Source organism: Aquila chrysaetos, chromosome 6, assembly GCF_900496995.4.
Source record: "Aquila chrysaetos chrysaetos chromosome 6, bAquChr1.4, whole genome shotgun sequence".
NCBI classification, from domain to species: Eukaryota; Metazoa; Chordata; class Aves; order Accipitriformes; family Accipitridae; genus Aquila; species Aquila chrysaetos.
The window spans coordinates 24,133,944-24,273,274 of record NC_044009.1 but is presented as its reverse complement, the minus strand read 5'-3'; the positions used below and the strand labels follow the sequence as shown (position 1 = coordinate 24,273,274).

The 139,331-nt window shown below is 43.5% G+C and overlaps 2 protein-coding genes across 2 annotated transcripts; one reads left to right on the top strand and one right to left on the bottom strand.

The window, feature by feature from the left end:
• The first annotated feature begins 11,557 nt into the window (after nt 1-11,557).
• On the top strand, nt 11,558-26,088 carry CPO (carboxypeptidase O). Its single transcript, XM_030018413.2, has 11 exons — nt 11,558-11,649; nt 14,902-14,977; nt 15,395-15,519; nt 18,062-18,176; nt 19,231-19,332; nt 20,110-20,214; nt 20,847-20,957; nt 22,677-22,767; nt 23,352-23,554; nt 24,495-24,579; nt 25,791-26,088. The coding sequence occupies exons 1-11, from the start codon at nt 11,570-11,572 to the stop codon at nt 26,057-26,059; spliced, it is 1,362 nt and encodes a 453-aa protein (XP_029874273.1). The 5' UTR covers nt 11,558-11,569; the 3' UTR covers nt 26,060-26,088.
• Nucleotides 26,089-57,424: 31,336 nt separating this feature from the next.
• Nucleotides 57,425-122,911, bottom strand: KLF7 (Kruppel like factor 7). The gene is made up of 5 exons (XM_030018793.2): nt 122,883-122,911; nt 122,369-122,622; nt 91,410-92,022; nt 72,926-73,049; nt 57,425-65,980 (listed from the first exon to the last, which is right to left on the bottom strand). Exons 2-5 carry the CDS (start codon nt 122,468-122,470, stop codon nt 65,929-65,931), a joined length of 891 nt encoding a protein of 296 aa, XP_029874653.1. The 5' UTR covers nt 122,471-122,622; nt 122,883-122,911; the 3' UTR covers nt 57,425-65,928.
• Between the last annotated feature and the right edge of the window lie 16,420 nt (nt 122,912-139,331).

The following is a 139,331-nucleotide window of genomic DNA, read 5'->3' as shown; positions in this document are numbered from 1 at the left end:
TCACGGGCAAAACAGACTCAGCTTGGGGAAAATTAACTCAATTTATTACAAATCAACCATAGTAGGGTAATGAGAAATAAACCCAAATCTCAGAACACCTTCCCTGCACCCCTCCCTTCTTCCCAGGCACAACTTCACTCCCAGATTCTCTACCAACCCCCCCCAGCAGCACAGGGGGATGGGGATGGGGTTTACGGTCAGTCCATCACACGTTATTTTCTGCTGCTTCATCCTCCTCAGGGGGAGGACTCATCACACTCTTCCCCTGCTCCATCGTGGGGTCCCTCCCACGGGAGACACTCCTCCACGAACTTCTCCAATGTGGGTCCTTCCCACGGGCTACAGTTCTTCATGAACTGCTCCAGCATGGGTCCCTTCCACGGGGTGCAGTCCTTCAGTCACACACTGCTCCAGCGTGGGTCCCCCACAGGGTCACAAGTCCTGCCAGAAAACCTGCTCCGTGGGCTCCTCTCTCCACAGATCCGCAGGTCCTGCCAGGAGCCTGCTCCAGTGCGGGGTTCCCATGGGGTCACAGCGTCCTTTGGGCATCCACCTGCTCCAGGGTGGGGTCCTCCACAGGCTGCAGGTGGATATCTGCTCCACCGTGGACCTCCATGGACTGCAGGGGGACAGCCTGCCTCACCATGGGCTTCACCACAGGCTGCAGGGGAATCTCTGCTCTGGCACCTGGAGCACCTCCTCCCCCTCCTTCTTCACTGACCTTGGTGTCTGCAGGGTTGTTTCTCTTACATGTTCTCACTCCTCTCTCCGGCTGCCGTTTCTGTCTGTCCCAACTTTTTTTTTCCTTCTTAAAAATGTTATCACAGAGGCGTTACCACTATCACTGATGGGCTCGGCCTTGGCTGGTGGCGGGTCCGTCTCAGAGCCGGCTGGTATTGGCTCTGTCGGACACAGGGGAAGCTTCCAGCAGCTTCTTACAGAAGCCACCCCTGTAACCCTCCCTGCTACCAAAACCTTGCTACACAAAGCCAATACAGCTGGAGAGCTGGGTAGTGCTCAGACCTGTGTTTGAGAAAGCATTTGGTGCTGTTCAAAGCTGAAGCCCTACAAACAAAGCTAATGCAGTGACAGCTGGGGCTCTCGCCTGGGCTGGGGAACTACTTGTGCTTTGAGCTTTTCAGTCAGGTTGTTGGTAGCAGGTATGTGGCTCCCATCTCTTCAGGGACAAAACAACAGGCAGGGAAGTATACTGTCCTCTTGGGTGCCAGCAGCCTGGACAGAATTAGCCACCAGCGGGCAAAAAATAGCATAGCACATTACATTAAATTAGCTGATCACCATCTTTTCTTTCTTTTTTTAAACATCTTACAAGTAGGTGGAAACTTACACAAACAGTATGGAAGTGTAGTGGTCTGCCATAATGATCACCTTGCTTATTAAAATATCTTGCTTTATGCTAACTTAATAATTTAAGTCATTACTATGTCACCTACACTGATTCATAGTTCCAAGCAGTGTGTAGCTGCTGCCAGAGAGACTTCAGAGATGTGGGTTTCTTGAATATTTACATCTACTAAAAAGCTACTCTGCTGCAATGTCTGAAATAAACCCAGGTTTCCTAGGTGTCCAATTCATGTAGTAAGGGAGTTCTAATCCCCTGTTTTTTGCATTACAATCTGTTTTTAGAATACCATTCTCCTCTCTCTCCTGAATCATGCTTATTAAAATTAGTGGGAGACTCACAACGAAGATCAACAATAATTATTTTGCTCCTGTAATTGTGGGGTTTGTCACTGCATGGATTGCTCGGTGCGAAAGGTGCAAAATCCTCTTTTTTAAGCAAAACAGATGCTAAACAGATGTTTTTAGCTGACCTGCCAGTGAGGCTAACAGGAGATGCAAGCTGCATCTTTCTCTACCATTTTCACAGTCTGCCTGCAGACTCAGGAACATGTGTTTCTAACCTTTATTCACACTTGGAACACTTTGTAAGCACAGTGGCTGGAAATTTTTTCTGAACAAGGAGTGAGGAACCAGGAAGGTGAGTATGGCTTTATTTCATACAGACCATGGGTGTATCTTATTAATGGATGGAACCCAGACATTTGCTGTGGTGTTTGACTCACTAAAGGTATTTCAAGGGTGTTTCCAATCTGTAGCAAGGCCAAGGTCCTCAACCCCGTGTAAAGTGAAAATAGGTAATTTATTAGGTAAACTAAACTGTTGAGGGAGGGGAGGATCTTCAATGAATTGAAGATAAAGCATGTATAGGGCTTAGAGTAATTATGTAGCTATGACTTAAAGACAGTGGACTGAGCTGCACAGAGCAACCATATATTTGACCAGATTCTTGTATGAAGGCAGCACATTTTATTCTTGAGCCACAAAGAAGTCTGAAAAGTAGTCATACAAATCATTCCTTCATTCTGAGCTATGAAATACTGGACTTAAGTATTTGCCCTGCTAATCTCAAAGAAACAGATAGTGCCTTTTATGATTCCTGTTTTTTACATGCTGCTTGCTGTTAGACTTTTTTTGATTCATAAATCTTATGTTATTACAAAACAGTAAAATGCCATGATAAAACTGGCTTATCTGGTAATTTTCCCCTCGAGAATAATGTATACATATACTGTTCACCCTCTGAATTCTCCAGGTCATCTGAAGGATATCCACATACAAAAGGGTGACAAGCTGAGATAATTTTCATGTATCACACAATGAATAAGAAAACATTGTAAGAAGGATTTACAAATGTAAGTTATAGAGCAAACTTCACTGGCCCAAGGATGATGTTAAGCATTGCAGGATGTGTGAACAGATCTAAAATGAAAGCAAGAAACAGGAAGGCAGAAGATGTGGGCTGCAAGGGTCAAGAAGGCTCTTGCATGAACAGAAAATAAACTAGTACCATCTGAGCAAAAATGAAACAAAATTTGTGAAGTAATGCAGAATGAGAACAGTGATAGTTTTGAAAAACAACTTGTTTCCATAAGCAGCTGCATTTGCAGACCCCTGTAGTTCTCTCCTGCTTGGATTTGCTTATGTCTAAAAACACTTCTGAGCCCTAACCCCAGCCTTCTCAGGGTATGAAATATTCTAGCCACCCATTCACAAGAAACATCCAGGAACTCTCTTTAAAACTTCCACCTTGCTCTCCAATTGGCCAAGATGTTCAAAAGTGACTGGGAAAGAGGGACTAAAAGTTCATTGCAAGAGTTTGATTTTTGTTAAGGAATTAGAATCTAAATAAACTGGAACTTGGAATTAGAGAATGAAAGTCTGTTTCTCAGGTATTGCAACTGTTTCTGCATAGGCAAGAGGTTGAATAATGTTTTGTATGCAGAGACCTACAGATGTGGCTCTGGTCGATTGCTAAAGTGAAGAAAATGCTAAGACTTCCCTCTAATGCTTTTTTTCTTTTTTTCCCATGGCCATTGCAGTAGGTATTATTTTATATTGCTATTCTCTTTGTACACAAATCTCAGAGCACATAAGCTTGCATGAATGAGGTTCCAGTTTTAATACCTTTTTACTGACACCAGAATATCTGGATTAAAAAAGAATTGCAGGTGTTTTGTAGATCTCAAAAACAGTGGAGCATTCAATCCTAGGTGAAATGTGCTGAAATTAGTTATTTTAGAACAAAAGCAGAGCCATGGTTATCTGTTGTTCTCTACAGGCACACTTTTAAGGCAATTATGGTACTTAAGTGTAGGTTTTACTGAACATGTAATCCTGTGGTTTTGTTCTTTGCTAGTAACCATAGTGGTTTTAGCAGTTCTGCATCGTTCTTTTTTAAGTGATGCAAATATAATGGAACTCTGAACTATATTTAAGATCTGTCCTTCTAGTTGTAGCAGGTTTTTCCCTTTTTTCATTATTTCCAGACAACCACAGTATAAAGTGAATGTGTGAATGTGGTGGCAACTGTAAATAGCCACCCGTGAACAAGAAGGAGAATCTGTCTTTGGGTCTGCAGCAAAAGTCCTTGAATCCACCGATAACCAGTGAGCTTTTTGTTTCATCCTGTTCCCTCCCGCCGAAAATGCTCCTATGCTATACTCCAGTAACATTGTTGCCATGGCACCCATCAAAACCCAGATATGCTCTTGCTTTATGTAGCAAGACACAAATTTTTATAAACAGGAGAATTTCTTTTCACTTTTCACTGCTATAGGTAAGGGACTCTATCCATGCCTCCAGACAAGAGGCAATTTACTGAACACTCTTTGTCATTCCTGAGTATGTGCCATAGTTTACTCTTATCAGTTCAATCCACAAAGGACACTTGGTCAATTTTCTGTATTTGCCTGTTTGATTTTCATGGTACAGATTCCACTGCACATAAGATGTCATCTATACTCAACCACCCTTTAGAAAGGTGGGGAAGTGTGTGGGGAAAAGTGGTGTGGCTCATCAGCTGGTTTAAATTAAAGTCAGGGCACTACAGCAATATACACCAGCTGAGGCTGAGGTTGTGGCTCTACAACTTTAAAGGAGAAAACTTGAACTGTTATGTGAGCCCAGTTTTCTCCTTCTGCAGTAGGGAACAGCTGGTGAATTGGACTCTGCACAGAGGCTGGTGTAAATGGTGAGAATTGTCACTGAAGACTTGATGTGTACTCACACAGATGAGATGCAGGGAATATACAGTGGCTTGTTGTGGAGGAGATCATATATTTATATGTTAAGACGTTATTGCACGCAATAGATAGGGAGGGAGGAGAGACCAAGCCTGGAGCCCACATTTGAAATGTCAGTCACGTAATAAAAGACTATTTAATCTTTTTAAATATGCATGCTGAAGACCGATACTGGGTCGTTACTTGCCCTTTGTGCTGGCTCAGCAGTTAGATACCAGCTTTAGCAAAACAACAGATCAGGGAATTCTCCAGAAAACACAAAGGCAACCTAAACCTCTTATACACTGCGGTGTATGAGGCAAGAAGAGGGTGAAGACTGCTGATGCATTTGACTCTGTTGTTCTAGAATAGGCTCCATTTTGCCAATGAATGATTTGTCCCAGGGACATACCATCTTCTAAATGAATCTTTAGTCTGTGTCACTTCTATATAAATGTAACGAAAATGATGGACTTCTGAAAAGTTAAGCAGGCAAAAAAAAAGTGTGTGCATGCATGTTTGGAGATTTGCTCTGTATCAGTCTAAGCTCAAGGAATAGTACAATATGGTGAATGCTTCACTGATGTCAGCAAGACGACCTCCTTCTCAGTAGGCAGTACTCCCCCCAAAAGGTAGTACTGAGGATGATGAAGGTTGGTTTGATTTCTGCTGATGCAGAATAAAAAGAGAACTTTCCAAACTTTTCACTGCTGGTGGTAGGTTTGATATTAATTTGCTGAATCTGATCACTTGGTATTTGAAGGGGAAAAAAAGAGAACACTGAAGGTATCAAAACCACTTTCTCTGAACAGAGGATAAGATGATCTGATACTAAGGCATTAGATAGAGACATGGGGAATCTGAGTTCAGCTCCCTCCTTGCCACCACTTACCTGCCTGCTCATGGGCAAGTCACTCAGGAGGTCCTCGTGCCACTCCCACAGTCCTGGTGTTAGCACCCATCTCAGTAGTGCCATGACTCAAAGGAATGCCCTGCTTGGTAGCAGAGGCACAGTCTCAGCACAGCCAGTTGTCTGTGTTCCCTGTCCCTATAAAGGGGATGTTGAGTTGCTTGGATTTATAAGCTCTCCCAGGCAGAGCTGTCTGATGTTTCAGATCCACTCCTTGTACAAAGAGTAGTTAACGTTTCAGCCATGAGAGTGGAGAGACTTGGCTAATTGTAAAAGAAACAGCTCCCTTCGCTGAAGAACCCCAAAATTTGTGACCAATGAAAGCCATGTCAATAGCCTTACTGCAAACCTACCCAGCCCTGTCACAACAAGCACTTCAAAGTTACACTACCCAGTCCCTTCCCCAGATACTATTAGCAGCAAAGATTTTTTTACAAAATCAGACACCAAAGTACAAGCTGTTTCTACTGCATGTCACACCCATACATACACAGCACACTTCAAAACTGGCTTATAAATTCTTTAAGGCTCATTTGCAAAAATACACCATAAATTCTAGTGAGTATAAGTTATGTAGAATGGACTTGTTTGGCTCAGACAAGATCGTCTTTGAGATCTTTTGTCAGGAACTATTGGTTTAATTAATAATCACTGAGATTCCTCAGGGACATCATAACCATTTTTAACAGATCCTCATGCTGGTTGAGGGGTTCAGAGTATTAGTCACGTTGCATGGACATACATACATAACGGCATGCATGCAAGCAATACCGGTATGCTCAGTGGTGCTGGTATTGAACAGAAAGCTAAGAATGTGTATCATTGTTGATAGAACAGAGGCCAAAGGCTAATATGAACATGTTTTATAGCTGCAAAAGCTAATTACTTAAGTTAAAGTGAATATAGTGTATGTTGTTTGGGTCTAAGAAATTGTATGCAAGCATATTCTCATCTAATCATGAAGTATTTTAGTGCTTGTAATAGAACTCATTAAAAATAACGTTAGTTATTCTAGAATACAGTGCAGTAAGCTTGTTTTTTAACCATTAAGCAATAATAGAGACTTATGTGTTGTCCTTTACAGTTCTGCTAGTAGCAATAAAATAATACTAGTTTATTTACTTACAAAGGTAATTATTTTATTTAAAAATACAAGATAGCCTTTTAATCTTATGTGACATCTTCTTTAAAAAGGCCTAATTAAAACAAACAACATATTGCTTTGACAGCTAAAGGTTTACAAGAAGTTTTTTTTCTTCACAAAACCAAGGCTTTTTGTCTAATTCTTGCCCACTCAGAACATCAATATAGGATCAAACACTTCTGATAATCCTTTTCCCCCAGAGCAATACCTTTGAAATTATAAGTTCTAATCATGTCATCATGAGGGAAAGTTTTCAGGCCTGAAGAAGGTGAGTGAGAAAATCCAACTGGTCTTTCTGACAGTGGATTCAGGCACATTAAAAACTGTCAACAAACCGAATCTTTCCTTTGATCAAACTACAAGGGCAATATTTTGCAGCCAGCTTGTATATGTGGACTTTGGGACCAACAATTTACCCTTGCACCTGAAATATACTACCAGTATTTTTTTTAAGTTAAATTGCCATAGGAATGCCCATAGGAATTGTGTTTACATAAGGACTGTAGGATTTTGTGCACAACTCCTCATAAAGGTGATCACCCTTAACTCCTAGAACTGAACCAATAGTGTTGGTTACCTTTTAGTAACAGGTGGTAAATATCATCTTGAATTCAGATTGTATGTTAAAGGGCCAGCTCAAGGTTCCTTAGCAGTGACATTTTGCTGTCTACAGGATGAAGGAAGAATAACCACCCAGGCCACCTGTTATTAAGGAAAGATAATTCACTAATAACATTCTCCTTTTCTAGGTAAAGAAAATGGTGTCTGAGGAAGCTGCTCTGCCAACCTAATTAAACCAATACAGATTTTGTCAGCCTGCTTCAGCCCGCTGAATGGGTACTTGAAGCTCCTCACTGATAACAAAGCTGTCTAAAAACTGCATCATGGGACTTGTGGAGAAAAGGCAGGTGTTATTTCCCACACTAACACAACACACTGATATTTTCAGTTTGGGCTCAAAATATGTGAGTAAGCATGTGTATAAATGCTGTAAAAACTATGCAGAAATCTTTGAAGGTACCTGTAAATGTGTATCTCTTGAAATTACTAACAACTCATGTACCAATCATCAAACTAGTTCCACTAAGCTAAAGCTTAAGTATCCTATGTCAGTTGATCTGCAGGACACTTAAGGTTGGCTTAATGGAACTAATTTTAAGGTTTCCTAGTAATGTCATTCTAATCTAGTGCATGTTGGCTGGAATTCTTTCTGGTTTAAGATTATTTTAAAATCCCAAATGTAATGTTAATGGGGTGTTTTCAGTGTAATCTCAGAGAAAGAGAGAGAGAGGAAAACTCAGCAAGATGACTCTAGAAGAGAATTGTCGTAACTCACCATAGCTTCCAGTATATTCCCACTTATGCTAGGATTGTTGCTGGAGCTAATGAGGCTTAAGAACAGTTAGCACTGTCAAATCACAATGAAGCCCAAAGAATTTCAGAAAAACCTTTCTCTAACAAAGCTGTGAAAGTTGAAGACTTGGCATACTGAGAGGAACAATGATTCACATTGCAGACTACACAATGTATTGCTGAATATTCATATGCTACAGAATTAAGACCATATACTTAATATCGTAGAATGAATTGGAATAATTTGAACATTGCTCGGACAGACAGAAATATCTTTTAGTACTCATAGAAAAAGACAATACCTATAGAAAAAGCTATCTCCTATGACAAGTCAATGGGAAAGACACTGTCCATTCATTGTGTGCTTCCTTCAAGTAAAGTTACAGTGATAACCAGAGGATATAGAAGACTAGGATTTAAGGCACATTAGTCAGCATGCTACTGTATTGACCCTACCGAGTGATGATTCTGTCTTGGACACACACCATGAATTTTCTGCAGCAATGAGAGAAGGAGATTTACTGGAGGATTATTTTCTCAGAATCAAGGTGATGATTTTAAAAAATGTTGATCATGTTGAATACCATTTAGTTCTAGTTTGGTTTTTAGTTCAGATGGAGTCAGTGCAGGATTTAGCTGTGGAACTGGGAAAGCTTAACATGATGAACTGATGTTTGTGGGGACACACAATTGTGTAAATTTTTTGTCTTTTTAATAAGCATTTTATCCTTGAAAGTTACATGCAGCTCAGCAGGAAATCTGGGTGCAGGCAGCTACCAGGATCAAACTCACCACTATATGATAGTTGTTTAAAACATGTGGTATGCTTCAGTATGGAATCTTTAAACAAAACAGTTCTAGCTTGCGGCTATTGCTACACAGACTGTATGCAGATAAGTCACAAATAGCTGAGCATATGTGTGGTGCAAGGTTAAAACAATAACAAGCAGGTCGAATCATTCAAACACTGGAAATCACTTTGACTCCAGGCCAAAAGCTTAGCTTGAGATGATATCAGTATGGGATAAAAAGAGGATAAACTAACAGGCTTAGCAGCCAGCTTGTTGGAGTCAGCATATAGTATCTATACTTCCAGCAGGAGAGCAGATGGTCATATATTTAAGGAAGCACCAGACAGGGAGTCAGGAGATCTGAATTCTATTCCTGGCTCTGCAGCAGTGCTCCTATGTCACCTTGGGGAGTCACTTTTTCCCCCTTTTTTCTTAATCTTTTAAGTAGTGGAAATAATATTTGCTTGTCTCACAGGGCAGTTGAGAGGCTAAACTGATGCTGAAAAAATGCTCTGAAGCTCTAAGAAGAACGTATGGAAGAACTGCAAAGTAAACTCGTTTGGAAGAAAGGACACCACATGGTCTCATATGGCACGTTTGTGCCATATGTTTACGACCTTTCCTCTCCCCAGAATGTCCCATGCCTTTTTGCACAGTTTTCAAGGAGGGAATAAATGGATTAAGCTGCCTTCCACATTTGCTAGAAAGATAAGCAGCTGCCAGTAAGAACCTGACCAAAGAACAGACTTTATTACTGAGAGAGACATTATTTATGCCCAAGAGGGCAACAGGCTTGTTGAAGTTAACTGTTCGTCCCAAGATATTTTTGCATTGGTGGCAGAATAATGTCTCTAATGGCTCTTATTCTGAATTCAGCAATGCTGCTTGCAAGCTGAATGTTAAGTACATACTTAAGTATTTTCTTTCATGAACAAATCTTTTGCTGAAGTCCCAAAACAAGTCCATTTTTTAAATCAGTGAGAAAAGTCTGTGATTATTTGCACAGGACTTTCATCTAAAGCCCATTAAAATCAACTAGACTTCAAAGGAATTTGAATCAAAGACTTAGCAAGCAACTGTCATTTCTTCTGAATCCTATGCCCATTAAACAAAATGACCCTATCTATCTTCATAACTATTTGGAATCATAGGAGTAATGTTTTCACCACAGAATAAATAGCTTCTGCTTTCAGCATGGAGGGGTAAGCTTTGGGCTGGAGTTGAACTTTAGTGCATATCATGATTTGCTCCATTTATGCATATCTTTTTTTCAAGAGAAAAAAAAAGTTGAAGCCTTTTGGTTTTTTCTCTATGACTCCATTTCTCTTGTTCCTAGATTCTGAGTCCCTGTCAAGGGATTGAACCCCAGTTCAAAGCCAGCTCTGGTAAAAGGGCACAGACAACACTGCAGAAGACTTCAAAACATTAGTCCACCTCATAGCAGTGGTGGAGACAAAGGAAGCAAAACCAAAGATTATCTGAGCAGATGTCCTGAGTGTCAATATGGAATATGGTCTGCCAACATGAGTTTGTTTTTCTGATTCCTCACAAATGGAGCTGCCTCTAATCCTGTAAACTGGACTTCCTTCAGCTCTTCTGGAAGTCACTGTGGGTTGGATATCTACATGGAGGGAAATATTCACAATTTTCAGGTTCAGGCAGTTGAGCAGGTTAAACTGGCAATAAAATGGGAAGGGTCTGGTGTGATTTATGACGGACATATTCTTTTGCATGCAGCCTGGTTTTGTGAGAACACACTTTTGAGTTAAGCTGTTCCTCTTTTATACTGGGAGAGTTCTGCTGCCTGTTTCCTTGATGACAGGAAGAGGAGCTCATACTTCACTGAGAAAGATTTACAAAGATACTATAATTACAGTTAATGTCCATTGCATGTGTACACAAACAAACTGACTTACTGGACTCTCTTCACCGCAAATCCATGCAGTTTTCTGCATTGAATCACCATGGGATAGCTTTAGTCCAAGAGAGAAGCTGAGTTTTCTGAAGAACTGTGCTACATGTCTAACTGTAGTCTATGAAGAAAGGAATTCAACTGTTTACTCTCAATATATGAACTAAGCAAGAAATTAAATATTTCAGATAGTAACCAGCCCACTGTTTCGAGTATATAACAAAAACACTCTTTATGACAGTGTAAAGTTGATAGTCTGTGGCCAGAGACTGATCTGGTCCAACTGAAAGTGGTTTAAATGAGACTCTGATATCCCCATCTTTTCCTTTCACAGGAATGTTGGTTGTTTCTTTCATGTCCTTATTTTGGCCAGGCAAGTGACAGAACTGCAGTTAAGAGGTCAAAGAAGTGCTCCACAAAGGCACAAACACAGGAAGGAAGAGAGCAAAGATGGAGCTTGTTTTACCACTGTTCTCTTGTTCTTCCCATCCCTCTGATTTTTATAAGCTAACCTTCACTAGTTGCTGTGGACCTTGCAGATAACACTTTCTCCAATGACTACCAACTTTGTCACATAACATTTTCAAATATTTTAAGGTGACATATAGAAAAATCTTCTTACTTCTCAGAAGAAGTGCTTCAGTGAGAATATTGCTATTTTTATGTGTTTGTGTTTTGGGGTGTGGAAGAGAGCTTGGAGAATTAAGAAAAAGTAGAACTATTTAAAAGTGAAGTTAATGATTCAACAAGGGCAGGTTCCCTTCCAGAATAAGTCTGGTTATATATTATAATTGTACAAATAAAGTGTTCAATCCAGATCTATTCTCATCCTCTCCAGTCCTGCGCTGTTGGGGCTGGGTTCTTTGCACAAAGATGTGGCTTTTTCTTGGGATCATCTTTTCTCTGGGGGTGCTAATTCCTGGAAAACACAGCTTGAAATTGCAATATGACAGGTGAGTGTGAATGGGGTATCATCAAGAATTGTGCAGTGAAATTCCCAGGAACTGTGTAAGAAGAATAACAATTATGAACTGAAAACCTGGAGATAGGGTTACTAAGCTGTAAGCTTTGTAAGATTTGGAAAGAAAACATAAGGATGGGAAATGAAGAAAGAGTGAACCAAATCCAAGCCAACAAAGATATGGCTGCAGCCATAGGAGACACAGAATGCTGCTCAAATGTACCTCAGGATGCTCTGCCTCCGTTAGCTGAAATTCATTTGGCTTAGCCTCTTTCATAACGAACTTTGAAATCAGATGCTGTAGAAATAAAATGCCTTTTCTGAGTATAAAGTGGGGGAGATGACTGAGCAAAATTATATCCATTAATAAAAGACAGCTGAGATTATGTGAAAAGATGGTGTCTCAAAAGCAGCTCAGATACTGAACCCCTATTGGAAATTTGTAACAGTAACAAAAAAAAGCTGATGGAGTTGGTCCAGACAATCTTCACCCCAAGGTGTTCGAGAATGAGATTATCACATTTTTTATTACTGACTAATGTTTTCGAAAAGTATGAAATGTCTAGTTTTGCTGTATTCTCCATTCTCAGTTCTGCTTCGTAAGAAAATGAGTGATATAAAATTATGCTGTTTGCCTATCTATCTATCTAAACTATTTTGTTTCATTCACTCTCAACTTTACAAGGAATGAGAAGTCACTCTGCCTTTACAGCAGTTGGGATTTGCAGGAGGGGCACAAAAATAGTGTGGAGGCCAGCTATCCACATACAAGTTTATACATGGAATTTTCTAAAGTAAACAGAGAAAGTAGCCCAGTGCTGAATGCCTCTAGACTAATTATATCCCAAGAATATAGTTTTAAAAAGGAGAGAAAACCAAGTAATACCTACTGCAAGTAAGTTCCTTCATAGTATACCCGTTCAACAACTCTCCTGGCAAAGCTCCTGGCAAAGCATACAGAGTCACTACTTCTCTCTTTAAAATGTGTTATTTCCCTTGGATAATATTTAGTCTTTAGATTTGTATCAGGGATGCAGTCAGAGCCTGTCGATTTCACTGAACAGAATTCAACAGATCCTTGGTAAGGCAGCGTTCATTTTTGTTTCTAATTGCTGTCCAGGATTGAACCTGTTGAGTACTTGCACAGGATTTAAAAACACACTTAATTGAATGGTCAGTGTGACTTCGGGTGGGCAGTACCTGCAGAAAGATGAAATGACTAGTAAAGCCCATTTTCACTGTCACTTGCTCTGTTCAACAACTTAAATGAAACATCCAATCTATGAGCATCCAAGGAAACACAGCTTGTGCTGAGAACAGTCCTTTAATTTGGTGAGAAAAGTTAACTGTAGCATTTAAAAACCTGATGTTCTCACATGGTCACATGGGCTGACTTTGCACTTCTCAACTGAGAATCCTAGTCCATAATCATAAACAAGTGTGTGCTTTCTAATCTTAGTTTACTATTAAAAATGATTTGTCTCCACACTGGCTATTGTAAAAGGTTTATCAGTAAATAAGAGCTGGCCATCTGGCAGCAATCTGACTGTCTGGCATTTCTTTCATTTGGTGTAATTAAGACATAATGTCAATGAGGATAGAAAGATATTACAGGATATTGTTTCCCTTCCTGATAGACAAAGAGCAAAGCAAGCCCACGCATTTAGAGAGAATAAACTCTGAACTGCAGCTGAGATGTTTATTCTCCTAGCAAAGATGTTTATCCTGCATCTACAAGGTTTATTACAAAGATATCATGGCTGTTGTACCAAATCGTTAGCAATGCAAATGTATTAATTTTGCCCCATAGATGAGGGTCCTATATGCTAACAGCATGTCCTGAACCAGCAGTAAACAGCCCATTTCAACTATCAAGTTCTACGTTTCTCTAACAGCCAAGGTGATATTTTGAAGAGAGATGTAAAAAAACCCAAATCCCCCTATTTTTCAGTGGATAATGTGAATGAGTAGTGAATTCTATTTGCATGTATATTAAGCTGATAATTGTACATTTCTGTATGGAAGCACAAATGATAACAGTTGCAGTTCAGATGATGGGAGCATGTTATAATGACCATGGCTTTAATAAAAAGCCATGCAAGGCTTTTGCAACAAGAATTTCTGTTACAAAAGCTTTAAAAGTAAAATGTTCTTTTTTTGTACTTGTCCTGTAAAGGTTCCAAGGCCCACTGAAGTCACTGAAGGAGACTGTGAAGCAGTAGTTTAGTTACTAACAAATATCAACATTTCTCGGGTTCCCCATGGTATCACATCACTAGTAGGTAGCTGTTACCTCACCTTTGAGTAATGTAATGTAGTCGTCAAAATCCACTCCTCATTATGAAACTCTTTCATTAGAAATGTGACGCTTGTTATCAGTCCTGGAAAGTTGATCTGAACGAACACTGAAAAAAAATTAGAAAAATAATTACAAAGGGTTTTTTAATAAAACATACAGATTTGCTTTTTCTGCATTTCCAACTATTTTAATTTGTTCTTTGTAAACTTTCAATATTTTTTTCAATTAAGCCTGTAGTAAATGAAAGTTTCATGGGACCTCATGAAAATATATACTCAGACACTAGACCTGTGTGTCTTTTCTAGAAATATAAAATGACAGATCCTGTACTAGAAATTTTTGTTTCCTGGGAATTCAGTAAGAATATACAATTCTGGACACTGTACTATTCACTATTTGTGGAATAAATTGGCTATTCTCATGACAAGTGCTTTGTGAACATCTCAAGCTCTTAGCAATGTTCATTTATCATGGTGCTTTAATGTTTTTGCATGTTGAAGTAGATCAGCAAAGCACCAAGTCTATCTGGAATAATTTAATAATTCCCAAACAGGAGGAAAAAACAGTGACATCTTATCAAATAAATAGTTTATTATATATTAGAATGATCTTGTTTTGGCCCTGGTCCTGCAAAGGCAGAAACACACACTAGGGCTCATGCGAGCAGTTGGCTTCAGTGAAGCTGGTATGGTGAATAAAGAATTGCCACTGGCAAGGAAGCAGGGTTAACCTAATGCTCTAGCAACAGAAAACTCACATCACTTAGTCCTATTTGTAGCTAAAACGTTCCAGGAATTCATCACTCAGACATGTTTTTATTGGAACAGCACTCAGTTACATGCTCTGTCTTCCTTCTACATAACAAAATATCTCCCTTTGAGTTATGAAATCATGGATACTTTAACAGATGTTAAAACTGATCTTGTTTCTTTGCTGAATTTCCAGGGATCAGGTTTTGCATATTGTGCCAGAAACATTTCAGCAAGTCCAGCATCTTCAGCATCTTTGCAGCAGTTTATTGGTGAGTAAGAATAACCATGTGTGCCCAAAAAGCAGAGTGAGGTCTTGGGCTGTAAAATTTGCATGTAACTTTGGACAGGAATAAAGGTTAATGTAAACTTGAAAAAGTGTTACCTAGCTTTTTTTCTTAGTGTAGGGTGGAGTTGCCCTTCCACTACCTGAAGAAATTTGTGGGAAGAAGTTAGTTTCCTTTCATGGCTCTGTGAAGGTGCTGCTCCTTACCAGTGGTGCCTGAGTCAATGGAAACACTAAGCCTGTGCTGCATGCTCTATGAACACATGGCTGGAGAATAGTTAAGGGGAGAATTTGAAGGAAAACTTCTTCCATTTATTAATATGCTGCTACTTTATCTTGAATATATTTTCTCATTCTGAAAACAGAGCTTGATTTGTGCATTTCTTTCTTCTCCTCTGCACAGCTGGATTTGTGGAAGCCCCTGCTGCCTGAAGACATCTGGGCTGGAGAAGACCTGCACATGAGGGTCCCAGCCCCTTTGGTGCAGGAGGTGAAAGACAGCTTAGATCAGCATATGATCTCTTACAAGTACAACCTCTAATTTCCTGATGGGAAGGGCTGGCTTTAACAATCTTCCTTGCTATCACAAAAGGACCTAGCCCTTTCCAATGAACAGTCAGCAAGTACTGATGATAGGATCCAACCTTTGTTCCAAGTGCCTCCAACTTACCTTGACCTGCCCAATGCACAGATGCTATATATACCTTAGAATTTCAAAAGCACATTCCCCTATGCCCTGCTTATTCACCTTCCATCTAGCCTGGATTGTGAATTTGGAGCTGGGATCCAAGACAGCTCAATCTGTCTTGTTTCCTGCTGTTGACTTCTCAGCGGCAGAGGATGGCACTTGGATGTAGGGCTCAGTTTTTTTAGTCTAAACTAAAGGAAGCCAAACTTGGTACAACCACTACTTATAGGAGCATGGTTTGCTCTTGGAAACCATGGATACTTGAACACAAGGTCCTCCTTATTTTGGACGAGCCAAAGGTTTAACCAGTGTGACTGCAGCAAAGCAGTCTCTGTAGCTCTCCTTTTCCTTCCCTGTTGTCTGTTGTTCCTCTGGTTTTGAGAAGAGCCCTTTCAAAATGAATATTCAGCCAGTTTCTTCAAAGCTGCAGTTTCCTACCCCTATCCCCTCCTCCCCTGCCAGGCTGGTAAGAACTTCCTGGCACCATCCAGCCAAACAGACATCCAAGCCTGGGACAAAAGTCCCCGTGGCAGGTCCCCACTGCGCATGCAATTGGGAGCCAGGAGCTGCAAATGGCTCATGATGCTTTATCACACCTACCCAGCCACACATCTTCACTAACTGCCACACTTCTACTTCCAACCAGAAGATCTAATCCAGATACAAAGGGTGTTTATAAAGCCAAATGGGATTAAATAAGATCTATTCCTCACACAGTTCCATTCCCATTTGTAACTGACTTTTTCAGGTAACCAGTAGCTAGCTATATTTCATATAAACAATCCTGTAGTCATTATCAGGGCTGGTGACAAATGGCCTATGGACATACACTGACATTTACCAATCCAAGATAAGTTAAAGGACAATTGGTGCCACTTCAAAGCTGTTTAGAGTTAAAGCTGATCTTGACATCCTGCATCTTGCCTGACAATTTTTTTTTAGTAAGTGTGATGCCCTGACAACCAGAGATGGAGAGAGATGAGGTGGGAGCCAGTACCAATGATCTAGCATCAGGTTTAGATATTCAGGACTTAGACAACATTCCAGAAGATATTTAACCTCTTCTTTATGTCAAGGCTCTTAATTTTCTAATAGTTTCAACTGTTTCTAGTGGAAATTTAAAGACTAAACTGAAGGTAGCAGCTTAATCTTTTTTTTTTTTCCCCCCTGAATTGGGGCCAGAACTGTTTCCACCCTGTGTAGGGTCCTAAAGAAAGAGGTGGGTAATTTAATAGTCAAGCTGAAATTCTGGCTTTGTATTGAAAAGGGGTTGAGATGAGTACGGCAATGTTAGAGTTAAAGTTCCTATAAAATTCAAAGCAGGAACCACCTTTTAGAAGGCAGTTGACATGCAAGGAAGGTAACATGACAGTTAGGTATATAATGATAGAGACATAAATGACAAATTATAATCAGGACATCAATATTCTGACTGTGTCAGACTCTGGGTTTTCAATTCTCCAGAGCTCTGATAAGGCATTTTGCGTGTGTGGTTTCAGTTCATGGGAATTTGCACTGCCTGAATTTTAGTTTGAAGTTCAGATGTGAATAAACATCAAAGCTCAGAGTGAAAGTCAGCTGTAACTACTCTTAAAAGTTTCTTATGTGCAGTTTCCAGAAATGCCGATCAGTGCTACTGTCAGCAGAATAGCCTATTACCACTTTCAGCGTTTGAAATCAACAATGTTTAAGCTACCTCTGCAATTGTCTTATCACAAGAGTTTACAATGAACACAGTTTGTAACAGTGTTACAAGGGGCTGATTGCAGTGAGAAAGCATAGTGTATGATCCAAAGTCCTCTGAAGCCAAGGAAAAGGTTGTATTGACTCCCTTGATCATGGAATCACTCCTGTGCTATACTCATTTCTGAACTAATTTGTGGCTAAAAAGCAAGAAGGGTTTTTTGAAGGAAAGAGGGGTTTTGTTCTGATGTTTTGTGAATTGCAATAAATACTTCTGTGAAGTCTTTGCACATTGAAAATGTCTCCATAAAATACAGTGAAACCCTAATCTTTAATTTTTCACTTTTCCCTCCTTTTCCCAAAACGTGGTATTTTAAAGTTTTGCCCAGAAGTAGAAGTGGTGAAGAAAAGAAAGATATTGAACATTTTTTTTGTAGAAAGTTGTCAATCTTTAAAAAAAAAAAATCTGGGAAAATTATTACTTTATTGTTAAAACCCAGTGAAACTCTCAGTACTTTGAACTATCTCTTACATGAAAGTAACCATTATGTTGATGGTGATGAATTTGCCAGGCAGCCCACAAGAGAAGAGGCTAAATCCTTTCATTTGTTGATATAAGCAATGTACATACCATGATAGTTCTGCAGCAATTGTTAGGGATTGTTTTCTTTTCTATCTCTCCCTTTCCTCTCCCCTCAGAGTCCGTATATCTGACGTGCAGGAACTTGTGGATCAGAGCATGCGAAGGGAGAGGACCAGCCACACGCAGGTCCCGGAAGGTTATGTTTACACCCAGTATCATCCAATGGAAGAGGTAAAGAGGAACCTAAATCTGCTTGCTTTCTTTGTTGCTGCTATTTTGTAAATGCCACAGCAAACAACTCTGTGCCTGCAGAAAGCTTGGCTGAAGTCAGTGGAGCTCCTTCTGGCTTTCTTCTTTGCAGAATCAGTCCTTAGCATTTGACTAGAATCTTGGCCTGGTTGAATTGGACATGAATTTGCCGTTGATTTTGATTAAATCCTCAATTCCTCCCTGACCAAAGCCTAAATGCTCTGCATGAAGCAGCCATATTGTTTTGCAGATAATATTCTGGGGTTCAGTTGATTGGTTTGCTACCTCTCTACCCTATTATGCTTTATCACTATCTCTAGTATTTATTCATTTAAGCCCCAGTATGTTTGAGGCTGAGCCAAAGGTGAAGTGCAATGACTATTGTGGTCTCTGGAATCCCAATGAGGAAGAAGAGGTGAACAGTGGCAGACCTGTAGAAAGAATTAATTTAAGGACAGGTTTTTGACACTTCAGGAGAGAATAATGTCATGAGAGTGGGTAGTGAAGACTTCTTGGTGCTATGTTTCACAGACCAGTGGGTAAGCCTGGACGAAGGCAGAGTATGGTGGTAGTCTTCCTCCTAGGCACATAATAAGAGTCAGAGAACAGAGTTAATCCTCATGTATATTTTGTTTGAGCTACCCATTGCGGATGACTGCTGCTGAACTCAGATGTAGAAAATCAGTACTGATAGGGAAGAGACTGTAATACCGTTTTGAAGATTTGATGGCGTGGCTCCGTGTCTGGTGAAGTCAACAGAAAGATGCCCAATAGGATGGGCATGTTGAATGAGATCCAGAATAGAGTATCAGTGTTGTATTGCAGTGATGTTATCTTTTAACATCCAGCAAGATATGACTATGTCTTTGCTCAGAGGCAAGTGAAAGGCCTTCCATGAGTGTTATCACAGATTGAAATAAGCTCTGAGGAAAACTTTGCTTGTCTAAGCAAAAGAAAATGGTTTAATCTGGAAATGGAGGTGGGAAAGAAAAGAAAACTCCCACTTTGGACCAAGAATTCTCCATGACTACTTTAGATTTATCAATGGATGACTCAGATCCAGAAGAGCAACAGCGAGCTGGTGACTCAGCACTACCTGGGGAAGACAATTGAGAATCGAACAATGTATTATCTGCAGGTAAGAGAGGAACTTTCTTAAAATGAATAAAAGGTATCTTCACAAAAAAGTACACAGGAGAAGACAGGATTCAGACCTTTCCTAAGACAGTGCTCATCCCAATTCACTGAAATAACAGGAGATGGTTTTACTCTACAGTACAGTAAGATTTGCCAACTTTCATATACACTATCACCATAACCTTGCTATTGCTATTATGCAGTGAAAACAACAAATTTAGCTGAAGTCTTGTTTAGAATTACAAATCAAGCTAAAACTAGCTTGGCAACAGCTGTGTGTGAGGATAAAGACTTTGGGTTTTTTGTTTTTATTACTTTTTACAGCATATACCCTTTCTGCTAGGAGTATTCCGTGACATTTTTTATCAGATGCTCTAGTAAAAACCATAGTCTTAACAATTGGGTTAGTTATTGTCTAATCTGTTCCTATCACTGAGTAAAATTAGATTCCCTGCCTTTTTGTGCTTCCCCTTCTAAAAAGAAAGAATCTTAAAGTAAGAACAACCAGTCCTGCGAATGACTAATATAAATGAAAAAGAAGCTGTTTTATTGACACTCCTGCTCAACAGACACTTTAAAACTCTTGCCCTGCAATACTACAGAGATGGGGTGATTAGGAAAGAGAGCTTGTCGTAATTATATCTGTAATAATAATAATAATAATAATCTCAGATGGCTCAATGGCATATCAAGGCACATCCTTTTCTTTCTGTATTATGCTAGGCTATTTTATTGTAATGTAACAGTTTTCCAAACGATCATTTTTACACTCTCCCAGATCAGTCAACCATCAGATAAAACCAAAAAGATCATTTGGATGGACTGTGGGATTCATGCCAGAGAATGGATCTCTCCAGCCTTCTGCCAGTGGTTTGTGAAAGAAGTGAGTCCTCGCTTTTCCACTTAAGATAATAAAAAAAAACCACATCACTTTGGATACTTCAGTTCTCTTCTCTGTCATGGTACCAAGAATTATGCTTTTTCTATTAAAATATTATTTTCAAAATTAGTGCATAGTACAGATACCTGTGGAGGCCTAAGTCCAAATCACAGTTTGAGATGAGATATGGGACAATATTTGTTAGCGCATTGTTTCCTCCACCTGAACTGATTCCAAAGCCACTGAACTTGATAGCAATCTCTCCATTTTCCACAGTGTCTTTTGGATCAAGCCTCTCTGCATCACAAAGCCACAGTGGCCCTGGAATACAGCAACACTAAGATATGGTATAGCAATATTCCACATGTACTGAAAGTACATGGCGCACAGATATGCTATCATGTAGCTTTCATACCTGCAAGACTGTATATGTATGAAATACACTATAACTGGATACACTGTCACTTTGTTAATGGCAGAAGGTAGATACCTCAACATATCTGGGGATCAACTAGATCTTAGATACCATGGTGATATCCAGGAGTGAGCAATTCCCTGATGATAGTTCTAAACTAGCTCTTTCCAGTGATTACCACTAGATTCTCTGCTCAGTTCTCTGTATTTTTTCTTTTCAGATTCTTCAAAATTACAAATCTGACCCAAAGATAAGCAGATTTCTGAAGAATTTGGACCTCTACATCTTGCCAGTCCTCAATATTGATGGCTACATCTATTCCTGGGAAAAAGTAAGTAGTGAAAATCCAGGAACAACATTGAAAATTAGATGTACACAGCATGTTTTGTTAATTTTAGGTACAATCATGGCAATTATATTTGAACAGAGAACAGTGACAGAATCATTACTCATACAAATCCTCCCATGGCAGAGAGATTTTGTTTCTTCTGGTAAATCTGCAGTCACTTGAGATTACAGGGCTAAAAATTCCTGGCAAGTGTTATGAGCCCTGGGAAGAGAGAAGGACAAAACCACAGGATCAATTGCTTTTGGGTTTCTGCGGATGGACTTACTTCCCTGCTAACAGCTCAAGGCTTGGTTGATGGCCTTAAGCATATCCGGACAAGTCAGTTATTCTTCGCAAGAGGTCCCAACTAGCAGATAGGTCTAAGCACCTTTGCAGCATGGGACAAGAGGAGAATTGGTCAAATATTGGGCTATTTGGTTTTGAAATAGGTGTGCCCTCCCAACTAATCTTCCTTTTGTGATATGGAGGATAATGCAAAATGTTGGTCTTCAGCAACTCTCATCATGTTTCCAGGCTCCTGAGCCCAGGTGAAACACCTTTTAATGCAGGACCTTAGCATGGCCAAACAGGCTCAGCCTACCACCATGTGGATCCTGCTGTCTCCCAGCTTTCTCCCTGGCAGTTTTGGGGCTGTGCTGGATTTGGCTGAGATAGTTAGTTTTCTTTGTAGTAGCTAGTATGGGGCTATGTTTTGGATTTTATACAGAGTCAAGGCCTTTTCTGCTTCTCACACCAGCCCACCAGCGAGTAGGCTGGGGGTGCACAAGAAGTTGGGAGGGGACACAGTCAGGACAGCTGACCCCAACTGACCAAAGGGATATTCCATACCATACGACGTCATGCTCAGTATATAAAGCTGGGGGAAGAAGAAGGAAGTGGGGGACGTTTGGAGTGATGGCGTTTGTCTTCCCAAGTAACTGTTATGCGTGATGGAGTCCTGCTTTCCTGGAGATGGCTGAACACCTGCCTGCCAATGGGGAGTAGTGAATGAATTCCTTGTTTTGCTTTGCTTGCATGCGTAGCTTTTCCTTTACCTAGTAAACTGTCTTTATCTCAACCCACGAGTTTTCTCACTTTTACCCTTCCTATTCTCTTCCCCATCCCACTGGGGAGAGTGAGTGAGCGGCTGTGTGGGCCTTAGTTGCCGGCTGGGGTTATAGCACGACAGGGACATACCACACATTGCACTTCGATGGACACGTAATTCAGCTGGGAAGCTCATATAGGCAGTGCAGCGAGGTCTGCAGAGAACCAAGTACAGCAGTGAGTATAGCAGGGAACCAAGAAGCAGCAGCAAGATTAGCTGACAAAAAAGCAGTCATCTTCTTGAATCTGAAACAAACATAAGTTCAGCTATTGTCTCTTGGACACAGAGGTATCCCTCACAATGCCAAGCTTTTATTAGGAGTGCAACACTGCATGGAAGCAGTTGAGTACTACAGAAAAAGCATACTCTTTTTTAAAGCTCAGGAGGCTCATTTCAAGGTGTATGCGGGCTTGTGGAAGATGACAGCCTGGCTGTAGTAGATAAAATGTTCTATCACTAAGCTTTATCACCCTTGCATGCAGACTTGCACTCTTACAATGCAAGAGTTACTCAGAATGCAGAGGTCTAAAATAAAGGAGTCTTTACACTGTACTATCACTAGGTCCTATGGATCACTGAGCTGTTATCATGTAACTGAAGTTACTTTTGTTTAGGATCGTTTGTGGAGGAAAAATCGTTCTCCACATATGAATGGCACCTGCTACGGGACAGACCTGAACCGAAACTTCAATTCCTCCTGGGGCAGTAAGTTCCAAGTATTTTATTTCAGCAACGCAAATGTAAAGAAAGAGTAATAACTAGTCTCTGAAATAAGATGAAGTCCTGTAGGAAGGGAATACTCATCTTGTTGTTACCAAGACATATGTAAAAATAAAAACATGGTTTGTAAAAATATTAAGTCATTGACTTTCAACTGGCATTTATTTCTGTGAGCAGAAAATTTCTGCTTATATAACTATACCTCTAATTCACTGCAGGAGCAAGCATCAGCTCTAGGCAGCAATGCTAGGAGTTAGTTACTTAACAGCCAGTATTTGTGTTTGCCACATATTTCAAGGAGCCTCCAAAGCTTCCCTGGCAGGTGGTACACTGTGGTGGTGTCAGAGTGTTTTTGTTGCAGCCAGCCTGTAAATATGCGTCAAATATTTCAGTCTTGTAGCAAATTTTAGTTGCTACCAACAGAATAAAATGTTAAAGTCCCACTGAGCTGTCTAGTCTCCCTGCCCACATAAACATACACCTTAACACTCCAAGGTAAATTTCCCTGTTCCCTCTGAACTGGCATTTATATGTCTCTCCTTTGATTCACTTTTTGTATTCCTCTCCAGGTATTGGTGTTTCTTATAACTGCAGCAGTGAAATCTTCTGTGGATCTGGACCAGAATCAGAGCCTGAGACAAGAGCTATGGCTCAGTTTATTGAAAGAAAGAAGAGTGACATTTTGTGCTATTTAACAATTCACTCCTACGGACAGTACATCCTCACTCCGTATGGTTCCACAACTAAACCTCCAAGTAACAGTGAAGAACTGGTAGGGCAAAACATTCATCTTCTACACTTGTAGAGAACAAGTATAGGCACAACTCTATTTGCCCTCTTGTGTCTCCTTCAGAGGAGCTGGACATATTCAGGGGCTTGGCTCCCAGAGTTACTGCTGCTCTGTGCAGTATCAGCAAGGTTTATTTGCCTTAGAATTAATCCTAATCCTTCACCTTAAATCAGGAAAATTGAACTATTACAGATAGGGTTACTGCAATGCAAGGTAAGTGGAGAAGAGGACCAAGTCCTTGCTGCATACAAGAATGTGTTTGCACTTTAGGATGCCAGCACATTATACACATGATTGTCACGATTGTGTTCAGAAAGGGTATTCCAAATGTGCTCACTAGGAGAATGGGAGGCAAGTAGGCACCTACTTCTTAGTTACTTCTCCCCTCAGTTTCTGAGTGTTCTAATTTGAGTTCATTAACATGTGTATTTATGAACATTCCAGTAGCTGGAGCACTAGTCAAGAGCATGAAGGACTTGGGTTCAGACTTCATATGAGTCATAGGAGAAGTCATTTAGTCTATCTATGGCTCAGTTTCTAAAGATGGTGGGATACAGAGTCTATGGCAATATAACAAGTGTAAGAGATCAATCACTGTTGTAGTCAGTATCAGGATGCTATACAGCATAGACTCTAATTCTCCAAGATACAGCCCTCTAGCTTTACAACAAAGCAAATATCTTCTCTACCTAATCACAGAGTCATTTTTAAAATTTCAACATAATTTGCATTTAAAAAATCAAGAAAATTTGCCCAAATGTTTGTAATGAGTTTCTCTAAAGTCCTGAACTAATAGTATCAAAACTTAAAGCTGATCATATGTAAATGTAAAGCTGAAAGAGACAAAAATTTTGGTCCACTCAAAATAATTGCCAAATGTACTGGCACTGATAACAATGCTGTTCCTATTTTGAACTTACAGATGCGTGTTGCAAAGAAAGCATCTGCTGCCCTGATGGGAAAGTATGGGACCAGATACGAAGTAGGATCAACCTCTTTAATTTTATGTAAGTTTCTTTATGTTTCCCTTGGATTGCTCTGTTTTTCAAAGAGAGTCATTCTTGTGTCACAGGCATCAGTAAGTACTGTTTTGCTGAGTTTCCTCTTTGAGTAATATTTAATGGGCTGGTTTGGTGGAACATCTAAGCAACAGTCATTTGAATACAAGATAACACTGTATGTTATAAAGCTGACTGCGGGAAGGAAGGAAGGAATCATTGATCAGAAGCTAGTTCCTACATGAATTCCTCACAGATACATCACAGGGGACAGAAGGAGATTGGTGATAGATCATCCCAACCCTGCTGAAGTCAGCAGCAAAACTTCTATTTGTCTTCACTGGAGTCAAGCAAAAATTAAAATCCCAATCAAGTCTATAGTTACTCCATCACATGGCAGCTGTTTGCAGTTCTGTGAGAAATATGTTGGTTTCAGCCTCGCTCCTAATAAACTGGATAGCCACATCATGAACACACTGTCACGGCTGATACTAGTTGATACCCTTTACGTAGAGGACTAGAGGGCCCTAGAAACTGCCTGGTAAACCCAATCTTTTCCCAGTAAGCAATAAGTCACACTAGTCACTCAGAACAGTAAGTAGTTGGCTCCAATACCCATGCGGTTTTGCATATTCACTGTGCCAGTCCCTGAGTCACACAGTCACCTACTGCATGAGCAATGCGGTATAACGTAACTTGTCCATGCCTAGGACTGCATTTTGCCAGGGTTTGTACTTATACCAAATAGATAAGAAAAAAGATCCATGAGGCAGATGAACAGTGATACAGGGAGTAGTCAGAAATTTTTCAGACTTGACCAAAAGTATGCTTAAAAACAAATATACAAAGAAATTCCAGGCAGTGTCAATGTAGGAAATGAAGTACTGGAACAGACAAATGGCCAATCCGTCTTGTACCCCACAATAATCACAATAAAATGCTAAATACACATAATCCTTGGAACTCATCTCCTGTTACTGTACAATACCATCTTATGAAGGATTGTTTCACTTAGGAAAGTGAAGACTTGGAACAGTGAAGTCCATGGAAGACTTTTCGTATAATTAAGAATTGCAGCACCTAGCTCTCCATGTCACAGTAATAAATGGTTACTGCTTAGTTCAGGGGTTCTGGTATAATCTTGCATTAACAATAGCAAGAAGTATTTTCAAAGAACCGTGCTTAATACATATATCTCCCATCTACTTTTAAATTCACAGACAGTAACTCAGGCTCCTCACGGGACTGGGCTCACATGATTGGCATTCCTTTCTCCTACACATTTGAACTGCGAGACAAGGGTAGTCATGGATTTGTTCTACCCCCTGACCAGATCCAACCCACATGTGAGGAGACTATGTTGGCTGTGACAACTATCATAGACTACATTGATCAGAAGTACTTCCCAGGTGGGGCTGTGATGCTGACCTCTGGCAGCCTGGGCCTGAGCCTTTGCCTGAGTGTTGTACTTACATGGACTGTTTCTTAAAAATGGCTTAAGAGAACCCAGCAAGAGACTCCCATGCAAAGTATAATGTCCCTTTGAAAAGACAAAATTACCTGAGCAGAGGAACTAAATGTCAAGTATTTCAATAAAGGCTTGTCCCATGCAATACAAGCATGCACTTGTGGTTTTAATAGCTGTGTTTTAGGGAAGGAGGAAAAGAGTGAAGAACTGTGGCAATTTCCCAAGCTTCACTTGCTGGCTCTGCAAGAAGCCAGCTTGAGTACGCATGGGGGCAGAGCACTATTACTGCCTGGTTCTTGAGCATGTTTTCCGGGGCTCACCTGGGCCTGTGCAGCCCTTTCATCAACCACAGTCCTGCTCTGTCACAATTCTCCCCACTGCCTGACCCTGCTGACTCCTGGGTCTTGCTGGCATTAGCAGTATGCCTGTGAGACTTAAATGTCCCCAATTCCCACTACCAAAAATTGGACAGCTTTTTTGACATCCACCTTCCTTCCCTAAAATGCCACATCAGGATTTACCACAAAATACAGGGCCTCAAAAGCTGGTGAAAGGTCATAATCAGGCAACCATCAACAGCAGCCTGAAACAAGCTGAAGAGCTTGAGCTGGTGCAAGCATGTGGGGACAGACAAGAAATGTGGCCCTGCACTTAGATGCAGTCAGATTAGTGAAGACAGAAACTGCCCAAATCCTTCAAAAATACAGAAGGGAAAGGGAAAAGGAAGATGAGGATGGGGTGTGATTCCTACAGAGCAGACCAGAAAGTTATTTCTCTGCATCCTCAACTTCCAAAACTGTGTGACTGGTGGAGACAAACATCCTCCTAAAGTCAGACTCCTAAGGGATTTCATTACAGATGGTACGTAAAGAAAGTCTATTTACAGAGGGATGCCTTTCTTACAAAGCACCTTAATCCTTTGGGGCTGACTCTGCAGAAGGACTGGGGCCCAGTTTCGTGGCTCTCCATCACTTGGGAGAGCCTGCAGCCTGCAGGGATCTGCCTGGGATTCTCATGAGAAGCTGGAAGCTCAGTGGAGTGCCAGAGGAAAGGAAACATTTCAGCCCATTGAGCAGGGACTCTCTGCCTGAGCCACCCGAAAGGAAATGCCAAGGAAAGAGCTTCTGTGTTGTTACAGCCAACACCAGAGGGTGCAGGGCATTCACTGAAATAGAGAAGACCTATTTTAACCTGTATTCTGTCTGTTTTTGAATCCAGGAGTCCCGTATCCCAGAAATATGTCCGCCAGGCTTGGCTATTACAGATAATATGATAGACTTTTTTTTTTCCTGATAGAAAATTAAGAGTCCAGGGGGAAGGAAAAAAAAAGAAAAAAAAAAAGACTTCGTAAGAAATGTCTGATTTTCTTAGCAAATTTCAGGATTCCGCTTGAAAATTGAAAATGTTCTAACCAGAGATTTTCAACAAAGTATTTCCAACTTTGGGAAAGAGAATGTTTTTTTTCCCCTGACTGCTTGAAGGCTAGTGATGGCAATTGCAGATCAAGAGCTTCTGCCAGAAAACTCACAGATAAAGGACATTGAGAGGACTGAAATATTACTGTCCTCAAGTTATAAAGTACAGCAAGACTCAGTGACTTGACTAAGATCTCATAGAGGATCTGTGGCAGAACCTGGTAAATTCTTTTGTCCAATTCTCTTCCAATTTTGCCAAGAGAAGGATGCATATCACCTGACCACGGTACTGTTAAAAAAAAAAAAAAAAAAAAAAAAGGTAAAACCTTGCAATCATTTTTCCAAAGTACATCTTATTGTCATTTTGTCTGTACTGTTAGTTGACAAATCTTAGCTCCTGTGTTCATTGTCCACAGATTATTACCAATTGCTGTAGCTAAATCTGTCTAACTCCTGCAGGTTCCCCAGAGCATAGTCCTTCCAGACCAACCACTCGTTTACAGTAAGACCCGTCTGTTGCTGGGCTCTGTAGCAGAAGGTGCCACTAATTAGCACCTCTCCCTGCAGGAGCATCACTTCCCAAACTTATTTTTATTTTAGGATGTGACTTGTAAGGCTTTATATTTGTATTTGTATATTGTGTCTTTGGAACTGTAAGAAACAAGACAAGTCCACCCGGCCCATGACTGCGAGATGTCTTTAAGCAAGTGGGGTTTGACCACGAGTGTTTCATAGCCATTTCCTGGCAAACGGCAGTGAAGCTCCCCAGTGCAACCAGCAGCAGATGGCAGTGCCCTCTGGGGACTGATGCCCACACGCTTACTTTGACAAAGCCAACCCAAGCTTGGGCTGCCACCAAGTGCTTTCCAAAACTAAACCATGACTACACTGGTACAAAAATGCTGCTGGCCAGGGCTTCTCTACTAGATTCAGAGACATTGCACAGCCTGAACACCTAGAACCAGAGAGGAAGGGAGCTGATTTTGCTAATCTCGGGTATCTTTTAATAAAATTGTTTACCACTACAAGATACAATCAGGTGTGTCCCAAAGTTAATTAGCAGGTTTCTGCGGACTGGCTCAGTCCCTCATAAGCTCCTCTTGTAAGAACCACCATCAGGCAGGGGAAGACGCCCCTGCAACTGGCACCTAGGCAGGGGGATGAGGGGAGATTTTGCCTCCAGCATTCCCAGCATTCAAGAATCATAGAAGCAGAGAGGAAGACTTCACCAGAAAAAAAATTAGGTATTTGGCAATAATCATTATCTAGAAGAATGCGTGCTGCTGTCAGCACACTGATCGTGCCTGGACTTACAGATCCTTGGATCTGTCAGCAATGACTCACCCACTTTGCATAGTGAAACCACAAATGAAGGTTGTGTGGAAGAAGTACCTTGCCCTCATTGCCACTGCAGAACAGATGTCCTGCAATGAGTACTTACAGCTCCTTTTAGGAACTGCCATTGCACAAGCAAGCCACAACCACTAAAAGGCCAAGGCTGCAGCAAATTGATCTTTACAAACATTATATGGGCTCTATATTTCATGCACCCTCCCAGTTCGCTGACTTCTCTACGTACCTCTTGTGCTTGTAGAAGAGTGGTATGTATGGCTGACAAAAATCACTGCAGAGTGGGTGTATATTAACAATCATGTTTTGCAAAGGAAAATTTTAAAGAAAAATATAGTATGGATGTCTCTGTTGAAACTCCCCTTACTTCATGAATCCATTGCCTGGCTTTCTCTGACCCTTGCCAGGTTTTGCTTTATGATGAAGTATGGAAAGAACTGCATTCTGATTTCTTGCGTGTTAGCAGAAGCACATTATCCTACTGACACAACAGTGTGACTTTCAATTTACTCATGTGTAAACACATGCAAAACTAAAAGTTATTATGCAAAACTAAAAGATTCTTTTATTCATTGTTGTTTCTCCCCAATAATTTTACCAAGACCCATGACCCTTCCCTTTCTTTCTCACAGTTAAACACTCAAATCATGCTTGCTTTATTATATAATTAGTATTGTGAAGGATTAATTACTTTTGGTCATTCAGGTTACTGAATAAAAACAAGGGCATCCCAGTTCTGAGTAACAGTGTTCTATATTATCCTTGTTAACATTTTGTCTGTAATACAAAATTAAAGATTGAAGAAAGGGCCACCAGTAATCTCATTCCATTTCATGCAAGGAGCTCCTTTCTCTGTTAATTTCTCTTCCATGCTATGTTAATTTGATACAGTCCTCAGGCTCCTAACAAGTTAGCAACACTGCCCTCATTAAGGAAAGTGAAGATATCATGAGGGAACTATAATATTAAACGAAAGTGTGTAGCCTCATTTCTTAGAGCATCACATGATGGAAGAGCAAAAACCTACAGTTTTGAGGGGAGTGTGCAAAGCACCTTTGTCAGTTGACCTTTCCGGGGAAGCACTTGCAATGCAAGTTGCTACTTCCTGATAAACTACTTATGCTCCAGAAATCCACTCAAACATTATTCTTTTGTGCAGATTCTATTCCAAATGAAGAACTCTCAGACTTGAACATCTTAAACTGTGTATGAAAATCGGAAGCAGTCTTAACTGGAACAAGCCTGCCCAGAAACACAGAAAGATGTCTCAGTGTGTTCCAGTCATTATCATAGATGGAAATGTATTGATTTATGACAGCTGAAGACCTAGCCATTTGTGTCCCAAATCCCCCTAGCCAAAACTCCCCTTTTTTCAAATTAGCCTGGGACCTACTTCAGACACAGAAGGGTCAGGCTCTGAATGGAAATCAAAGTATCCTGAGCTGGTCTTGGGTTCCCTCAGCCTACAATCTCTAGGTATTCACAGTCCTGATAAGCTTTGTCTCATTTCCTGTGACTTCTTTTGGCTTCATCCAGAGCTGGGTTTTCTTGACTAGATGGGATGTCCAGTTATGCCATACACAAAAATCACAGCAGAGCCCATTGGTTTGATGAGACATGCTGTGCTTACAATTTCCTTCCATGTAAATGGCTGGCCAAGGCTGCTTTGTTTTCATTACCACTAAGCGGAGAGGGGACCAATAATAAGAAAAAAACCCCAGAGGTTATGATTGGGCATTAGAATTAGCAAACTTGGTTGCTCTTAATGGAAATCTTGTCTAAAATGCATTTTATACTTCCTGCATCCTCCTTCCAACAAATCTGGATGATTCTTGTTGGTATAAAATATAAAGGAATAATTTGATGACAACCTGTCATCACTTGCTCCTGTCTGCCAAATCTCATGGTGTCTGTTTATGTGCATGGTAGGCATTCATAAAACCAGCTTCTTTTCTGCAAGTTGGCAAACAATATGAGTGCGCTATTCACAAGGCAGCCAGTGGCAAGCAGAAAGAGCAAATGCAGTGTCATGCTCATACCTTTTAATTCACCTTGGTATACTGACCCAACGTACATCCCATCACAGCTGCGCTCTCTTGTGTGGGAATGCCTCAAATGAAGGCAATGTAATTTAGGGGGAGGTGGTTAGGATTGCATAGTGCCAACTGCAATGGAAGATCCCTAGAGGAGGGAAAGCATTTGCAAAAATGATGGAAATTTATTGTGCTGACAAAGATGTAACACTGGCTTTAGCAGTGCGAAAGAGGAAATGGGTAGGTCACAGACAGACTAATAATGCCATTTTTCCTAGCTTTAGTTTCTTCTGCATGAGTGTCTAAAAGAGAATAGCCTTTGTTTTGAAAATACAAACTCTTCCTGTTCTCAAGCACCCATACAGCTTTACCTGGGAGAGGGCTGAGAAGGAAAGAATTACCGATGAAAGTTACTTAGCTCTGATTAGTGAGACACAGGGTGGAAGAAGGACTAAAACTAATGAGGGAGATACTGAGCACAAGCATAACCAGGCAGCAAGGAACACACGAGTAGGCAGCACACTCTGTGATGATTAGGTGTAAAAGTCTATTTGCCGGAGTCACCTAAAAGAAGTTTCCATCCTGAGATTGCAGTACAGGCTTTTATGTCATTTACTGCTAGTGCCAGGGCAGATCAATCAACTGACTGTAGCAAGGATCCCCCATGCACTGCCATCACCTAACACACAAAAAATAAGTTTGTATTTAATGCCTGTGTTCCTAGTTTCTAAACACAAAACAAAACCACATGAATCCATGAGAAAGGCCGCTTTACTCCAAATTCTCTCTTTTCACTTCAGTCACTGTTTCTGCATATTCTTTAGATTTGCATGTTGTGACTTTTTTTTCCCCCAAGCTACCTAGTTAGAAACAAATTGGGGCGGGGGGGGGTTGGGGGGCTTATGCTTTAGCTTCTATGTGAAAAATGAATCTTCCTTGGCATAAGCAGTGTCCTTTGTGGCAGAACACTCATGATACTGGAACCGCCTCTGAATTCTCTGTTGTTTGCTTCACCAGTTACCTCTGACATTGACCTGAACCAATTACGGTGTGATTTTGAAAACACTTAAAGGGATCATTACCTAGAGGTAGAAATCTGGGAAAGCCAGCTCTGTGTCAAACACTTGAGTAGGAAATATTATAAAAGGGTCATGCTCAGGGGTGACAAAGCATCCCACACCAGAAGAATGTAATTCTGTAGGGGAAATGATTGCACAAGAGTTTCACAGCCAAAACGCATTACTTGACATTGCTCCCATCTCAGAGGCAGGTATCAAGCTACTTGTGCATGGAGAAATCTATCCAGCTGTCTTTTGTCTGCTACGTACAGGATCCCATTAATTTAAAAAACTTGTTAATGCCTTAAATCCCCCCAAAATTATCCAAGGATATTCTTAGCATCCTAGCAACTGGGAATCAATAGTAGTCTTGGGAAGGGGCAAGAAGGGGAATAAGGGTTAATAGCAGTTATTCATGGAAAGCAATCTAAACCATTTTTTAATCTAATTTGGAGTGCCAAATTTAAAGGATTCTTGAATGCTAAGGCCATTTTCATCATGCTGATCCTGTGTCTTATTGAGTAGGACCAGAGTATTAGTCATTTTTTGTGACCCTGAGTTATCAAGGACATGCTGGGCAAACAGCCAAGGTAATACAAGCTCAATAATAATAATCTATACTTAAAGTTAACATGATGGCTATTACATGACGGCTGTGCCTATTGGAGGAAGGTTAGATCTTCCAGCTCTGGTAACTGCTTGACTTAGCACTTTTTTTAAATGCATGAGAAACGTTATAAAATAAAGCATATATCTTTCAAGCGGGAGAAAAGTCATGCAATGTAAGCAGCAAAGAAATGGGAAGAGGTAGCAGAATGATGTGGGTGGAGAAGCAGTGAATCCAAAAGCAGTTTGGACATGTTTTTTAGAAAAAAAAGCAGTAAAACTCCCCTGGCTCCATCTGCACATAGGACTGTCATTGTGTGTGCCAGGAGAACAGATCAAGAGATTGATAGGAGCCCTGTTCTATTTAAAGAACATGGAAATGTGCGGAATCAAAGAAGTTAGAAATGACAAAAAAGGCCAATGAAAGACTAACTGTCTTCTAGGATTGCTCTCTGGGGTACATTTCTGGGGGTGGTTGTCTAGTTGAGTCATTAAAGTCTCAAGCTCTCTTCTTCCATGTCCCCCTTCAAACTGTGGAGTTGTACTTTTACCTTCAGTTTTCAACCTTTTCCAATATGAATGACTCTCTTCAGCACAGAAAATATATATTTGCAAAGATATATGTATTTTTTATATATATACTTCTTCTGTTTAGCAAGTCTTACTTGTCTTAGTTACTTCTGTGGATCCCATGGACTCTCAAGGATCCAGAGACAGCCACTGGTTTCACCCATTAATTATCTATCCTGTGACGCACAGTGTCCCAGAGACTGTAAAAGAGTAAGTTCCAGAAATTGTCACTTCCTTTAGACTGTATGGATAAGATGGCTGTGAAGCTTTTTTTCAGCTGTAACATATGGGTTTTGTCCAGGTTACCAGGAATCTGATGTTATATCTATTGTATGCTTTCTTTATAATATCAGCAGAAGATTGAGCTCTCCGACTATGTTCCAAGGAAAATCAGGAACTCCAGCTGTTCTCTAGCCTAAGATAGCTGTTGATACAAAGCTTGTTCTAACCCTACATTTACTCCATGCTCAGGATCACTCAAATTAGGCAGGCTGGTCAGTCCCACTGATCCAGCTATGTTATTCTTCAGTTCTCTGCCAGGTGAAGGTCCTCTCAGAGGGGCGATGTTGATGCAGAAGTGACCAGGAAAGAATAAGCTGCTCATTTTCTGAATAGGTTAAAATGGCACTTCCCCATACTGTAAGCTTTCAGGGATAGACACCATTTATTTCACCTCCCTGTACAATCAAATACAATGATACCTGCTGCAGAACTATTTTGGAGTTCTATGTTTTTGAAAAGCAAAAATATTATTTTTTTATGTGACTACAGTACCTCCAGTGAGGCCAACACAGTGAGGCCCACATGGCTGTTGAAAATCTTAGTCTTAGAGGCAAGAGAAACTACTCAACAAAACACATGTGAACTGAGGGGAAAGAAAACCAGCTTGCATAAATGTACCTAGCAAGATGGACTGCAGAACACAGAATGGGCCTGGATCTTTGGAGTCTCAGTCAGTGACCTACTCACTACCCTGTAGCATTCAAACTGAGCCACAGAGCTTTAAAATGAAAAATGGCTTCAAAGGAAAAGAAATTTTTTCTAAGCACAGGTCTACTTTAAAAACACATAGCATCCTAGAGCAAATCAATATTTTTTGTCTATCACATTTCTCTTACACAGCATTTTTAGTAATGAAGTGCAAATTTCTCATTTTGCTTTTCTAGAGAAAAACCATGAAAAGCATTTGTAAATATGTTAACAGGTATTCTAGTGAAATACACCCTGCTTAAAGGTCACATTTTTTTGAGAGACCTTAGATTTCTATATAAAGTGCAGCAGATTTTACTTAGAGGACTAAAACCAAATGTTGACATGGTGCTACAGTACTCTGTGAAATTACTGACTCCACTTCTTCCTCAGCTTCAAAACACACAGACACTTCAGAGAAACCCACCAGGAACATTAATATGATGATGTGTCAGGAGCAGACTGCAGCAAGCGGGCGAGGAGTTCTGACCTCACAGAAAGCCGAAGTGTCTCAGAGGGCTCTTCACTAAAGAACAGCAGCGTTTTCTAAACACGCAGAGTGGAAACAGAAGCTGCTTAAAGGGAAATCATCCTCTTTGTTGAGCACTCAATTTTTCTAGATGAAAAGGAAGAGAATTTGCAAAACCACAATGTACTTCCAAGATGTAAATACATATATTGTTTAATGCATTTTAGGAGAAAAGATAGTTGATGGTAATTTAAAAGGCAATGTTAAACTTACTGTACAGACAATTCCAAATTTAAGCTTGAAATTAGTACAGCACACCAGCAATGTCTCAGAAATTTCTAAGGTTTCTGTCACCATGGTAGCTAAGTGGCAATGGGCTTAATCGTGCACTCACTGAGTCCATAGTCAAACTTCTCCTGCCCTTAGCAATGATGGATCTGACCCTGTAAATCCTAACATGCTTGAGACCAGAGCTTGATATCTAAAACCTTTTTACCCAGTTTCCCACGGCAACTTGGGTTGGGAATTCTGTGGAGACCATTCACTTGAAAGATGTCTGGGGGAGATTTCTTTCATTCAGCAACAAATCCCTGACTGATTAAATGAACTATGTTGACAGCCTGCCAGGAAGCCATGCCATCCACTCCTTGGGCAGCAGGCACTTTTGGCAACATATGCCAATTTAGAAAACAGGGAACAGTAAGGAAGGGGGATCAGGAGTCAGATGAGGTCCCTGGAAACTCCCAAGCAGTTTAAAAAAGAAGGGAATTGTTGCCTTGGTAAAATGCAGTTCCCAGTCTCTCATAGCCAACTAGACAAATTAACCATTATACTAAAACATTTCTATTGTCCTCAATGGATGATGTTAAAATGTAATGATTAGATAATATGTGGGAGTATACACAATAACTCCTCAACAAAATCACCAGATCTGTGGGCTAAAGATGCCTCTAAAACCCCAGGTCCATAGACATAAAGACTTGGGCTCTAATCATCTTGTGTTCTTATCCTCTTTTCCTGAAGAAATAAGGCCTGAGAAATCATACTGTCTCTCTCTCAGCCTTTCCTTAGTAACTTGTGAACCAGCTGCCTGCCTTCAGCCAAACTGTCAATGTGAAAGGGGTCACAAAATTAAGAAGTTCCTACAAGCTCTGTAAAAAAAGGTGGCTGTGTGGAATACAGACCCCACGTTAGTGCCTTTAAGAGGGAAAGGGATGTGCGATGAGGTCAGTAATTAGGTCCTGTTTGAAAAGAGCAGAGGGGGCCTCTCCAAGAGGAGCGCGGAGGAAATTGAGGGTGGTTTTTGGCACACTTATGATGGAAATTGAGGAGAAGCGGGTTACAGACTGTGTGTGGGCGGGGACACAATTTCAGAGGAAACTAGACTTCGTTAATTCTGCTGCTTGGTTGTATTATTGTTTTCTGTGAAAATGATGAGGATTCTTAGACATAGCTGACTCAATTGCATTACCAACTTGAAAAGGCCTGAATCAAACCACAAGAGGATGATGAGAAAAGAAGCTCGAATGCTGAGAAGCCATGTAATATGTAGTCACCCACAATAAGAGCCAATATCAACATATAGCTTACACTGCATGTTAATTAAAGTAATGTACGTGCTGAAAGTGCTCAAAAATAGGAAAGAACCTGTGGGGCATTTAGAGCAAGCGTAGCACCTACATAAATTGGTGTGTATTTTTGGACACACCTGAGTTCAGCCAAAGGTTGTTCTGAGAATTCTTTGATCCTTTGGGAACTTGGACATACCAAAATACCTTATTATTGCACTGCAGCTTCCTGTAGAAGTGTTAACTCAGAACTGACCATTGCACTCTCTAGACTGGAACAACTTTCAGTTTTGTAGGAATATGCTTAGAGCATCAGCATAAATGCTTAGAGATAAAGCAAGTGTCAGCCCTAAAAAAACCACATCCTTCATATAGAAGAGATCTCAGATGACCTGTGTAGAGAAATGAGGAAGCTATAAGCTGTGCAGGAGCTGCCCTTACAGAAGTGACTAAAGAGTCAGATTTTGCTCCCATTTGTGTCTTGAAAAGCAAAAGCAAGCCTGTAGAAATGCCAGGCTTTTTTCCCATTTAAAGCCAATCTGTGAACAAAATCTGGTTTCTATGTGAATTTAGCTCCTGCTGAAAAGAGGACTGTCTCACTCTTCAATTGTTAAAATACTGCTTTTTTAAAAGCAAGCAGAAGGCAAGGCAAGGAGGGAGTTTTGCTCTACAATTAGGAAGACCCATTAGGCACATACCCCACATCTTCATCAGGTGACAGGATGATAATCTTGAACAACTTTTTCTGTTGAATAAGTGTCACAAGGCTCAAGGGGACTGCTAATTCCCTATCCTACAATGACTCAGGCTGGGATTTCTCCTAGTTTTGTTATTAGCCTAGTTGCTATTTTTCCTCTTACCCATTTTGTTGCTTAGGAGACTGCTAGTCATGAAAAAAACCCTCACAAACAAAACAAAATAGATAAACCCAAGGCCCAGTTCTGCCACTGTGATCCCAAGTTATGGAATGCTGAATGCTCTTGCCTCCAGGGATCTGCCTGCACAGAAGGAACATGGTTTGTTAGTATAAAGAGTTGCGAGGGAAGTAATTTTCCAGGCACAGACACTGTTTGCTCTCCAAAAGCCAGGTAGTATAAATTTATTTTTTATGTTTTTGGGGCAGTAACAGAAGTTTTGCCAGCGGAACAATGTAACTGGGCAATGATTTATGGGGCAGAGGGTTGGTTATATGAGAGAGTCATAGAACAGAACATCAATTTCCCTGTCATTACATCAGGACTCTGCAGCCTTATAATAATTATACTTACATCCCTGTGTAAATATAGGAATAAATTCAGGGACTCCTTTTCCTGGGGAGGCTCTGCCAAGCCTATTTGTACACGTTCTAGTCCGGTATGAATATGGTGCCCCATAACAACTGCTAGCTCTTCTGTCCTGTTTTCATCAGGAGAGCTCAATCTGCTTCTTAAATCTGGTCACCATAATTTCCTCTTTTCTACTTACGTTTTTATCCTCCCTCCCCACCTTTCATTTTATAGAAGGTGAAACTGCAGCCAAGAGAACAGGTCAACAATAAGACGTGCTGAAAATTCCTAGACTCTGGTCCAGTTCTCTAATGGATGGATATCACTCTAAAGAGAAACCAGTGTAAAATGCTGTAAAACACTTCACACAGGCTAGAAAATGAGTCCTGCATTACAAGCCCTGTCTCTTGTTATTTTCTGGCTTTTCAAAAGGACCGGATACATAATTTCTTGATCTGGGGTTGAAGCTCTTTAGATTTCACCCCTCTTGAAAATTCTGGTGCTTATTTTTAGGATCTCAGCCACAGGTTTAAGAACTTAATGTCAAGCTCCCATGCTTGACATGCTGAATGTGTGGGTTTCTGGCACATGTATTTAAAAAGAGATGTGTTATAAATTGGCTTCCTAGGGCCTGAGGACTTTGGAAAAAGATTTATTAAAAGATATGTAGCATTAGAAAGCAGAACGCCTTCAAAAACTGCTGCTGTACAAGATGACTCATAAGGTGATACCACCAATTTTGCTAGTAACACCAGAGGAAAATTACGTCCTAGATCAAAAACACTCAGATGTTGCAGACTTGTTCCTGGGGAAGACATATGACATGTTTTACCAGGCTTGTTTCCTCAGCTGAATAAAATGACTGAGAAAGTAGATAATACCAGCATATTCAATGCAAGTGGTAGGCAATGAGGGGATAAGTTCTCGCGTCTTGATCTTGCTCTTATTTGTGGATGCTGACACATCACCCGTGGACTTTAGAAAAGTAGGACTGACACCAATATAGCCATCCTTATTTTCCTGCTTTCTCTTCCAATCCATTGTTCCTATCTCTTGCTCCCTGTGACTGGTCTTTTTAGATTCCCTTTCCAGGAAGCTTGTTCATGTCTTCTTATCTGTTCGCCTAAGCCAGTGGAGCAGACTACGTAGCTCTTCACCTTTTGCTTACTGTCCAGCGGTATCTTTGGAAGAGCTGGCACTTTCATTGGTCTATCTGAAGCATGTATGAAATGAGAGACCATTAGTGCCCTTTCAAAATTGCTGCTCTCCAACTGGCAGAGGCGAGAACATAACATGGGTTGTATGTGAACCAAAATATGTGATCAACAAAGAACAAAGAGACAGAGGCACTTTCCCACAAGGAGAAAGCTGGTGAGGTTACATTCAAAAGATGGTAATATGTGTTCCATCATGGAGTGACAACCTAGGGTTGAAGACTCCTAGGGAAGGTGGGAATATGCATCATGAGGTCATGACCAGCCCACCCTTCCTTTATTGTTAAGGTGGGAGGATTTATGTATCAATTTCTATTTCTGTAGCTCTTAAGACCAATACCAAGAGGTCAGGGCCACCCTGGACAAAGTATGATAGTGATATTTAAAACAGACAGCGCCTCTTCCACAATGCACATACCTTGCTACCTAGACAGTACGCAGCACAAGGAGAGAGTGACACATAACAGGGAGACAAATGGGGGGCAAAGCAAGAGGCAAGACAGCGGCACTAGAGCAGGCTTGCTGCTCAGTCACAGGCAGAGGCAAACATCCTGATTGATGTCTGCTGCAAGCTAACTGGGTCATGCTAGCTGAGGGCGTGAAGAGGATATCATTTTCAGTGCCATCCTGCTTCTGATACAGACAGCAGTAATAGCACAATTCAGCTTATGTGAGTTCAGGAGCCCACAGATAACTGCCTGGAGCGCCCAGTACAATCCCCTTGCCTCCACCAAGGGGAGGGCACCTCCATCAAGTACTGGTGCTTTAATCCCCCATCATTTCAACGTGTGAAAGAATGGCTGAGTCAAATTTGAAAGTCAGGTCTTCTGGCTCCAGCTCCTGGGCTTTGAGCTCTCATCTCTCACCTCCCTCAGTCAGGAACTGCTCAGTTCAGCTGGGAACACTTCACATTGATTTTCTCCACTGATTTCCTTTGTAAACCTGTTGTGCCTCATCTCTTTAGATAGGAAGCTCTTCAGTATCCTCATTATAGTTTGTACATACAGTGCCAAGCATGACATGGCATCAGATCCCTGCTTGGAGTGTCCATACTTTAGTAAAATCGAAATGGAGCCATAGGAAGGCCAGTGTGAAGAGAAAAAAACTCCAAGAGGTTATGGGGAGCATAAAAAGGGTCAAATTTACCAGTGTCCCATTAACTTCTGCCATGAGGAAAGGGGCAACAGCATCTCTGGCAGCAGCTATCAGGAATGTCCTTGGTGAGGGAGAGGAGATGGTAATTGTGGTTGTTGGTAAACTACAGGGACCAGTATATCTCACAGCAACATTCCTTTTCTATTCACTTTAGCTTCTCTTTTGACAGCTTCTAGCTTTTTACTTTTTATTTTAATCAAATAGAAGCAGTCGGAACTGGGGCCACTTTTGAGTGCCTGACACTTTGTTTTGGAAAGCTAGGGAAATACAGTGTCACCTCCATCTTGTCTGAAAGGGATAAAAGACATCACAGACCTTACATAGGCTCCTGCATCCTTGTGGATTATTATTGCAGGGTTAAGCCCTGTGTTTTGAAAATGGAGGAAAACTTGTATTAAGGGTGCCTGGGGGCTTTTGAACAGGTTTATAAAAATAGCTGCCTGAAGAAGAAAAAGAAGAGAAAAAGAAATCTGAAAAACAAAATCAACACCAAATAGTTTCTAGTGTGCCCATCTATTTCAACTAGTGTGATATTAATAGAACACACAACAGCAGGGAGTGGGAAAATAAACATATTTTCACTCACATAAAGGGACTGCCTAAATGACTCACAAATGCAAAAATAAATAAATGGCTCCCCATGATAATCTGAAACTCTATTATATCCACGGAAACAACTCAGCTTCTTAGCCGTAACCTAACGTGTTAAACTCACTCAGTTTTATTTGAGGCCATGGACAGATTGAGTGATCAATCTCTATTACCCTGAGCTTTTTTTTTATCCCATCCTTACAGTGCCATTTTTCTTCTCACTAGACATTTCAGTTCATTTCCCTGAGCCTTCTTCAGCTTACTAGCTGAATTTCAGACTTAGAGCAAAAAAAAAGGCTCTCAAACTTCCAGAGGGAAGTGAGCAAGTAAGTGCATGTTGTGCACAGGAGGGCGAAATATAGCAAAGAAGGGAGGAAAAAAAGGCAATTGTTAGCATTGCATGTGCTGCACTTAGTGGATAAAAGTTACGTATTCTAGTTTCATAATGGAGATGTTCAGGGTCAAACAGGTGCTAGCTTCAGATGCTGTAAAAACAAGAGGCGGGGGTTTTTTTTGTCTTGTAGAATTGGCAAACAGGTATTCCCCTAGAGAAATGGAATGAGGACATAGCAATTAACTCTCCCGTTCCTGCAATCGGAGTGCTAATCACATCCTTAGCAACTGCATTGTCACTATGGTACCAACACCATCTTTTGCTCAAATGCTTTCTGATTCATTCTCCTTGTAACTTTGGTGATGGTCAGAGCAGAGGTTATGTACACTTGCTGACACTGTGCTGAATGGTTCCATCAATCTCCATTCTGCAATACTGGACTCTGTTGCAAATGAAAATCAGCTGGGAGGCTAGAAAGAAAGTCAGTAAGTGTCCGGAGAACCTATGCTGTTTGCTTTTCAGAAACACTGTGCAAATGACAAACACAATGCTTCACTACAGCCTCTCTGCTCTAATAGTCTTAAATGTGAGGCTAATGAACTTTAGCTTTCAACTCCATTGAACCTCATTATACTGTAAGTACCCTTTGTGTAACATCTTCTTGTGACTCAGCTGCCAAAAACAATAATGAAGCTATCAGAAAAGAAGGAAAAGAAAAAGCTATGGTCTTAAAAACAAGCCAATCAGATTCATCTTTCCACAGCAAATATTTGTCCTGGGAGAAGCAGTGACAAATTATAGAGGCTGTAATGGAAAAATGCTAGACTTTAAGACATTTGTGAATGCTAACTGAATCAGGAAATAGCATACAGGAAACAGACTAACAAAAGTGTCCCTGATGGAGTCGCTTAGAGTGGTTGCTGAAATCTCTCCTGTAAGAAATTCTATCCCATGCATTGCAGACAGGAATAACTGGAACCAGCTTTTATTCAATGAATGTGTGGGGTTTGAGTCACTAATCTGTACCTGCTTTGAGTGCTCTAGTGACACAGAAGAGCTGGAACTCCAGTCCTCACTGTGTGGAGAGGGACTGCTCTCTCCCTTGCCTCACTGGTGGAATAAAGTGGTGAAGGAGAACTTACTCAAGAGTCCAGCCTTTTATTTTCAGGTCTCATTGTTTTGGTACACAGGAAGGCTAACCTTAGCATCAGTCAAGCAGAGAGAAGGAAACAAGTGTTTGCAGGAAGAAGACATATGTCATGTATATGAAGTTTGTCAGGACTCCATGCCATTAATGGGAATAGGAGGAAACATTCCCTGGAAGCATATTTTCAATATCTCCTCAGCTGCAGGATTATGTCCTCTGATAAAGCTGGTACTGCTAATTTTTGGAGGCAGAACAGGTGCATGCTGTGTGGATCTAGGGTGACAAACATCTATTTTCACATGTGGCAGATAACATTAAAATGGAAGGTATGGATAGTGGGAGGTAGTCAACTGGAGTGGGAGTGCTACCGACTGAGAAGCAGATATATGCATAGCTTCAGAAAGATTCACAGAGTGGACATTTTCAATAATGTCAGCATTTATTATATACTTCTAATTGGAGGACCTCATTTCTCCATTTTCCTAATTGATTCCTGTAACAAAGATGCCCTGAGTGCTGTATACCGCTCACTGATTGCTGGGCAAACATTACTGGAGTGTCAATATTTGCTTTTTCCTAGAGCTATCATTGTTTGAGAGGGTGTAAGTCATTTGGGATAATGCTCTACTACTGCTGTATTAAATACACATGAAAAACATCTGGTATGCTCACTCTTTGTTTTTTTCACTTTTTGTTTTACTTTGCAGTGAAAACAACTGCTAGTCAGTTGATAGAGCCAGAAGGCAAGACAAGGTATTTCAAAGGAACACGATTTCACCTATCCTATTGGTATCCCCTTCCTGGGGCCCTGGGTCCAGAAAGGGCAAGAATTCAAAATCTTTATCCATTTTACATTCTCAAAGTTGATCTCTATAACCATGTGTTCCCTTAACTCCCCACCTCCTTCTGCCCTGGGTGCTGATGCTTTGTCTTAAACTAGAAGTCAACATCTTTATCACAGATAGTTTCCTTCAGAAGTTTGTGCAGCACCTAACGTAACGGGCACCCTGCCCCTAATTCTTCTTGGTGCTACCGTGACACAAACTAACATTTTCATGTTAGAGCTGATGGTTCTATTTCTTGAATGGGTAAAATAAAGCCTGACTCTGTATCTGGACAGAATGAAAAGTAGATGGTGGTTTCTTGTTAAACAAGAAGGAGGAATTATTGTCTGCTTTAGCCAATATATAATGAGGCCTTCCAGCTCTTCCAGGGGCTCATCTTGTCAAATACCACATAGATTTTCCCTATAGCCCAAGAATTTGAGCAATAATAACTGTAGCGGAGCTGGAGATAACCCCATAATTGCAAGTTTGGCCAGCTTACCCAAAGCCTTCACCACAAACTTTATGAAAAATACTGCTCACTATTTACATGAAAGTTGCAGCACACAGAGTATGGTACTTTTGACAGGGTGACTGACCTGCATAGCTGTGGAGTAATATATCATATGATCCTATTGGTCCTTTGGTGATTCAATATATAGGTAACTGCATTTCATGTAACACTCTCCCAAGGTAGACAGAAGATAACTATGATTTCTGGTAATGAAATGCCTGGGGAGTCTCCTGCTGCACTTGGAAAGAAGACAGAAGAAAAGTGGATTGCAAAATCCAAATGCTATGGTCTTGGCTCCCTGACACAGGTCAAGAAGAGGTTGGTTGGAAGTTGACCACATATTTCAGATCTAGAAATCCACACCACAGGACCAGAAGTTTTGAAAGGACAGCTTTATTACTCATGGTTGTTCTGCTAACTTCAAGGTTTTTCCTTCATCCTGCTCTATAATTGGGATAGAATTTGACCTTGTATATAAAAAAATGTGCCTTTCAGTGGGCGTTTAAATTAGGTGATTATTCATGTGAAGTCAATTGCGAAGGTATCTAAATCCACTACACATGTATTTATACATGTGCAGAAATTTGGTTTCATGAATAGGAACTCCAGGCATCTGGAGTAGATAAAAATCTATGGTAAGAATCTGAGAAGAAACTTTTGCCTGTTCTGCACTAGAACTTAACATTTATATGAAACATTACCAAGATCCTGCTGAAGAGGAATTTGTCTTGTCATTAAACTGACTCTTTGGTAACTGCTGGTCAGTGTTTTCCTTTCTGCATAATCTGAAGAGAGTAAGAGCCTCTCTCAGCTCCAGTTGCAGAGGATAAATTCAAATGTAAAAGCTCATGTTTTCAGCTCTCTGTACATTCTTGGGACATTCCCCAATGGATCAGCTATTTCAATGGCCGTCACAACACCACAAAGCTCCTTGCTTCCTCTTGTTTCACTTCTGATGAAACTTCCTCTATCACAGAGCAGAGCTAATGGTCCAGATTTAATCAACAAAAGCATTTACATTTCAAAATAATGAGACCCACTCAGCTGGTAACTTGTTAATTAGTTCTCAAGCATTCTTCCTTTATCCTCTTGTGCTGCAGGACAATCCTTCCAATAATAAGGGCTGTAACTTGAGCAAATGTTATCTCGGAGTACTATTTTGCTCCAGGCTCAATTTACACCAATCTGTTGATTTCAGGAGAACTACTCCTGATTTACCGAGGGGTAAATGTCTTTATGTATCACACTGTTTTACGTTTCCTAACAAGTTTTTGCCTTCTATTTTTGCATGACAAATGTCTGCAAAGCAATTAAACGCCTGAACTTAAGCCTTTCTGCCCCTTTATTTTTTAACAATGCTATTCTTTCACTCTGGAGCTCCTAATACTTGAGGTCAGATTCACATTTACAGAAAACCTATTTATACCACTTTATAATTCAGTGCCATTTTTTTCTTGATTCTCACATGAAGGCCCTTCTACCCAGCTATAGAAAGGTACCAGAATATAAATAAGAATCTGTCCATTAACTTTTTTTCTAGCACCCAGATACTTGCAAGTGAGGATGAATGTAAAGAATGAGGATCTGTTCCCAGTTTCTGTCCCTGTACTAATAAAATCAGAAATACATATGCTGGGTTTCACAGTCTTCCCCAGCAGATTCCGTAACAACTGGAAAACTCCACCAATTAGTACCCAGCGCAGGATATGCTTCAGCTGACCTGCTGGCAATCAGTCCCTAGATCGATTTTGTCCTGTGATTATCAGTTCTCCAGTCAGACAGAACAGACAGACAAGATCTTAAAGACAAGAAGACGTTTTAGGAAATAAAATCAGGATGTTCAACTCAGAACGCAATTTCCTCCTATATCCTAATTTTGCAAGGCACATAAGTGTGTGCTTAACTTCAAGCACATGATTAACTGCCTCTTTGAGAACAGGAAGTCTTTCCCGAACTGGAGGCTATGTCTTCTCTTCTGCACCTCTATAGATGGGTGCCTTCTTTTTTTCTGTTTTCTTTTTCTTTCTTCTTTTTTTTTTTTTCTTCTCCCCCCCCCCCCCACCCATCCCCCACTGCTTTCCCATTTACTTCTTTTTTTTTTTTTTTTTTTTACCTTTCCCCTTTTCTTTTTTCCCTGTCATATATAATGCATCTGTGCAAAGTTCCTCTTTCTAAATATGGTCGGTAGGTGAGGAGGCAATTATGTAAATAATAAGGTGAGGGAACAAATTATAAAAATAGCGGTACATTCCCAACTTTTTAACAGGAATTTGTACTTCTGAACCATTTCAATTTCTCTGGAAGCCTGAGGACTAATACACATAAGACTAAACCTGGCTTTTTTATTGATGCTTGTCTTCTATAAATGAACTACCTAACTATGTTTTTGAAAAACATAAATTAGCACCAAGAAGCTGCACAAACAGAAAGTAAAACAAAACAAAACAAAAGAGGGAGAAATAAAAATGCCATGTAAAATTTTATCCTTCCTAAGTCTCCAGGACATCTTTTGAATACCCATCTAATTTTAAGTGTTTGTGACCATGGCAAAAAATGTTCTCACATGTTGCAAATGTGGAAAAATGTTGTCAATACTTTAAAAATATTTTAATAAATCTCGTGTTTTAATCATACATTTAGAGCCTCCATGTGTTGCCTGTAGAGCCAATGCAATGATTCTGTTTTTCATAGAAATGTGATCCAGCCCTAGGGTTGGCAGAAGTTGTGATTTTAGATCTGAGCTCCAGGGAACAAAATTCTAGAAATGTGATTCACATGAATTGGAGGATCTCAGGTTGGATGTATTTCACCTGAAATACTTGAAAGGAGTCTAATCACTTCCTTAAAGATAATCTTATGTGTTTATAAGGGTTACTCATGAAGGTTCATTCTATTGCAAGGTTTCCAGCTTGATAGTCCACAGGAGGCATAAATCCTGAAGAGTATCACTTGATAGCTAAACTCATGACAAGCAGTGTAATAATTTGCCTGTACCTGCAAAAACCACACATCTGATTAAAAGTCCCTGATTAAATAGATGGTTCCCTAGAACAAAGAAAAGAAGTAAGAACTGGGGAAGGGAGGTTAATTAATTAAATATTTTTTCATGCTACTACTATTTCTTTTCTTCCTGACTCCTTTGTCTGTACTTTTAAAAAATATTCATCCTCCTAGAACAGTCTATCAATAGCACAAGCATTCACAAGAGATTAGCCCAGAGGGGACTCTGATCCACTTTCATTGTTAAGACAAAACTTCCATTGATACCAATGAGTTTCACCCTGGAATATGCATTTGTAGTTGACTTGTCAGAGCTCAGCTTCGCCGCACACTTGGAGTGATGCACAACATGCACCTATTTACTTAGGACTCAGAATGAGAAGTGAGAGTTATAGAAAATCTGTTCAGAACTACTTTAGTTTAATTTGGATATTTGTGGGATTTGGTAGAGAGCCAGCAAGACTAACCTAGTTATAGCATAAGAATATTAGCCATTGCAAGTCAGGCTTTGGCCAAATTATTTTTCAAATACAAATAATCTTTGTTGTGACTATGAATATACAGGCTTTTTTTTTCCTTGTGCATAACATTTGGATGCTCTGTCCCTACAAAGACTTGTGCATATGTTTGACCTAAACCTCTGTGGAGTAGCCCCTGTGCCCCCTCCCCCCCCCCCCTTTAATTCCTTGATTTCAGCATGTGCAAGGTATAAGGTTAAGCAGCTCAGGCATGCTTTGAGGCATTCTGGTCTATCGCCTGTACAATGGTGTAGGAGTCTTCTGCATATATCCACAGCAGCAAGAAAACAGTTGGACTACTGCTATAACAGTTTTGTGGGAGGAAGATATAAAGGGGAACAGCAGAAGGAAGACTATCTTGGAAAATATTTCAGTGTAATGTAAGGGTGTGAGGTGGGAAGGTAGAGAAGCAGGCATTAGATAATCTAGTCTTTAAAATCTACTGCATGTGGTTTGTGATCACTGTGAGTTACTCAGAAAAAAAATCCTTGCTCAGCCTAAGGCTCTGAATATCCTTACTCGCAGTTCTATGGCTTGTTCACTAGCTTCTCTATTTGATTTTGTATTTTTTACAAGAAAATTCCTCCCTTACAAATTTTAATATTGGCAAGCTACTCTTTGGTATGCTTCTTACCCAGAAGAGGTTGCTCAGACTTATGCTGTGGTCCCTTTTATATACTCCTAATATATAGTTGCTTCTTGTCAGCCATTAATAGATGAATATTTTACTATCTGGTTTTCTTCACCTACTAAAATCTTATCTATATAGCTCTAATGGTGTCTTGCAGCTACAGAGTCCCCTTCCTCCCCCTCTCTCTGTGACCTAACCTGTCCTTGCTCTAGAGATTATAGTAAGTATTACAATATCCCATTGATTTTTGACACTCCCTCATTCTTCAGAAATACCCATTACATCAAGTTCTCCTTCCATTGTCATACACTCTGCTTTCACCTGTTATTATTTTTAAGCTTGTGGTATGCAGACATTGATAGTATTTATTTTTGGCCATCTACCTATTTTTAAACAACTCCTCTGCCTAGCTCTCTACATCAGAATATACAACTATGATTTCAGTTTAGTTATCCTCAAGGTCATCCATTATCCCTGTTCCCATCTTTTAGAACTGGATACACAGTCAACATGCTGATGGGGGAAAAAGAAGGTATGTGGAAATGCAGGCACTCTTTTATCCAAAGACTTGACTACTCACATCCTACCCAGTGCAGACAATGTGCTGCCTGATCCTGCATGATGCCATGAGGTCAGACCTGTGTGGCTGCAAGCCCCTTTCCATAATTAGATCAGGGCTACATTTTCCCTTGGAAATGCTCCCTCTTTATCATCAAGATGTTTCAAAGCTCACTTTTGGGTTTTTTTTTTTTCCTTTTCTTTTTTTTTTTTTTCCAAGCAGTGGGACAGCTGATTTTTCCTAGCAATTTTTTCCCTGTCACAAAAATGATACAGAAAAACAATTTCTACTTTGAATTTTATTCAGCTATTCCATTACTGATCTTTCCATTGAGTCATTGGAAACTGTGAGAGAGGGTTTGATTCTTTTCTGTGGAAAGAACATGGGAAAACCTTGTTAGGTGCTTTGTAGAAAAAGTACAATTTTTCTTTTATCCAGCATTTTGCTTGCAATTTTGTATAACATTTCTTTGAAAATACGTGTCCCAGTTTCCTTTTAAATTTCTTTATCCTGTTCTGCTACTGAAAAGGCTGCAGATGGAAAGGGGGAACTAGGAACTCCCCGTGTCAATCAGCTCTATTCATTCAATGGCTGTATTTATTAGTTTCATTAAAAACATATTGAGCAGCCCTGGTTCCTCAGTTCTGCACGCCTACACAATCCTGACTGCCTTGCCACCCCCCTGTCAGTTAGTGCTCTATCCTGAGGCCTCTCTCAGCTTGAGATTCCACGTGAAACATGAATCCAAGAGGATATCACATGTTTTTAGGTCTTGCTGGAAAGACTTCACACAGCTTGACAGGTGAGGAGAGGGCTGGGTGCAGTTAGATGAGGAAAAAGAAGTGCTCAAGGTGGACTGATAATTAACCTTTTTGTTTTAAAAAAGAGAAATGGAAAGAAAAAGTCTGTGCAAAGCTTGGAAAATATCTCCATTGTTACTGCCATTTGGTAATCTGTGACATGAATGTACATTTAACATTTGACCAGCTTATGAGTCATAAACTATGGTTTTGTAGGAAATATGGCACACTGGGCTGTTATCATACAAAGGAGCAGTTTGTAGAGAAGACTGTTAATTTGCTACGTTATTAATGCTGAGCCATAGACTGGTCCCCTGCAGAAAATGTTATGCTCTTTATATGCCTCCTCCTGTCTTATTAAAATCAGAACTGTGTGGAAGAGCAGAACCATGACAGGAGTCTGGTCCTTTTGGGGCCAAAAGAATGGCTGCCAACAGAAATATTATAATTAGATTTGCTGTGTTTTAGCACTTCTGTAGGTGTTTTTTAAAAAAAAAACAACCTATTTTATTGTATGACAAAATAAAAAAAGTTTGGCATGAATCAAAAAATCTCCATACTCAGGACTGAGAATTAAAGTTGCAGTCTAAACTCTATTTAAAGTTGAAAACCTGCCTAGTAGCTTTAATGGTCTTTAGATCAGACACCAGGCTAGGGTTAACTTTTCAGAAAAAAAGGCATTTTTTTCTGTATTCATCCCTGAAGAGTGATCCATAAAAATCTACCTGCTCAGACACATTGGAACTTAACATCTTCCTCTCTTTGGAGATGATCTCTCTTTCCAAAAACATCAGATTGAATAACTTCTACCTAATACCCTAATTTCCTTTTTCCTCCACTATATATCTATGGATCATGAACTTCAATGGCTGCACTCTACAATTCTCCGAGAAAGGAAGACTAGAGTATGCACTGATGCTCTCAAACACTGCCAAGGATATATAGCATACAACCTCTTCCATACATATCTTCTTTTTTTTCCTAAGTGGGTCACAGTGTATTAGCACTGATCTCAGAGTTTCTTACAGAACCGTGGTACATTTTTGTCTTTTATGGCAACAGAGATTCAGGGGTACACCAAAAAAAATCTGCTTACTACCAAACAAATAATATTCTTAACAGTTACTTCCCCCCCTCAAAATGTTTGATCCTCACAGTGACCCTTGACAAGGAATTGTTAGTATTGCTTCCACTTTCCAGATGAGAGAGTAAAGGTGCACTGGCATCACAAAATATGTATCAGTATCACAGTACATACATCAGTATGGCCTCAGCCAAGGCTCACATACATATGCTCCCTTAAATTTACACGCCTTTGTGTGAAAAGAAACAAGTCCTACTGAGATGGAGAATTCATCCAGCTCGCAAGCACATGCTTGGCCCTTCCCAGAACACACAGAGCCACTATGTGATGCATCACACACAAATCCAATAAAGAATACAATAGAGAACAGAAGGCAGGGAAGGAGGAGAACCATGGTGACGCAGTATTTTCACCTACTGTTTTTGAATATCATGGTATTGTCACTGAAGCTATCACTTCCTGGTTTGGCAGTCAGCTAAGGATAAGTTGGTGTTTAACAGGATATAATTTGATTGAAGGTAATATTAACCAGGAATGACATGGTGATATAAACAGAATAGCAGGCAGGTGAGACCAGGGAAGTCAGTCTGGGACCTTTGTCTCTTTGGAATCTGATAATCTTATTAATGCAGGTACCTCTGTCTTGTAGAGGAACGCTATCATTCCTGGTTTAGGGACTTATTGGGAGGCTAAAGCCTCCCAATGCCAATAAAGATATTTAAGCATTGAATTCCACCTGTGAATTTGGACTGAAGTGATGGGCTTACAGTGTCACAGGAGTATCTGGCTTGGCAGACAAGGCCTCTTAATGCCATACTAGTATTAGACTCAGAAGAGCATTGTTCCTGTCCTCTCACATTGCTTAAGTATAAGGGTGGGTGTAGGAGAATATTCTTGAGGATTGTGATATGGTACCACCAGAAAGGTCAGGAGGGAACATAAGAACTTGAATATCCCTAAATACATGTGTGTATACACATGTATAAATACATACACATGTGTGGGGGACAACACATAAAGTGGTAATCACGCTGATGGTGATCACCTGTTCACTCTGACAGTTGCCAGCACACAAAATAGATGTTAGTCCCGTTCTTAATAGATGTGTATCCACCTCCACAGCTGGCGATGCCTGGCACAGCTAAAGGCAGTTAGAATCAATAAGCCTTGAATTTAAGTGGTGCAGAGACTGTTTTAGTCATCCGTTTCAAATAGTTCTTCTGGGTCGGGTGTGAGGCACCTGGCATGTGAAGGAAGAATCATAAACTTCCTTGATTTATCTAGTATTTTCACCAGTCATAATTTTTCCCCAAACAAAGCAAAACCAAAAACATCATGAGCAGAAACTGATTTTGGCATCAGACTCTCCTTGTTTTCAGTCCCATCATACTATAAGATAATTGACACCGTAATCAGACAAATGAAAATTATGGAGCTGTCTGAGGGTCCCACCCTTCTACTGGAATCATGGATTTTTCTGAAACTATTTACAAATTCTTTTCAGAAAAATCAACACACAGAGTAATGAAGTCACTCTGTGCCTTAGAGAAAACTGGTTGCTGTACTTACAACAAAGAGTATTGTAACCAATGGCTACAGTTAACATGGATTTGGTCTTGGTCAAGCAGAGATGCCTTTCCCAACTTAATGTCAAAGTCAGCTCAAGTCCTCTGCAGACTAGGCTGTAAATTCCTAGAATCTGGATTTAGCACAGAATTCAGTAATAACAAGTAATAGTTCAAACTGTCCTCCTTGGGCTTGGCTACTGTCAAGAAAAACCCTCTCCCCACTGCTTATTGCTAATGTTTGAACTTCTACCATCTCTACTCTCCCCATGGAAAGAGGAAACCAGCATTAGCCTTTCACAGCAGAATCACCGAGGCAAAACGTCTTATGCAGATATTAACACCTTGCTGTGTGTCTGCTAGAGCCATGGAGCAACTGAATTCCATGGGCATACTATACTTGTGCTACATCGGAGCATATAGAGGAAAAAGGAGTGCACATCACTAAAACTGAGCCAATACAAGATGATGATATTTAGTTAAATTTACCTAAAATGTCTGCTGTCCCATAGGTACAATCTGGCACTTCCAAATCCTGGTACAGCTCCTCACCATGTAGCTCCACTAACATCTAGCTCTATTTAAAACTGAACTTGAGTTGAGGTTTTCTTTGCATGTTTCGTCTTCAGTGTCCGATTCATCCTTTTCTCTTCTGTAAAAAACAATAAATCAAGGGCATTTAAATCTGAGTGTATATTTCTCCATTAAATCGACACAAACATACAAGCAATTTTGTCAGAGTTGTTCCCTATTTTTCATCTGTTCAAGCCGCTTCCAAGCAAGTCCTTCCCTGTGTGGAAATGGGGCCCTTCTGAAGAGTAAGGGATGAGCGGCCAAACCCCTTTTGACATAGTGACTCGCTGCCAGTGATTTCTGATTAATTAAGGGCACATTCTCCCCTTGGTATGTGTACAATGTAATTCCCACTAACATCAAAGGGAAAACTGCTCTCCTTAAGTTTGTCAGGCAGCAACTACCCAGGGGCTGGTCTTTTGTTCAGGGGCTGAACAAAATTGCTCAGTCTGTGGATGTTTTTTTCACCTGCCCACCATGGTGGGCCAGCTTCCTTCTGGAGCATGCGCTTACCTCCTGCTGCCCAGTACCACCAAGCACATGCAGCAGCAGGGGAAGGAGGAGGTCTGCCCAGCCTGGCAGCCACCCCAGCTACTGTTGGCACAGCCACCATCTTGAAGCTTCTGCACCATGACGGACATCTGAGGCACCAAGCCAGAGCAGCCTGGCTGCCAGGGGCTGTGTTCAGAGAGCAGCACAGCTACCTTCTCACCCCACAGATCAATTAATTTCGGGCAACACCTGATCACAGTGACACAGCTCCCATGAGTCCATAGTGCTCTCCTCACAGACAGCTGTCGTCATCGAAAGAGCCCAACAGCAGCTGCTGGAGGGAACGGCACTGTATGGGAGTGCTGGTGGTATTCATATGGACAAGTAAACACACCTGGGGCCTTCTCTGGCCCTGAGGCTGACTGGCTCAGCATGGCTTATGTCTCACACCACTGAAATCTCTTATCTTTCCCCACACAATGTCCCAAAACAGCGCCCATGTCTGGGCTGCCTTTAGGCACCTGCTAGCCCTGAGCCATACCCAGGCGGCGTTGCAGGGGGTGTCTGACGGGGCCATACCAGCAGTTTAACAGTACGGACAACTGGGCTATGGCCCTGTTGAGTTTACTAATGAAAATGTGACCTGTGGATGCCTAGGTGGCTGATTTTTATCCATGCCGTGGCTCAGGAGGGCAGGCACCCAGTATCAGAAATGCTGAGAGAAAAGCAGACGAGGGGTTAATAGCAATCCCCACCATGAAGAACATGGCGGCATTTTATAATTCTTTGGTTACCAGTACTGTGAAAACAAAACCCTCATGGCTCAGCAGAAAGCCTGACCAGCTTTGCAAGAGGGACACGAAAACAGTGAAGTATGGGATGGGGACAGAAGGGTGACAGAATCACCGTACGGGGAGAGGGTGGCATGGCTTCCACATGCCGGAAAAGGACCCACCTGACAGAAGGAGAAGATTTCTTCCAGCGCTTCCCTTCAACCTTAATGCAGCTGCTGTCGCTGCCACAATTTCCAGTTGCTCAGGCACTGAGCAGGGCTGGTGCTTGCACTCGATGCCAAAAGGTGCCCAAGGGGACGGGTCGCCTGCTGCCAGGAGACCTGAGGGGAGAGAGGCGCCGTTTTGAGGGCCCCCATGCCTCTCCTCTGGCCTCGGCCATGAAGCAGCCCGAGAGGCCCCCGCCTCGGTCCCTGCCTCTCCGGAGGGCGGCAGACTGTCCTCTGCGGGGCGGGGAAGACCATTTCAGCCCCTCTCTCCTAACCCGGGCTGCGCTGTGCTGGGGACCGGGCGCCGCGCCTCACGAGCTTTTTAGGAATGGGGTCTCTGAGCAAGCGGGGGACTATACTTGACAAGTACGTGCGTTCCTTGGGTGTCATACCATTGACTCACCAGTCCGAAGCTATATTCTCAGGTGCACAGTGACCCAGCCACAATTTCATTTCTCGGGTCTCTGAACAGTGATCACTTTAGCTCCCTGTAACTCATCCTTCACAATGAAGAAAATTTAATCTATCACTTAATAATAATTTAATCATTAAATATCAATTAATCAGTTAAATGTAAAGGGGTAATATCGGTCTTCAGCTAAGAAGGGAAACTGCCATCTGGCAGCATAAAAACCTGAAGAAGGAGAGAGATGAGGAGGTTCAGAGTGGGCCGAGAGGATTCAGGGAATTTTTTGCAAGATAAGCATCAGAAAAGAAAAGCAGAAGGGAAACAGTTAAGGTTTATTAATAACGGTTACTTGGGATTTCAGGGTGTTTGTGGCGATGCCTTGGAGCTACTTATGTGATTTTACATGGAGATAAAGATCCGTAGCTGAGACCTTCCGTTCTGTGCCGCAGCTCATGAACCATATTTAGGTTATACTCTGGCAGGTCTTGCTGTTTCCCAGAGCATTAGAGGTTGTTCTGATTATGAGGGCTGTGCCCTCCTTCCTCTTCCAAATTACGTTCCTTGTAGCAGCTCTTTCTGCATCATCAGCTAGCCACAGCTTTTCAGGGTGACATGAAAGAGGTGGAAAGAAACGTATATTTTAGGGACCAAAATATTCACATCAGAAGGCCAATGTTCTCATCACTGAATTTTAGGAACTTGCATTTATTTTGCAGCTTTCTGTCAAAAGGGTAAGAGGCTTTTGCTGGAGGGCAGGAAAGTTCCTGTTTCTCAAAGATCCTTCCTGAATATCCCAAAATACTTTTTAAATGGTATCACTCGACCATACTTCTCTTTACTTATGGGATTAGTAGTGGTCCTAGGTTTGCTAACACCAGCTAGGCTGGATCCTGAGGGGAAAAGTGCCTTCTGATTACCTCAGTAAATTAGAAATATTAGATAGGAGCCTCGGACCAGAAGGCGTTTGCCTGGATTGGAACTCTGGTTTCTAGTCCCCACATTCCATATTATTTCGGGAACTCAAGTTGAATTTGAGATACACCTAAACATTAACCAGCCAGAACATAAGCAGACAATGAATCTGAAACCATGTGCAGGGGTACATGAGGAATGGTCTCCGAAAATAGGATGTGTCTGTTATGGTTTCAGACAAAAGATCTCCAGAAAACTTAAGTCAATGGACAAGACATGGACACAGAAGGCCCCTAGAAGCAATAGTTCCAATAACCCTCATCAGCATTCAGCACCACTGAGGTACATGATGAGGCACATGAGATCTGTCAGCAGATGTGGCTTGTGACTGGGCCTCTGGAAAGAATTCCAGCCAGGTGGTCAGAAACTGTTCATGAAAAACTATTTATTTCATACCAAGACTGATTGATGTCTTTAAAAAACAGTTAACCCCAGAAGTATTACAAATATTTGTAAAAAGCACTAAAATAGCATAATTCAGGTGGCAAACCCTCACTTTCATTTGCTTTTAATTCTGCTGTCATTATTTACTCTCACTAGGAAAAGGCGAGGTAAAGCCAAAAATTAAAAAAAAAAAAGGAGGGGGGGAGAAAAATCTACATTTCTAAGTTTCATAGGAAGCATTTTTCTTTTTTCAGCTCAAGTAGCTTGGAAAAGAAGATACTTGAGGAAACTAATGCATCTGGCAACCTCCTCTGTTAGAGTAAGCTGCCCACCAGATAGCCATGTGTTGTGGAGTCATGCCTAGACAGTGCTGAGCTCGCTCAGCCTCCTACAGCCTGACAAAGGGGTAAGGACTCCTCAGCCCCTCTCTGCTTCAGCTGAGATGCATTTGAAGGAGAGGAACTATATCTGAAAAGTCATGCAAAGTTTGCACATGATGAGTTTGCATCAGATGAGCTCAATAGGATGGTCATATGCAGTCTAACCCTGTAAGTGAATAAATTTTTCTTTTCTTTCCTTAGAGAACTCTGCACCTCGACAGTGGGAGTTGCCCAAAGTGTGTGACTGTGTGCTACCTGAACAATTTCAGAGGGAAGGAGTTCTTCCACAGTATCTCTTTTCCCTGGCCTCCAGCCCAGGGAAGTGTCTGACAGCTATTCCTGCAGACTAATAGCCTACTTACTTCTAAGAGGAAGTGTGTGATAGTAAAGCATTGTATTTTCTGAAAGTTTCTGGAAAATAAACTGGTTATATGTTTACCTGTAATTGATAATCTTCCCTCCAATTCATGCCAGTTGAATACAGGCCAAAGAACCAGCTGTGCTGCCCCAAAGTTTCCTTCAAAAAGGTTGTTCCAGAGCTCTCTGGAAGTCCCTCTCACAGGTGGAGAGCAGAGGACTAATTTACACTAGAGGTATCTTTGCCTAGACATACAGACATATAACTGTCAGAAATCTCAAGGCAGGTGAGATGGTAAAAGCTTCCAGAGGTTTTCAAGGAAGAGAGAAAGTGAAGGAATCGGGACCTTTGCTCTACAAGAAAAAAGCTATAAAGTCAAAATTCTATTCGCAGAAAGAATTCTATATCATACATAACTCCATTCATACATCCATCATACAAATACTTTAATTTACAACAAAGAGACCATTTTTGTCAGCCTTGTATTTTCATGGTAGAATGCCAAAACCTCTTTGACAACTGACTGCCTCACTCACTCACACTCTGTAAGAGTGACACCAAGACGTCACTGCCATGCTGAAGCAGCCAGAGCACTGTGCAGTTTTGACCACTTGGAACACAAGCCCAAAATTTTGACCTGTGCTGAGCCCTTTTCCAGTGCTTAAGAGCTGTTCGTTAACATACAACCAAACACTACAAATTATGTCCATCATCAAACATCTGGTCCAAGCTGAGTGATCAGAGCAGCCATGGGCATCACTGGAACTTTTGTCTTCCAACTTACCATGTGGCTTTCCAGAAATGCTTGACATCACCTCAGCTCCTTTTGCATTCAACTCATCCCCTGGAGTCAGTCACCTCTGGATATGTTTCCCTTCATTAGCTACAGAGGGAGTATAAATGAGTAGGTTAGAATGGACAACTGGCTTCTAGATGCAGATGTCAGGAGGGGAATCCTGCGCTCTGTCTGTCTGCCATAAACAGGCCTAGCAAGTTTCCCAACAGGGCAGGTGAAGCACGTTGTCCCAGAAATAAAAGCTAGCAAGTTGGCATCAGATGAGCCCTACAGGATATTCATATGCGATGCCCATTGAGGTTGCTGCAGTGTGTGAGCACAAGACAGCAAAAACCTAAAGGGATACCGGCCTGACTTGAAAAAGTAATTTCATTTTATGGCATGACACTGCAAAGTAATTGTGCTCAGAATGACTGTTTTTACTGCTTAAATACATTTTTAGTACTTGAGCATCCAGGTGGATTCAATTGTGCTTGCAATTTTGCAGACATTAAAGAGGGAGACTAAATGACTGAGGCGGGGGAAAGAGAACAATACTGCACTCCTGTGAGACAGCCTGATACATGGCCTAGAGCATAGCACTAGTGCTCAGGAGCCTCCAAGTCTAGTCCTATTTTGACCACTGACTGACAAATGTTTAAAGCTAGGCATGGAAAATGCAATGCAAGAGTTCTTTGTGTCTCTTACAAAAATAATACTGGCTGAAATCTTCAACCAGTGTAAACTGTTAAATAACAGAAGTCACTGACTCCAACAGAAGCAGTATTACAAGCCAAATCTGGTCAGCTTTTAAGAATAAGAACTTCCTTCTTGAACATCTTTTCCAAAAGCAACATCTGATACGGCATGAATATAAGCAACACTTGAACTGTGATAAAATACATTAAAAAAAAAGAAATTATTTAAATTGAAAAATGTGATTCTGATAAGCTAAAGCATACTTAGAAGTTATACATTTTATGTCAATAACTGTTTACAGAACCATAGCCTTAGCTGATACTCAACAGCCATTTCACTGTTCACAGAAGTTTTCATAAAGAAATAATATACAAGGCACACTAAACACTGACGGGCCAAACACATTCTACTGTTTATTACACATATTACATTCTTAAATAAAAATGCGTCACATAACATTTTTGCATAGATATCTTACAATATACCAATTTAAAAAAGAATTATGAAACAGACCAGTAACAAAAATAAATTTTTTCTTCATTAATAATTTTGTAACATTAACATACCACCATCATATAATACAAATAATATTTTTAAATCTTAAGACTTTTTGTACAGCAAAAAAACTGACAAAGTAATATATTTATATATATATATATATATATAAAAAGCTTAAAAAAAATAAAATGTCAAAAAAAGGCAGAACTGAGGGCTACAAGATTGGGTACTTCTGTGATATATTAGAAATACCAGAGTAGGCCTGAGAGAACGTGACCGAGGGCATCTCCAAAATGCACTTGTCAGACACATCTGGTAAAAGAAAAATTATAGTGCAAAATGAAAGTCCTTCAAGCAATGTTGGTTTGTTTTTTTGTTGTTTTTTTTTTTTTTTTTTTTAATAGGGAGCATTCATACCTTTTTTTTGTTGTTGCTAAAAAAAAAATCCCCCAAACAAAACTTTAATGTGTAGTAGAGAGCAAGAAAGGTTTCAAAGGACAAGAAAGAAAACAGGCCACTTTGCAAAGCAAGAAAAAAAAATCTCAGCCTGCATTATTATTATTTTTTCAACTAGATGAGTAGACAAGTTAAACTAAGGCCTTGTTTCTAAGAGAAAAGCTGTCATGGTTTATACGCAGTGATTTCAAAACCAGGTACTTAAATTGGTGCAAGAACCTTTCTGTAGAGGTATCTTAATTGGTTGAAGCATTTCTTACACTTCAGCTTAACTGCATAGGATGCCAATGCAAACTCAATCCAGGCAATCAAGTAATAGGTGCAGCTACAAAGTGATTTTAGCTAGACTGGTATTTTAATGTAGAGCAACTTCCCTGGTAGAGACATGGCCTTGGTAACAAAGTAGTGTTTAAACCAGTGTTTTGATCTACTTCCAGAATCTGACAGGGCTGGGGTTTAAAATACAGAGCGACGGGTAAAATCTATGTTGCAAAATATAAAGTAAAGATCAGCCCTTCAGCCATCAGGCCTTCCAGGGACTGCATGTTAGCTTTTCATTTCCCCAAGAGCCCAACAATAAAGGGTAAATTGTCACCTTTCTGTCCATTCTATTTCACTTTTAGTGTGTACATGCTAAGCCCTCATTCCCCTCCCTTCCCACCTCCCCTCCCAACCCCCAAATTTGCAGCCTACTCATTCACAGTACACAGCAACATGTATTTCCCAGCATTGTTGAAAACTTTCCTACAGAAGCTGAAATGATTCCTAAAATGCAGTGGCAACAGCAAGTGCCCTCCCTAAATCAAAGCAATAGGCACGTTTGGCTACTACAAACTGTAAGTCAGTAGCTCAGTTTCCTCTTCTGTGTAGGTATATACGGTATACTGTTGTACATCCACACCCACACAGAGTCAGGGTGGAGAACCTGTTTTCTGGCAGTATATAGAAGTTAGGACCAAAGCACTTAAAAAAAATCATCAAAGCTTTCATTTTGAAAATCGCAAAGAGTTACAACTTCAGTTATTACACCAAAAATGCCATTAACAAGCATTAAGGAAAACTATAAAACCCTGTTTGAAAAATGACGCCTGCATTTGAAAGTTTTCAGGTAGGGAAACCCATTCTTGAGGTGATAAAGGCAGCCTACCCCTCCATCTCCACATTTTTATGTATATAATTTATATATACAAGTATATCATTATATATATAACTTATATAGCACAAGTATGTCCTGGACTACGTCTTCTAAGGGAGGAAGAAAGTCTCAGCTTTATAAGACAGATCTTAGTACCTAGTAGGCCAGATTCTACAGTTCTTAGAATGCTAAATCTTGCTGCTGAAGCCAGTGTAGAGCTGCGGAGGAGAAAGACTGCAGTAGTCATCCCTAAACTATTAATAAAAAGAGACACAAATGTGACAAAAGGAAGAAGAATATCCAAGCTTGATCTGAAAATGATCATTCAAGAAGGCATAGATTTAATGCTAATGAAAGACAGGCAAGACTTGTCAATGAGTAGTTGTAGTATCTTGGGAGGAAATAATTTTCATTTTTCAAGACAGAGTTAACTAGAGTTATTGTCAAGCATTGTTTTTGTTCTTGGTATGTGGGGATCTTTGCAAGTGCAATTCTATCTGAAATCAGCAAAAAGTACTTTAAAAGAGAGTTGGGTTAGAGGCATCACCCAGGATATGAAAGCTTAAAAACAGTCTTACTGGATGGAATGACAGGATGTGCCAAGTCCTGAATGAAATCAAGAATAAAAGCCCTTGATCCACTGGGTGCTGGCCTAGTAAAATAAAATTATTTACAAAATTTTCCTCTTTTTTTATTTTTTAAATGTAAAGATTTTGACACACGTTAAGGGAACAGGCAGAGAAAAGGAAACACTTAAGCAAGTTGGATTTTCATCAGTTTTGTCAAAAGCACCAATTATGACCTCTTTTGTACACAGATAAACAAACTATGTCAAATAGGAGGAGCAACCTTTGTGTTAGAGACAGCTAAAAAGCCCAAATTATCTAGGGCCAGGTAAAAATGAAGGAGAAAGCCTGATTCTGTAGGTATTAGAAAGGTCACAGATAAGATACACTCAATCACTGCAACTATCATATTGATCAACTCCACTTTAGCCATACACCCTAGTGATTAGTTATGTTTTACTCCTGAAGTCAAAACAGTTCCAAAAGCAAGGACCTGGGGGCTCCTCTTGCATTCAGGTTCTTCTTCCCCATCTGTGTTTGGTCAGTGCTTTCCACGTATTAAGTGAAAATGTGCTAGCCTAAAAAAACAGTAAACCCAATTCCAAAAAGTCTGAGGAAAATAAGAATGAAGGAAAAAAAAAAAAAGAATGTTCACCTTTGTAGAAATATATGTTGGCTTAGATTTCAGGTCCTGGAAACCATTTTTTGAGACATCACATGGGTCTTCCAGGCTAGCAAACTTGTTTCCATAATATCTGGTTGGTCCCTGCAGCTGTGACACATCTCATGGTATGACATTGCTTCAAACTGGTTTGCTAAGGGTTTGGGGTTTTTTCATGATTTCCTCCTCTCTAAGTCTCCCTTATGAAGAAGCCTTATAAAGTTTAATAAGGATGAAACTATCAGAGTTTGAGAGAAACACTACAGACCTGTCCTACAGTCTGTTCCACCAGCACAAGACTGGGAAGAACTAGAACCAGTAGACATTTAATCAGTGAGAGATCTGAAATGAATCATAGAAACACAAAAAAATTAATGTTGGAAGGTACCTCTGGAGGTCACCTAATTCAACCCTCTGTTTAAAAAACAGTTTTGTTAGATCAGACTGCTTAGGGCCTTGTCCAAGACACTAAAAGAATCTAGGATTTCAGTCTGTCCTTTCTCTTCATTGGCCTATTTATCCAGGTAATAAAATTTTCTGGACTAAGTACTGGCTATTGAAAAAGAACAACTCTGGGATAATGAAAAATATTCTGGACTCTGGAATCCCCTTTTCTGTTAGACCAATCTTTATAAAATACATGTGATATTTTAGGTTGCTCTCTATCTCCTAAGGGGAAAAACAAACAGAACAAAGATGCACTGAAGTGTTGTTTTGGTTTAAAAAGTGATTAAAATACAGCATCATGTGTCTTTATATTTGATATAGTATGAGTGAAACAATACATTATTTTGTTTAACTTAAAACAGCAGTGATTATGTTGGAAAACCAGAATTTTGCTTGCCAGGCCTTGAGCTGGCAGTATAGAAAGCATACTTCTATAAGCATATTTTTATACACAGATTCAGCAAATCTGATTAGAAAAATCTTTATACTGGCACTTCCTAAATGATTTTTCATAAGTCAGTTTTCAAAATAAAATCTTGTCATAGAGTATAGCTTGTCTCAATTAGATAATGGAAAAATCCAGAATAAATAAATTACGTCAACACTGTAACATATGAAGTACATCTTGATCTGGAATATTCTGTCTGGTTTTGGTCTCCCCGTTACAAGAAAATTATTGATATATTGGAGCGAGTCTAGCAGAGAGCCACCATGGAGATCAGGTTCTGGAACACCAGGACCATCAGGTTCCAGGATGAAGAAAAGCTGAGAGACATGGTTCAACCTTAGGAAGAGAAGGGTAAGAGCAGATCTTATTGCTCTCTACAAATACCTAACAGAGGGTGTAGAGAAGAAGCCAGACTCTTCTTGGAGGTGCATAGTGGAAGATGCAATGAAAACAAGTTGGAACATGGAAAATTCCTACTTGACACATGGATTTTAATTTTTTTTTTTTTTTTTTTACCGTAAAGGTGGTCAAATATTGGACCAGCTTGCACAGAGAGGTTGTAGAATTTCCATCCTTGGGGATATTTAAAACTCAGCTGGATATGGCCCTGAGCAACAAGCTCTAGTTGGAGGTTGGCCAAGATGGCCTCTGGAGGCCCCTTCCCACCTGCATGATTCTATGACTGACTGCTTTGCTCCAAAATTTTAGCTATTCACAAAAACAGCTTTAGTTGCTTCCTCTATGTACACAATTTTGTCTCAATTTGTTCTCATCCTATAGTTCCATGGCCTTGGAAACCACAATCTGACTTTCTTATACTGGCTTCTTTTTTGCAAATAGGCATAAATCTAGCATGAAGGAAACAAGGTTAAGCTTCTCCCTTCCACAGCTGGATAACTCGGTCCTCAGCTGTCACCAAATCATCTATTTATGGGTTTGCTTCCAAGCAGCCTTACAGAGAGGATTAGTGTTTCCTCATTAGTCTGTTTCTACTCATAGTTTACAAATAGAGGACAACTGTACAACTTTAGCAAGGAGACACAGGCCCAAAAAGGACCAAGCTATAACAGATTAGACAAGTTTGAAGTGCACAGCTTAAAATATCTGCGAAGAAACAAAACTTGTCATTGTAAAAAACGAATCCTGGAATGTGTCACTAATTATGCCTTTCCAAAATGGAGAGTCCTTCTACAAAATACCAGCTATGGTATGGTTCAAAATTTTAGTAATGACTAAGACATTTGCATATGAGCACCCCAAAACTGAAGTCCAGAGATTGACTGAGTATACCACATATACAGGTGAAAAATATCTCCCTTTACAAGCAGAAGAGATGGTCCCAAAGCTCAAAATTTGGCTTCAGAGTTCAAAACCAGCTACAGAGAGAGCCTGAGAAATCTTAAATCTGGTTAAGTCTCCTATTGCCCTTTTCTCTATGTTTTTTTAGGCTATTTGGATCCATGATTTAGATGTAGGCCTGCCTCTAGAACAAAATAATCAGATATTTCAGCATGTTTTTTTCCATGGGGCCCTTGTTCTGCCATATTTAAATAAGATGTCAACAAGGCCATAAATGACAACTGGAAGTAAATAAACAGTCTTGCTTGATTTTTTCAATTTTAAATAGAGTCTGGTACTTAAACTGTCACTTAATAATTAAGGTTTGTAGACTACTGACAGCATGTCTAAAGGCAGGTGTGTTCAGAGGTCAAAGGAGGATATTTATGCAGGTTCACAGCCAATGAATATCATAGTGGCGGGTTCAAGAGCACACACTTTAGGACAGTACAGTAATGAAATTCTAGGATTCTCTTATCCTTTTTTTAATCTAATGCACTGACTGGATGCTCTACAGTTTCACACAGCTTAGGTTTCAGTTCCCATTAGACATCTGGCAGGATGCTCTATATATTCCAACATAAATTGGATTCTAGGGCCCTCAGTCCCAGTGGAACAGCTGGGTGGAATGGCCATAAAAAGTATGCAAATACAGAAGTAGAGAAATACGAGATTGTCAGCAAGCAGTGCTCCGCAATTTTTAAATGTATACATATATATATAAGCATATATATATACACATATAGAGTATAGTTAGTTTTAAATCTTTGGAATAAATTCAATTGTCGTTCTCTCTCTCTTTCTCTCTTTCTTTTTTTTCTTTCTTTCACTCTCTCTTGCTCTCTCTCATGCTCTTATCACGAATGTTACATCATTGTCCCTAAAAGATGGTTTGATTTTGGTCCATATTTCATGCCATATGGGCCAGACATCGTATTTCCCCCCTGTCCCCAAAGTGTTCAGTTGACAGTCACAGTGCTTTGTGAAAACTGTGAGGAAAAACAGCATCTTTCGAGTAAATTCAATCTCTCACTGGAACCAAAGGTTGCAAAATGCTGAGAATTCAAGTGCCAAGGATCCCGGTGACGGCTCTTAAACATCTATTGAGTTTCTTGTTTGTTCTTTTTTCCCCTAAGAGTACAGTTTTACCTCCCAAAACATAAATTAAGGGAAATATTTAACAGTCAATGAGTCAAAACAGTCAAAGAAGGGCAGTTGGCTAATACAGTATAAAAGAGCAGCAACCATTTGTGGACCACGCGCCATTTTGTCTCACTTCTAGACACATCTTGTAGGGATGGTCCCAGAATATACAAAATATACAACCTAATGACCACCTGCCTGCTTGCATAGGCCATTTTTATGGTCCTAAATGCAGTCTTTGGAGTCAGGGCCAGTGCCAAATAGTTTCAAATGCAAGTTAAGTAAGATACATTTTTTTGTTTTTCTTTTGTAATGAAGACTTCAATCCACTTTGAGCCAACGAAATCATATTATCAATAGGACTGAAGGGTGAGCATGAGACCTCCACTTCTCCTTGATGGTTCACACAGTAGGCCAAAATGGACCTCTAGGTTAGTAATACTTTAGACCAATCATTTGGAAAAGCCTCACTGCTGTATGTAAAATCCAACCCTTCCTTCACCGTTCACACCGTTACATTTTTTCATATAGGAGTGGGCTACAGCATCAACTTGATGAATAGAAAAGGAGGACTTTGATAATTTCTTTAAAAGGCTAATGCTGAATGAAGCCATTGTACTTGGAAGAGGTTCTCGATTTCCCACTCAGAGACTGGAGCAGGATTTTTGGCTTGGGTTTTTTTGTGTGTAAGATGCTCAACAAACATTATCTTTAAATTAAAATGTCTGCAGGTGCTCTTTACACAAACAAAAGTCTAATGTTTGAAATTGGTTAATAGAAGAACAGCAAGAAAAAGCAACATAATTCATCACTAAGTCACTGTGGGTTGTGGCTAACATGCTCACATGGTGCGGAAGGAATCCTGTAGTCATGCCTGTGTGGCCAGTCCCAGACTGATATCCAGGTGAAGACAAGGAGTTCTGAAGATCACTTGTTCGTGGACAAAAGAGAAAAAATGTTTAAGCTTCCAAATAAGCTTTTAAAGTTTTTTGTTCAACAAATAAACAATAAGTCCTAGCTATGGCAATAAGGTGAGGCCTACAGAGATATTAGGTGCTGTTTCTCAGGGGTTTATCCCTTGGCCACTTAGCCATCATGGCAGCAGCTTCCAGAGTCCCTAGTGCATATGTTGTGCAATAGCCAAAACAAAAATTAAAATAAAAACAACCAACAAAAATATAGTCCTCCGTGAAGTCTACATAAACTCAGGCCAAAAAGAGGATATTTGTGTCACAAGTGTCACTCCACAGTCTACTGCCATTAAGGCCACTGGTATTGACTTAAAAGGATCTCAATAGCTCAGTTCTAGGAAGAAGAACCATAACCAAGACAGGTCAAAGTGTCTGTGAGAAGTCTGACGCACTGAACATTAGGAATTCTCAGACAAAGAACAAATGAACCAAGAGGTTAATTTTGGCTACCAAACTGGGATTTGGTTTTCTAGGTCATTGTTTTCCCCCCATCTATTTAAAAAGAAAGTTAGTGCTACAAATATGCAACTTCAAGACGACATATTCTCCAATGGAGTTGCATTGAGAAGCAAGTTAAATAAGCCCCTCCTACTGCCGTCCACCTGCAGGGAAGCCTCCTCTGTTTTCTTTGATTTCCATTGGCAAAAACAGGAAACAAATCCAAGAGGGATGAAGTACTGTAAGCAATTGTTCCTTCTCATTGACTTAATCTCTACACCATTTCCTCGCCTGCATCTTCTCCCATCCAGCTGGGGCAAGGCATAAAGAACTGATGTACGTATTGAAGTATAACTGGGTGCATGACAGTGTGAGCGTGTGGTCTCTGTACAGAGGATTACATGTGATCAAGTTCTCTTCTCCTGCAAGGTAGCGCATTGTAACTTGAGTTCCACTTTCATCTCACAACACTTAGCTCAGATGACATCCATGCCAAGCTGACTGATTTTTAGATGTGTCTCTTCATGTGGAGGGCGAGGTGATCAGACCTGGAAAAACACCTGCAAAATAAAGCAAGTGGGAAATGAAATAAATACAGAATTTGGGAAAACAGGGTTCCTGTTCCTTCCTCCTTATGTACAGGAGGAAATATATATCCAAGTTTAGAGACATTCCTTAGATTATCCATGGATCACCACCAAATCCTTTGTGATTGACCTCTGTGACCACAGATGGCCAACTATCCTGGCTCTTCAGCAGCTAAACAGACTAGTCTCCTTCTTTCTCTGTTCCTCTCCCTCCCTCCCTCTTCTTTCACTGAGTCAAACATCAGGGAAGAGTGCTCATCTATGCACCTGTAGTATAAAATAAAATATTTACTGTAAGTGTGTGTGTGCATATAAAGAAATGAAATAAAACAAGTCAGTTTTGCTCAAGTACTCAGCAACACCAGTTAAAAAACCACCAGCTTTCTCAAGTGCCCAGTAGTTGCAACAAGCACCAAAGTACAATGCCAGATTTGAAAGCTGAATTCTCATTTCTAACTCCAAACTGGAAGGAAAGGTGGTTCAGAATTTGGAGGCTGATAATCCCTCAGGCTACATATCTCTCCCTTTCTCTCTGCTGGGAATCTGGGTGGTAATATGTGGATGTTGATGAGCACTGTCTCCCTGAAGGATGTTGAGAGAAGATAAGGTATTATGCTTATTTTGTAAGAGTGAAAATTGAGAGATAGAGAAGGCAAGGAAATTGTAAATCACACAAGAAGTATAGTAAAACCAGAAAAAAAATGCCAGGACTTCAGCTTTCAACTTCATTTCTTTATCCACAAAGCCATTCTTCTCCGTCTTATAAGAAAATGTAATGTTTTGACATTTTGAACATGTAGATGGATGCTGATGAGACGGACTTAGAGTGGCGACCCTAGAGAACTAGTTGAGTTTTAGGGCTGGTCTAAACATGCAGTTAATTGAGAATAAGGTAGGGCATGAATTTGAAATGAAGCATGTATTCTTGATTAACTCCCTCTCTAAAGGCTTATGATTGCCTTCTTCTGAAATGACTTAATCCACTTGGGAACTGGGTTAAGATACTCAGAATAAAGCACACTTACTCCAGGAAAAGAGCAACCCCACAAAGAGTTAATCAGGAATTAATATTCTAAAACAGCTGCCTTGTAGTAGACATGCTGCAGGGCACTCACAGCAGCAGGAACAGCAGCCCAAATTCAGGCACTTCACGAAGATATTGTCAGAGTGATCAGGGGAATAAGTTCTCAGGAGGACAAGTGTTTTTCTTCTCCATCATTCAATATATACCCCATTTTATCAAGACTGCCAGTAAGCAAGAATATTTTGTCAACTTCATACCCATTAGAAATGGGATTGAAAGAACCAACACATTTCACACCCACTGTCACAGTGTCATTAAAGATACGTACGGCACCAGAGAGCAAACTGCAGGACAAGCAGGCAGTGGTTCTGGACTGCCTACCCCAAGGCCCTAAAATGGAGCCTGACTGTCAGAGTGGCAGGACTCAGACACTCTCAGAAATTAAACTTCTACTAGATACTTCAAGTTGAGCACTAAAAAACGGGAGGTTTCCAAGTTCCCTGCAAATCTTGGCTTGTCTTCTTTCCACCCTAAGCCACAAGACACTGGCTTATTTATTTTTACTAATACCAAAAAACATCTATTATAAATATCGCACAAACCCCACATATCTGTGGCTTTTGAGAAAACTGTTTTTGTAGGCTCTGAGGGGCACCATGAAAAGCTACTTCCAGAACTGACTTGCCTGGAATGTCTTTTCACTGCCGCACAGATTTAGAGTATAAAAGAGCCACCGATACTGGTCTGAAGAATACCCAAATGGCTTATTGTGAGAATCTGGATAGCTCATACATGGGCAGTGAATGTATTTCCAAGAAACCAGTAGTTGAGTATTTCGTATTTTTCAGAAAGAAGAAGGTAAAAGAATGAATTGAACTACTCAGTAAAAAAAGCCAAAAACCGAAGATAAAAAAAAGAACACCCAATCTAACGGCAAACACCCAGAGGATAAACACCCTAAGCAGAGAAAGGCTGAGAAAGAGAACAACTATAAAAATGAAGAGATTTTAAATAGTTAGGGGATCTTTTCTGTCCTGCTGGCAGTATTCCCCTGCACAGGCAATCTATCTGCATCTACACACAGAGATGAGCGATCAAGAGGTGCATTTTTAAGACACAGAAACCTTGTAAGAAGGCAAGTTTCGCAAGAAAAGCTAGATACCATCTTCTGTGGATGCACATAGCTCTGCTCAAGTCAGCTGTTCTCTACTGATTTGTAGCAGCTTACAAGGGGGTTAATACCTTCAGAGTGGCAAAAATTAAAAAGAAAGACTTCAAAATAGGACAGAGGCTGCATTCCTCCAAGCTCCGACATGAAGCACAGCGAGACAGACGTGAATCTGACAATGGACACTTGGCTTTCAACACAGCAGGCTCAGCACAGCTAGAATTTTCTAGCCCTAGGGTGCCAAAATACATCCTTGGACCAACATCTCTCTCGTCAGTCTAAACTGAGAAAGCAGCATGCTCTGGCTACAAGGGCTGCCAAAACAAAACAACAGCTTGAGTGCCTGCCAAAAAGACATGCACCAGCTGGCACTTCAGTCTAGGACTAGTCGTAAGACCACCACCCAAGCATGGCTTTTCCTCTCCAGTTGTCTCTATTATACATGCAACCCAGGAAAAAGTATGCTGAGTCACAGCACAGCAAGTTCTGTTAAAAATGTGGATTCAATACATTGTTTCACATCAGTAACCACAGTATTAGCATCTAGTATATTTTTTGGCCCTAGAATATTTTTATAGCTAATAAAGTGGTACCACATTTGCTAGTTTATAGCTAATAAAATGGTACAATACTAATTCTTCACATTCTCCTGCTGACTAATTTGGTTAGTTCTATCTCTTGGTAAGGCTGGTGGATGTGGACATTTATTTTCATCAGTAAAACAATCCCTACAAAATTCTGCAGCTAAATCACACTGCCAAAAAAAGCTATTGGTCAGTGGACACATTTTTTTTCCTTCTGGGACTACAGGCAGCAGTGGAAGAGGCTCCACAGGATAAGCTGTCAAGGGAAACTCCTTCCTTCACAAATTAAAAAACAGCAGCTTGCTGGTCTCTAGTCCTGCCTGTGAGACAAGACCTTGCTCCACAACTCTGGCTCTACGCTTCTTCCAGTTCAAACACCAGCTCTGCACATTGTACGTGGGCCCATCACAGTCTTCCCCACCATCTCTCCCCCAGTCCAGCTCTTCCTAGAAAGGACAGTTTATGCTAGAATAAGATACCCTAATTCTGAAAGTCATACAGTAACGTGTGATATGTAATTCCCTGCTCCCAAACATGATTCCTTCCTTTCTCTTTTTGCTCTATCTCCTTAGCAACACAGTACTGTTCGGCACTGAAGCCTCTGCAGGAGAAAGAGGGAAGGTAACTACGATGAGAAGAGAATATATTGCTCAGCCATCTTTCTTACCAGCTGTGGATTCTCCACTGTGGGATGTGTTCATTCCAGCTAAGTGTGCTCTTAGCTTGCTGTCAAAAAGAAAACCACGTGTGCACGAGTGCACACACACACACAGAGGAATATATACCCCAGTAGTCTAGCACTAAGCTGCTATCTCCTAAACACATATTTATGCAGAACAAGTGAGTGTCACTACCCAGTCTTCCTCTTCCCCTTGGACAGCTAAGGGCTTGCACTGTGTGAGGAACATAACCCTACCCTGTGTTTCTGAAGAGCAAAATTCCTGGGGAATGCTAATAACCAGCACATCCCTGATGTCTGGAAGGCACTAGGGACTTGTACACTGCTTTCCACACCACTTTTGCTGATTCTTCTTTCTCCCCTGCTGCCACCAAACCACACACCATTTGCAGTACATATGGTGCTACTCAAACCAGTGGTAGTTTGCCAGCTATAACTAACAATGTGATCTGTGGGCTGTATGGTGTTGGGATAGGGCTGGGACAGCAGAAGAGAATCACGTCTTCTTATCTCTTTTGCTTTAAAAATTGACCTGTACAAAGAGGATATTTAATATCCCTTTGATGTCAGCCAGAAAGTCAGACACAAACACATCTGAAAACAGCCTGGGAAGGGAATTGCAGCCAGACTGTGTGCACAACATCCCCTTTCTTTGCTCTTTGAATCACCACTTTCATGCTCTGATTGCCAAGGTATGGCCTTCACCTCTGAACAATAGGCATATGTTTTGTGCTATGTCAGTGTTGTTAAAAGAACTCCAAAGGCTCCTTAAAGTGTAGCAAGCCTGGATGTCTAAGGGAGTGACCACAACTCCTGTCAATAATGGTGGGTGCAATAAAGGGTAGCAGTTCAAATATGGAGAAACTGTTCTCCAGCTGGGAACCCTGGCTCAGGAAGGGGGTCTTTAACATTAAAAGTCTGCCTAAACAGCTAAGGACAAATTTAGGCACATGTTTCAGTGCTTGCTTGAGGTAACATCTGCAATAGGTGGTTAGTAGAGAGATCTGTGAATGAGAAAAGAAGGAAAAATAGTGGTATGGCAGAGTGGGCCAAAAGAAGAACAGGCAGTCACTCTATGAGCTTGCACAACTGACTGGGAGAGTAAAGACCAATCTGTCTCCTACCACCACACACAGATGGTATGTGCATGGAGTTTAACAGTGCACAATGCCCAGCACTCTTAACTTATTAATAAGTATTTTTCCTTCATCTACAGATTCAGCTGAAGAGCAGAAAATGCATTAGATGATTGCAGGAATACATCTCTTAACTGCAGTGACTGAGTTGGCTGCCAAAGAAAAAACCTAGGTAGGAAGGGATAATAGTAGAGGGAGATGAATGAATACTTAACAAAGGGCTGAAAGAGACTGAGGAGTTAAAAATACTGACTGTATTTCTTTAGATCTCTGCTAAAAATATTGTCTGTCCTGACACAGAAACCCTGGGGCTTTGTGTGCATGTGTGTGTGCGTGTGTGTGTTTGTGGGGCCAGGATGGTTAGTTTGTTCTTCAGAGGAAAGAAAAGAGAAAGGCAATGCTTTACATTTAAAACGGAGAACATAACTGTTCTCCTTCACAGAGGTGCTTATACAAAAGCAGAACTCCACAGGTCCCTACTTGGCTTATCCTGTCCCCCATTCTGATCAAACAAAAAATAATCCAGGGATAAAACAAAAGATAATCCAAGAGGAAGCCCTCCATGGGGGAAGGGGGACGGGAAGAGGGGAGACAAGGGCAGAAGAGCACTTAAGGAGATGAAGCTCTTGGAAAGGCAGGATGTGAAAATGATCAAATTTCCTTCCCATAAAAGGATGGGGTCCCTTGTTTATGTCCCACACATCCTCTCTCCACGCATGTTCTCTGCTGCTCTGGTGTACCCAGAGGCTTCCTAGAGCCTTTATTGTATTACAAAATGTTTCCTTATCAGAGCAGAGAACCTTAGTGCTGCATTAAAAAGATGGGTAATTTTCTTAAGCCTCTTTTAAAAATATATATAAATAGGATTAGCTGGATAACATGTTCAGATGCAAGCACATTATTTGATTACTCAATAGTGGATCCAGGTTTCACCCAGGGCACTGCCAATCTCCAGCTGGGGGGGTGCAAGGGGGAGAAGTGCTCATTGTTCGATCTTGTCAGTGCTGTCAAGAGTCATTACAGGGGTAATTGCTTTTGCTCCACCCTAATTTCTTATCAATTGGGATTGGGGATGGGGAGGAGGGTTTTCTTTTGGTTTTGTTTCTAAATTCAAAGAACCCGGCTTTCAAAAATGCTCAGCACCAAGCAAGGATGACCAGATTTTTCAGACGAGTTCATCATTCATTCAAGCAGCTAAAGCAGTGAGGACTGCAAAAAGGAATCAGCAGTGAGCAGCAGCAACCATGGCTCTCACTGGGAGCTGCTGGGTGCTCAGCTCACCAGGCAAAACTGGCTTCTCACTTCTGAGCGCCCAGAGGAGGACTGTCGCATGACAGGCTCTTTAGGAACCTTGGCTCTGGGCACCTGTCAGGCTCTTAAATCTGGGCCCACACAGAATGAAGGTGCAGAGTATTTCCCACATCAAACAGATGTCAAGGGTGAGATTTAAAACTGTAGGAAAAGATTCGCTAATTAGCAGGAATGTGCAGAGATCACTGATCCTACACAAAACAACCCCATGAACTTGAATTGTAAGATGTGCCTAAATCACTCTTCTGCTTTTGAAAATGATGCCCTTTGCTGTCTTTTATTGACTCTCCCCTGTTACATCTGGGGAAGCATGGAGCCCTGGACTCAGCGGTAAGTGAAGACAATGATCATACAGAAATTAAGTGCTTTTTTCCTAGAGGTTTCCTATAGATTTGAGGCACTTGTGGCACAACTCCCTCCCACTCTGTCATACATCCACGTACTTGTGAGGCCCACTGCTTCTGTGAGGCCCACCCTGCCAAAATGCAGGCAGCCAGCAGTGGTGTTTGGGGTAGTCCTTGACGCAGAGCAAACAGAGGGAGCTCTGCCTTTGTGAGGGCACCAGGCTTATAGGACCAGGAGACGGAAAGCTGTGGAGATGCTTTGTTGAGAGGTCCATCACTGAAGCGGTCTAGGGCCCTCTGGGTGTCTTTTCTGCTTTAAGAGTGTTGACAAGAGCTGCCCTGTGGACTGAATCTTGTGCCCACAACTGACACCAGCAGGTTTCAGTCAGACCTACACCCGGTCCCACATCTTTCTCTGTGCTGTGGGATGGAAACAGCTTAGGCTGCTTAGTAAGTATTCCCCCCTCTGCCAGTCTGCCTGGCCGCTCAGGCAGAGAGGACAGGGGCAGAGTGGAGGGGCCCTCCTTGGCTCGGGGATTGAGGCACTGGGACAGGAGGCCAGAAGGGGCCTCTCTGCTGGGAGCCAGGTCTCTTGTCTCGGGGAGCTGGTGGCTCCATGCCACTCACAAAGTCCACATGTTGCTTGAACACCGTGTTAGGCAGCTGCATTACCTGTCACAATGGTTGCATTTAAAGGGCTTTGCACCCGTGTGCTTTCTGTAATGCCTCGTGAGCTCGTCGCTCCGTGCAAAACGCCACTCGCACCCTTCCCACGAGCACTTGTAAGGCTTCTCACCTGCAGAGGGGAGGAGAGAACAGTCAGCGTGGAGCAGGATTACTGAGCACTCAACTTGCAAGCCGTGTGTCCTCCCACCTATGCCTCTGCCCGTTCAGGCAGGTTAGCCCGTCACACAATTCATGGCTAGTGTGGGATGGAAACAACTTAGGGCTTATGATGCATTGTACTGAGGATGGATCCAGCCCAAATTTTACTGCTGGTAAAATTCTTGCACAACTTTATTTTCCATTTCTAACAAAACCAGTCAATTACTCTTCAAAGCAGCCCTCAGAACGTCCCCAAATGCCTGCCCTGCTGTGTGGCTGGAGCCTGATTTTCAGCCAACTTTTCAGCTCACTCTACCCTTGCCAGATGAATTACTGTGGTACCTGTGAGTGGCTGTACTAACACCTGAACACACTGCAGGTGTGCACCACTCCAGAGTGACCACCACTACTGCATCGCATGCTTTACCCCAGCTGCCATTTACCCCCGATGTGGCCAGACTCACTTCTGTTCCTCTCAAGTTTTCACACCCACTACCCCCTAGGACTGCACCTTCTTTAGTTGCTTCTGACAACAAAAACTGTTCCTTGGTTCAAGAAACTATGCATCAGGACAGTGACTGCGAGAGGAGAAATATTTTCTTCTTTAAATCAGCTGGTCCTTCAGGCTTTTTGCACTACACCTTTACCAGCTGTTATTCTGCCCCAAAATATTAACCATACCACTGAAGGTGGTGAAACAGTGCAGTGTTAAAACAGGAGAGATTCTGGTCTGCTGTGTTCATGTCTACCTATCTTCTAATGCAAACCAGTCTCTGCGGATCAAAGTCTGCCATGGTGTAACATCCATGGAGTCATTAACACCTTCTGATGAAGAATTCCAAGGTCTCATGCCTCCCCTTTTCCTATTCAGTGTACATGTATTCGTGTGCATGCAAATTTATCATCTGCCCCCCAGAACACATGCTCTAGTGCATCTCCTCCTGTATGAACTCCATGTCACTATTGCCCACGCAGTCAGCACTGTATGGGTGCATTAGAAGAGGAGGGAGTTGAGATAAAATGCAAGTAAGAAATCACTTTCACTACCAAGCTTCTAACCTGGGTATTATAAACAGAGAAGGGATTATTACTTATTTATTTGTTCTTAAAATTGCTAAGAAGCTGATCTTAAAAAACCCACCACTGACCAAACTGAAGTTGCAGTCCGTATGATTTCTCTATGCCAGTCACGTGAAACAATCACTTGGCCACAGCAGACAAATTTCTCAGTGCAGAGACGCAGATTTTTATATTTGGTATGTCTATTCAGCAAGTAAAGGAGTGAGATCTGATTATGGGAGATCTATGTATTTCAAGGTGACAAATTGGAGAGGCCAAAAGAGCAAGAAAAGTGAAAAGGGCAAGAGAATTGCGTCAAAATACATTTTAAAAAAAGCTGTTCTCTGGTGAGTGAATTTCTGCAGACTTCTTATTGCACAGGCAGCTCTGCTTCACAGAGAACAGCAGAGTGGGCTGAGACGTTAACTGGAGTTGAGCCATTTTACTGGCCTCTGAGAAGTTTCTTTGGCTCAGTAGCTCAATTAAAAGATTCATTGGGGTGAAGCAATGAAGAGGGGCAGCAGCCGGCAAGACTTTGCCAAATTATCCATTTGTCCCTCAGTCCCTGAATGCCAAAAGGCCAGCCTGGATGTCTCTGTTTGTGTGCCGCAGTCCACCATGGGAAAATGCCCAACAGGACAATGGACTGAGCCAACAATAACACCACCCCACTTAGATTGTGCCTGCCTGGTCATCTCTGCAGACTTGCCTTTTGTTCTTTTTTTCTTTTAATAGGACTTCTTCAGGGAAAAAAAAAAAAGCAAGAAACTTCTTGTTAGAGAGCCAAGTGCTGGTGTCTTGTTTCTGGGCTGGTTACTCAACTGTATGTAATTCAAACATTGTCACCAGTGCTGGCCCCAGAACTACAGTTGCAGTGCTCTCCCCCGCCAGCCCTTGACATCCTACCTGGCATACTGCATCTGATCTCCCTTTCTCAGAGAAAAGGGATTTCCCCAGCCCTGGTCATGTCGATGATGGCGCACCAGTTTTGCCTGAACAGTTCATGCACTATATTTAAAAGCTGTCAGTAAACAATCCTCGATGATAATTCAGCTTCCTCAGTTCTCTGACGCTCTCTAGTGCCTACCTTAGAGTGGAGTCAGCAAGGCGGACAAACCGCCTTGCAGTGCATGTTTGCTACACAAGCTGTAAAGCAAACGCAGAAGACGGCTGCTCAGCCAAATCTGGTAGGTACAGCCAGTCTGAAGGATACAGTCGCCTACAGAGCAGAAGGGTGAAGGAAAAACATCCCGGGCTTTCTGTGAAACAAGGGCTATTAGGACTGAAGCCGAGTTTGGCTTGTTAACATTTGTCAAGAGTTTTGAAAATGTACAGTGCTATATATAGGTTACGAGAGACAGAAATGCCAAGCATGATTACTGGTAAACCCATGGGATGCCACATATCTCTGTTACTTGCTGCAGGGGCTCCTCTCTCAAGTGTTCCTGGTCTGGCGTTGCACAGCCCTGAGCTGAGTTTGTTTTCAGATGCTTTTCCTCTGTAACTCAAGCCCCGTTCCACAAAATGTCAGACAGTACCTCTTTGTGCTCCAGACAGCATGCTGGCATACAGTGCTCCACACAGCACAAGATAAACGCAAAGGAGCACGGTGACCTTTAAAGCCATGTCAGACGGCTCCTTGACCCAGAGACCTCAAAGAGGTTAGATTTCCTGCCCTCCTGCAGCTACTCAAAAACATGAGAGGGCAGGAGGAGAGAGACCTCCGTATCTCTGCACGTGAAGACTAAGAACAAACTGCTTCTTTAATGGCTGCTTTCACCTTACCCGAAAATGAAATGAAAGCGTGTCTTGCCAAGATGCACATATGTAGGAAGCATGGGAACAGAGAAGGGGGGGAGGGTCCTCCTACCTCACTATTGGCAACAGCAGGGAGAAGAAGAAATGGGAAAGATCCTTTCCATGTGCCAGGCTGCTCTTCTGTTGTTGCAGAGGATTAGCAATAGTAAAAGGATAGATGGTGAAATCCTCCTCTGCTGAAGGCAATGGCAAAACTCCCACTCACTTCTACAGGGCCAGGATCTCCCCCTTTTTAACAAATTAATTATAAGCTTCAAAATCCAATTAAAAACAGGAACATCACGGAGCTGTGCCACACTCACTTTTTTCAGGCTCTAATTCCTCAAAATTAATAACCTTAAAACTCGTGCCTGCGAGCCACTCCCAGGAAGGAGGCTCTACTCCTTAAGTCACCTTTATTCAACACAAGGATCTGTGCAGTGCTTAAACAAATCCATAAATCCACATTTATACAAATGCACTCAACGGAGGAGCCAATGCATACCCGAAAAGAAGCCAATACCCAGATATGCAGCTGTTAAATACTCAGCTGTTTCAGTTCAGAACATGCTTGACACCGTGGGGCTGGTTCAGCTTTCACGCATCCGCAAATGCACCTGGGAAGGGCTGGCAGCCAGCAATGCAGACACACATTCAAGCAGTGAATTATGCAATTTTCTGAGATGAACACTAGTGTTAAAACAATGTACCATTTGCTTATGGAAAATCTTCTAGAACTGACCCAGAATAGTGGCTTTCAGCTTTTTCCAATTTTTTCCCTGGGAGGTGGAGATGGCTACCTAGTGATTTCAAGCTTGCTGACCACATTCCACTTTCCGTGGGCAGCATGTGCATCAGAGAGCAGTGCAGCACAGTAAAGGAGAGCTGCAGAGTGAAACAGTGGGTACGCAGGACCCAACATCCTCACTGCGTGCGTTTGAAGAGTGTTATTTCTGGCTAGCCACAGCCTGGTCCTGTGGCCTGAGCCCATCCGTAGGTCAAGCGTGCCAGCTGTGTGCTTGCCGAGCACCTCTTGGGACAGGCCATCCAAAACCATGCTTGCGCTCCGGCCAGGCTGAACCAAAGCACAGCGAATGGGGGCAACCAGAAGACTCACCTCAAAAGGGGACACTTGACCACCAGAAAACACCCACATAGACACACCCTTAGCTGCTTACTGAGGACCCCCGAGAAGCAGCCTGCGCATGCCTGCAAGCACACAGAGCACCGTGCTGAAACCTACTGATCTAGAAGGACCTTATGATCAGAAAAGTTAGTGGTACAGAAACGCTATTAGCCCTTCAGATACGCCTTAGGGTTCCAGTCCATTGTGACCGCATACTTCTGTGAAGCAGCCTCTCTTCATTGTGGCTCTGTCCTATGGTCCATAGCCCATTTTAATCTCTTCTTCTTCCTGGACAGTGTTTTCATACCCTGAGACTGGGGTACTTGGGGAATAGGCTTGCTGTTTCATTTCCGTTTATGGCATCTCACACAACCTAGCTCTTCTTCTAAAAGTACCTCCAAAGCACACTTCAGTACAGTCTGGCCCTCCATCCTCTTTATTTCATACAGCCTGGTCCAATCTTTAACTGGAGGACAAAGACCTTTGCAAATTTATGGGAAGCATGCAATAGTGAAGCTAGAATTTATAAGTCATAACAGAAATCCATCAGACTTTGGCAGCCCTGAAATCGGGTCACTATTCCTTTGGTGACTAAGACAAATGCAAGACTAAATATTAGGCACCTAGTTACAAAAATAAACAAAAGATTGGTATAGCTTTCTCTTGAAAGCCAAAAATTTATCATTTGAAAATACGAGAGCCAAGCACACAATCCCAGCAACACTACTGTGGTAAACAGACACCAGGTTCCCAGCAAAACATGATTGATAGAGCTGGGCTGGTTCTGTGATGGAGACACCGCACTGGTCCTTGGGACTTCTCCCTCCATTTTCTAGCCTCTGGCAGTCTTGGTGAGTTTCGCCTCACGCAACCTTAGATATTGAAAGCCATCATCTGAAATAGCCACCTATGGCCCTTTTTCAAGTTGATGGGGAGGCAAAGGCATGTGCAGAGTGTGACACATCAGACCTCAGTCAGACTGGAATCGGAGGTGAATTTCTCTCCTTTGATGGTACAGGGGGCTAGGCAAGCAGCTCAGCTGCAGGCAGCTGTATCTTTGCTCTCCAGGCACAAAACAGAAAACATTAGGTTTTCTCTCCAACACATACTTAATTGTAAACCCTATACAAGCCTTCGCAATAAATATTCCTTCACAAAACACAGCAGTGGGGATGTTGTCTCTTCTCAAAATCCAGAGACTCCCTGTCCCTGCCGCCTACATCCTGCAGGCACCCTCTAAGTCCCAGGGATATTTCTTTTGTACAAGGAGTAAGGCAGCATTTGCTACAGACATCTCACAGTGCTGTTTCAACACAGACTGATTAATAGAAACATTAGGTTACACGATGCAGAGGTGCATAACCGAGATCAGCTGAGGACACTGTTATGATCACAAAAGTACAGCACACAATGGACACTGGGCATATTATACATCTCCTGTGTGCATTATTTAGCCCCAAGGGTTAAAAAGTCACGAGTCCAATCTCCCATAGAAATAATGAGATTTTAAAGAAGAAAACAATAATATTTAGAGATCATTTGCCTTCTGCTTTGTAGATAACCTAGGGCCATGATTTTAAACTTCTCTTTGCAGCCCTGCAGGCTAGAAACATTACGAAATACAGAGAAAGGAGTTTGCTCTCTGTTCCCTGGATTTCAAGAGCAGGGACTTTAAGAAAACCCTCCAGATTTTGGGATGTGCACGATAAGATCACACAGTTGGCAATGCTGTGGGGTGAAATCCTGGCTCCATCAAAGCCATTGGAAAAATGCCCATTAAGGCTTGAGTTTCACCCTGTATCTTTACAGAATTAGAAGTAAACAAAGATATTATGATTATCCATCCATCTCTATTTCCTCATCCCTCCCCTGCACCCCACCTTAAACACCACACCACAAGCATACGTCAATTACAGTGCACTTAGTAAAACAATCAAGTAGTTTAAGCCCACAGTCCTGCAGTGAACTTCAGAGGAGAATCACAGTCAAAATCCTTGCTGGTATCTCTCCGTGGTACAGGAGAGGTACAGGCTAAAACATGGTACAGTCATGGGACTCCTTTTGTCAGTATAATTAATTTAGCAAAAAATGCTTAAAGAAACTGAGGGAAAAAATTGCAAATCCTATCTGTATACACATCTTGAAGGCCATTCAAGTAAGATATTTGTTATACTATGTTTTAAGAGCTCCTTAATATCATGCTACGTAACTACATAAAACTAGCATGCAAAAGTGTCTTTAGAAAACAACAGAAGCACCTCCTTAAAAATCACCACGTGTTCTAATCCACTGTGAATTATTTACATATAGTTTCAGGATCCAAAAAAAAAGGTTTTATGAGAGAAACACAAAACATTTCCTTCCTTTTTAAAATCTATGATTTAAAAACTATTCAAAATGAAACTGGTTCTAAAAGCCTCAATGGCTAAAAATATGTATTGAAAGACAGCTTTAGCTACACTTGCTCCAAGACTGGTGTTCCTGGAGAACCAGACAATTTGCAAGTTACAACTGAAAAAGGAATTAAATGCAAGATTTCTCGCCTGGATTTCTCCTATAGGGAAGCTGTGGGGGCCTGAGCCATGCAAAGAAAAGTGTGAAGAATCACTGGCTTTTTAAGAGAGTGTTTTAATGACTTTCCTCACCGCCCTTTCTGAGAAATCCTTTTGGGACCTGTTGTTCCTGGGCTGGTGACCGGGACCGTGCTGCTGCAGAGAGCAGTGGTGTCACTGTGGGGTGACCCAAGGCATCCTTCAGAGGCCGGTGCCCATAGGGATGCCGTCGGTGCAGACGCAAGTCGCTCAGAAATGCCAGAAGCCGGTGCGGTTTTGGGTGAGAAGCAGCCCCCCCAGATCGCCTTGCAGAGAAACACCAGGCAGGCATTCGTATTTGCTTTGCAGTTTATTACGGAAGTCTGCCACAGCACAATGGGACGCCTAATGTGGAACATCACGTTAACAATATTTTATATTTATGTAGCACTCTTCATCTCCAAGGGTCCCTGAGAGCTTTACAAGCTACATACATGGCATACCAATGAAGCTGAGCCATAATTCTTTTAATTAGCTGAACATCAGCACACAGCACATGGCACAACAGAAAACATTACTGGTCACTCCTCTCTTCCTATGGAAAGAGCTATGTGATAATTAATAGAAGCATGTTGCAGAAGGACAATCAGTTTTAAGGACTCCTGAAAAAATGTAATCTAACCAGACAGGTCTCCTTAACACCCATGCCTGTCCTCCCTCATTACATATGCACACTTTGTCAAATATGAGACACAGAAGAGGAGTAGCCCAAGACCTGCTCCTTGTTAAATATCCCCACTCTCACACTAGATTCAGCAAGTTACCATCACATGGCTCAGGCAGCTGCTCTGCTCGTGAGGTTACAGAAAAGCTAGTGAGCAGCTGCAGTTCAGCGCACAACAACATCACCCTCTTTTTAAGATTAATAAGTTCATTTCTTTAGCAAAAAGGAAGAGCAGGCTATTTAATACACACATCCTCTGGAGATCAATGCTAACATCTAAGCGTATGTGCGTGCAACCCATCAACCAGTAAAACTAATTACAAAAATCAATTTCAGATACTTTTCTGAGCCTTTCATTCCTCAATATACTCCTAATTGATTTTTGTCGGAGAATAGAAAGCCTAATTATTATTTTTATTATTACAAAGGAATGCAAGGGGGGGCAGTGGTCAGTGCTTAAGTGGCTCACCAATGCTTTCTACCCAAAAAGAGGAAAAATAAAAAAAAAAAAAAAGGCATTTTATTCACAGTTTTGCCACCTGCTGGAAAGATGGAAAAGCCTTTGAAAGGGTGACAAAGCACAAGAGAAAAGCTGGCAGGAGACAGTATGGGGCAGAAAAGGAATGTGACAGGATTGTGAAATACACAATGTGAGAAGGTTGTACCTATTTTTAGATGGGCAGGGATGATCAAGTGTAAAAGCAGTACATTTCCATGAACTATGTACAGCTCCTTTCATTCAAAAAGGTCAGCAGTGCCCTTATAGAGAGATGGCTCTGATCATGTCTACATTAGAGATGGGGGAAAAGAGGTTAAAAACCAGACCCAATGTCCAATCAGTCTTTCTTACAAACTTCAAAGCTCCAGATTAGCCCCTAAGGGTCGTGCCAAAGCTTGTCTACCAAGCCGGCAGCAGTCTTCGGCATGTAGCCATTCAGGACACGAAAAGAAATGAATTTTTGCAGCATTATGTCTTACACACACACAAGCACCTAACACACATCCGCAAAGCGCACTCGCCTAGCTGAAAAGCAGAGAAAAGCAAAGCATGTAGCACCATTCAAAGAAATGGAAATTTTCCATTTTCTACTCTACTTAGGAGGACGCATTTAACGAACGCCTGTTGCCATACACGCTGCGCGCCGAAGGTGGGGGGGAACACCACGCTTTATCTCCCTGGGTCTGTGCAAGACTCCCACCGAGAGTGACAAAGCCTTCAAAACGCTGTTCCCCTTTCAAGCCCCTTCTCCGCAGCTCCCCTCCGAAGGAAGCTCCCGGCTGGCAGGGAGCAGGGCCGGGGGACGGGTGCCGGCGCCAGCCCGGGCGCACAACCCGCGCTTCTGCCCCATTGATTGCCGGCACATCCTCCCCCCGGGCCCTGGGGACAGCAGCAGAGCGGCAGGCCCAGGCAGGCACCCGGCAGCAACACCAGCAGCAAAACTACCCAATTAAGCCTCCAGAATAAGGGGGGGGGGGGGAACACAATTAAAAAAAAAAAAAGAGAAGAAGGAAAAAATAAGGATGGAGTTGCTTGGCAACAGGAGGGCAGAAGCAGCTGTGCAGCAGGTCGAGCCGGTACCCCGGCGGCGGGCTGGCCCATTAGCACCCTGCATCTCATGCATTTCGTGCCGGGGTCTCCTAGTAACAGCCTGTGCACGCCGGGCTGTTGCGCGGTTCCCCTCCTCTCCTCCTGTTTCTCCCCATCATGCGAGGCATCGCTGTTTGCCCTAATTACACATTCTCTGCTGCTTCAAGCTGCCATTACTTTGGTCCCCAGAGGAGCGGCAAGAACTTTAAAAAAATCTCCTCTAATAAGGGCTTTTAGTTTCACATTCAGTGGAGCTCTGCGAGCTCAAAGATGCAAGGCAAGGTGGCAGTGGCAGAAGGAACAGATGAAAAAGGAAAAAAATTCAGCAGTTCACTGGGTCAGATTTTTCCAGGACCATGAAATATATTTTTTCCCTTTGTTTTTTGTAAGTTATCCCAGAGGGTGAACAATGAAGACAGCCCTTTATGGGACATGGTGCATATTTACATAATCTGGAGCAGCGTATCAAAGATGTGCTCTTTGGACACCCACGTTATAGGCCAAGAGTTTCTGACAAATTCCAGGCAAAATATAAAGGCAAGTATTCCAGGCAAAAAATGAAACACATGTATCAGGGACTAGTACTGAGGAAAAAACATTAAGAGGAGTAGACACCCCCTTTTTTAAATGCTAACATTTTAAATGGTTTTGCTCCATATTTTTGCTAATGACTGTGGGGTTTTGCTCCAACTATTACCGTGCTCATGTTTTTCACCAACTTCATTTTCTCCCTTTTGCCACTGAAAAATCAGAGAAAGATGACCAAAAAAATATGATGCAGACTGGCAGAGACAGCACAGGAATAAAACACAAGGGGAAAATAACATACACTCCTTTCTGCTTCTCAGTCTTGTCAACAACAAAAAGAAAAATGGAAGAAGACCCAGGATGCTTTCATTCAGTCAGTTTGGGGGTGGAAGTGGAACGGAAATCGTGTGCTAGGGCTTAAAAAATACACTGGCAAGTTCTCCCAGTGAAGCCTGCCCTGGTGTCAAGGCAGGGCTACCTACACGGTGGCAGGCACATGACATTTCTGAGGGACATCCCATCCTGGTGCTTTCTCCCTGTCCTGGGGTTGGAGGTGGCAGAAAGGTCTTGGCAACGCTGCTGGGCAAACCTTGGTGAACCAAGCAGCCTGGTCTGAAGAGCACAAGGCAGCGAATAAAGATAATTAATTTTACAGGCTAGGAAGTTTCCTCAGCTGGATTTGGAAAAGGCACAAATCATTACCTGTCCTTAGCTCTAAGGGAGGTAAAGCCACCCAGTTGGAAACCACCCAGGTCATTCATGCTGCCAGATGAGTGTAACTAAAGGAGGACACAAATGTACTATGAAATTCCATTGCTGGGTGACGCTGCATCTTCAGGGACAAAATTTTAAAAAATATAGAGGTTTTCTGTATGAAACACATTTCCTAACACACATTCAAAGCCGAACAAAGCCTAGGAAAAGAATCACCTTTGGGATTCTATGGGTTTTGCAAAGAATTAATTGTATCACATGTACCACATTCATATGAAAGTCAGTTTACAACAGATCATAGCTTAGTCCATTTAGGTTCATTTTTACCCAGATATTCACAGATAGAAGTCTTCTACTCAAAGACTACTTTCCACTACATAGGCCAAGTTTTTAGCTAAACTTGTTACACTGAGGACAGCTCTTTTCTCCCTGCCCCTCCCCAACACACATGCCACATTCCCCTAAAAAACAAGTATTTTTCCTCCTACTTCTAAAATAACAAGCAGGAACCACACTGGAAAAAGACCAAATGTGGAAAATTTCACTCTGAAGAAGGAAAAGATTTGCAAAGTTACAAGTGACCAACAAGAAGACATCCAAATGGAAGTTTATGCAAAATTAACCATAATACTGTTCCATGCAGTTACATACTGAACAAAAGTACATGCAGATGTGTACTGTATTTTTATAACATTCATTTCCAAGAACTAATACAAGCTTCTAGTCCACTAATGATTGCTTATGGTCATCATAAAAAACTAGAATGACATTGCAAACTTGTCCAGCTAATCTATAAAGTTCTCTCTGTTGGTGGTAAGAGTCCAGACGTACAGGAGGAAGGAATAAATATCCACTAAGCCTCTGAATGTGCACTGCCATACAGTGAGGACACCTTTCTTTCAGAACTCGGCTGGGGATCAGCTTTTATCTTGAAACACATGCTTGTCACCATTAGCTTAGCTAGCACGCCTACAAATGTTTTGTCAGCATTGAGGTTTTGCAGCCCCAGTTTTCAGTCCTGGGCTTTGAAGGCCAGACACCTTCAGCAGCAAATCAGCCCAACACAACATTTGGGAGCCTACCTACAAACAGGGTCTGCTGGGATTGCAAACTGGCCTGCAGTGTTTTAAGGGCTTTTAATTCTTATTAAGCCTTCTTATCATGTATAAAGCTGACCAATGGAAAGATTTTGGTTCTGCAGTGACACAAAGGTTTTGGTCACTCTCAAGAGACCTGTGGATAAAGCAGGTCCCATGCAGTATTTTGTCCTCCTCTTTCCGAAATGGCTGCATTAGTCTTTGAAACTGCCCTCACTTGACATCCTTGTCTCTCATTCATTTCAATCTGCTGCAGCACATTACCATTCAGTGCTTGACATGTGGTAACCAACTGGCTTTTGAGAGTGGTGTTAGACAGAAGTTTTCTGAAGACACAAAAACACTTTCTCCAAAAATGCAGCAAAACAGAGAGACAATTTATTCATTAAATCCACCCTGCATTCTCTGCATCATAAGCTTGCCCTTTAGCTACCTTTAAGTACATTTTTTCAGTCGTTATTCCTGGTGCTAATGCAGGCCTGGTTGGTCTCCCTACCCACAGTTGGTCTGTGCTATATGGTGGGCACCACCTACACCATGGTGCCCATGGTTTTATTTGGGAGCCCACCACCCTTAGCAGAAGCGTGGGCGCCTCCGCTGTATTTAGGTCAGCTTCCACGAAGCCTTGCAGTTCATCCGCTCCCGCCTGCAAATTGCTGCTGCTGGTACATAGGTATGCGGGACCATGTCCACACAGGGTGTGAAAGCCAGGCTCTGGATTAGGAGAGGTCCATACAGGCTCCTGGCTGCTTGCCCAGATGTGACCCAGACTCAAATGCCCACACTGTGCTTAGGAAGAGCCTAACCCAGCACCTGCTTTTGAGATGAGAGGTAGCACACTTGGCTTTTCCCGCCCAGAGAACTTCAGCTCTCCCAGCCGGCTCAGGCCCTTCTTGTCCAGCAGGCCCACCTTAGCCTAAAACAGCATCTCTGAGCACATATCTCTGATTCCAGGCCTCATGTGACCTTACATACTTCAGAAGTCCCAGTGCTTTGGACAAATGGACAAGAAAATCATAGCTTCTCGTTGTTAACCTGCCATTTGTATCCAGTGTGGGACAGCAGCGACACAAGGGGAAATTGGCAGAAGACAAGTTGAGAGTTTTTTCTTTGAGTCTTTCTCTGTGATCCCTATCATTCGTCTCACTGCCGGGTGCCACACGGGGGCTCAGGGGTGGATGGGTATAAAGACAACACTAGATGTCAAACTAGAGATGGCTCCTCCGCGCCTTACCGAGGCAGCCTGCCATAACACTTGGAGGCACCTACACTCTCCCTCCTGCAGCTGCTGAACAGACAGCAAACATCACTTGCTAGGCCTCCCTTGTGCCAAAAGTCATCTCACATGGCAAACAAACAAACAAACAAACAATACCTATTTACATTTTCAAACCCAAACAGTAAGACTGTCCAGTGCTACTGATTTGGCAAATGATGGAGCAGAAACACAGGACTGAGAATTCAGGTGCTGGCAACTAAGCAATGGATGAACGCTGCCGGTGTTTTAAATGGCAAGGGCTGCTTTTGGCAGGGCCTGTCCTCCTGCTGCCTGGAGGTTCACAAAACTCAATTCCTCAGCCTAATCTCTCGCTGTAATAATGAAGAAAGGCTCTGGCCCTCCACAGTGAAATCACAACACTCCCCTCCAAACTGGCCAAATGGCTAAAAGGCTTCAAAACCAGAAAGTTTTAAAGAGCTCGTGATCAGGTTGGCCTTATTTTAATCAGCTTTGATAAACTCTTGCTATGTTTTTACCCCCCAAAATTAAAAAAAAACCCAAAACAATCCCACAACAAAATACATCTTTCCAATTTGATAAAGCAACTGTACCCCAAAACAAATTCAGCCCTGAATGAAGGTCTTCCTCATACTCGCCTCCTCCCTCAATTTCCTTGCTTTTGTTTCCAGTGGCAAATCCACCCGTTGCTTCAGCTGCTGCCATGGGAGCTTCACCATCTTCCATGTCCCTCCGTGTGTCAGGTTTCAGCCCTGCACACAGAGCTGGGGACTCGCTACGAAGCCGTGTGTCTCTGTACACCAAAAAATCTTGGGCTTTGGCTTTCATTTCTCCTACACTACCTATACTGTTCTCCCAAATGCTTTTCCCTAAGTCATTCAAAATCTTCCATCCTGCAGAATTGGTGCTATCCTTGGCTATTTGCCTTTTCTTTCTCTTCATTGGCTTTCTGTTCACGGGTGCTACCACGCTAACACAATACAGCAATGCAGCTTCCCATTCACGTGGTATCACTGACACAGATAGTCTTTATTTTCTCTATTATTCCTTTACTTTGTATTAATCTTCTTTATCTATCATTCCAGCCTACTCTCCTCAATTTGGTCTTTTCCGATTGGTTCCAAATTCCGGACGTTTCCTCTTCTATCTCCAACACTTTGGGAAAACTCTTCTCTGTTGTTTTAAGTCCCATCTCAAAAAATTTCCTGTTCATTAATGGTCTTTCTATTACTCTTGTGTCTCTCGTCTTTTTCTTGCAAATGTAGTAATTTGTCTTCCTGCAGGGTGGATTTGTTTGTTTTACTTACTCTCACCCAGCACTTTGGATCAAAGAACTATATAATTTAAAATAAGATGTCCTGACAATGTGAAACAAACTCCACTTAAATAAATGCTATCTTAAGATCGTGTGTAGACTTGTAACATCTATTTACATGGGTATTTCCCACTTGTTTAGGCTTTAGAAACCTAAATATAGATGTGAGGTGCCCAACTGCTGTTTCTCAGACTTGAGCTTAGGTTGTATCAGATCCTGGTTTTAGATGGATAAAGAAAAAAACACCAAACCTTCTGATACTCACATAATGCAAACCCCAGCAGAACCCCCTAAGGGTCATTTTTTATCACTATCCCAATCTTAAGGATTTCCTCGTCAGTTTATATGTGATGCTTTATCTCTGGACAGAAAGCACCCATGCCATCTCATACTTTCCCCTGTACGTTACTGCAAGGAAGGCTGATAGGAATGGTTTTGTCAGGAGACAGAAATCTCCTCCAGAGGTCTTTCATCTGGGAGACACAGCATGTCCCATGACTAATCTTTCCATAGGTCACAGGCCAGCTCACCCTTAGACTTATTTGCATCAAGACACTCACCAGCAATATCCTGTTTTCTAATTTAGGAAGTACTGATGACTATACATGGGTTTCGGCTCATTCGAATTCCTTCCCTCTCCACTGTCCATTACATTGAAAATTCATCTCCATGCATGTATGAAGGCTGGATGAAAACTTCTGTCTCTCAAAAGAGACAAAATGTCATTGTTTGCACTGATGTCTGCTCCATGAATAACTGTGAGAGAATGTGCTAGGGTTGGATTACCGTGCCAGTCCTGGTGGCTCCTTCTTTAGATGTTTTTGCCTCTCCCTCGCATTGGCAGCATGGTCTTTCCAAACCTACAGCTCACCTTTTCCTCTTGGTTACAGGCCGAGCCGCTATTTCTCCCCTGAGTGGCTTCTTTGTTGCCCTCTGACAGTCAGTCCGACCACTGCTCTTAGCTCCTTTACACACCGTTCACTTTAGATGCCCCAGCTTACTTTGAATTCAGTCAAATATTTTCATTTCCCTTTCCATCCAGACAATGTTTTTCCCTTTCCCTTCCAGATTAAATTCTCTCCCACACAGATGATTGTTTTTCCCTCTCCAAAGGTCATCCAGAAGGTGGTTTCATAACCAGTTCAACCATTGATGGGCCTTACAGCGCTGTCCTGATTCTCTTACGGATGAGATGTGGGAGACTAATGTGGGGGATGCACCAAGTGCAATGTGGGGTCTGACTGTCTCTGGGTTCCCAGCAATGTAAAGCCCTAAGAGAAGATCGTCTCCAATCTAGCAAGCTGCTATCAGTCTGTATTGTCTCCAGCCCAGCCTGGCTCATCACGCAGCAGCGAGGAACGCCAGCCAGCATCTGTCTGGTCAGCCTTACATACGAACGAAAGGAATGCAACCTCCTTCCGCCAACTTCCACCCCCCAGCTCTCGAACCCATGGTTTTCTTGTTTTCATGCACTGCAGTAAATCCCTTTGATCTAGCAAGTGGACTTTGCACGTGCAAGTTGGGTGACCAGCCCGCATCTGCCTCCCTGCCTGTGAGCCCCACACTGAGAGCTCTTTGTCTGTCAGGGCACCCACACCCTTTTACACAGAGCCCGCACTGGCAGACTGCTCTTGCATGACATACTAACAAACTACCAGCCAAAGGAAAATATCTCGCAATCATTTCAGACCCTCTGGCTCAGCCACTGACTAAGCCAAGTGGCTACTAGCCATTGCCACCACTGGGTGCATTTGCAACCCACAGCACAGTCAGCTCACGGTGTGAAAAAAACAAAGTATGGATGGGGAAAAGGGCTCTTTCTCCCTAGCCCTGAAGGCATGCATGGGAAAGGAGGCAGCCCCGCCATTTGTAATTCAGTCCCAAGTTTCCATAGCTATTCCTCTCTGTCCCTCTCTTTTACTGGAGGCTGGAGCTCCCCGCAGGGAAACCCCACTACAGAGGTCAGTGTGAACAGATTTAATGTCTTGATTGCACCAGCTCTGATTTAAGGCATCCAACGGTCAGTGTTTTTTAAGGGAACAGAGCATTTAAGGAGGATGAGGGGGTCTGAATGACTTTGTGCTTTGCACTCAAATAAGCTAGTTAGATAAGCCCATCACACCCCTCCCCTCGATTCACTTAGATTGCTCCCAAGATGTAAATGTTCAAAGGTATTCAGACAATCTGCTTTCCACAGAGAAAAATGGGAGCCACGTGCCTACCTGTTCCCAGGTTCTGCATCAAAGATGTATTTTAACAACAAGGCTGCATCCAGTCCTCATTGCAAAATGAAACCACACTTTATACATAGCTATGCACAGCTAGGATATGGTCAGGTGCAGGGTAGTTATATGGCTGCAGAGGCAGGAGAGCTGCTCATCCAGGTTTGTATTCCCTCTCGTCTTTTGCCTTCCTGCTTTCCTAACAACCTATGCTATCTGCTTAGGACTCGGTGGACGGAAACAGGTACACTCCCACAAACTAGTAAGTGGTTTAGGGACTGGTTAAACCACTGATGGTTTAACTGGCAAGATCAGAGGGGTAGCTGAACCCACTAGGTGAGGTGCTGGGAGTGGGAGGTGTGGGCGCTGCACCCGGGCAGCTGCAGTCTCATCTGATACAGGTCTTCCCCATATGCCAGCAAAGGTGGACTTACCTTTCTCACCATGTTGAGCACTGCTGTGGATGGGCAGACACATACACGTCAATGGCACTATGTACAGTCTAAGGCTATTCAACAGAACTATCAGAGGGCCAGTGAGAAATGTTTTTCGTCATGGATTAATTGTAAAACATAAGATTTCACATGCAGATGTTACTGAGGGGAAAGGTTTTGACCTCAGACACAAAATTCAACCAGACCTAAGGCTGGGTTGAAAAGCATGCAAAATCTTGCAAGATTTTGACTCCAAACGGTGGAGGTGTTGAAAGACTAGAGGTTTTTGCAAGTGCTCTCTCAGGACTCCTTGTCCACCTCCCTACCTATTGGGTGACAAAACCAGAAAAACTTTGAAGTTCACCCTTTCTAGGCGATCGCGTCACAACCCTGAGTAACTTCAGGAAGAGCTGTGTAAGACCCATCACTTCCAGCTTGAGGAGGAACGCAGGGTTCACATCTGAACAGGCAAGACCACTGCATCAACGGCTCTCACGCTCTGCATTTGTGCCTTCACGGGAGCCCCATCACCTGATGGAAAGCCTTGGCTGGGACGTCCCCCCGGGCAGCCCCAATGGGGGCCAGCCTCACAGCAGCACTGGTGCTATGAGGAGCCTCCTGACCATGTTGCTGCGGAGTTTAAAATGACTGCACTACTTTCACTGGCTTTCAAATCACTGGATCACAAGTGAGGTCACTCCTGGCAAGGTGGCTATCCCCAGTAAAAGCACTAGAAAGCCCATATAAAAAGATCAAAACCAATGCCTTTCATGTCTTAATATGATTTATACTTCAAACCATGTAACTTTTACGGGGCTGCCTGGTATTTGATGGATGCAGCTCTCTTAACAACCCACACATTTGTTTGATTTACTGCACTGGTCCAACATGTTATTTTCTACCTTGCAAGAACAACCTCGCTTCTAGGAATCTGCCTCCATGATAAGATCGTGAATTAAATGTGCAGTTATCGTAAGAGACCACACATTTTACAGTAAAATTGAGAAAACTGATTACAGCAATCCCTCTGGAAACAAGAATAATCACATGATAAGACAGTGCTAATGGGAATTTATCATCTCTCATCACATGTGAAGCTTAGAACAAAGCAGCAACGCGTGCGAACTGCACCGCTATTACTGCCAATGAATACCAGCTGAAAAGCTACTGTGGACTATGAACAAATGACAGGAGAGTGGGGATCCTGAACGGCCAAACCTAAGCCAATTTGGTATGCTTCACAAGCTTATACAGCAGAGCTTATATGCAACATAAGTAAATATTACCCAAAATAACAGCCTGACATCTTTCCATACATCCTATTCCCTCTCTACCTGCACTATTCCATTCAAACTCCATGTCATTCTTTCATTTGTTCTCACTGTATTTTATCATCAGAGAAGTCCAAGTTCCTGAGTATCTCAAGGGCACGTGCATCTGCGTACCTACACGTCTGCATCTACACACATGCTCTCTCACACACACGTTATTCCTAAACTGCATATCTCAGATCTGAAACACATTTTTCTCTTCCCCCCATACAAAAGGCAACAAAAACCTACCCACGCTATTTTCTATTTGAAGCAATTAACACTTGACTAAAATTAACATTTTTAAAGTTGTCTTGGGGAAGTGAGTGCCGAAAACCCAAACTGGCATGCCCACAGTCTTAACATGAATGATACATGTACACCCCTTAGGTATCTTAAAATTACTCTGCATCAAACCCTATAGGACATATGAAACCCTAACAGGTTAATGGTAGACGGTGAACTACTCCATTCTATTGAATACTGGGTACATTTGCTGGCCTAGTGTATTTTTCCACTGTCCTGTTTCACAGATAGAAGCTTGGACTTTCAGAAGAATTTTTTTTTTCTTTTCTAAATAAGAATAAAAGGAGATGGTTACGGTTAGGTGGCGGGAGGACAAGATGAGAGAAGCATCCTACACAAGTACCTGTATGAGTCCTCTGGTGAGCCTTTAAGTGGGAGCTCTTTGTATAAACCTTCCGGCACCCATTAAATTGACAGCGATGAACCCTCTTCTTGTTTTCCGGGGATGCTTCTGCCCCTGTACCTCCTTGTTCACTGTCACTGTGCCCGCTTTTTATCGTCCCCGCGGTTGCTGTTGCTACACCCACTTTCACGGAGCTGAGTGAAGTTTTCTTGGCCACCAACTTCAACGTCACTGTGCCATCCACCGCTGAGAGAGTTTGTGAGGTTTTTACAAGGTGGCGGCTGAGCTCTGGAGAGGAAGGGGGTGTTAATGAGGTTACTGCATTGAGTTGGGCCTGGTTGACGGCTGTGTAGCCTTCTGTGGAAGAGCTGGTGGACTGCAAGCTGAGGCACGTCTCAGACAGCAGCTTGTCCCGTGAGAGGATAATGTCCATGTTGGCGCTTTTGTCACACGTACTCGTCTCTGCTGGTAAAAGGATGGGATCCAGCCGTCGGATATTGTCCTCTGCATCTGGAGCTGAGGAGGCATGAAGGAAGCAGTCCAAATCCTCACCAAAGGTCTCAGAGATCTTCCGCGGTTCAGTCTGAAGGTATCGCTCCAACTCCAGGCATGTCTGCAGGAGGGGAAGGGAGAGGGGAGGGAAAGAAACCACTGTTAGAGAGAGATTACAGCATAGCTCCCACCTAGGGCAGGAGAACAATGTGGCCCAGAGCGATTCAGAGACAGCACTCACGCACACCAGCACCTTCTCATGAGATGGTCACATTTTGGGACACATGAGGATTTGGCTTGTTTGATGCTGCTCCGAGACAGAGTGTGGGAATATCCACGTACAGTAGCAGATATTATGGTAGAAGTGAAGATACAACAACCAGAAAGCATCCACTACATTTTCATATAAGTCTGTACATTGTTCCACGGATACCAGGCCCTTCCCAATTTTAAGCGTAATCTGACCAACGGTCACTTTCACATGAAACTATTCTAATGGCCCCATTGCCTGGCCACATACAAACAAAAAGTCACCTCACCAAAGAACTGCTTCCTTCACAAACTTTAACTTTCACTCCAAATTTAAGTCAGCATAGTTGGCTGGGGCCCAATCTGTTCCTAAAACAGCACAATTCTGAAGCATAGCATTTTAAGATAGGAGATGGAGAACAACTTCCAGTGACACCACAGCTTGTTTAAAGGGCCTGAGAGAAGGAAAGATGTGACAGAAAAAGGAACCTACTGTCAGTTTTAGAGGGTTTTTGGCACATCTGGTGAAACGGGGCTTCCTGTGTACAGGACACCAGACTTGCAAACAAACATGCACATGCACCTTATTAAAAAGTAGGTGAAGTTGCAAAGATGCTGCCACATAAAAACGTGTTCCTGCATCTCCACAGCAGTGATCATCAGCATGAGGATGGGGTGAGCCTCCTACTTGAATGTACCTTATTATGAGGTGCCCTGAGCTAGCCCCAATAAAGACTCCAGGCACCATCACACTGCCCAGTGTTCTCCATAACCAACATTATAAACTTTTATTGTTTATAGAAAACCGTTTGCTGTAGTTTCAGAAGCTTTTAATGGAGTTTATTAGTGCTATTTTTCATTTCTCGCTGCCTGGAAGGCTAGCGGGTTTAATACCACCACTGCGATTTTACAGGACTTGGAGAAAGAGACATTCTAACTAACACTTTTTGGAAACCTCTAAAAACTATTCATCAGAGAACACTTCTAGAGATATTAAGAAAGGGATTTTAGGCAAAAATTTTCAGCCTATGGGAGCTGGCAACCCAACTATGTCTCAACCTGGACAGTCCAGCATCTGATCAAGAAACAAAAGCTTCATATGACCAGAGGAGAGACAGAGACTCCTGCCTTCTGGCTACAAAGGTCCCATCAACAGGAGTGTAAAGAGGCCTCACTCACAGCTCTCTAGGAGCTGCCAGGTAACTCAAGATTATTACTTTCAATGTACCTAGGAAGCAGCACTGCTGGTTGCAGATACAGTATGGTGGGATGACTTTCAGAGTTCACAACAGAATCTGCCAGACAGTTATGTGTTGCTTCTTTTTAAAATAACAGCCGATTATAGACCTGAGCTGTAGAGATGGACTTGGACAAAAAGCAATAGAACGGCAATATATGCAAGTGTGACGTGCTACACTTTAGCATGTAGGTTATTTTTAGAGGCATAACACTGTATGTATGATGTGTCTGCACACAGGCCTGGAGGCGGGACGCTTATCAGCTAGTACGTGCCTTAAGCAACCTTTCCGTTTTCTTTTTAAAGTGCATTTCTAGGACCGTGAGGAACGACTTTAGCTGGGGATCTGGTCTCTCCCTGGATGAATCCTAACAGGTTTTGGAAGCAGCTTTCCAACATGCCCCACAGTGTTTCAGGAATAACCCCCACCACCAGGAGAGGTGATGCTTTTGAATTCCCCATGTCATGTAATTTGGGCTTCTTGGCCCACTTAGCCTTCATCCAGTGGGGAGAAACAGGTTTAGGGGCCTAATAAATAAAAGGCTTCCAAGGGAAAGAGCAAGCATGATCACAAATTAGGGGTGGAAAGGGAAAGAGAAAGAGAAAAAAAAAAAAAAAAAAAAGAGACAGGGACTCAAGGCCATTAAATCTGATGACAGTGACATGACATTTCAATTGCTGTGGGATCAGAAAGCTGTGTGCCGGCTCCGGGCTGCCCGTGGAGGGGAGGCAAGCAGGAGGTGCTGCTCCTTTAAGACATCACTACCCCAAGGCAACAATAGTGGGCCTGACAGTTTTTTCCAGCTTCACCATTAATTTTCCATAAAGAGCAGTTTCTCGATGAGCCCTTTTCAGGCAAAGCCTGATGCTTCAGAAACCTGTAATTATTCCTGGCTCCCCCCTCCCGCAGCCATTGCACCTGTGCCATTTCAAGACACCAGCTGGTCATGTCTTGCCTTCTGCCTCTGAAATCCAAAACCAGTGGATCAAGCCCATCTCCCCATAGAGTGGGGAAAAAAACAACTCAAAGAAACAATATAATGCAGTCCCTCCCTCCCACCCCCCCTGAGCCTCTCCACCAAGTCAATAGAGGGGAAGAGCCTAGCAACGCTGAGCCAGAAAAGCCCTCCACCTAATCTGCATGGCAGACAAAGCCTGGCGAGGGGTTACAGCCACAGCCCTTCCTTCACCCCCCACCAGCGCCTTACCTGCTGCTGCATTTGCCAGAGCAGGCAATTGCCGGCAGAAACAAAGTGTCTTTCCCCATATGCACTTCCCAGCTTCTGCCAAGTACCTTACCCGACCTTCCCTCCTCCGGGCCCAAATCACCCAGGGAGTGGTAAGGCAGGGTTTTGAAACCAGCCTGCTTTCTTCACTCCTGCCCCGGCAAGGCAATTTTTAGGCCAGCTAAGCCCACCTCCTTGTCTCGAGCTCTGACCTGGAGAAACCAGTCAGGCTGAGACCACCAAGGTCTCTGCTCCAGCCCAGTGGACGGTCAGGAGGGGCAGGAGAGTTTTTGGTCTCCATTCCCATGAAGTTGGGAGCGCATCAAAAACTTGCGGGACCAGCAGGATATTGACCACTATCCACAGAGATACAAACCCAAACTGCTGGATTCAGATGATGGGGAACCCCTGTAGATCTCCTACTTCCACTACCAGCCTGGTAGGAAAATGGTCCAAGGATACCTAAGACAGGAGCAAGCTGCTCTTGTCATAGTTCTGTTGGATGTCCAGCTTCTCCTTAACCACTCATGCAAGAGAGGGGGAGCTTTGTGTAATGGATGTAGTACATGTCACATGTGACATTAAGTCTGACTATCCTTTGGTTGCTACATTGCAGGCAACTTGGTGGGTATTAAACTTTCTTACCCAGTGCCTGTAGGATTTACAGCAATAAAGACTTCAAAAATTGCAATGGGGAGAGGAAGATGGCTCCCTTCAGGAACACAAGAAGATCCATAAGATCGCTGTTTGCTGTCAAGCCAATTTCGCAAGCTAGGGATAAAAAGTGACCCACTACTTTAACCCATCTGCCCTGATTAACAAGCGTCATTCTCCTTGCACATTGCTCCTCAATTTAGCCAGTTAAAAGAAATGATGATTCATGGCTGACAAATAATAGGACGTGACTTTGCAAGACCCCATGTACTTGCAGAAAGCCAGCCAGAAAAGGATGGTAGTCTGGCATGTGGACAATCCCAACAAGGCCTCAGTCTGATTTTTCAATTCTGGATACAACTGCAAAAAGGCTCATTTTCCAAACAGAGGCACATGTCCATCACCTGTAAGAAACACTGTGTGTTTCCTGCCCATGCACCAGTAACTCATAACATCTCTTCGCTCCCTACATTGTACTATCATCTCAGTCCTCTGGGGCACATACAGCAGCAGAACACATGTAAACTGCACACCATGACACTTCCACATGCGGCACCAGATCCTTCAGACAGTACAAGACAGCGACTATAGTGCTGTCCTATGCCTGGTAAGGACCTACCTCGTTAGTCCCTTCAGAGCTTGCAGCAGCATTGATCCAGGGAAATTCAGTGTTAGTACGTCTGTCAATTCAGAAAGGTATGACCTCTAATCTACCTGTATTCTTACCTCTGGAGCTCACCTAAAGCTCATCTACTGAAAGTAAAGATTATTTACCAAACACATTGAGTATGTTCACCACTATGAAATACAATGCAAGAGCAACCCAGCGTGTGCTTCTGAGAGCAGAGATGTGATACATGTGTATGATTTTCAGCAGAGTTTAACACTCACCTGATTCTGCAGCCAGCAGAAATCAAGACAGTTTTGCTACTAACTGCAACAACAACAAGACAAACCCCAGACTTCGCAATCCCTCCCAGACTTGCAGATACTCAGTTTGGCTGAGACAGCCTAAATTTTAGGGTGCTTGTCAGCTGTCCAGGTTAAAGTGCAACCCAGGACACTCAAAATCTAGGTATGAAGGAGCTGGAGTCACCACTCATGATGCTGATGTTTGACTTCATCACTCTCCCCCAGAGAGCAACCAGCAGGAAGGCTAAAGCTGGGACCACCACCATCATCAATGTGCCAAGTCTCAAAGCAGTGTAGGTACCCAATGTCTCTGTCTCCTCTTTAGAGAATGATGGGGGAAAGACGTTCCCATAGGCCAGGAGCCTCTGCAGGGACACAAGTTTGGCATCTGGGTTCAGGTCCAGGCAGCTCTGGAAAACGTAATTCCAACTGATGACCCCAAATGAACTCTCAGTTCCCAGGGTATAAATCTAAACTTGCTCCAATGAATTGCGAGAACTGGTCTCAATTGGCAGCCATGTTGTGTATCAGAATTTGACCCATACATACAGGCTCTTGAAAAATCACAGGTCACTTCAGAAGCACCTGCCTATGCTGTGAAGTCTTTACAGCACTCAAATCCCTGGCCGTTTTGCATAGCTAAAGACAAGACAATGTGGCAACAGTAAAGTTCTGCCAAGGCTAAAACAAAGCCCAAACACTTATAATGATTTGAGGACAGAAAGTCAGGGAAGACACCTTATCAACACGTTCACTGGGTTCCTCTGTTTTATTGATGCTGAAGTATTTTATAACATCTTGATTTTGAATTTTTCTAGCAGATCATGGGAAGTCCTTATCTGGAAGTGCTAGTTACTTCTAAGTGCCATTTTACTGCAGATATAATTGGACATCAAGCACCGATCTTGGAAGTTATCCAAAACCTAATTAAGAAGTTGGATACTTAGATCAGGCTGTGACAGAGAATGAAAATGTCGAATGTGGTTGACAAGCAGGTCTGATCTACCAGCTCTGTTTACAATACTTGAAAGGATTCTCTTTGCAGCATAATTTATATGAGCAATGCAGAATTATACATGTAATAGTGAAGGTCAAATTCCAACCTCCATCATGACGCCATTGCTTTCCATTGGCATGCAAAAAAGGGGCCTCAACTCTAACTTTAAATAATTGTGGCAGTCTCAAAGCTGCAAAGGAAGAGAAAGCATCCTCAACCTGAAAGCAACCCAAAACAATAATTCTAAGGTCAGTGTCACTGCAGTTCACTCAAGCTCAGAGCAAACAGCAGCACCAGGTCCCGTGCTGAGTGTCAGTATTTAATTCTTCAGCAGAACAGTAAAAGCTTTGAGCTATGGTGGCACTTGCATTGCTGATGCCAGAGACAGATACCGAACTGGATGTTGTGGGGCAGCCCTGAAGTTAAGAGGAATAAGAGATTCAAAACTCACCTGCTTTTCCTGAAATACCATGCTCTTTTTGTCCTTAACCCTAAAACAAGGTTTGAAAGATGCATCTTCTTCCCACTGCCAAAAGCCTTCATTACTTCCTGAACAACAACAAAACCCAATACTCTTGCCCATCTATTCCAAGATTGTCATCTGTTCCCACCCAGCTGCCAAAACCTCCAGCTTTTCCTCTTGGCAACCTCTACTGGGCAGTTGCTAGTTGTCAAAAAGCTGCAGCACATCAGAAGCTTAACATTTGGGACAGCATAAAATAAACAGAATTTTAGTATTAAAATAAGTAGTTTTGCAAAATACACTTGGGAAATTGGGAAAACCGCAGTCTGAAATGAATGAATAGTAAGAAAAAGTTTCAGGCGATAGCAAATCATTTCTATTGCAAAAGATTTAAGACAAAACTCCTAGTCATGTGCCAGCACATCTCGCCTACGTGTTATATAGTTCATTGAAAAAAAAGACAGCTAAAACCACTTCTCAGGTACAACAATAAGATACTTAATGACAGCTAACTCGTTGTAAATACCTGCATGCATGTTCTTAATCCCTTGTATATATGAAGCAAATCAAGTTAACTGTATGCTCAACAAACAGGCTTTTGCCAAGAGCAAAAAGCAGACACACACGTAGTCAGCAAAGATCATCTGATACGCAAAGACTCGTTTTCCTGTGGTAACTTCACCATATGCCTGAGCTGTCAGGCTAGTCCTCTCTAACACTGGCAGAATGGGTCTCACCAGCCACCAGAGTCTGCAATGGACAAGTCTATTAACTCTTGACTACACTATGCAGGACTCAAGCCTCTGTTTGCAAATTTCTTCAATATAATAATGGCCTGTGCCCATTTTCCCCCTTGGTCTCTGCCCAAAGAATGAACCTTTAAGGAAATGTATTTAGCCAAACCAGCCATTCACTGTTACTCATGCACAACAGCACTCTCAATGAACACTCTCCTACCACAACACAGATGGCTTTCTTTCTGGATGTTCTCCACAGCATTTTTTTTCAGAGCATAAAAGATGCTGAAATCAGAAGCCACAACTGAATTCAGTGAAGATACATTTTAATGTAAAAAGTTCTGCAGATTTACTTAACGGACAGAATCACTACCTTCATTTAAACACAAGCCATTTTCCTGTTGCTCTGGGGCATGATGTAACAAGGGTTATCAAAGACTTTGATCAGCCTCTAAAGCTCAAAGGATCAAACCCAATTTTGCCATAAATTAGCAATTTTCACCAGCAGAAATGGGTGGTAAAACAAATGTCTCAAACAGAAAAAAAGTCTGAACCCATAACCCTAACCAAGGAGTCAAAATCAAGATTTGTTCCCAAACTTAGTGATAATGAAATATATCTTATCTAATGAATACTCTTTTAAATGGACAACCCAAATTTGTTCACTAAAAATCTGTGGTATTTGGGCTCTAAGCATAGAGAATTTCAGTGCACTGGTTGTGAGATATTGAACAAAGGACTGCAGCTAAGCGTGGCTGAATTTGATAGGCATCTAGATAAAAAAAAAGGATGAAAGAAATCTGCAAACACTGAACCAGGGCTTTGGAGGGCTTTTGGTTTTTTTGACTGTTTAATAAAGATAGAAAAAATATCTGCAGCCGGTCACAACAACAAAAAATAGCATCAATGTCAGCAAAGGATTAAGGATAGCCAAATCAAGAATTCAAAAGTGCAGGCAGCCCATTGTGCTAGTATAAAAACATGATAAAACCCATGTGTGCTTGTACACCAGCACATGCCCTGCACGCTGCCATGCAGTCCAGACAGCAAGTAGCCATACAATGACCATTCGAGAAACGGTACATACGTAATGTGTGTTTCAAAATCTTTCTGAAGAGATCATTTATTTATATAACAACCTTGGATGGCTTTGAGTGAGCTGGCTAGTGGCCCTCACTGCAAACTTTTCTCCAAACTTCATCAAGTGTGCATTTAACCTGTTGCCGCCTGGTTTGGAAGCAGCTTTAGTTTAGCATTATACACAGCGAAAAGGCACAATTAGCTCCTTGAATTGCCAGTCCTAGCTCCCACCGAAATCAAAGGATCAGGTTCAAAGCATGCCCCAGAGTGTGGTAAACTTCTCACAGGAAATGGATATGCAAGAGCAAATGCTGACGGCTGTGGAATGTACAAAGCAGAGCAATATTTTAGGTCTCGATCCTCAATTAAGATTCATCCTTACAAAGTATTGCAGTGGGGTTACACAGCAGAATTGGATTCCTTGTAATTACTCTGGATAGGATCATGAATGAAAAAATGTACTCTTTAGAGATGTTTCATTAACATCCAGAGAGAGCTTAACATTTCCTCCTCAGCAGCTGACACAAATGTATACACCAGTTGTGTTTGCACACTCTCAGGCAACAGCGTATTCGTAAGCACAATTCTTCACAATTAGATTATTAAATCAAACCTGGAGAAGAGATGTGATCAATACACTCAATATATGGTACATTTCATAAGAGTCCTGGGTTGTGAGTCATCTCTTCTGCTCTGACCTAAAAACATATTAAACAAGAGGATGCATAACACTGAATTCCTAAGCCAAAAACATGCAATTCCTCATCTTGACTTTGCGTGATCAACATTTCTGCGCTGGGACTACTGTATCTACCCTGTACATGATGCCCATTCATTATCACATCTCATGGCTCAAAAAGCCTTTTGTATGTTCCCTTTTGTATTATTTTTGACTGTGGGGAGGAAGAGGTGGGGACCTGTCTGGGAAACAGGAAGCAGGAGGAAGGAGGGGAATGCGTTGTAGAATAAGGACAGAACAAAAAAAGAATAAAAGAGCATTTATATCATTTCTAAACGATAATAAACATATAGGACCAAAGCCTGCCTCCAGCCATGCAAGGAGCAGTGGGCTCTTTGGCTGAAGTTTAAACTTTAACGTGAGCACAGCAACTGTCCAAGCACATTTGCAAAAAGCCATTTGCTGCTTTTTTCTTTGATTTTTTTTTTTTAATCATTTGGGCAATTTGTTATCTTACAAGAGCAAGAAGATGCATGTGCTACTGTGATAAATATGCCAGTCTGGGCAAGGAAAAGAGAAGACAACAGGCTTGAGTTTCACCGTTGCATCGAGAAAAAAACCTCAGACTGGAAACAAAGCGATGGGAAGCACAGCCGGATTCTCAGCTGGGGTAAATCAGCACAGAGCAGCCCTGATTTCATGGTTCCTGTTTACATCAGCTGAGGACATTGCCAACACTCAAACTCCATGAAATTCTGCTGCTGATTAGCGCCATTTAACTCTGTGGCTTACATGAAGCAGAATTTGACATGTTCTTTGACGGCTGGAGATGGTTATTTTATATTACAAATCTCGTCTACTTTATTAGCAACAATGTGACCAAAATGGAAAAATGGGAAGAATTTAAAAACAACACCACTTCAGACATCCTGATACTTGGATTTGTTTCTTTTCTCTCTCTCTTTTTTTTTTTTTTTAAAATTTGAGCAGTCTATATGGAGATATTCACAAACTGGTTTCTGCCACTCCTAGGCCAGAGGTTTCATCATCTATGCACAGAAACAACAGCCTTCGCACTTGAATGTCCCACTGCAGGTAAACTTGCCTCTCACACAAAAGCCAGATGCCCTCCAAAGGATGCTCCCTTACAGCCAAGGGTGTTTTCCATTGCTTTTCTTTCCTACACTGCTCTGCCAAGGCAGTTGTTCCAAAACTCTAGCCACACGGGATTTTGATCAGCCTCAAATCTCCCAGGCAGTGCACTTGGGCTGCTACGCACCCTGATAAAAGCAGCATGGTCGTCTTTAAAAGCAATTTGCTAGAGCACATTGGTAAAGTGCCTGCCAGTATCAGCCCAGCTGCTCAGCAGCAACCCAAGCAGCTAACCACAGGCATCTGAGGAGACCTGTATCCCCAAAATGCATTAGATCAAACAAAAAGGAGATCTGGCAGGGCCTTTTGTGGATATCATTAGCAACTCAAGGTGCACTGTCAGAACTGGACACGGCACTGCTCACTCTTCATGAAAGGATCACGAGACCAGCCTCGCGTTAGTGTGGTTTCCAGCAGGCTGAACAGCTACCAGCTGCAGTATGGCACAGGAAGACAGGAGATCCCATTAAGAGTCCTGCCATTTATCGACTTGAGAAAGCTCAGCAGGTCAGATCACCAACTGCTCAGAGTCAGCACACCTCTATGAGCCAATTTACACAACCACAGCTCTCGTGCTGGCTCACTTTCTTCAGTCTGTTGACTGTAGACACCCACCCAGTTGTTATGGATTTTAATATGCTGCAATATGAAAGTGCTATTTCAGGACAAAGTTATTAATAGCAAAGCAGCCAGAAAATAGCCTAGAAGGAATGCAATGTCTTGGTGTTCCTGGAAGATATGATGACTTCCCAGCATCCAAGCAGCCACCATGGTTAATTCAAGACGTTTCTGTGCACAAGACTGTCTTTTGTTAGAGGAGCTAACTATATGATAAGCCATCATGACATGCCTTCATCGAAGTGCCCTGAATGGGTACCTGCGGACTCCCAAGTCTGCAGAGACTACAATGCAGAAAGGCCCAAAGGGTGGTACTTTGTTACACTAAGCAGGCTGGTGAAAAGCACAGCCCGGGCGCTGTGACGAAGCATCAGGAGAAGCAGAGGCCAGGAGAAACTCTACTTTTCCTGAAGGAGGTGGAGGATGGGACGGGACCTGTTTGAGCTCTGCTCAGAAACCTGCCTGACTCTAGGACCTCAGAAAGGCTCTTCTTTTCAGCCTCTCTTCCCCTACAAGCATGTTCTCCTTCCCTTGTTTCTTCACACTGCATCTCCTCAGCAACACTCTTTACTTGTGTAGGAGTCTCACGGTCAAGGCAAGACACTGTCCCTTTTCACCCTTTTCATGCTCTCTCTTAAAACTTCTGTTTCTCCTGGCAAAATATCCCTGGAAATGTATTGGAGAATACTGTGCAAAATCACCAGACCCTGCCTCAAGTTTATGTTGGCACCTTTCCCCCAAAAATTAATGGGGAGGGTTCCCAAATTCATTCCGGGTACATAACCGAACACAGCACTCGGCACCACCTTGCAGAGATGATACCGGATGAAGGCATCTCTCTGCTGGCAAGGCTTTTAGCATCCCTTCTGCCTGCACCCATGCTGCTGAGAGGCTGTCTGAGGCCTTCAGCTTTCCAGCCCCATCCCTAAGTATCCTCTTTGAGCAAACCAAATGAAACTCAACACTGCGTCTTTCCCTGAGACAAAAAGGCCCAAATGATGATGTCGGGAATTAGAAGATGTCACGTTCACGGCACCACAGCCTTACCCATTAAACTGCCACAGACAGCTCCAGCTCGCTACCAAACATGCACTGCAGGGAACTCTCCTCCCTCACGTCTCCTCCTCTCCCTCACCACTCTCCAGAAAGGAAACAAACAAAACCCACTTACCAACAAGGAAAAGAGGAAACATATTGTAGTCACTATAATCCCAACGGTGGACATGTTATCTGGCATATTTCCAACTCAAACTTTTAAAAAATGTAGTTTACCTTAAGTGTCCTATTTTCCCCCATTTCCCTTTTCCACTCTATTTAAGCCTATATAGCATCTCCCGAGATAAGCCTGCCTTTGTGGGTTGGCTGTATACCACTCCTTCCCTCTATTGTCTTTCTGAGATGGGATGGAAGTCTCCAGTGTCACGGCTTGGAATACCACAGCCAGGCTCTCTTGGCTTGGTTTGTGGGAAGGGGAAGAGCGGGAACTGAGGAAGGACAGCCTCTCCCACTGCAGGACAGGAGTCCTCTTCCTCACGGTACAACCAGTCCTCCCTGGCATTTTGTTCATCATCGATACTGCTTAACTAAATCTGTTTTTAGTAGCCCCCAAAGGCGGAGTCTGTTGCCAGCTATCGTCATCCCAAACACTTCAGACCTCTGTCACTGTGCCTTGGTACAATCCCTGCAATAGCTAAACACAAACATTATGTTCCCCCAAGTACAAATTATAGTTTTCAGGAGCTGCAATTTTATTTTGGTTATAAACATACAAAGGTAACCTTTATGCTGGGAGAGGAGGAGCCGCGTGAGAGACCACAGGCTGAGTCTCTGCTTCACAGGGAACATTCCTGGGAGCACTTTGCTGCTTCGCCTCCAGCCGGCTCCGCTTCCCAAGCAGTTGCACTTCCCAAGCAGTTGTGCTTCCCAAGCAGTTGCATGATATCAGAGCTGAAGCAAGAGCCAAAATGCCTTGTGGTGGCCGGGGCTGCTGGAGGGATCTGCTTCAGACCCAGCAGTCCTGGAACTGGGACTCAGAAAGGGAGAGAAATGCACTCAAACTGCGGTTCTTTAGCTATAGCTGGCACTTACTGGCAGCCTACACATTCAGGGGACAATTTTCCAGGCATGACTTGTGACTTGGTTGCCACCCTGAGCCCCTGCAGAATACATCGCAGTACTTCTGAGCATGTGGGCTCTTCTCAGAGTGCTCCAGAGGTGCTCCCACCATCACCAGAGCAAGGTTCAGGGAGTTTTCTCCATTTCAAATGTCTCTAACTATTCCCTGCTCTGCAGATGTCCCATCACTACCCAGCACCAAGCTCACGACACCTGTCAAAGAAGCATGATGTCAAATTGCCCCTGCGAGCCCCTGAGTGCCCCTAGGCATTTCAGCCCTCCTGTCTGTCAAGCCTGCTAATGTGTCCCTTCCCTGCCATGAGTAATGGTGCATTCCTGGAAGCAAAAACTGCATTAGAAGTCTTCTTTACATGTGAGCTAAGAGCTTTTTTTGCCTCATACCATTTTTACTCATAAATATAATATCAAGGTGATCGTGTTCTTCTCAGACTACTCAGAGTGTTCTGTAAGTAAAACCTGCAACTGGCAATTTATCAGAGGGAAAAATAAAAGCCACATTCGGTTTCTCCCTACACTTAAAAATGACCACGTGCAGTCTCTGAAGCAGACTGATCTTTTTAACAAGGTCATGAGTATCAGCCAGGGGGGGAACAAAACCACCCTGCACATGTTTTTCCTTCTACGCTGCTTTCTTACTGATGTTTTGCTCACTTTCTAAGCAAAGAGGAAGCCTCTCCTGTTCCCATCACCCTGTGTTTATCCACATTCCAGCAGCCAGCGGCTGCTCCTCCAGGTGCTCTCCAAGGGCAAACAACTGGATCTTGCTGCAACAAGATCTTGAGACCCATCCAGCTCTGAGTGGGAGTGAGGTGGGAGCCCTGAGAGCAGAAATGATAGAGGCAGCGGATAGTGGGACACCATACTATCTTTTGAAAGTGTAGCTCCTGCAGGCTAAGACAAAAAGCACAACACACCCTTCGCCTAGTGAAAGGACTGGAAAACGCACTTTAGGAGGCACAGCCTTCGGAGTCAGAATAAATCCTGCCAGCTGTCCCTGGTGACAAAGCAGCCCAGTTTGATCAATACAGCAGCACTATTAACACTGCACTACCTTACATGAGGATAGTCGTATGTTCTTGCCTCTGCTGAGCGTGGGGGAAGGGGTGCAAACTCCTACAGCAATTCACAGGGGAAACGTCTCTCTCAAAATCATTAAGATTGCACAAAGAATCTCTTACTCATTTCCATGCAAGCTGCTTTTTTGGGAGACCTCTGCTTCATTCGTATTGATCAAGCTCAGGTGGAATCCCAGAAATAGTGTGTGCTTTATAGTTTTCTCAAAAAGAAATTTTGTTTTTAATGACTTTAGTACCTCTGTCTTCAGGCTTTTTTCTGCAGCCATGAAGACCTTTCCTTCTGGGGACTGGGTACAGACACATAAATGTAGGTGGTTAACAACAGAAGGTAGGACTTTATGATTAGCAAATTTTGTAAAATGATTATGAGGATTAGGGGTTCAGTTAAGTGCATTTGGATTCAAGCAGAAGTAACGGTGGTAAAAGGGTATACATCGCTGCCGCTCCTGAGCCCCAGCCAGAGTCATGGCCTTTCTGTGTTTGGCTCAACAAACACAGTTACAGACAATCCTGGTGAGTAACTCGGGAATTGGCAAGAGAATAGAAGGGGAAGAAAAACAGTCCTAGCTAATCACCTGCTTAACCACGGCCAGCAAATCTGAGGATTTTGTAAAAACTAGGTCCTGTGTGTGCCTCGTGACAAGTCTGAAGGTGGCTGGAGAGGTACACCCCTATACCAGGTGACTCAGCGTGGGAGAAAACATAGCAGAGAAGCTAAAGGCTGAGTGGTAAATACTGACAGCATGGGAGGAAGGACTGACTGCAATAATAAACACAAGGCCAGCAAATGGCCTTCAAAACCAGGAGAAAGACCTTCTTACCCACAAAGAGAGGTGTGTCATCCATTGCTGGAAAGAAAAACTACCACAGAAACGCTGCATCGGCAGCAGCTGTCTTTCTCCAGCACTCGGCTGGGACAACACATCGTCAAAAACAGGGAAAATGACAGACTCACTTCCCCTCCACAGGGAAGAAATCTTGCCATGTATCCCCTCTGCCACCTCTCCACCAAAAATCACTGAGACTATCAAAGCCAAACCCTGCACCAGGGAGGTGAAATGCTGAGATTGAGCACACCAGGCCACCTTCATGCTGTGTCTGCTAAGCGTTTCTCACCAGAGAACTGTGGTGCTGCTCCAGAGCTTCTGGCACAAAGTCCTCCCAGAAAGGGGTGCTGCAAAAGTGTCTAGACAGACTAAAATTAAAAAGAACAAATTATATGACACTGCCCACTGTCTGCAAACCAGGGCCAGATTCTCAGAGGGAGGAGTAAATTGCTAGCACAGTAATCGTAGCTAGTGGTGTCATCTTAATTTACACTAAGCAAGGATCTGGCCCAGAAAAATATTCCTGTCAAGTTTGCAGCCAAAAATTCCTCCGCTAGACCACATTCCACCAGTTAAACTGGCAGGGAAGACAATTGCAGAAAGAATTTAATTAAAATGGAGATCAGGGAGCTGGTATCGTTTTCAAGCTCTGCTCTCGAATTCCTCTCTCCAACAACTGAGCGCTTGGGTGTCCCAGTTTCCCAGCCTGTAAAATGGGCATGCAACAGCCTCCTGCTCTCTAAGGGCAATGGCTGTGAAGCATCTTGTCTGTTCAAAGCCCAACCATCAAATCAGACAGATATCTGAATGCTCTAAACCTCTGGGTCTTGAATGAAAGGGTATGTATTTTTCTCTGCTGAAACTGCTCTGTCATTGCTCTTGGAAAATTTGAGCTTCAAAAAGGCAAGCTGCAAGTTTTGCTTTCAAGACTGTAGGTGTCAGGTCCTCTGACTTATCGGGGTACTACTGAGGATTTTTTCTGCTCCAGACTGCACAAATTTGACAAGCACAGTCCCTGGTACTGAAATAAAGGTAGGCACAGAGAGTACTGCTTTCCCACAATTTTCTCATTCATATTTTATTTCTGAACTTCAGCATTTGTACTGATTAACATCTGGATGGACAGTGGATTTTCTGCATACCCCTCTGTTTTCAGCTGTTCCAGGAAGACATTAGATGGAAGAATACACCCAGGATGTAGACCAGTGCAATCACACCATCAAGTCGTAAGGATGGCGCCACGTGGTGCTTCATTGTAGCAGGTCTTTTCTTTGTTTTCTCTCCTTAATTTCTATTAAAACATTTGGCTTTTTACATGCTGGTCTGCAGGATCATTAGCAACAGCACATGGTTTAGGACCTGTTTCTTTACAGTCCCCACGTTCCACCCAAAAACCCCTCACGGATACCCACAGCTTAAGAGCTTGCTGAATAAAGGGGAGAAAGATGACAGTTCCTGTGAGAAGTTTTCACAGCAGCAGAACCAAGCAAAAACCAGCAGAGCCCCACTGCCCACAGCCAGCTGTACACCTCATTGCTGTTTGGCAAGGCCCCACTGTTCTGTTATAACCCCGGCAGACCCTGTATGGGGCGAGCAGCTTTCCTCCTCCACAGGAAGGAGAGGGAATCACGCATGTTCTGAAACACCAGGAAAATATTTCTTCACCGTGCGAGCAGCCCAAGCTGACTCAAAGGAGTGGAGACGGTTAAAAGCAGCACAGTGGACAAACACAGCAGGAAGGTCCAGAGCCCGGGGTGACCCGCCAAGCGAACCGAAGAGCGCCTTGCAGTCCAGAGCAGCTAACGCTCCCCCCTCCCCGGCTCAGGCAGGCTCCTTTGCCTTACGCGAGCGGCTTTGGAAAATCCTCCTTTAAGGCGGCGGGGCCAGGGAGGCTTGGAGCCACCCTGCTCAAGGCCACTGAAGCCACCCACCCCAGTGGGTGGTAGCAAGAGGGGGGACCTTTCAGAGGGACGGTGGTGGGACCCCACCACTGACCCCGCAGTGTTTCGGGCGGGCCTGCTCCCTGCCCGTGTTGGAACGCCTCCCTTTGCTGAAGAAAAGGGCAGCGGTGTGCTGGGTGGGCACCGAAATTCGAGGGGCCTTTACCCTTTGACCATGATCCAGGTTAAACACCCACCTCACATCCATCAGCCACAAAAACAGTGGTCTTCAACTAACTAACCAGCATATAGATACTGTTTGCTGAACAAAGAGCAGCAACTCACAGCAACCCTGCTCTTCCTGATACTAATACCACCATGTGATTTTCAACCCCACAGTTGTATTTGTGGTTTTAGGCTTTTCAGAAGGCTGAGATCTTCCATGACTCGCTGTCAATAGTCAGCACTTAGAAGCAGCTACCATCAAGACAAGTCATCAGCACTGATTTGACTTCATCCCATTTAAAGTCTGATCTGTTTCGTTAAGCAAACAAACAAAAATTTGGCCTCAATTTTTTGTTTCCGTTTACTCCGATGGATCGCAGCCCTCACTATAAAAACATGCTTAATAAAAACAAATCAGAAAACTAAGGAAACTGATAAAAAGCTTTCATTGTGAAGAAAAGCAGGGAAAAGAGCTTAAGGAGGAAATGCTAAATTTTTTTGTGATGCCAGCAGAGAGAGGCAGTATGTAAAGAAAACCACGCAGGGGCAGGAAATAAATCCTTGAGACTGAATTTGGAAAAAGACAAATTAATGCATTTATGGAAGAAACAGCAACACAACATGCACACTCAATACAAAGCAGAGATCCTGTAAGGCTGAAAAGAGACCAAGAATAGATAAGACACAGAGAAGACCAATATAGCTTCGAGGACACATTCTTAGCATCTGATATACAGGAAAACTGGAAGGAACAGACAGATGGAAAGTATGACAAAATTGAAAGGGACGTGCACGTTTATTACTATTTATCATGTCTGTTCCACAGTCAGTGTTATAATCTCCAGTCAATGAACAGGGGTCTCATTTCACATTTAGATAGCAATCCTTGAAAGAGTTAATATAGATAAAGATGGGGAAAAGCGTCACAGACCATGCAGCTATGAACAGGGTGAACCCAAACAAAGCAATGGACTTGCGCATGGAGAAGAGAGAGAATATGGGAGGGGAAGAAATTAGACTCAGGAAGAGAGAGAACAGCCTGTTAGATATTCCTCCCCTAAACTAGGTTTTAGCACATGCTTCCAAGGAAAGCAGGGCCTCGCGCTAGGTGGATTTCAAAGGAGACTGGAAAGCACCACCGAAGCATACAATAAGAAATGGCACCTGGGCAGAAGAATTTAATGATCTAACAGTGCTAATTTCCGAGTGTATTTGTTTCTGGACCAGATCTGCTTATACTGCATGGTTTATTGTTGCTGGATGAAGGCAGTGACCAAAAATGCCTTTTCATCATGTGCACCCTGCTCCTGAACCTCATTTGCCTTCAAAATTAGCCAGTAAGACCCCCTTGCTGAACACAAGGTCTTCCCTGACCCTTCTCTAACTTTAGAGGCCAAGCTGCAGTCAGAATGTGGTCCTACACCATCTCTGAGCCATGCCATGCCATGCCATGCCATGTCATGACATGGACTCACTTTTGATTCTAGTCAGTGTAGAAGGAAGCCCCCACCTCCACAAACCTGGTCTCTCCTCTGAGACACATTTCCAACCTGATACACAGTACGCGTGTGATGGATTCTCGAAATGAAACATGTCTAGCCACCCATATGTGCACAAGCAGGCACCCTTCATGATTCACATTTACACTACAGCTTTCTGACATCATTAAAACAGAGCAAAAAGGTCTCAAAGAGGACTGACTTACAGAAGCGGATTTTAAGGTCAAAAAGGGCCATTCTGATAATTTAGTCCGACCCTGGATGACACAGCCCATTGAATTACACAAAGGGCTCCTTTAGACGCTCATTTACACCCACTTTCAGGTTGGTTTCCACTGCTGGATATGAAAGCCCGAGGGTAAATCAGAATGGGATCCTTCCTTCTTCCCATGCACTGAGACTGTTCAGAAACCTCTCCCATCTGTCTTCCATTTCACAGATGGGTATTACTGTCCTGGGGGAAGCAATGCCCACACCAGACATCATCCTACCTTGCAGGTTGGGGAGAGCACGTTTAGCACTTAGAAACATCTTCTCATTCCCTCCCATCCCCATATTTTCTTCATTTGAAAAAACAAAGAAAACAAATCATGCTGCATCCTTTGTTTTATAGAGGGCTGCTCAGGACCTCCCACTCTTTGATGGAAAGAAAATTTCTTTCCGGTACAGTTTCCATCATTTATTAGCTGAAGGTAGGGGGAGAAATGGTATTTATAGGATGCCTAAGGCCAAGCTCACTATAAAACAGAAATAAGCCAATATAGCTGGAGCACAACTTAGTGGCCTATTGTGCAACATTTTAAAAAACGTACTCTCTCATTATGGCACTTGAGAATATCTCCTCCCCCCAACACCAGTGGAAATACATTTATGAGAGCCATAGAACAGCAATATTGTTTTAATCAAATCATTAAAATGGGTGTGCTGTTTTCTGCCCACATCCTGATATTTATTCCACATCCTGACAAGACCTGGGATTTGTATAGACCATTCTCCTGCAAGGTGTCAAGTGACTTCGTGGACACTGGGCCAGTGTAAATCCGCGTATTGGCACTGTGACTTTGGCAGATCTGCATCAGTTTGCACTGGCCCAGGATCTGACTCACTGACTGACGTGAAATCCCCAACATGATGTGGGTACTACTCTTCCCATTTACAAAGAGAAAAAGCATTCAGAACAGAATGTAAAGGTTTCCTTGACCTTTTCCACTTAAACATAAGGAAATGGAAAGGAGACAGAAATTCCCATCGTATACCACAGTGCAACAACATCTGACCAGAGATGCAGCTTGCTCAAACAAAACACCAACTGAATTACAAGGCTTTGCAGCTGGTACAGCTCTTACTGCATGAAGATAATCTGTGTGAGACAGTCCCAGTGAAGAGGAGTCTTCAACCTAGGGCATTCACTCAGTGTCCAGCTCGACAGGCATTCAAGACTTGGAATATGAGTATTCAGCATTTTCTAAGTGTCACATGCACTGGAGGTATTTGGGAATAAGAAACCACCCACACCTTGCTTCCCTTGCTCTCCCTCAAATGTGTTCTTCAAAGAAATGTAACATGAGTTTCTCAAGTCAGAAAAAGAAATCCCAAGGCAGCCTTTGTAGGGCTCTGTGCACCTACTGGTATTCTTCTCAACACTGAGAAACTATGCTGGGAAGTCACCCGTTTACCAAGTCCACACCAGAAAGTAACTCTGCACAGGCATTCTTCTGTTCTCCCTCAAACAACTGGGGCTTATTCATCTTTTAAACAAATCACCAAAGCTCAGAAAGCCCAAGACGAGCTAGGCACACTCAGTAAAGAGCATTTAAACTGGGTACCCTGACATTTATTTGCCAGCATCCAAGAAAGATTAATAAAGGAGTACTCTCGGAAAACAAAACTGTCTTGAGTGAGCAGAAAATCAGGGCTGCCTGAAGAGAGAGCATGAGCTTTGCAGCCAACTCAGAAGTACAGCGTGGTGCCATGGGACCAGGCTGTCCTGGAGGTAAGCGAACCAAGCAGAGCAAGGCCCCCACATTACCTTCTTTAAACCCCAAATCACCCTAGCTCCTGAGGCACTGATTCAAGCAAACATCTTTATCCAGGGAAGCACTGGAGACAGAGAATTCAGCTTGTGTCTAGAAGGTTTCATCCTGTAATCAATGGAAGAAACAGCAAAGCTCCTCCTGACCTTAACTGTACAATCAAACACCGTAAGACTCATTCCCTGTAGGAAAAAAATCTCAGACTAAACCAGGCCTTCCGTTTTCAAACATTGTATACAACAATCTTTCTTTTCACTTTAAAAACACAGGAGAGCTAAGGGATATGCTGATAAGAGAAGTCTATGCTGTTTTCCTGCAGTAAACAGTAGGAAACTACCCCAGGTGACATCCACTTACCCTGAAATTCTCAAACCTGCAAGAGAAGCACCTTACAAGCTCTTTCACTGTGTCATGTCAACACTTACAGCTGTCTGCCTCTTCTTCCAAGATACTGAAGACCTCCGAAACTGTAAGTGCTTCCTTCCTCTGTTCTAATCAAACAAACATCCCTTACTCTCACTATTTGACTGCAACCCCCACTGCTCTTTCACACGTTTCTTAAAGCCCCAACTCTCAGAGACTTCTTGTTACATCAGAACCACCTTTCTCAGCACCAAAACCAAGCTCCTGGTTTCCTCGATTGTGCAGAAAAGCCTACAAACATGACTTTACACTATCCCAAAAGATCAGAAACCAAAAACAAACATAAGAAACACACACCTTGCTAAGAACCTGATGTACAGCAACCTTCAGATGTTCACAACCCCTCTGAGGTGCTGGCACAGCTTATGAACAGCCAAGGGAGGGCTGTGACACCACCAGAGTGAACTGGGACAGCAGCGCCAGATGGAGACAGAAAAGAGCTATTTTGCCCAAACCGGCTGTATTCTCAAGTCAGTCCAGTGCCCTTTGCTTCTCCCTTATTATTTTAAAATGCGGACACATTTAAAAAAATGCAAGAGACACTGAAGTTCACCCCCCTCTGATCTAGTCACTAATGAGGGAGGTTTCTTTTCACTGGCACCGATTTTCCATTAAGCAGCAAATGCAGCCTCTCCACTGTCCACGTGTTGGAAACAAAGCCACTTCTGGCGTGATGCTTTCCATATGAAACACCAGCTCCCATCTTTCTTCTCCCCTCTCCCTTCCTCCTTTCCATACTTTATTACTCACACGGCAGCTGTAGTAGCTTGCAGATGAGTGGAATGTTTTCTTCGGAGCAGCATAAATTTTCCAGGCTGACAGGGGAAGCCAAAAGAAAGAAAAGAAAAAACTAAACCCCAAACCAGGATTATTTAGTACTTTTCACCAGCTGGAAGCAGGCAGCAGGCTCTGCAGGGCTGGCACCCTTCAAACCACTGTGCAGCCACAGGAAAAGAACAAAGCGCCTGAGCCGCTCACCTCACCCTGCACCCTGGGGTGTGGTGCACCTCAGACCCAGGGGTAAACCAGAGGTGCCAAGGGAGGGTGAGTACACTGACTCCTCGCCAACAAACCGGCACAGCACCTCGCCAGCAGCAGCTGAGCAGAGGAGAGAGGAGTGACCAGCAGCTCCGAGGAGCCGAAGAAAACATGTGATTGCACCGCTCTTGTGCATCTTGTGCATCAACATGCCTTGCCAGACCCGCGCCCAGAGGGAGGGAGAGCAGGCCCCCAGGTTAGAGACCAGAAGTATGCAGACATTGCTTACAGCACCACGCAGGATTGTGGCGGCAGTTCTCAAAAGATGCAAGAGAGTCACAGGATGCAGAGAGTCTGGATACCTTTTACTAGCCAAATTGCTAGTAACTGGGGAAAATGAATCCAGTTTTAGCGGCGCAAGCCCTGAAATGGAAGGCTAAAATTGTCAACAAAGCCAAAGATGTTAGCCAAAACAAGTCTCTCACATGAAAAACAGGGCCAGGCCCTCAGGAAAACTTCTAGAAAGTAGAACTGGTTGAAACATTTCTACCAAACATTCTCAAAAAAATTTACATTTTTGCCCAGTCTAAAGTGTTTTATTGGAATATATTGGTTTGGGAGCCACCACATCATCCACTGAAATTTCACACATCTAAGATGTAATCTGGAAGGGCAGACCTGAATCAAGCAAAGCAGTGACTCAAATCCGGGCCTCTAACATCACACCTAAGTGCTGTGATGTGGCCAATGTCCATTTTGGGTGTAAAAAGCAAACAGACAGGAGCACCTCTCGCCCCTTCTACTATTCCACCCACTGAACATTTTTCACCATGGTCTTTGCTAGCTGGAACCTCTGTTTTCCATCCGCCCCTGGTGGAGAATAAAGGCAGGTGATTAAAGGCAGTCCCCCACTTCACCCCCACCAGCACAAAGCAATTCAGTTCAGTACTGATTCCCCTCCTGGGCTGGAGTGAGGACAAGTCAGCAGAAATTGCAAATGTTTACAAACTCAAGAACTGTCCTTATGCTTGAAAGTGAACTTTGCCCTCTCGAAAGTCAGGATTAAAACCAAATGCCTAACAGCATAGTAGCCTATTAGTAGTGAAAGCATTTTTAAAATCTAATTTACTTGTGATGCCGCATGCATTTTTCCTCACTCCACAATCCGAACAAACAGTCATTTTCACTTTGATTTCCAGTCACTTCACTTCAGTTGCACGGGAAGAATGCTGCAGTGCAAGAGCTGCAAAGGCAGCAGGTGGGCAAGACGATCCTGTCCAAAAAAATGCAAACCCTGCTTCCAGGGCTTTTTTAATTATACAGATGGAGATACTTCCATTGATTGCAGTTTCAGTCAGAACATGTTGGTTTACAAAGGTCCATCATGGTCAAACATCAACCTTATGCCAGCGTGCCTTTAAAACTGACCTTGGGAGGCTGCAGGTTTAAGGGCAGGATTTGTAAATCAGAACACTAATTGGAATGTCTCAGAAGAGCTTCTCACAAGCCAGCGTCCTTCTCCTTCGCATCCTTCCCCATCAATTACACTGTCTCCCAAGCTCACCTGTGTCACTGCCTACTTCTCTATCCCTTGCAGAGCAGGAGCTGTTGACGCCCACATATGATTTAAACCCCAGCTTTGCACTTGGGTCCACAATGCCAAGAAATAACCAAGAGGATTAGGACATGTGAGACATGGTCTATAAGCACCATGTTCAAAACCATTATGACACTTAAATAAGCGTGCCTGCTGGACCTTCAGCAAACATTAATACGCAGTCTGTGCGTAAATTACTCAGACTCTTTAGTGTACGTTGTAAAGTATACCACATGCATCTTAATAGTTCTCCAAATAATAACACATGTAATGAATACACAGTTGCACTGCGTGGAAATGCTCTGGATTGGAAATGATCCTTCACATGGAAGAACAGGGAGAGGATGGGTACCTGCTTATAAAGGATTAAGAGCATCAGAGCAGCTTAATATATCAGAGCTGATATATTAAACGTTTTAAACAAAAAAATCCCATGTCTTCCTGCCCAACCTTCCTACACCCAACTCCAACACCTTTTAAAAACCTAGAGAAGGGGCCAAATTAGTGCTGTGCCCAGGTTGTCTCAAAGATGACACAAACCTGTGGGAAGGGGGATTTAAGCTTACCTTTTGGATTCTTATTTTCATTTTTTCAGAGAGGCGGTACCGCACCCTGCCAAGGGCTCCCTGCACAGGAGCTGTCCTGCACTTTCAGCACCAGCCTGCTGGCGTGGCAGGATTTGGGCCAGCAGCTTCAGAGAGGCTGGCTGCCCATCTCCCCATAGCCTAGCGCAACCCTCTCCTGCCCCAGCCGCTGTGCCTGAGCACCGCAAACCCCCAATATGAATCTTCGCAGCAGCCCTATGAGAACGGAAGAGCTGCCAACTCATTTTGAAACTGAAGAACTGAGAAGCAAAGGTTTGGTGTCCGGATTAAATCCAAGATGTCTAACTACCTTTGGCCATAAAGGCCGAAACGATTTCTTCTAAGAAGGGAAATGAGACGTGAACCCTGCTCTCACAGGCAGCCCAACAACCTGAACAGCCAGGCAGCCTTCCTCACCAGCTGCTGCCAGAGCAGGGATGGCAAATACAGCCTGGTGAATGCAGCGAAACACAAGCTTTTTCTGATGTACACACCTATCTCTCTACTGCCAGCTCTCAAAGTGCCACAATAGTGGCATTTTCTTAATGCTGCTGGCATCAAGTAAGTGTTGGAAACCCCTGGTTTTCTTATTTTTGAGAATAAAAGACAATAAAACAAATCTCCAGTGGCTCAGAAGCAAGGAAAGTAAAAAGAACATCAAATTAAAAAGTGACAAGTCTGTGACTTTAAGGACAATCTCAGTGTCTTGGGAACCAGGCACAAGATTTTTTAACTCAAAGTGGCAATGCTGGGAAGGAGACACAGCCAAGAGAGTGCCAAACTCAGACACTCAAAACACGTGTAGTGCCTATCAAGACTGAAGCCAATGGAAGAAGACTGGGACAGTCTCAAATACAACAGCACCAAGCTGAGGAATATACCTGTGTAACATCTGGATTCCAAACCTGTTCTCTACCCAGGAAAATTTGGGAGGAGGAGAGGCTCTTTCCCTGGCAGGTTTGTTTTGTTTGTTTGCTGCAGAATCAGCTGAACCCTGCAGTTCAAGTGAATCCAGATTCATCTGGACCAAGGTAGAAGCACCCATAGTACAAAGAAGACCCATGGGGAGAAGATAATTCAGCAATTTAGGTGGGTGACTCCTGCTACTTGAGCCTGAAAGACACCACAAAAATGGCACTCCCAGCTCCTGAGTGTTGCTGGGAGTTTGGAAGTGGTGGGGGCATTGTAACGAATACATAAGGGCATGGCCAGGAGGCACTTGAGAGTCCAGGGAAACAGAAGGGATAGTAAGAGGGACTCAGCACCATTCTTGAAAACACCTTTATTAACTCTCCAGAATTCAGGTTTACCATCAAAAAGGAAAACCGCCACCAATTACAATACCTGTGAATAACTTTATGAGGTTTTAAGTGTGGTGATCAGAAGCCTACAATTTTTCTTCCCCTCTGCAAAATGTGACAAACTTGATAGGAGATGAGGTGTACTATTACCCCATTGCTTAATGTACTGAACATCAATGCTGCTCAGCCAGTGAGCAAAATCCCTTTGTTTTATAAGGACAATTGCAATCAAGGTTGTTCACATGCAGCTACAGAGTCAAACAGAAGCAGCTTCCTTCTCGCTTCCCTATAACATGTTTCCCAATGCAGAATGGAGGAGCAACACACTGGATGTTTCTCAGTGGAGACTCATTTGACAAGGCCTCAAAAAATACGACAATATCCAGAAGATATCATTTGCCTCTACCCTGGAGAGCTTAAGTGTGAAATTACTGCATGGAACTGAAGACCTTCTGTCATTTCCACATGGAAGTATCAGATTGCAGACCAGCTATATATCATGATTTTTATGTAGCCTACTCTAATCTATGCATTACCTGTTCAATAGGACATACATAAATGTGTGGGCTTGGGGGCGGGGAGGTTAAAGCATCCCAAACAAATAAGAGAAAATATTTTCTAGTTGAGTACCCACATTACGGTTGTGCATTGCTTAAAGGTATTTACCCCATTTCAAAATCACTTGACACAAGTCACACACATAATCAGCTATTTAAGACCTGTAACATGGATTGCGGGGCTCTACATTTCCATAATGCCAAGAAATAATCACTTATAACAACAGATTCTGTAATTAAGGAATCATGAAACAAGAGACAGCAGTTTCAGTTTGTCTTCCATCTCTTTCTCCATCTCCTTCTGTAAGGTGATAGGAGCATGCTTTCAGTACATGGAGCGAGCAGAGAGCCTGCAGGTATAAATGGACTGACGCTTAGAGTCTGAAATACACTGCATTACACATGTGGCTGTTCTTGGAAGTCAACCATTTCTGCAAGTTATTCTCAAGAGGCATGATGTACTATAAGCACTTAAGAAATGTGTTACACTGTGACTGGAACCAAGATGAAATAGCAATATTAAAAGAGATGGTTTAGTTTATGTAGTGGCCAACTATGCCATTAAACTAGAACAATGGAGAGGATGGGGAGGCAGGAATGTTCTCCAGTGTGATTTATTCCTTTCCAGTAGCAGTGGAAATTTTTCCTATAGGCCTGAAAATGACCCTGTCTGCCAAACAGAAGTCAGCATTAAGATGTAAGAGTTCAGCTAGATTAGTCACCTCGGGATACTCTGCTCTCACACAGCACAGGGATCTCAAAGCACTTTGCCAGAACAGGTCAAAACTCAGCCTCCCAGTCCCACAAAGACCATGCCTTAGCATCGTTTTGTCAGATGCTTCAGCAAGAGGGAAACTGAGGCTTGAAGAATTGATTAAAAATATGCAAAGAAGGCTCTACAACAGAGTCAAGAGTGAAACAAAGGCTTCCTTGATCCTACACTTTACAGGAAATGTGCATCTTCCTTGGAAAGATCATTGTTTGCTGCAGCTGAGAGCAGCCGGGTCAGCCAAGGCAAGAGGAAATGTTATCGGGCAATGGTTATTGGGCAAACAATATAATGCCATTTCCACTTCTGCCAGCCAATTAGACCTATTCTGCCCGATGACACACATGGGAAAGGCTGGCTCTTTTAGAATAAGCCGGGGTTTAGCACCTAAGCCTTGCTCATTTTATACACTTGCATCAGCTGCACACACGGTGACCCTATGCATCTACCTGTTCTTTGTGCTCCTGTCCTCTGACACTACGGGAACTGCCATGCTAAAGGCTGCCCTATGGCCCCCACAGAATATGAAGAGAGCCCCAAAATGTCTCCTGATCAGACCCCTTCTCCACACAAGGATGGTGAGTCCAGAGTCACCCAGGGGGCCTATGGAGAAGGATAATAGGGATGATTTGAAATGTTATCCCTAGGAAGAGACATACCTGACTACAAAAGATGCCTTCTGCACACTGATCTTTTAATGACTCCCCAAATGACATTGTAAAGGCCCAGCTCGAAGAACAGACTGAAGCCCCATGTCCAGCCCTTCCCAATTCTCAGCCCGCTCTCCCCCTCCTTGCAGCCTGGCACACTGAGAGTGGGACCACGTGCAGCTGCACGGGCTACGCTCCTCACAGTCGCCTCCCTCAAAAACAGCCTCCTACCCACTTCCTTCCTCTGCAGAGTAACGAGGCACTCTTCAGCCTCGTGCTGTCTCTCCCAGCAGTCTGGTTCCAATCTCAGGGATGCCACATCAGACATCTACCCCCGAGCAACGGCATATGGGGCCAGAGGTCCGCCCGGTGCACCGCAGCAGCCACGCAGGTGCTGAAATCTCCCCCCACCCAGGTCCTGAACTGCAGAGTCAGCTTGCAGGGACAGAGAGCAACTAGGATGGTTCAGTCAGAGCCAGGATGAAGCGCCAGGCAGAAACACACAGATGCTGAGATACCAGCCAGCTGACGTACCGCAAACGCCTCGTTTTCCAGTCCACAGAGCCCACCTCTTCCTTTAATCTCTCTCAGTGCTGTGGCAGCTCAACGCTGCTGGAAAAGCTAAACAAAGACTAAACAAAGTTCTTTCTCTCCTGATGAAGTTGTGCTATGAATTACTGATTAGATTCTGACCTCCCCACTCAAAGAAAAAACCATCCTGACCTCATAAGTGCTTTGCCTGAAGGTGTACACCTAAAGCTGACATAGGGAAGCTAAGCTTTTGCTGCCTAAAAAACAAGCCCTCCCTTCCCAACATGTGTTTTAAAATAACGTGAAACACATCGTGGATTCAATTCCAGCTTCCACTTCAGGTATTTCCACTTCTACAATGTAAACTATGTCCAAGGAGGACAAAGGGGTTTTTTTTGTTTTTATTTTTCTTCCCAAAAAAGAAACCTACACAAGAGATGTCAATCTCTTCCCACACAAAATCTGTTTGTTTTGTACATATTGCTGGGTTGCTCTCATTCAACTCCAATGCTAATTGTCAAAAGCGCAGATACCAAACTTGCTCACATTTCTCTTGCAGTGGGAAGGAAAAAAGGGAAAGATCAGCTAACTGCGTGCAAGCATTTAGCAACCTGCCTGTGCTGTCAGTGCCCTCCCTGAGTGATGGGTGTTTCACAATCAGCAATATGAGCAACTGCCCCAGCTGTGTAGTCCTCAGCCATCAGCTACTAAAGAGTAGTCCAGACTCAGGAGAAAAGGAAGACAGGACTGTGTCAACACTTTCACCCCAAGGCATGCTCTGATTTTCAGTGAGGCAAGTGCATCTTTTATGGTATCGCAGTAGACACCATTTCTAGGAGGAGGAACTGGCACGGACTAACCTCTCCACATCAAGAACTAGTAGCTGCTAACCACAAAACAACTGGAGCTCACAACATGATAAGGAAGCCTGCTCTTGACCCACACAACTACTTCTCCCCTTTTAAGGGGCTGAAGTAATCTCCTGGGGTGCTGCTTTGCTGCTGGGAGAAGCACTGCTCTGGAGCCTCTGTGGAGCTCGGGTATGGCACCAGAGCTCTTCACGGGAGTGGAGGCAAGACCCATTCAAGTGTTTTCATTCAAAATTAAAGCTGCTGCTTCCCAGTTCTGATGCTTCCTGCAAGGATCAGCCACTGCCCTGTCAGCTCTCTTCCCTGGGGTCTCAACTGCAACCTGACAGTTTTAAGGGATACCTTTAGAAACACACATACATGCACACACATCACTTGTCCCAAAGTTGCTAGAGTTTGCCTAAAATAAATAGATCCCTAGGACGTGGCTACATTTGCAAGTGATTCAGAAGAATGAAATTGGGGTCTCTGTGTCAGTGGGTCTGCCAAGCCTGTGTGACAGCATGCTCTGTACAGTCAGCTTCAGCTGCTCCCACCACTGATACATCAGTTTTGCTGCCTGTTGTTTGCAAGGAGAGTCAAGTCAGCAACAGGGGAATAAAAACAAACTGTAAATACAGGATGTATTATGAAACATCAGGCACTGGTTGGAGGATTTGAGGGGAAATAAGGGAAAATGTAATAAATTATTGTCAACTTCTCTTTTCAAACATACATGGAGAATCAGTGGGGTTTAACCAGGAGAGTGTGAGTTTAAATTTCGCAAAGGTAACAGTGGGCTTCGGTAGGTACATTGTACTGTATAAAACAAACTGCTGCTCTTCCACGCATAAAAGGCAGCAGGAGACAGAGTATCACACACAGTACTGCCTAAAGCATGCTGGCTATGTCAACAGATTATCTCGCTTTGGACTGTCTGGACTGTTACTAATATGCAACTGAATATGCAACCAATCCAACAACAACGATGCTGTGAAAATAATTTTTTAATGAAATTATATTAAACTCTTCAGTTTAATTAGCATGTTAAAAATATAAAAGGAAAGCAGATGTGACCATCATGGATGTGCGAGATGAATATTAATAACAAAAAGCATCCCCTCCCCCTTGCAGGATAAAGCAAAGTTGGATCGGTCATTTTGCAAATTAAATCCTGAATGTGTTCGCACCATAGCTGTCAATAAACCTCTCGTGTGTGCACATATACACACACAAAGCTGAAGCCAAAATAATTTTACTAGGGTAAACCTTTAAAGATCCAGCCCCAGTCCAGCTGGACAACAATACTACAGCCCCAGCGCTCCCCTGAAGCCCTACCATCCACATTTCTCCCCACACACACTTCTAAGGAAAAATTAAATTAATATCCCAACCTGTCATTTACTGAAGACCTAACACATGCTACCCTTATGCTAGCCAAGGCTAAGGTGAATGCTGGCAAGACGAAATCCAGTGGCTCGTTATTCTTATACCGATAGTGCCACGGGTCCGTGCACTGCATTAGCACCACATGTCATCCCAGCCACACTCCACTATTCCTACCCTCCAGCAGATTTTTTTTTTTCTTTTAAAGAGACACTAGTTTCCAGAATTTCGCCTGGCATATCACCTCTGCCAGAAAAATCACATCAAGAAACAGGATGGTCTCACAATGTCCTGCTGTAATGAGGAATCCTGTCTTTCCTTTTCCCTCAGTATCCCAGCTGATAACTATTTATAGATCTATGCATTTGGGCTCATAGTTCCATTTTATGCAACTCTTTTCTCTGTAACCTACTCTTCTCCTTGGTCTTATTTATTCATGCCACCAGTCATCATTTTAATGCGTTCGTAATACTTGATTTCCATCTCTATCCTAATTCTGTCTGCATATTAACCATACGGTGCCTCGAAACACACTGGTTTACTGGAACCAGCCTAAGGCGTCATTGTTTTAAGATACAGCAAGAAGTGTGTGTTTCTCCCCACCTTCTATTAAAAAAAAAAAAGAAAAAAAAAAGAAAAAAAGTCACCTCCCTAGCTACAGAATTTACCCTAAAAGCTTTTGCTAGTGCTTCCACACACCTGCCCACCCCCCAGCTCTGATTTAAGCTACGATTTTTATTGACATATACTAATTACCTGAAAATAAGAATGATCTATTCCGTTTCCACAGCTGCCAGTTGTCAGCACTGGCTGGAAGTGATCAGCCTTGTTCAAAAGAACAAAAAAAAAAAAAAAATCTAAGCTCAAAAATAAAATAAAATAGTAGTCACCATAAAAACAAAACCCTGAAGAATGCCACCGGATCTCAGGTGCTGCCAGGTGTGCTCAGACAGGACTGAAGGCAGACAGATTTGAATGGACTGCTCAGTTTGTCATGGCAAAAAATACAGAGATTTAAAGGTCTACCCACGCGGAAAAAAAAGAACCACCAAAAAACCCAACCCTGAATTAAAGAACAAAAATAAAATAAAGTCAGAAATGCAGCCCCAATGCACCGACTGCCTGCACTTAAGAGATTTACAGGAGTAATTTAAATGATTCACCTGCTGCCAGTTTTCCTCCAAGGATGGCAAAGCTGAGAAGTAGCCGGTGTCGTGGACAAGCTGGAGTTCCTGGAATATACTATAACTAGCCAAGACATCCATGCTGCTGCTGAGCAAGACCCTTTCTTTCTGCTTTTGTGTGTGTTTGTTTGCTCGGGTGGGGGGTTGTTTTTGATCATAAAAAAAAAAAGGAGGAGGAAAATCAACCAATGATAGATCCAGCGTCCCTTTGGCTTTGTTTTGTTTCAGTCACACTTTAAAAAAAGAGAGGAGAGAGAGAGAGAGAGAGAGAATCAGCGCGGAGGGACGGCGAGGGCCGGGGGCCGGGCCGAGGAGGACGAGAGGCGCCGGCGCGCACCGAGCACCCCGCGGCCGCCGCACCGGGGCACGTCCCCGCCGCCGCGCACCGCGCAGCCCCGCGCCGCGGCCATGCGCGCTCGCGCCCGCCCTCCCCGCCCCCTCCCCTCTTTATTTTCGGGAGACCACATCCCTCCCCCCCCCGTTTTCCTCTCACCCTCCCTCGGCAAAGCCGGCCCGGCCCCCCCCTCCCCTCGGCCGCCTCCGCCTCACGGCCGCCTCACGGCCGCCCCGCCCCCCGCCCCCCCAGCGCGCAGCCGCGCGGCCCACTCAGGCAGCGCGTGACCATGTAGGGTAAACGGCGGGGCGGGAGGGGCGGGTCCGCGGCGCGCCTGAAATCACTGCCGCCCAACGGCAGCGCCGCTCAGGGCGCGGGGGGCGGTGCCGGACCGCCGCCGGGGGCGCCGATTGGCCGGCAACGCGGCTCCCACCTCCTCCCCGCGACCCGCGAGGCGGTGCGCGGCGAGCTATTTTTAGGGCGCTATATAAGGGGGCGGCGGGGCGCGCGGCAGCGGCGGAGCGCGCGGCGCGCTGAGGGATGGCGAGGGCGTCTCGGCCCGGCCCGGCCGCGGTGACCGATGTCGGCGGATAGACCGCTGCTGTTGAGGGTGCTGGGCGGCCGTCCCTGTCCCTTTTCCCGCCGCCGGCCGCGGGGCTGCCTCGCCGAGGCGCCGGCAATGGAGGGGACGGGGAAGGGGCCACGCGCTTGGCGCCCGCCGAGCAGCCTGCCCTGCCCGCCCTGTCTGCAGCCGTGTACCGCTCTCGCTCGAGTCCCCGGGGGCTGAGGGTGGCCAGGGTGGGGAAGGCGCTTTTTTTCTCAGTCACAGATGGCTGGGAAAAGATGCGCAGCCAGCGAGGGTGCTGGAAGGAGGCAGAGTGGGAATATACCCTGAGCAGGAGCAGCGGGCGTGAGGAGCACGTGCTCGGTGCCTGCGTGTGGAGACCACAGCGGCCCAACTGCTGAGCGGTGCTGAGTGTTAATCCAGCCAGGCTATCTCCAGAAATGCTCGTGTGCTTACTAAGGCATCGATTGTGGCATTTGACCAGGCTTAGCTGTAAGCTGAGCCCTCTTTGAGTGCTAGTTTGGGTTGGCAAATAAGCTGTTTGACCTTAAATGGTTAGTGTGGTGCAGAGCTTCCCCAAAAGTGTACAGGACATGGTTGCATTTCTGCTTTTGGAAGGATTGCAGAACTGAGCATGCCAATTTAAAGATGATGGGGGGAGGGTGTCCAGTAATAGAAGAAATACGTTCTCTTTGTTGCCCTCAAATTCAGAGGGCCCTGTAGTCCCATCGTTTGCATTGCCAGGGCCATATCTAGCTACAAGGCTGCTGGACGAACATACCCCCTGGTACCCTTTTACAGTGGGTTGTTGGCTGGGTGAGTTGGACTGGGTATCGGGGCAAGCAGATGCTGCCGGGGTTGTTAAACTATCCAGTTTTAGAGCAGTTGCATCACACTTCTCTTGCCTTAAGTGACTATGATATCTACTTGCTATTGTCTTCCTTCTGCAGCCAGATGAGAGCGTCTGGGCTAGGCCACAGCTGGTGTAACTTGGTACAATGCCACTAGTACACACATGTCTCATCCCAGCTGTCCCACTCAGATTGATGTGAAAGTATGAGGCAGCAAAACTCATCAGTGCTAATTAGTTCATGGTATGTTTTCTTTCTTGGTGATCAAGACAAATTGCCTTTTCCAAGAGTAGGTCCACGTTAACAATTTTGAAAGCCATGTTTGAAGAAAGCTTCTCAGAATAAACCTCTAAAGAAAGCCCAGGTAATGGCTGTATCAACCCCAAATTCATATAGGTGCTGGCAAGCAGCACTGCTGTAACTTTAGAATAAAGCAAAGCCCTGCATTCTAGTTTGAGGAGTCAAAATCTAGAGGGAAAGGGGGAAATGAAGCTGTTGCTGAAGGAACTGCAGTAATTGGGAGAAACTGGACATAGGCAGTTTTCTCAAATAAATGGTCTCACCTCTGCAAAAACACTTTTTCTTTGGGTGCTTGCATTGCAGAAGCAACGGGATGGCTTGTGGGAGCTGTTGCTCAGGCTTTGACCCTGAGGCTGCAAGTCTGGACAGTCCAGGGGCAGCCCACTTGAAGATGACTGTCTCCTGTGAGCTGCTGGTGTGATGCCCATTTCCCAGCCTTCACCTAGGGGAGCTGTAGGTTGCCTCAAACAGGACCATCTCTGGCACCTTTAGCATAGCAGAAAAGCTAGATGTGAGGCTGGATGTGAATAATAAACTGCTCTTTCTCATAAATGTTCCCATAAATGTGTAAATGTATGTGTTAGTGGGAAGATGAGAGGGAAGGTTAGTGCAGCGAGCGCTGCTGGAGAGGTCTTACAGACCGTTGTTACCAATTCCAAGCATGCCTCACTCTGGCAAAGCGACACCTTTCCTGGGCACCTTGGGAAGAGAAAACTTAAAGACAGGAGAGGACAGAGCTGGACTAAGGTGGTCAGATCTGGAAGGAAGCAGCACTTGGGTATCATAACACAGCTCCTGTACCGAGAGGGTTATGCAAGAAATACCCGTTTCAGAAAAAGCTTTTGATAAGCTTTTATCCTTAAGAGCTTGTCAGAACAAGGCCATACGCATATGCAGAGGCTTTTTCTGACCTAGGCAAGGAAATAGAGGACAAAAGCAGTGAAGGTTTATGGTACAAGCTACTTAAACATATGGTTTTGTCTTCAAATTCTGTAATTCCTGTGGCTGAAAAACATTTTGGTGCTATACTTCTGCCCTTGTTTAGCATAACTACCGTTTTAATACGTAGAAAGTTTAGTGCTCTGATGTCCAAGCTCCCCTCTAACACTGGCGTGAGAGGAGACCTGGCCTGTGCAAGCTGTGGGTTGGTCATTTTTTGGTTTATTGCAAAGCTCAGCATATACAGGCAGCCCAGGAGTCCCCTCTGCCATGGTAGTCACCTCTGCTTGCTACTGAGTAGCTCTCATTTGAATCAATGAAAATCTTTCTACTTGTCTATCTTATCTTGAGCTTTCTGCTGAATGCATGTCCTGTAGGAACAGCCACTTTTCCACCCTCGGGGTGAAGCTTGTTCTCAGTTGTGGAGCTCAGCTGCTTTACACCAGCAAAGCCTGTGCCCAGGTTGCGCTGTAACTGATGGCCAGATCCGGTGAGCAGATGCTGGTCTGCTGCTCTGGCTGGCTTCAGGAGGAATTGTGTCTGAGGGCAGGATTTTGGCTGTGAGCCTTGAGGTGAAGAGCTGGGCTACGGATCTGGCCGCTTGCCTGGGTGGTTTCCAGGCAGACACTGCATTTTTATTGTCTTGGATATTCTGCTTTGGAGGTCAGTCGAGAAAGCAGAATGGGGTTGTCACTTGGCAGAAATAGAAAAGTCTAGACAAAAAATGTATGTGGTGATATGCTGGGTATAATGCTGTCAGTCCAGCACCTGAGGTAGCATCTACCTGTGCTAACCCAGAGGTAATGGAAGACAATTTCTGCCAAGCTCTCTTTTGTTTCCCAGGCTGTACTGACCTTACTCTTGGCAGATAGCCACTTTTCCTGCTCTGGCCCAACCACACCACCCATCACGGAGAGCAATGCAATCAGACGTGGAGGAGGAGCAATACCTCCCCGCTGCTACATAGCTGGGCTCAAGGGCACAGAGGACTACACAAAAATTCAGGCAAAGGGTGCAGGCTGGACCCGCACAGAGTAAGGACGGACATTTCATCCATAGCACAGATTTGTCCCTTAATGGGCAAAGAGAATAGCCTGGACAGGGAGAGGATTTTTTAGGCCAGCCCCAAACTTCATCATTCCTGTGACTTGCTGAAATGTCGGGAAGATGTAGGGAGGTGGTATGGCTGGTTGTGCAATAGCGCCGATGGGTCTTGGCACCTGGGAAAAGGGAAACGGTTGTATTTTTGGCATCAAGGGGCAATGGGAGTGGTTAGTCCTAGTGAAAGGAAAGAAAACATTCCCTTGTTCCTTCTGCTCTTCTAGAGTAGGAGGAGAGGTGACTTCACTGTTTTCTGGGAAAAGCTTGGATTTCTCATTGCCTGCCCCGCTACCTCTGGCAACAATCTCTTCTGCCCTCTCCAAGTTGGGAGCGCAGAATCACCCCCTGCGCTTGGCTGGGTCTCTGCAAGCCACTGGTGTGCACAGAATCACAATTTTGGTCACTGGTTGCTTTCCCTTGTGATTTTTCCAGCCCCACTGCCCCCAGGAGCAATGGCAAGGGGTGCATAGTGGGGGCCTGACAGGGAAGGCTGACTTGCAGGGGACGTTGGGGTGTTGTGTTTGTGTTTCACTGCTCTGGTTTGGGCAGTGACAAGGTGCCGTAAAGCCATTGGGTAGTATATCTATGTATAGTTTAAACATTTCACTGGATACACTCCCATTGGTACCTATGAAACAACTATACTGAGATCCCCTGTATGCAGATCACGATGCAGTTTTAAAGCCTGTGGTCTTCTCCATAGTCAACAAAAGTGCTAAAGCACTTTCTCCAGGTGTCTAGGCTATCAGTTTCTTCTACTGTCACATCCGCATGTTAGACTGCCAGCTGCATCTCTTCCTTTCACCATCTCAAATCAAGAGCTAATACAGCTTTCCTGTGCTTAAAACCTGCGACAGGGATGTTCAAAGGTGTTGGTTCTTCAATGTGTCCCTCTTGGAGAGGAAGAGACTGTGCCTGCAGGTTGGTAGGGTTGAAGTTGCCGCTGGTTCTAAAGCCTTGCAAAGAGCAAAGGGGAGGAAGAACACTGAGAAGCCCACTGGAGGGTGCTTGGATTTGCAGCTGCACCCACTCCAGGAGTGGATGCAGAAAGCTATTGCCAAGGGACTGGAGGACTTGTGGTGGTGGTTTACAGCCAGGTGACATGGCTGGAAAGAGGCTGCCAGAGGTGCAGCAGGAGAGCTCAAAAGCCGCCCCTGCTGTCCAGAGTTGCCACTTCCTGATACCCGAATGTGTCTGTGCATCTGTATCCGTGTCCACGTCTGATGAGAACCAAAATCCCAACAAACATCAAGGAGCCGAAAAGCAGACAGCTTCCTTTCCTGGCATAAAGTATCTCTCTGCAGGCCCTGGACATCCCCCATTCCCCCTCCAGTCGGATACCTCCCACCTTCCCAACCTCTCGCCTCCTCCTCAGACCTCAGTTTCCTGGAGAAAGGCCTCTACTGTTGGCCTCACGTCCTTCTCCCATCCCTGCACAGCAGCGTTTCAGTGGCCTGGAGGGTTGTTCAGTATTTCATGCTTCCTTCTGGCAGGCGCAGCCCAGAAACAGCATCCCAAGGGCACAGGGGATGGAGGTGGTTTCCCTTCCCATCTCCACCCTGGGGAGCAGCATGGCTGTAGCTCGCAGCCATCACCCTCGCTGGCACTTGGCTCTGCCTGGGTGGGTCATGCTGTGAAGCAGTGTGGTGGCATTTCCATGCTGGGCCTGCATGGGTGGAGGTGCCTCCTGGCCTCCACTGAGCCACAAGCTGCTCCCCAGATCTGCAGCGACAGAAAAGGACACTGGAGTGTGGCACAGCAGGTTTCTGTGTCTCCCCTCCTTCCTAAAAACAGGCACCATTTGGCTCCCCTCCCTTTTCAAATCAGCGCCCTGCGGGCATTGCAATAGGTTTAATTGTAGGGCAGCTAACGAGCACCCTCCAGGATTAGAGATGAATGGGTTTAACCCATAATCATAGCTTAGGGCCTCAAAAGTCTCAGTGGATTTTGCAAGTTGATCACTGGCCAGGCGCAGAAGATGTTTGGTGAGAAAGCAGGATGTGCCATCCTGAAGCAGAAGCATTATCCAGTTGAGTTCTCTGGACTGAGGCAAAAAACAAAGCCTGCTCCTTCAAGGGGAGGTTAGAAATCATAGCTGAATGGGCCTGATCTGGATCTGGCCTGGAGGCTTTTGACCCCCTGTCCTGAAAAGGCACCAAGCACACTCAGCATGTAACAGGACTGAGTTTCCACTTTGGGGAAGGAGTCTTCATGTGCTGTGGTTTGTTCATGTGCTCTAGGGTTTTCGTATTTCTTGTAATCATTTTTACCTTATGGCTGTGGCTGTTCACATTAGGATTGGTCTCTGTCTCCCAGTTTTCAAAGCCAGAACACAAAGCAGTGTTGTCCAGGAGAGCACTGCAGTTAGGCTCAGAGCAGTATGGTGATGGGTCAAAGCTTTCAGAGACAGATAGGTACAACCATGGTGTTACCGATTTCCTTTGGGTCCCACCACGAGCTCTGAACCCCTCTGGATCTAACCGCTCCCTCTGCTGTCTTTCGAGTCCTCCCTTCTGCCCAAAGTGATCTGTATGTTTCTGAACCTCTTGGCAAGGGCAGTTATCATTGCTATTCTGTTGGTGTTCAGCATCTGACATCAACAGTCTCTGACCATATTAGTAGGCTCTCAGGTACTTCTGCAGTACAAATAATAAATAATAATGAGCTGCAAGTAAGACTTCTGAGGCTTGGGCTCAGGCTGGACTCTTATGGCTTCCACATGAAGTGTCCACTTTGTAGACTCTCCTGGGCTGCTGTTGCTAGCAGTGCAACAATGCTGCTGCAGGGTGGCCTGGGAATGGGGTCCCAGCAGCCTTGGGAGGTGCTGTGCGGCTGTCAGCAGACAAGAAAAACATATTTGTGTGCTGCATCTCGGGGCTGGTGGCCTTTTAATGACTGAGTTGGACTGCACTCGGGTAATCTGTAGGAAACCTTACCATAAAATAGGAGGATACTGGCATGGTTCAGCAGATGGTAACTGGGGACTGGCTTGTGTTATTACACACATTACTCTGGTCAAAACATTAGTTTGGCTTGGCTTTAGCCAGCAAGGGCCCTTTTAAGAAGAGCTGGCATCACAGCACAGGTAGCACAATGCAGCAAAGCTCTTCTGCGGCACCACAGCAAACACGCACGGCACTTGGTGCCCACGGGAAGGAGGGGGCTCTCCGGAAAGCAGGGGTTAGAGCAGCGTCCCTGGGTTTTTCTCCCTAGACTTTTCACAGGTGAAGGAAATGCAATGCATTGAGAGCAGCCTGTCTTTGGCTGGAAGCTGCAAGAGTCTCTTACTGTGCTGTTTTCACATCCTCTTGGGGTTTCTCTCTCAGTCCTTTTCCTTACAAGAAGCTGCTGAAGACGTGGCTCTCGCAGTCAAGCGCAGATGTGTGAATTAATAAGGAAATGCTGGAGTGCAGGGAAGCAAGCCGAGGCTCCGAGCTCGCCTGCCAGAGCGAGTCATGCCAGGCTCATGTGGGTGTCCCAGCTGTGCTGTTCACCTCCTGCTTTTCATGTTCCCCAACAGAGGTGTGTGAAGAATAAAATACCTGGCTTGGCACAAGCACACACATACCCCACAGCAGTGACCAGGCTTCATACAAAGAGACTGGAGCCAAACTCAGCCCCAGGCCAGAGTCCCTGCTCTGGTTTATCAGTCGGGCTCTGCTGGCATGACACAGGGGCATCACCTGGGTATCACAGCAATTCTCCCTCTAAAGAGCATCTCTTTGGGGACTGCCGTTTTATGAAAAAAGATAGAAACAGCTTTTCCCTTGGGCAGCCCCTTCCTATCTCAACGCCAGCTGCAACTCCAGGGCTTCTCCCTATCTCAGTCCTCACCCTGCTTGAAGACGGGCCTTTGAACAAGGCCCTGCAGGCATAGTCTGTAAAAAAAATTGCTCACAACCAAGGTCTCCTGGGGGCTCAGCCCTTGTCTGCCAGGCAGCTGTGGACTGCTGAAAGGAAAACGGATGTTGTTCAAGAGGGAGAGTTGGTCTTTGGGCCTCTCTCCCACCACAATCTTTGTTCCTTGGCTTTGATTTCCCTTGAGGGTCTACATGGCTCTGTCTATAGCGTGAGCAGCACTCAGCAGAGCATCTCATACCCATTTAGCCCATGTTGCACACTGCATCACTGGGTCAGATGGATACCTGGCTGCTGGTAGAAAGGCAGCAGCACCAAGAGTGCTCCATTAATCCTGGGGTGTTGGTTGCACAACACAAGAGCTCACAGTTTAAATGTGAGAGTGACAAAGCTTAGCCCAAAGTCACAAAGCAAGTCGGAACCCAGAATAAACCCTGTATTGTCTCAAAATGCAGATTAATGCGCAGGGACTGGCCGGTAGCCATTGTACCTGTTCACCCCAAGCCCTCCGTGGCTGGAGAAGACTCCTGGCTGCCCCCCTCGATTCGGGAGTTGAGGGAGCTCTGCTGAGCTGTTCTTTCCTCTGGGGCAGTGTTCAGCAGCGTGGCCAACAGTTTGTCATCCCTGCCCTTTCTACCCATAGCAATTCCTGCCAACAGGGAGTAATTGGTTATTACTATTAAAACCACAGGGAATGTTATGAGATTATTTTATAAGGGGTGGGGGAAATAATTTTATAAAGCGGAGGTTGCCTGCAGAAGGTGAGCTGGGAAGTTTTTCTTTCTGAGGAAAGAAATGAAGAGGTCATACGGGTGAGAAGTGGTAGCCAAGATCTGAGTCTTGTTCTGCAACACCCTGCCTTGAGAGCTGGTTTGTGGATGGCCAAGGGTAGAGATGCTGGGTGTCATCATTCCTGCCAGAGCTTTGCCAGGCAGAAGGCAGGTGCCTGCCACACCTGATGGATCCCTGCTGATTTCTGAAATGAGAATTTTAGAGATGGAGAGGCAGAGCCTTGGAGGAGCGAAGGAAGAGGGAGACGTGTCTCCCCAGAAACTCTTGCAGATTCTTTGAAGCAGGTGAGCGGGCTCAGCGGCTGCCTCAGTCTCTGACATCACTTCTTCTCCATGGCAACGCACAAAGACATCACTGGGTTTTTGACAGGGGAGTCACAAGGGCTTGCGTGGCCTGGATGGGTGACGTACAATGCTGCCTTGCCCTTGCTGTCAGTACAGCTCTGCTGTGGAATGAGCCCTCCTCTGTTCAGATGAGAAGGAAAAGCCTCGGCCGCAAACTTCCCACCCTTCAGCTTCTCCACCCTGGGTAGACCCTGGTTCACCAGGGGCCTCCAGGGAGACCAACTGGGGGGGCTGAACCTCTGCCCTCTGGCATTTTTCAAGCATGTAGTCCTATTGCAAAGAGCACCCTGAGAAACCGTGACTCATCCCTTTCTGGGCAGAGCTACTACAGCATGCATATATGTTCTTAAATCATTTTTATGAACCTATTTGCTGAATTCTGCACAAATTCAGGGGAGTTTTTCATAAGTTGCCATGATGAAGGTTAGTAAAGTGTTCCTGCAAAAGCTTTCACCCAGCACTTGTGGTGTTAAGCGTGACCATGACTTTATAAGCTGGCAGGATTGCTCACGCCGTGCCAAAACTGGGGATGCACAGTCCTTCTCCTTAAGGAGAATGACTGCTGCAGGAGCTCGCTCTGGGTCCCTTTGAAGTCAATGGCAAATTTCCCATTGGCTTAAGTAGGAACATGTGTTTCAAGAAATGAATAATATGAAACTTGAAAAGCGAGGAGCAGTATGATCAGGGCATGGCCTGGTTTGACCTGGAGACTCAGCTTGTGTTTTACTGCTATGTCTGCCTGCATCTCTCAGCTGTACAGTAAGTGGTACAAGTTTGGTTTGTGTTGAAGAGAGTTATGCACTATTATTAGTAACCTACATTATTAGCGTTAATTGAATTAGGACTGATAAACTATGGAGGTTTCTTTGTTTTCTACTGGTAATTTCCACTTTAAATTGGGCTTGGACAGAGTGTGTGCCCTGCATTTGTCATGCATGTTTTGTTCCTGCTTTGGACAAGCTGGTAGAAAAGTCTAGGAATACAAAATAAAGCGGTCTTTGGAAAAAAACCTTAAATACAGGCTCATTGAAGCAGCTGGTATTTTCTCGTTCAGAGCAGAGTAGATGGTTAATAAAATTACATTGATGTTACTGCGGTGCGTTGATCCTTATGGCTGACATGGTGCATGTCCCCAGGCACAGTGCTCGCTGGCTGTGGGAAGCGGGGTGAAGATCCCTCGAGCCCCGAAATGGGCAGGTACCATGGGGGAGGGTTTCAATACAGCGTGGTACTCAGCTTAGCCCGCACGGTCACCCCATGTGCCTGTGCAGGACCACAGCAGACCTTGGTTGTTGTGGCACCAGGAGGCAGTGCTGGGGTCTCTAGCCAGGTCTAAGTTGTCTGTGTGTTTGTTTTAACAAAAGCCACCGGTCATAATGTCGGGAATTTATAACATAGCGCAGAGGCAGTCTGTAATGCAGGGCTGCAGCTGTATGGTGCATGGTGCAAGGCACCAGGTAGCTCAGCAGTGATTTGCAGAGCACGTTGGTGGAGGCATCTCCATGAAGGACTGCAGAAGCAATGTGCCCATGGCCGCGGCGGGCAGCTGCAGCCCCCCGGCCTCAGAAGGGCACCAGCCACCATGGGTCCAGCTGCACGGGGAAGCGCTGCTAGGTGAGCCCCTGCCCGCGCGGCAAGCACTGGCACGGTCCTCACCGACCAGGCCACCACAGCAAGGCCAGGGGCTCGCGTCCCTTGGGACCCGCCGCCTGAAGGCTGCGTCCTCCCCGCCAGATCGGTGGGAGTCCGGAGGGGCATCGCCATTTATCTTGCCATTGATTGCAGGACGAATGCTTATTGAAACAATTGCTTCTAATAGCTTGGGAGAGGCCGTTATGGTCTGCCTGGGCAGTGATCTACGGATAATGGCTCCCTCCGAGATTTCCACTCTCTCCTGCAATCCCCATATTGGGTGTGTTAAAGCTGACCTGCAAAGAAAAATGTTTTGTTTTCTCTCTCTATGTTCTTCTTCTTTTTTTTTTTTTTCCAAAAAAGTCCTTGTAGAGTTTTATGAAATACCACTGTTATTGGTGCCTTGCTCATTGCTTCTTAGTGGTAGCACCAAAGGGTGAGCCTTGCTTTTTGTGGAGTAGGGAGACAAACTTGCTTTTATTTTACCTTAGAAACAGGGGTACTGCTGAGTCCAGCCTCCACTGAGTGGAGGGGGTGTGTGGGTCACAGGTAGGGAGTCCGAATCCTTAACCAGAGGGACAGAGGTGCCAAGTGTAACCAGAGGCACCTTCTCTCCCAAGCCCTTCAGCAGGAGTGGCTGCAAAGGTCTCCAGCAAAAGTGAATTTTCATCTGAAGAACATGCAGCTTTTCTTGAAATTGAGGCGTTTTGTGAGAATGTGCCAATCTGGACATAAATTTCAACAGGAAAGTCAAAGTGAATCATTTGGGCTTTTCTGTTTTCTTTTGATAATAGTGAGATGTCTTGTTTTGACCGAGACAGAATTGTCATTTCTGTGATGCAAAAATGTTTTACTTCCACCTTCTCGTTTTACTACATTTTCTGCTAGCTATAAATACACTGTTCATAACAGTTATTAATTATCATTATCTTTTTCTAGATGATATTTAATACTGTATCTAATTTTTTATATATGCTGTTGTGTTTTGACATCTAAGCCAAGTGTCTTTATTTTAGTCAAATGAAACAAAATTAAATTAAGATGCCAAGACAAAACAATTCACTGTTTATTGAAATAAAATATTTTCTCGGTTTTGATTTTTTTTTTTTTTTTTTTTTCACTTTTCCAGTTCCTGATGGGGAATGCAACTACATTCTAGGTGTGAGGCTGTGGAAAGCAGCTGTTTCCAGTTGGTATGCTCTTGAGCACTCAAGTTAAATCAGTGCTAGCAATTAAAAAGCAAGCAAGCAAGTTAAAACAGTATGAGCAAAATAATTTCCCTTTTCAGTTAATGAGGTTTCAGGTGGCAGAAGAAACAGAGAATGAAAGGCTTTGGTGTGACCTGTTGTGTAGCTCTTACCAGCCACAGTGCCTAGGAAATGACTGTAGGATGTCCATGCTTGCAGTCCCATCTCATCAGCTCCCAGGCTGGAGTTCATGAAGTTGTACCTAGAAGCAGTGGGGAAGCTGGTGTGGCTTCCCGAGCTAGAGGGCAATACCTCTGCCTCGCACAAACATCTACCTTTGGGTGCTGGGGTTTCTGTTATCAGTGTTGCTCACTTGTTGTATGATGCTTTCACATTGGGCTGTGATAATGGCACTTATACATCACACTTTGAAGATGCTTTTTATTGACTTAATGTGAATATTATTGTCATCGTTTATTACGGGGAAGTATCTCATAGTAATTGAAATACAATATGGTGCCATTAATCATTCTGAATACAAAATGCTAACTTTAAACTGTTCATAGTATATTAAATGCTCCTCTAACCATAAAACAATTTGACTTGAAGTCAGATAGTTTACAAATGGCTGATGTTTATGTTTCGCGGTGATTGACATTTATGTAGCAGTGTTCACGTGCTCGTATTCCTGAACAATGTGTTTTCTTTGGGGTTTCTGTGAAGGTGTTACGACTTGCAGCTTTCTGGTTCCCTGATACAGAGGTGTAAAGGGATTCAAACTGCAGGCATGACCATCATCTGTTTAGCAGCATCTCCACTGCAAACTCCAGATATGCGTGAGAGTCTGAAGCACCCAGTGGGCTGTATACAGTAAGCCGCCCTCCTAAAACATCGCTGGCCTTCTTTCCTCGAGATGCCTGGTGAAGGAAAGCAGTAAAAAAGAGACAGAAACTCAAATAGTTAGGTTTTAGGCAGGGACTGTTGAAATAAAGCCCATTTGCTTTCATGGGACACTTTTCTAAATTCTCTCTCCTGTATTACTTAGAAAGGGAAGGGGTTCCCACTTTAAAAGATAATTTTCAATTAAAAATTAATCCACCTACCAAAAAGGAAAAAATAATTTAAACTGATATCATAGTAAAACTGTAACAGTGCTGTCCGCAGTGCTTCGGTCAGCTGTGATAAATCCCCTCCAGATCTGCCCGGCTTCTGACTTCTTTTTACCACCTGCACCCAGAGAAGTGAGCGAAAGCCTTCAGGAGCAGCTCCAGCCCGGCTCCCGTCTGCCAGGGGTAGCAAAGCCCTGCACGCTCAGCGCCCCTGAATTTTGGCAAGAAGCATCAGGCGTTGGTGTCAGGCCATGTCCGTCCCTGCTGTCTGCAGCGCAAGCCCCGTGTGTGCCCAGTGCCACTGCAGCACTTGCAGGGACGGGGCAGGGGACGGCGTGCCGTGCAGCTGTGTGCTGCGCGGCCACACGTGCATGCACGACGGCACAGCGTGGCCCAGCATGGCACGGCACAGCACAGGACCGCCTGGCCGAGAATGGGGCGGGTTGGACAAAATGCAGTATTTTAGAAAGCTCAAACATTTGCTGCTGCAGCGGCTGTGAGAAGCACCGCTATTAAACCACTTATAGGAGCCTCACTTTTTACTGCCTGGTTTTAAAAGCATACTTCAATGGCATTCACAGGAGGGGAGAAGATGTGTAAGGTCATTTCGCAGGGCACATGTTTAAAGATTTTCCAAGAAGAGCAGAGCAAGGTCTTTCTTCTGGGGAGGGAGGTTTTTTTTTTAGCCAGAGCTTTTATTGTCAATATGTATTTTTAATAAAAGGGAAGCGATAGAAGCGGTAGCAGGTGACGGAGCCCGCTGCTGCTCAGCTGCTGACATTTATAAGACAATGCCAACGTCTCTTCAAAACAGACGCTTGCTTGCCACTACTGTATCGATGTACACATTTATTTTATAACCAACAGCAGCGAGATGAAAATGATAATGCATGAAGAAATCCCAGAGGCACAGCCCGGCGGTTTTGCAATGCAGCCTCTTTGCCTTTGGCATCATCTGGAGGCTAACGGTCCTGGATGAGTCAGTATGAAACAGCACGGGCTGCTTTCTCATATGTACTCCATACTCGCTCCTTTTTCCTGTTTCTGGTGACACCAGCCGTGTATGCCTCGGTGCGTTTACATTTCTTTGTTAATTATCTACAAACAAACCTGGGCGGTTACATGACAGGTGATGGCTGGAGAGCACTGGTCAACAGTGAGGTTGTGTAATGTGGTGGGCACTGGAGAAGAGAAAAATAAGTATACTATAGGCTATAAAAGAGGAGAAGTAACCTTCTGAATAGCATATTGGAGCAGAATAAATTTAGTGCACAGGATCAATACAGACTGGGGGGGCAAATGAATGGCGGGTGCCCATCTGCAGGCTTCAGCCCCTGTGTCACCAGCTCAGATCCCCGGTCTTCGCTGGGGGAGCACTTGGGTGCCACGGGACTCACACTGAAAGCCCCGTGTGTAAGGGCTTCCCTTAGCTGGCACGTAGGTGCCTCCTGGGCTGAGGAGGAGGAAGAAGACTAGTCGCGCTAGGTTAGAGCCCAGCCCTGCAAACCAGCTCTCCATCAAGCATTTGTGGTCGTGTAAGAATAGTCCCCATGGCAGCAGGCTGACCTTCACTCTGGGAGGAAAGCTTATTCGTGGGGCATGTCTCGTAGGATGCTCCTTACCGCAAGGAAATCAATACGGCAATATTATGATAATGGTACGCACGAGCTTTTATTTCCGGATGAAAAATGAAAATAAAGAATATGCCATATCTATTGATTCTTCGAATTTACATATTTGGATATATACGTTTGATGTCTGCCTTCTGCGTGCAGCTGTTTGCCAAACGTGACAGGATTTGTTTTTTAAACCTGGGGGCGAGTTCTGCCCTGTGCATTTAAAATAAGATTTCTCTGAATTATTGAATATGTCAATAAATAAAGCAGAGGAAGCAGGCAGGGAAAAACCCAGAGGTCCTTGGTGAAAGGAAGTTGTAGATGCTGGTAATAGGCTGTTACAGCAGTAAAAAGAGGAAAAAAAGGGCAACTTCAAAAAATGGAAAGGACAAAGTCTCAAATTGAGTATCTCTGCTCTGGTTTTCTCTGGGCTTGATGGTAATTACTAGCTTAGCCCTGGACTGCTTTTCTTGTTTTTCTGTGAATTTAATTCCACCTCGTGGTGGAGGGTGAAGGATAAGAGAAACATTTAAATAAATGCCACATCGAAGGGATGAGAGACGTCTGAGATGTGTGGGTGTTGCAGATGTCCATGGGATGGGGGATAGCCCTGGGCTGGGGGAGCCCCAGAGGAGCCGCCAGTGCCCGGGCACAAGGAGCGGCGGTGCTGGGGAAACCCAAGGGACCCGCGAGGAGGAGGGGGCACACGCACGGCCGGTGGCAGGGCTGGGGGCTGCCTGCAAGCGCCTCGGCCCCAACCCCACCGCCCCGCCTGCTCTTGGGGGAGCTGATGAATAATACATGGCATTTTACAGAACATGTGTCATCCCAGCCCCAAAATTATGAAGTCCCTTACTCTCCCCTCAAGAGATCTTGCATGAGCAACCGTTTAAATGAGTGTTACATTATTTACAAGTTTCACTATTATTAAATTAATGTTACATTCATCGGAGCTTTTGTTTTGTTTTGTTTTCAAGGCAGAGCTGTAATTTGAGCAACATATTCATCAAGTCTGAAATGGTGGCTCCAATTATTTTAACATTCATTTGCCCATTCAGCTTCCTCTGCATCTGCTGGTTTCCTCCCCGCGACAGCGTGTTGAAGTCGGGGATGCATTTGTGCTGCTCGGCAGCAAAACCACCACGAGGGAGACGATGGGACGTGTTCGATCCTGATGCGGCCGAGGCCAGCGGGGCTCTTCTGGGGGGATAATAAGGCACCGGTTGCAAAGGCAGCGCGTCCCCACATGCGGATTTCGTTTCTCCACTGGCAAACCCCTCCCGGCGTCAGGCCACATGAAGATGGGGCTAGCAACTTCTGAAATTCAGGCAGGGTAACAAAAAGAGGCTCCATCGATTTGCTGGCACAGGAGCCTCGGTAAGGCAGTCATGTGCGTGTGTTGTAGCAGCGCTCATCGAGGTGAGCGTGGGCTAATTGGTTCAAATCTGAAAGGATGCTCTTGAGTGCTGGGTAAGCAACCATAACAAAGCATCAGCCATTCAGCAAGTGCTGAAAATACGCCAGAATAGCTAAAAAAAATGTTTCATTATTTATTTTAATGCTGGAAGTGTAAGCTTTCCTGACATGATCGTAAAATCTTATCATTTATTAATGCTCCTTGCTTTGAGGCTGCATCCCATACCATCCCCAGCCTTCTGCCATTCCTGCCGTCTTCAGCCCAGTCCCGCAGCTGTGCCCTGCAAGGTGGCTGCCTGCACTGCTGCCCACCCCACGGCGAGTGCCAGGACTCCCCTCTGCCCAGCCACGGGCTCTCATAAGGCGGTGGTGGGGAAGGAGTGGGCTTTTAAAAAAAAAAATCAATAACCGTGGTCTCTTTTTCCTTTGTCTGCTTTCTCAGCCTGAGAGATTCACTTGAGCATTTCCCTGCGACCACAAGAGCTATGACATGCTTTAGTTTTTTTATTTTATTTTTATTTTCTTTCCTGGATAAGATAGGAGGATCTCATCTGATTATTTACCCACAAAAGCTAGGGCCTCTGAGGTAGTCATAACCCAAACATCACGGGGCTCCCCATAACACCATGAGAGGAGGTGGCCCTGATATGCAAGCATCCTTGTAGGTCCATGCTAATATCCGTGGGACGAGCTCTGGGAGCTGTCAGGGACCCTAATTTTGTGCCTTCCCTAGCGCACACCCTGGGGTTTCTCCGCTGCTCCAGCAGTGTGGGAGCTGTGGGACCACATTTCTCAGGAACCAGCTAGAGCATCAGTAGGACGCGTGGCACTGCGGGGGGACAGCCGGGGGAGGCAGGACAGCAGCGCTTGGAAGGATAATGAAATGTGGCCCTGGTAA

Bases quoted from the DNA above. Each gene is read 5' to 3' on its own strand.
- KLF7 (XM_030018793.2), bottom strand. From the start codon at position 122,470: ATGGATGTCTTGGCTAGTTATAGTATATTCCAGGAACTCCAGCTTGTC. The intron at 73,050-91,409 runs GTACTTGTGTAG...TCCCCTCTGCAG, and splicing joins TCACCAGAGGACTCATACAG to GTGAGAAGCCTTACAAGTGC. The intron at 65,981-72,925 runs GTAATGCAGCTG...TTTATTTTGCAG, and splicing joins AAATGCAACCATTGTGACAG to GTGTTTTTCCAGGTCTGATC.
- CPO (XM_030018413.2), top strand. From the start codon at position 11,570: ATGTGGCTTTTTCTTGGGATCATCTTTTCTCTGGGGGTGCTAATTCCT. The intron at 20,958-22,676 runs GTAAGTAGTGAA...ACTTTTGTTTAG, and splicing joins ACATCTATTCCTGGGAAAAA to GATCGTTTGTGGAGGAAAAA. The intron at 22,768-23,351 runs GTAAGTTCCAAG...ATTCCTCTCCAG, and splicing joins CTTCAATTCCTCCTGGGGCA to GTATTGGTGTTTCTTATAAC.